A 144179-nucleotide genomic window follows, 5' to 3' on the forward strand; every position below is an offset into this window, starting at 1 on the left:
TGTCAGTATGTAGTATTCTAACTCTGAAAACCTCTTACCAGAAGACTTCTCATACATAAAAAGGGGATGCTCGCATTTTCCAGAAATATTGTTCGAGTAACAAAATAAAATGAAGCCTAAAATCATGACTTTCGACAAAATAGACATAGACAAAGTGCAATGCAAGAACGAGCTGCAATTTTTCACAGTAACGGATTGAGCGTACACAGATGCTGCCAAGGGATACAAACTCCACTGCATATCTATATGGACAGAGATTACGACTATGCAGCCATCAGAGATGTGTTTACAATGAACTCAAGGGACTGGCTCCGACTGACCCTCCACGTGCTAATGTTTCCTCTCTACCCCCTAATAAGCCTAGAATGCTTCTGCTGCTAATGCCATGTCGCAAACCCTTCTTCTGAGGCTTTTTGACTTCGTTGTTCATAAAAGCACCAAGCTGAGCCCATGAGCAAGTGCTATACATAGTAGTAAGAAACTCTCGAAGAGTTCCGAGGTAGAAGATGAACGTTTTCATCTTCTTCCGCTGTTCGTTTCTGCTCTTTTCTTACTACCTGTACCACTCTGACTATATCAACCGTTGTCGGGCCATATGGATTTTTCTCTCGTTTTTTCTCACCTCTACTGATGCTCCAACCCCTTTCTCTTTCACCCTCGCCCAGTCAATTTCCTTTTCCGTTATTCTCTTATTCTCTTTCTTTTCCGTCTGCCCATATTTCGCAGTTACGTGCAGAGAAAAAGTTTTTTGTATAAAACTTAAGGTAAAAGCATTACCTTTAATCCTCAGATTTTATAAGGAATCGTAACCAAAATATAAGTAACTTTTTTATCTAGCGTTCAGCACGATACAGCGGAAATTTATTGGAAAAATTTGCCGGAAGAAGTTTTTTGTAATTTATCACTTTACTAGTAAATCAGTGGGTATAAGCTTTAGTTCTGAAAAACTAATTACCAATGTAGTAGGTTGACGATTTTTCAAAATTATAATGAAAACATAATCCTCAAATATAAGGATCATTCAGGAAATTAAGTTGGAATTTAAATAAAGTACATTTAGTCAGTTGACTTTGTTGAGAAATTGCAACGCTGTTTAACCAAGTTCAGTTTCAAATCATCTTAGCTCGTAAAATATATAACGAAGTCATTTGTCGTAAGTTAAATAATAAGAGCAAAAATTATAATTACGTCAGTATTTTTAGTAGTTCTTCAACAGCACCAACTTAATTAATACTTTATTGTTCAATGAAAATTAATCACAATTTTTTTAAAACTTACTATGTTGGAAAACAATAACGTCTGAGAGAGTATAATTATCGTCCGATTATCTTTTCTAATAATTCTGATACTATTCGATTTCACTTTATAGTACATCTTTTTCAACAATCTAACAAAAAAAATTTTTTTACTGTACGCATGATTTATGAAAGTAAAAGTCACCAAACTATGTAGTTGTTTATGATGACAAACTTTCTTTACTATCTTCACACTAATGAATTATGTACACTGTAAAAAAATTGTTTTCTACTTTTAGTTTCTTATTAAGAACGTACCTTCCAATAATTTTATATTTTTGAAGCTCAATTTTCTAGTTAAAGTTTTGATTTACATGTCTTCCACTAAATTGTATAAAATTCTATTAAACCTACCAATACTCACATAGTTATCAATAAAAAATAATGAAAAAATGTATTACTCATCTTTATTGTATTTAGTTGATTGTAGCATGGACCAAAATTTTAAAAAAATTCTTATTATCCAGAAAAAAATTCAAACACACGAATAAAAATTTGAACTAAAAAATTGTACGGTAAAGTTTTGAAAACTAAAGATTTGAGTACATTGTGTTGGTCATTTATATCCAGGAAATACGTGTACTGAACTCCAAGCCCTAATATTTAGATGTTATGAACATATAATCAATACATTCAAGTACTTAAAATATTTTCTTAGTACTAACATTTTGAAATCGTTCTTTATTTCTGACGGAAATGATAGTTTAGTTTAATCTGACTATCATCCAGGAAAATTTGTGATTTTTCTTAAATACTGTATTCAACCTAGGAAAATAAAAATGTCAGAATCTTTTTTCTCTAGTACTGTAGCTCTACATAGCTTGAACTAAGTTATTTTACGTCAAAATTGAAAAATTAGAAAATTTTTATAGATATCTAACTGAGACACCAATATAACAACTTTAAGTAAAAATAGGCGAGTGAGGTCAGACCAGCCATCTATGAGCTGATAAGTCTGAGATTTTTAATTCACAAGTTTATCCAAAAAAATCGTTAATTCTTTTCTGGTATGACATGATTTTTTCATGTCATACCTCGAAATTTTCCACGGTTGGAGAAATAAATTAAGACACTGCTAGAATCAACAAGTTCTTGTGTATCGATTTAACCACCTACAACCTTTCAATATCTCCAGGTGGAGCTCCCTTAATAGTGTTTAAATTAACGTTCAAAGTACGAAAGGTATGTTGCCGTAGGGTGGTGCAGTGACCGATGCTTTTAACAGTGAATAGGTATACTTAGTCATACTGTATCCATGTGGACTAAGTCATGATTTCCGATTACTCTATGCATGATATTTAGTCTAAGGTATGTATACAAAAATGTTTGTCCAAGATGAATATTTGTCTAAACTACCGCCTAAAATCAATTTTAGCGATCAGAAATATTTTAATTTAAAAATATTGTAGCTTTTGAATTTATGTTTTTCAATACGTTTACAATAGCTGGGGGGGGGGGAAATATCCAAGTTTACTCTCTGTAATAACACAGTAATGCAGAGTCAAATAGAATATATGTATTTAAAGAACTCAAGTGACTGTAAAATATTAATAATAATTCACCTTTCTGATTAAAAATACTATGAAAACTTAAGATGTCATCAAAATTAATTTTACTAGATAAGCTTTACTGACGAATGTTACACTATTTACATACGTCCTGGACCCAGATAAGTCATTTAATCCTTTCACCCTGTTTATATTTTCCTCGGATTAAACTTTGAAAAAGTAAAATGTTATCAAAGCAAGTACTCAATTTAAGGAAAACAGAGGAACAAGCTGATTGATGTACGTTTATTCCTAAATAATCATTTATAAAAATGCCGATTCCTACTATGGGATGTAATATACAAAAATTCCACACTGACAAAAAGAATGACTTAAATTTGATAAGCAGTTCGTAATATATAATTCGAAGCATTGGAGTAAGAAATAATAAATATTTTTTAATAATTAAATCACTGTCAGTTATAGTTAACGAACGTGTCGTTGATGTCATAGCCATATTTTTTTGGCACTTTTGATGCTAACTGTTTAATACTTGATTCACTAATAGTTTACAATTAAGTTCTTGCTTTCATTTAATCCAATATTTTTGACAGTTAATGACTGTGGCTTAAACACAAGGACTATTATCTATCAATGCCTGCTAAACTATCAAGAGTATTTTTCTAATTCATCAGAGTTCTGTAGATTTGGGTGAAGAAAGACGAAAAGTGGTGCTTGCATTTTGTACCCTGGGCCCAAGGTGAGAAACTTAGATTGTTGTAAGTTTTTCTAAACTTAAGCATTAATATACTAGAAAGAAAAAAAGAGCTGTCTTTATTTTACTGAAATGAATTTGAAGTCATAAAATCTGTCATTGGCTCATATTAACATTCATTACGATGAATCGATTGCTTCCATAAATTCCACAGCGATTTTCACCCAACATTAGATAAGTCATATTGCAAGATACAGTTTGAGATCAACGGAGTCAACTGAGTTACTTATAGTGCACACTGCACATGGACCATCTGTTCAGTCTAGTGGTACATTTCTACATGGGAAAAAAATTTTTTGAGAGATCTCGAGGTATCAAACTCGTAGATACTTTCCCGGGGTATGACGATATAGTACATTATGTCACTGGGGTGTAAAGTGCAAGCTTGAACGCTTAAAGGGTGCACTTTTTATATGTTCGCGCCTGAGTGACAGAAATTGTTTTCCTAACTGAGGATGAAAAGTGCAATTTGGCGTCTGGGAGCACACTTTGTGCTCGATAAATTACTTTTCCTCCCGTGAGCGAAATGTGCAGCACGAAGACGAAGAGCGGCAGTAGTACTTTTTGCCATAAGTAAGAAACAAAAAGTTTTTTAATAAAAACGTGAGCAACGTGTATTAAAAACAATACAAACTCACAAAATATGTACATATTCCTTACAAGTATTGAGTATAAATATTTCAATATCTTGTTAACTTCTACCACAATTTTCTGCCTCCTTGTTTATTTAAAAAGGCTTAGGGAATAAAAGATCATTACTTTATTTTATTTGTATTTTTACATTTTAATCCAGTCTATAAAATAAAACAAACCTCCAAACAATCTGCGTTGTATGCCTTAACTGATGACACAAAAATTCAAACACTTCCTTCATGTAACTATCACAACTTTTTAGAAAAGATTGTAAGAGAGTTGTAATTACTCACACTACTAACACAAATGTTGCACTTAATTATTATAAATTATTCATTTGTATGGAGAATTGCAAAAACTTTGTCATAAACAATGAATTTCAGAAATTTAAATTCCATGTACCCCGACTTCCTGTTTTACTCAAACTGACGGAAAACTAATACTCTGTATAAACATCCGATGCCGACGCTTACTACTAACGCTTGAAATTTGAAACCCCACTGAGACATGAAATATCTGGTAAAACGATCATGCTCTCTGTGATAAAAGCCATGCATTTTACTTATAATTATTTGAGATAGACATTATATCATTTTCTTAAAAAATAGGTAAAATGTTATTTTTTACAAAAAAGTATGTTATTTTCACAAAATTTTATCTTCTTTACAAAATGTATCTTACTGTTTTTTAAATTTTTTTATTTTACAAGTTATTGAAAAATCAATCAGCACAAAATTTAGTACACTAAACTACCGTCAAGACACTATAGGTCGTTTTTCGGAAATTTTCTTTGGTTGAATAATAAGGAAAAAAACATGTTTATAAAAATACTGTAAAAATATGCACAGTTCTAAATGAATTAAATGAATTGAGTAAATATGAAAAATAGGTTTTGACTACCAATATATAAATTTCACATGGAATTTAATTTTTTATAATTCAAAACCTTATTTTAAACCATATGTTATAAAACTTTTTTAATGCCATTGGTATAGAAATATTAGTAAAAAACAACGAAATCATTAGAAATTTAAAGGTGGCGATAGTTTTTTAACATAAAAAATTTTACTAACCTGCTGCTGTAAAAATCCCAATAATCCTTGACAGAATGATAAGGTTTCTTTCAACAAACTTTCTTGACATGTTATTAGGATCTAATCTTACTAATATATAAAGCAAAGTCGCTAAAACCGTTGTAATCGCTAACCGCGAAAACGACTGAACCGATTTTGCTGAAATTTTGCACACTGATTCATGATACTTCCTAGATGGTTTTAGTATAGTTTTTATCTTAAAAAATTTAATAACAATAGCAATAAAAGAGCTCAAAGTTTTGCAAAAATACGCCAGCTTTTCACTTTAGTTCAGTAAAATCCGCTAGGTGGCGTCGACAAAAAATCGAAGCTACCTGCAACATAATTAAATAAGTGTGGTTATAATAGGCCGGGGCGTATCGATAATGGTATAATCGAGCTTCGGCAGCTCAACAAGCTGTGTAGAGAATGCTGGTGATAGTCCTGCAGCTGGGTATCCCGGTTACGGACGACACTCTTCTCTAAAGGGGAAGGGACCTAGGTGCCCCTTCACCCTGAATCTCGACGAGTGCGATCAAAAAAAAAAAAAAATTGATTCCAACCGATGCCGTCTCTGCCACAATACCAGGAGGCATATCTAGCCAGAGCACAATCTGCACCAACTCTTCAGAGTTGTGTGGCAGTCCCACCATCCCACCTGGTGTACTTAGTTAGAGAATTTGTGGCTACAAATGTAAGCAAGGAAGAGCAGCTCTGAGGGGCACGGGAAGCCACAACGGCTACCTTCTTGGTCGTCGCGTCCCCAACGCGCTTACCCACATGTTCCCGTCTAACGATGAGAGGTTGGTTATCCGGGGAAGGACCCGAGACGAGATATTCTTTGGTCAGCAGCGTACCTCCCTCCATCACAGTCTCCGTACATCGAGACTCCCAGGGTAAGAATCAAGCTACTCGTAGCCAGCTCTTCATCATCAGGAATAATAATAAAGAATAGCCTGGAAGTTTCACCACTGTCGCTTTTTAGGGCCATTATAAGTATTTACGTTCCCTACTTAACCATCAATTTCATCGGTTCTTTTTAGGGGCCACCTAAGTGTAAACTACGTTGCCAACAAATACATTTTTATTACCATTTCCGGAAGCGATTCGTCGACTAAAAGACTATATTAACTAAAGATGGCCACTATCAAACCAAGTCAGCCATTCACCGGCAGTCGTCACAAGCTGAGTTGGTCTTCACAAGGCTGGAAATCCCGGTGACCGACGACCCTATATTACCCTCTTAACTATAAGCATTCAACCAGGAATCACTGATCCTCTCCAAGGTCTGCGCTGGGCAAACCTATAACAGCTATAAAGGAAAAAAAACTTGAGCCAACGGGACAGCCTCCACTGGACAAGTATCACTAACCAATCTCCCCATCTAAGATCACCAAAACAACTGAATCTGCAAATAAAAAAGGTGCTTAAGACACCAACGTCTTCGACGTTATACCGGGAGACGTTGGGAAAGAGCACTACAACTAGCCCCAAAGCTTTAGACTTTGTAATTCTTCTCCCGATCAGTCTGGGTCTTCAACAGCAAGCCAGAGAAGATCACCCTGAGGTATCCAGGCAGTCACAATTACTGTTAACTGCAGTCAAGAAAGAGTTAACTTAAGAAGCTCACCGGTCTTTTTTAGGGCCATCGGACGTCGAACTACCTTGCCAACAAATGTATTAAAATTAACAAAGTTGACTGAAAATAGCCTTTAGGGGTCATAAAAGTCGTAAGCATGCCAATAGTCGCAAAAGGGTATATTGGAAAAAAAACTTCAAATGTATCTAATGAATAAAATTTGAGGCATCAAGAAACTGACGCAGAAAATTTATCGAGATTGAAACAGCAGCGTCAAAATCGACAACTTAAGAATCCATTACGTGAGAGATCAGCTTTTCATTGTACCCTCACAGCAATCTCTGAAATCTTTAAAGATCCTACTTCAGATTTTAAAATAAGTAGAAAATGTATTCCTGTTTTTGTGGCAATAAAAATGTTGGGTTTAAGGTTCAGGACTTTGTTGCTCTGGTAATAAAATTGTGAGATATGAGGAAAAAAAATTTTTTTTTTAATATACATTTTTTGGGGGTTTAAAATCTTAACAGCTTTAGAAAATAGCCGTTTTCGTGAATTACACGGGAGAAACTGTAAATCAACGGCTTCTTATGGCCACCGATTATTTTATGGCATGAAGAACGCACGGTACTTTTCAGCATAATAATTTTTTTGAATTTTTATACCTTATTATTTGACCAAACAAACTATATGGATTCTGAAAAAATATGTTTTTAATAAGAAGATTTTTGTTCTGAGATGTATCGGGAATATGTGTAAAATTTTCTAACTAAAAATGTTTCACATTAAATGTCAACACACTACGGTGTTTTATTTAGTAAGTCTCGGGCGAAGCCGAGACGGGGGGCTGCTAGTAATACAATATATGCAGTGATCGTCGATTCATTTAATAGTCACTACAGCAAGGAATCCTAGATCGTTGGTCGAAATTTTCTCATCCTTGGCAGCCTATACCACTTGATAGTACATGGACGATGACATTCATCTAAGACTATAAATAGTTTAAAGATTTGATGGGATCAAAAAGTTAAATATGATTTTGATACTTCTTTTTCAATGATTTTTAAGAGGTATAAACTTCTCCCATATTAAGTGTTTAAATGAAGTTAAAAAAACAAATACTCAAAATGTTTTTGCTACTTCTAGATCACATTTAAGTGAAACAGCTTATATAAATTTTGTTTTCAAAAGTTTACACAAACTTATAAGATCCTCAAACAAACAAATATACCTGTGAGCATTTGAAATATCAAATGTGTGAATTCAGCTACTTGCGATAGCTACAGCAAAAATTTTATCTTTCAGTACGTTTTTTCCAGTATCACATTTAATATGCACGCACTTAGAAAATACTGAGACCAAAAAAGAGTTCGTCGACGCGCCGTCGCGTCAAAGTCATGTAACAGCTAAACACTAGGATGAGGGAGAGAAGACGGGAGCTGAAGCTTTTCCTCCATTCTCGGCAATTGAATGCGCAAGCTTCTATGTGCAAACGCAGGTGGTCTCTTACGATAACTTCTGGAGAAAGCACATAGGATAGGATGGGAGCAATAAAGAGACGTAGGAAGCAAGTAAGTAAAGGTAGAGAGAATAAGCTTTTCAAATATTCACTCTACCGCTGAAACAGTGACATGGTCGTAACCAACGTGATGATGTATATCACACTTGTTTGTAAGCATATATAGCAGCTTAAGGGATACCAAGGCGAAGGAAGAGAATCAAGCAATGCTGGGTGAGATAGTGAATACACCCCTTGAGGCAAAGTTTTTACAGATATTCGGGCGCCACGCGCTCTTTGTTATATCAGTCCATACATGGGCTTCATTTTATTTCTCGTAAGCTATTGAGCTTGTAGGCGTATTCGCTCAAAGCTAATGCAGAGATACTACTAAAAAGTTACTCAAAAGTTTTTGCATTCCAAACAAACAGTGGTCATACGTATCTTACAAACGTATGTCTTTATTTTGTTTTTAAAGATAACATACTAAATGATAAATGTTGTTATTTGAACTAGTTGTGCTTCTGTCACTTACACAATGAATTTTAAGCCGTAAAAACTAGTGAAGGGTAAAAAGTTCATTCTCATGTTTTCAGGGACTTGGAGACTTTGAAAGAATGAGTTATTGCAGGTTAATAAGGTGTCATGTTATCAGGTCTACTATAGTGCCAATAAACATTTTCATTAATCTGATCAACATTTACATACTCTATTGAAACAAAAATCTGCTTATATTTATATCCATGAAATGTTGCAGATGTGCATGATGCATGTGCAACATATCTATTATCATCTACCTGTAAAAATATAGAAATCACAATTTTTGAACATATTAATTTTGCAAAAATGTTTACTGATACTTTAGACTATAGTCCTTGTAACATTGCACCCTATTTACCTGCAATTGTTCATTTATCCAACCTCTTTGAGTTATCAGGAAATACTATACGAATGTTGCAGTACAATATATTAATCACAGAGCAATAAGTAATCCGTTTACGATAAGCTTCAATGCTATTAAATAGATTTTGATCCACTAAATCCAACGGTGTCTTTGTTTATACCCCAAGTAGAGAAAAATCTCGAGATATTTCAGCTCAAAGTTGTACCTTTAACACAAGCTTATATCGCAGAGCATTACAATATCAGCTTTACAGGTATTTCCCAACTCGAAATAAAAAACCTGACCAGACAAATTGTGATGTACTTGTAGAAAAATATCTGGTCTTCCAAATCCTGTCACGTAAAATGCTGGTAATGGGGCATTTTGCAAAAATATTTGCCAAGAAAGACGTGAAAATCAGCTTCATGGTTATTAATAACAGATGGTAGCAGAATACCAAAACAAATGTACGTAATCTAGCGACCTTAATACTGCTAATAATTCAAGTGTTTCTCCATGTTACCATAAGAATCCTGAATTTTTTTTTGTACCTGAAGTAGATATATGAAGTGAACAGTGAAATCGTTGAACGTATCATTTTTCTTAAGAAAAGTAAAAGCTTCTCTTTACGTAGTGTCACTTGAGTGTATTTAAACATGTATGAAATCAAATTCTTTTACGAGTAAGAAAAATGACTGCTTCAAAAGCGTATATTTTTAGGTTATTGTATGTACGTTTCCTTACACTTTCACCATGTAGTACAGTACTTGAGTGTATGAAGATAATAATCAAGTTTTTTTCAATTATATGATAGTTTTTTCATGACTTTAATATGGAATAGGCGTGAATTTCATGAAAAAATTTCCTACCTAACTTTCTGAAACTGAAGAAGTAACATGTTCATCAAGAATTATCGTGCATCCCTGATGGACATAGTAAGTTTTGGAAATTTATTTCACTCGGTACCCAAGTAATTAAAGCAGAAAAGCTTACATTTATGAAACACCATTTAGTACAACCAAGTAAAGAATATATTAATCTCCCATTTGAAGTGAATAAAATCTACAATAGATCTTTAAGCGATAACATTAAAGCTTCCTGTAAACGGATTTCTTATTGCTCTGAGATTATTATATTGTACTGCAACATTCGTATGGTATTTCCTGATAACTCAAAGAGGTTGAATGAATAAACAATTGCAGGTTAATAGGGTGCAATGTTACAAGGACTATAGTCTAAAGTATCAGTAAACATTTTTGCAAAATGAATATGGTCAAAAATTGTGATTTCCATATTTTTACAGGTAGATGATAATAGATATGTTTTCACATGCATCATGCACATCTGTAACATTTCATGGATATAAATATAAGCATATTTTTGTTTCAATAGAGTATGCAAATGTTGATCAGATTAATGAAAATATTTATTGGTACTATAGTAGACCCGATAACATGACACCTTATTAACATGCAATAACTCATTCTTCCAAAGTCTCCGAGTCCCTGAAAACATGAGAATGAACTTTTTACCCTTCACTAGTTTTTACGGCTTAAAATTCATTGTGTGAGTGACAGAAGCAAAACTAGTTCAAATAACAACATTAATCATCTTATTAATATATAAAGCAAAGTCGCTAAAACCGTTGTAATCGCTAACCACGAAAACTACTCAACAGATCTAGCTGAAATTTTGTATACCGATTCTTGACACTTCCTAGATGGTTTTAGTATAGTTTTTATCTTCAAAAAGTTAAGAAAAATAGCGATGAATAAGCTCAAAGTTTTGCAAAAATACGCCAGTTTTTCACGTTAGTTTAGTAGAATCCGCTAGGTAGTGCCGATATAAAATCAAAGCTACCTGCAACAGAATGAAATAAGTGTGGTTATAATAGGCCAGAGCGTCTTGAAAAATTTTGCCGTTGCCTGCTGGCAGTACATCAGGCTGCATCGAGAATGTAAATGTTAGTCGTGCAGCAGGATATGTCCTGGTTACCGATCACGCTTTTCTCTAATGGGCAAGTAACCTAGGTCTACTTCCATCCTGAACCTTCAGGATTGACAAGTGTCACCAATAAAAAATTTTGTAACCGACAATGTCTCCGGAGGACTACCAGAAGACGTGTCTAGCCAGAGCACAACCTGCCCCAACTATTTAGAGTAATTTGGCTATTCCACCGTCCAGCCTGATGCCATCAGAGAGGTTTTTACTACAAATAAAAACCAAGGAAGACAGCCCTGAGGAGCACGGGCAGCCACAACGGCTTCCTTCTCAGTGGTCATCCTGACGCCAGACTCACAAAGAAGGTATTCTCTAGGCCCACTTTCCCGACTAATGATAGGTGGTTGTTTATCCGGAGAACGGCCCGAAAACGAGATATTCTTTGGTCAGCGGCGTACCGTCCTTCATCACGGTCTCCAAACACAGAGACTTCGAGAGTAAGAGTTAAGCTACCAGGGGTCTAATTGTGTGCTTCGATATATGCAATACGGTTCGAGATTTATCGTTACACGACTAACCTTATGACGAAAACTTAACAGACAGTTATCGTTTGATGTTTAAAGGTATATTATGACTGTAAATCTCTAAAGCTGTTGTGTATATCAAAGCACTCAACTAGACCCCTGTAGCCAGCTCTTCATCATCAAAAATAATAATAAGGACAGCTGGAAGTTTCAGCACTGGCCCTTTTCAGGGCCATTATAAGTATTCATGTTCCCTACCAAACCATCAATCTCATCAGTATTTTTTAAAGGCCACCTTAGTTGAAACTACCTTGCCAACAAATATATATTTACTACCATTTCTTGAAGCAATTCGTCGACTAAAGGACTATGTTAACTAAAGACAGCCAATATTAAACCAAGTCAGTCATTCACTGGCATTAGTCACGAGCGGAGTTGTTCTTCACAAGGCTGGGAACTCCGGTGACCGACAACCCTATATTACCCTCTCGACTCTAAGCATTTAACAAAGAATCACCAATCCTCCCCAAGGTCTGCGCTGGAAAAACTTAACAGCTATGTAATACATAAAAAAAATATATACGAAAATACAGCTAGTTCTGGTTTCTCTTTGAGCTTAGAGAGGTCACTCGCACGTGCTTCATGTTTCACTCGTTTTGAATTGTCGTCTTCCATCGTGCAAGTCCGTTCGGGAGAAGAGGGGCGGAAGCTGCAGCGAGCCCACCGGATTTAAGGAGGTTTCTTATTACGATTGTAGGCTCAATGAAAATTCAACTAAACGATGAAACAAGAAAAACTGACTGTGACTTTACCTTATAATATAATATTGCTTTACCCAAGGAAGGACGAATATGATGGTAGGATGATTAAATAATAAGCATTATTATGGGAAAAAAGCACGAAGCCAAAAAACCCAGTTTATTGAATAAAAAATAAAATAGGAATATGAAATAAACAAAAAATATTTATCGAATAAGGCAGGTGTGAGCACGTGAGGTGTATATGAGAGTGTGTGTTGAAAGAAAGCAAGTGGTCAACTCGTTATAGTATAGTAGCAGGCACGTGGTGCCAAATACAGATGACGGGGAAGACGGCAGTGTCGATTCCTGCGAGTCGATGTGGAAGGTGGGTAGGAGTGGAGGAATAGTCTCGCACTCTATGGATCAGCTGGGCACGCGCGATTGCAGAAATAGTGTAGAGTGATGTTGCTACCGGGTCATCGTCGCCACGGTTTTCCCTAGAACCCGTGGCTGTCGTTATGCGCGTCAGCGAATAATAACGCGCTCACGTGACATACGTATTTGTTCACGAAAATATGAAAGTAAATAAAATGCAGCAAAATTCAAGGTGTATGAAGCGATGGCGATATAAACTAGAAAAAACTCAGAGCATCGGCTAGGATGCGTCAGCAAATGTATCTGTATTCAGCGCGAGGAAAAAACAGAGTGAACGAGCTTATCTGTAAACCCGCCAAATCCGGTGGGCTCGCTGCAGCTTCCGCCCCTCTTCTCTCGAACGGACTTGCACGACGAAAGGTAACAATTCAAAACGAGCGAAACTTAAAGCACGTGCGAGTGACCTCTCTCGGCTCAAAGAGAAAACCGAACTAGCTCGTATTTTTATATATATCTATATCATAGCGTGTATAGACGCGACACAACATATAATTGCCCATGAGAAAATAATGGTTTTCTCAGGTATAGTCCTAAGGCATCAAAACTTTGACCTTCAGATTAATTGAAAGTCATAGAAAAAGCTAAAGTAAATGGAAATCGCTTACGACTTCCTTTTCTTTGAGCATAAACCCGGTTAATTCGTGGTGGTAACAATCGGCTAAGAATATTATCTGTACGGAAGAAGCTCTAAGATTAGGAACCAACACACAAACAATGTTAGTATTTATATGTCGGAGGGTGGGTTCGTTGCCCTGTATAAAAGAGCGAAGTTGCTCAGATTGCCGATTATATATAATATTTTAAAATAATTATTATGTAGTTTCAAAATTTATCTGTTGAATAATCAATGAATTCCTGCACAATATACAGCAATTGTTTATTGATTAGTACTTTATTAAACTCTCCTGGATATTTCCTTAATTTTATTAATTTAATAATTTAATATCTTTTTTAACTTATTCAATATTTTCTAATCTAATATCTTTTCTAACTTATTCCTGCCCCTTTGTGGGGTACAGATAATATTCTCAGTTTATATGAACGATTTTAAATCTTAACAGCTTTTTTCCTAGTTTTTATCTTAAACTATAAAAGGAACTCGCAATCATACGTGGAGGGGAAGGTTTGCTTAAATAAATACAATCAATTTATTTTTAGTTATCTTATATTTATTCAACCATATGATTCTAAGGAAATCGTATCTTCAATTTCTTTATGTATTAATTATATTTGAGTAATCGCGATTATTTACGTTAATAATAAAAAAAGGAAACATATAATATACTCGATAATTTAGAATTAACTTAAAATTCATCCGCCTTTTTAATAGAGAATTTCACATAAATGACAATTTGAATTTTCCCTCCTTAATATCTCTGCTTAAACACGTTAAGTTAGACTAATACGAATTTTTATTACAACCACGGAAGGTTAATGTTAGGTGACAACCTATCCTACTAAGTCACGTAAGGTTAGGTCGTTCTCAGGGCCCTTGGGTGTCGCAAGTCTCGAGCACTGCTCAAGTCGTCGACCCAGGAACTTCGCCTAAAAACGTGGTCGATAACCCTAGTGCCTTGACTACTTAGGGATGCGTCGTCTCCACGCTCAAAGCGGTAGAGCACCGAAAGTCCAAGTAGGAACCGGTTAGTGGAGGTGTTACCTGTTGGTGGTGTACAAACTTACTTTTCAGCTCTTGCCCTTCGTACTTCGTCTCTTTCTCTCCTTTTGTGCTCGTCACGGTAATGTACCGGTGCACGGGAAAGTTTCAGGTCTGGGTGAGCAACGGATTTACTGCGTCCCAGGCTCGCTGGAAGAGGACTCCTGTTACATTGCGCGCTGGTGCCTTTTATGCTAACGTTGTTTCCTTTTGAGTAGCAGGTTTTCCCTTATTTGGGTGAACGCGCTCTAGCGTTTTTCTTAACGTACTAGACGCACATTTCCCACGCGCGGCGTTCAAATTTGAATTTTTGTGTTTCAAATAGAAATAAAATATATGTAAAAAAAAATGTGTACTGTTGAATTGTCTATTAAACGGTTTTTTTATTACAAGAAAATATAATAAATAGAAGAATATAAATATAAATGTAAAGCGTGTATTATAAATTCTAGGTGATAGAAGTGCCCCCTTGCACGTTTTCTGTACAATATAAATGGTAGCGAAGAAGAATTATTTGTATTTAGTGTTATTCTTAGAATAAAGACTTTATTTAAAATTTAAATTTAATTTGTGTGGAGGAAGACTTTCTTTAATAGTATTCAAATATTCTGTAGGGAAATAAATATAAATATTATCGTCTGATTTATTTACTTCTTTGTGAGTTGCTTTATTAATACTTTACATAACTAATGTTCCTACCATATTATTTAAAATTTTTTTGTTCAAAAAGTGATAGTATTCATTGTGAGATGTTAATATAGCTTTACTTATAAAAGAATCATCATTATTATTAAAAATTTTAGAACATATATCATTTGTTTTCTATGTCTAAGGAATTCTAAAGGTTTTAATTTTGCCTTCTCCTATATCCAGTGGCAATGAAGAAAATTTTCTATTAATCGAACGTATATTATATTTTAAGTAAAAAATATTAAACATAGGCAAAAAATTAGAAAATTTTGTGGTTTCTTGAACTATAGTAATTTTGCTTTCGTTTTTTACTACTGAAAGAATTGGATGAAAGTCTCCACTGTTACGTAGGATTAAGAAGCTGGTAAGGAGGTGCATCACGAAAAGAACTCAGCTCGTTGGTCAATTATTTATTAGCTTCCTGAAGGCAGAGGCATGTGTGTGTTTCGCGCGGTGTTTTCTACTTATCGTTCGGTCTCTTGCCTAAAAGACGCTCGAGTGCCCTGATTCGCGTCTCGCAGGGCCTTATATAAGCTCGTTACCCCTATTGGTGTCCTTTACTAGCGTAGGCTTGTCGTTACTAGAGTGAGTTAGTATGATATGCCCAGCATATCGTACGTAACACGTCCAAGGCCGCGACGTCGTTCGTCCTCGACGACGCTGAATTGTGTCTGATGGCCGTTGTACCTATGATTGTGTGTGTGATGCGTGTGTTATGTTATTTGTGTTGTCTTTCTCACATACGGTGGTTCACTCATCCTTTCATTCTTTTAGAAAACCGCCGTTCTCTGTACATTTTCACATGCAATCGTCTTTCCCATTCTTTATTCGAGTATAATTGTGTATGACAATTCTGTTTATGTATGTGCTCTGCCTTCTGTTACATTTTTGTTTAAAAAAATTTAGTGAATTAGTCATCTGATTACTACTAGTTTACATTTAATGATATTTTTCGTATTTAATCAATATATTTATACTTTACATGCTCGTGTTCACTTTAGTATCTATCATTGGAGATTTTTCTTTTTTTTTTTTATCTTTACCTATTTTCCAAACTACTTGTCATTTTGTAAAAAAATTATTTATCCTTGTCCTACGGACTGCGCCCTCTGATAAAGCCAAGCGGCTCCCGGCGCTCATTCTCGTTCTTTTATAATCATGATTGTTATTATTATTCTTATCATGATTATCATAATTATTATTATTACAATTACTGTAGATTATGATCAACGACAATTTTTTTTTTTTTTTTTTTTTTTCAGACATAATTAAACTTAGTACATCTTTCTTGTTACAACATATTTTAGAGAAAAGAAAAATCTTTCTTAGTCTTGTCCTACGGACTGCGCCCTCCGATATAGTCGAGCGACTCCCGACGCTCATTCTCTTTTTCAAATTAAAATAGTATTTGTGGTTATTATTCTTATAACATTACTATTATTATTATTATTATTATTATTATTATTATTATTATTATTATTATTATCATTATTATTATTGATATTACTATTATTATTATTATTATTATAGCTACAACTACCAGTTATTTTTATAATTTTTTTTTTTTGACCTACAGTGATTTTTTTGATACAACATATTTAAAAAAAAAGAAAATTCTTTCATAGTTTCATCCTTCGGACTGCGCCCCCCGATGCAGTCGAGCGACTCCCGGCACTCATCCCCGCGGCTCATAAATTCTACTTTTGTATCACGTCCACCGGAAATTCTAGTATCCGTCTAGAGGATTGCAGTCGCCTTTCGGCTCTAAGTTCTACTGTCAGTGTGGTTTGAATTACTGCCAATTCTCGTGCTCCTTCTTAAACTTTTTGTTTTCCTGTGAACATTCTCTAACATATTAGCAGTAGAGCCCCCCCCCCCCGATGGAGGAGGCACTTATACATAAGAAAGAGAAGCTCCATGCCGAATTTATTAATCCTGTAATATATAAAGCTGTTAGCTATTAGTTGCCAACCCTGATTTCTGTGGTAAATACTTGTCCTAACACTACTTATACTTCATCGATAGGTATTTATTTAAATGTATTACCGTATGTACCTTACCCTTTCTCTTATGTTTCCCCTTTATTTGGTTAGCATTGAGCTGCGACTGTGGCTCTCTCCTCACATATAAAGTATATAATAATAAACTTATATATTTTAATTATCTTTCTTTACTTTTTTTGTACAATTATTGTAATTTATTTTAGTGTCTTTGTCAATGTGGGTATTTTCCTTTTAGTTAAAAGAAAAATTCTTCATCGTAAATATGATTCATTACGTTATATTTTATTTCGCATCGGCTCTACGTGCGCATATAAGTCGCTTATTGAGTTTGTGAATAGTCGGATATAATATTATGCGCTCCATTTTGTCTGAAGGGTCATATAACATATTCAAGAACACTGCAGAGTCATATAGTTTGACGATTGGCTGCCAGACATTTCACTAGTATTTTTTTTTTGGTCGACACAAGCTTGGAGGTATGAATAAAAAAAAATCATTTTCTGGCAGTGAAGTTTTGACCTGTATTGTACATATTTCAAACATTTTGCATCCATACATTTTTTTTATATAATGTTACCCTCATACTCCTCCAATCTCTTTTCTTATGTGGTCAGATTTAGGGAAGGATTTATAAAGGTATCTTTTTGTCAACTACCACTCTTGACGCCGTAGACGTATTTGCTGACTTAGTTCGCTACTTTTTCGATATTTTTTTTTTTTCAACAACAAAGCTTTCATTTTTCCTCTCTTATGTCTAGATAAAGTGTACTTTTACAGACGTTTGCGTGGCGACTGAATTTTCAAAGCTGAGCTTCAACTCTACTTGCGTCACAGCATGATTTTTTTCTTTTTGCGCCACTAGAATCTCCGTCTGTGGTCCTTATGGATGCAATTTTGTTTTTTTTTCTTGCAAAAGTAGGAGCAGCTTGTTGCGTACACTGCTGCGCAACGTCGTTATGTAAGTGAGCGCTTATGTGATTGCAAGCGTCTTTTATTTTTTTACAGTTAAGCATGGGGGTTGTAGATTCATATGCCTCCTCTCCAATATCGACGACCCTGTTTGAATAAAGGTGGCCTAATAAAGTTGTCCTTCGATAGCTAAGTTCTCAGAAACACTGCCGCACACTGGGTGTGGTCGATTATTTCTCTCAATCGTCGAGCGGTGATCTGGGTGCACTATTTTTAGTCTCTCTTACATGAACGATTAAGTATTGGTCCATGTAGTTTTTGCAAAATAATGCTAACTTTGAGGTAGACGGTTTGACAAACAAGCTATTCGTTGATTTAGACATGGTAGTCAATTCTATATCCCGTTACGACTTTGTGTGACGTTTCAGGTGTTGTGGTTATCAGTATATCATGATGGTAGGAGTGGGATTGTTTCTAATGGAGAACGATGGAAGGAAGGAAGAAGAGGAGGTTTAATCTCTCATACTCGACGTGGGGTCATGGGCCTTTTCAAAAAATAGTTCTATTTTTCCTAAAATTGTTTTATTTATTTTTCATCATTCCTCCATGCTCCTCTCTACCTAACAATGATTGCTAAAATTTTTATTTTTTTTTAATGTTTTTTTTTTACAATAATGAAGTCAATCGGGTAATTAAGAATATAATTATTTTAATTCACGAGTATATGTCAGCTTATACGTCTGTTTTTTCCTTTTTATTTGTCTTAATCATCCATAATTTGTACATTTGGCCTGTGAGTTAATTCTACTCCTATTGAGTACGTCTACTGAGTAGAAAGTGCCACACGCGCCCCTCATTCGCTCTGCTCTTTTTCATTCACGTTACATCAAATTACAATTGATTAATATTATTAATGCTTTGTTCATGCGTACCTTTCCATTAAAGTTGTTGTTTTTTTTTCAAATCTAAGTCTAACGTATATGAATATCTAGTTTGCGGCGCGTCCGGGGCTGCGAAAAAAAGTTTTATCGTTAACCCAATTAATCCCACTCTTTTTGTCATATTTTTGCGCTGCGTCCGGGGTCCGCGAAATTTTAGAAAACCAAATTTTTTTACGTATTTTTACAATAGTCTATCTCCACAAGGGGGTGGGTTAGTTGTCAGAATATCTGTTGGTTGCGCAGTAGTCACTTATTTCACATTTTCTTTTCGTATGATTTGTTGATCACTCGCGGCTCGTCTGAGGGCCCCGAATGAATGAAAACTAACGTTTGTCACTATATATATATATATATATATATATATATATATATATCATCAAAAAAGCTTCGTGTTTGGTTAGGGTCTTCATTATTTCGGCAGCCAACCTCGGACCTACCGTTTGCGCGCTCACGTTGCCATCATCGGCCCACCTTCGGTACTTCGGCAATCGAATTCGAACCTCCAGTCCGCCGAACTAGAATTTCTGATCGGGTTTATGCTTGTATGTTTATGTATGTACAGCGTCATCTGCTAGTGTTTTTTGTGTTTAACGTCCTCGAATCGGCGCAATTGTCAATGTTGGTTATTGGCCCGATAAAAAGTGATGGCACATTAAGTCGACTGCGAAAAAAATAATGGTGTAGCTATTACCTGGTGTCCTGGTGAATATGCTTTTTCATTGAAAGCTGCTTTCTGGGTTAATTATCTAGAGTTGTCAGTTTTAACCTTCTTTTATCATTGCTTTGAAGGTAGTTAGCAAATAGTATCTTGCTTAATGCCAGCAAAAACGTTTTGGTAGATCAGTAACAATAATTACTTTTTTTTTAATAACTCTACCGTGGCAACTTGATACTTTGAGTGTGTATATGTTTTTTTTCATAATTAAATATCCATAAGATATAACTGCAGCTATTTTCTGGTTCATGGCATGAGTTTTTACTTATCAAGCCTGTTTAAACAGTCATGCACCATAATACTAAGTTCTTAGTCCTTATTTAATACTTATGATGACAAAGGAGTAGGTATAAAAGTAGTTTGTTGGATTTATCAAATTTTATCTACTCACCTTGATGTTAGCATAACCAATGAATTTGTTGGATTTATCAAATTTTATCTACTCACCTTGATGTTAACATAACCAATGAAACTAAATAAACTTTGAAAATTCTTCGGGAATCCATTAACAAACAGGCACTCTAGAGTCTTTACAGCTATTGAGCAGTTTCTTGTTTATTTAACTATATTTGGTAAAAGTGTAGTTTACGACTCCTTACGAGAAGTTAGCTTCAGAACTTGCAGTGCTACCAATCTAATACAGTACGGGAATTCAAAATCACTAATGCGGTAAATTTGAATGTTAATGACGAATCAAAAGAAAGCTCCACCTCCACCTGTAAAACTTTTTTTTTTGTTCACCCATGGTTCACCCACAGTAATAGTTTGGTAATGGCTCGCTCGAAAGCTGTGTTTAAAATAATCAAATCCTATTAATGACAGAAGAATTACCGACCGCATATTAACATTCAAATTTACCGCCTTAATAATTTAGAATTTTCTGCGTTGTTATGTTGGTAGCATTGCGAGTTCTGCAGTCAACTTCTCGTAAGGAGTCGTAAAGTACACATCCGCCTTATATTTTTTTAAGATCAAGGAAGAGTTAAAAATGACTTCAATTACTATAAAATCCATAAAATTATTTGTTTTTCTCGATGTTTATTGGTAATTGAAAACTCATGCCTTGCAACGCAAAATAGCTGCAGTTATATATTACAGATATTCAATTCTAAACAAAAAATGTACATATAAAGTATTAGATTGCCAGGGTAAAGTTCTCAGAGATTAACAATTATTACTCATCAGATAAAAGTTTCTTTGCTAGCTTTAAGCAAGATGGTATTCGATAATAACTGAACTACCGTCAAAGCAATGATAAGAGATAGGTGAAACCGACAACACTTGATAGTCTACTCAGAATGCAGCTTTAAACAAAAAAGCATATACACTTGGTAGTAGCAATATCATCATTTTATTCGACGTATAGACCTAGTGTGTTATCACTTTTGAACATGTCAATGTAACCAACGTTGACGATTGCTCCGATTCGAGGACGTTACAAACAAAAACACTAGCAGACAACGCAGGCGATATATGCACTTCTCTCTTCCTCTGATCCTCTCCTGCTGTTTTTATGGCAAAAAGCTGGTTGCCCTACGGATGCTAACGCCATGTCTTGTTGATGAAGACGAAACAATAGTCAACGTTGCCATTTAGGGCTCGGGGCTCGGAGCGCCCTTGGGTGTACAATTACATAAGAACGAGCAGTCTACACTTCTTATGTCTATGGTTTCACCATGCAGGTATATAAGGTAAAAGTACCCCTTTGGAACGGTTTTTAGCAAGTGTTTTCTTATGGTTTTTATAAAAAAAATAATATTGACATGTTAAGCATAAATTTCGTTTCTTCAGAAGCGCTTCGTTTTGATCTTTAGTATTTTAATTCTTTAATCTGTTTAGAATTTAATTTATTTTATTCACTAATAAAACTTCAATAACGAATTGTGTCCGTCGGATGAAACATTACTAAAACTTATGTCCTTTTTTTGAAACAGTATGTCTCCCGTATGAAACACACATGCGTTTTATATGCACTCAGTGTGTTTCATACGAGGGACATCATGTGTTTGAGGTTATGTTCTCGATGTGTCCCAGCTTGAAACAGCACTTCACGATAATCTTTTTTTTTTAGAACGAAGTTCTTTATGTCGCGTTACTCGGGGGGCTGGAATTTCAAAACCGACAGATTTTTTTTTTTGGAAACAATAGTGTTTTCACCCAAAGTCTCTCCTTTCAAGTTTCCCCCCTAACCCCGTTCCCCTCACCTACTGTTCTCCATACACTTCCCCTCCCCCCACTATATATGTATATCTGCCAACCGTGCTGTGTTACTCTTCTGCACACCTTTACCCACCATTCCCTTTTCACACTCCCAAGCAATTAATTTTCTAACCAATTACAATTTTATTTTCCCACAATAACTTTCATTTCACTTAGAATTTTAGAACGAAGTTCTTTATGTCGCGTTACTCGGGGGGCTGGAATTTTAAAACCGACAGATTTTTTTTTTTTTGAATCAGAAATCTTTTCCTCTCAAGTTTTTCCCCTCACCCCGTCGCCCCTCACCAAGTGTTCTCTACACACTTCCCCTCTCCTCACTATATATGTATATCTGTCAACCGTGCCGTGTTACTCTTCTACACACCTTAACTCACCATTCCCCCTCACACTTCCAAGCAATTAATTTTTCAACAAATTTTAATTTTATTTCCCCACACTAATTTTTCTTTGACTTTGAATTTTTTTTTCTTTTACAATTCTAAAAAAAAAAAAAAAAAAAAAAAAAAAAAAAAAAAACATTTTCCAATAAAGAGATTTGAACCCTCGTCCTTCTGCATGTAAGTCCTGTACCTTACCCACTCTGCTACGAGCGCTGCCGATTATAGGAGTCGGTTTCTTTTACTTATCGTGTGATTCGTAACTATAACATTCCATTTTTATATGTATTCACTGATAATACATTCAATTATGAGTTTGTTTTATAAATTGTGTTTTTGTTTTCTAAATAATACATCTAAAAAAAAAAAAAAAAAAAAAAAAAAAAAATTTAATTAGCATAAATATGGTTATGTAGATTAAATATAATAAGGCGCGTTATTACGCATTAAATATTTGTATTTTCATTAAACCTGAGGTTTTTTTGGCATTATAGTAATGCTAATAATTACTGTTATAAATGAAAAAAGGTAATGAAATTAAATATGAAAAAAAAAGAAACGAAATAGGAAAAAATGAAACATGAAAAAAAATAATAATAAAATTAAATGAAATTTGAACAAATAAAATAATATATTGAAAAATAATGAAATAAAATATAAAAAAAGAAATGAAATAAAGGAAATACAAAAGAATGAATATAAATAGAAAAATATAAAAAAAAGAAATAAAGGAAATACAAAAGAATGAAAAAAAAGTAATGAAATTAAATATGGAAAAAAAAGAATGATATATGATAAAAAAAAATTAAATATAAAAATAAGAAATAAATTAAAAATAAAGGAAATACAAAAAAACGAAAAAAATGTAAGAAAATGAAATATGAAAAATAATAAAACAAGAAATGAAAAAAAAAATAAATAAAACAAGAAAAAAAAAGAAAAAGAAAAAAAAAAAAAAAAAAAAAAACAACAACAAACCAGGGGGTATAAATGGGTCATGGGACCCACGGTAAGAACGAAGTTCTTTGAACATGACGAGTATAAAAACACAATTTCTCAGGTAACAAGGGGGTCGCCAGACCCATTGAAAGAACGAAGCTCTATAAACGTTAATACTGCATTCATGTAGTTCACTAAACAAAAACTTGAAAAACGAAAAAAAAAAAAAAAATAAAAAAAATAGTTCAGTACTCACGATGGTTGAACTTCGTGAGTACTGTATTTATGCACGGCGTTCTTACGAAGTTCAACCATCGTGAGTACTGAACTATTTTTTTTATTTTTTATTTTTTTTCGTTTTTCAAGTTTTTGTTTAGTGAACTACATGAATGCAGTATTAACGTTTATAGAGCTTCGTTCTTTCAATGGGTCTGGCGACCCCCTTGTTACCTGAGAAATTGTGTTTTTATACTCGTCATGTTCAAAGAACTTCGTTCTTACCGTGGGTCCCATGACCCATTTATACCCCCTGGTTTGTTGTTGTTTTTTTTCTTTTACAATTCTTAAAAAAAAAAAAAAAAAAAACATTTTCCAATAAAGAGATTTGAACCCTCGACCTCCTGCATATGAGTCCAGTACCTTACCCACTCTGCTACGATCGCTGCCTTCATTAGAAACTCGGTTTCTTGTACTTGTCGTGCGGTTCGTAACTATAATATTCCATTTTTATATGCATTCACTGATACTACATTTAATTCATGATAAATTGTGCATTTGTGTTCAAAAAAAAAAAAAAAAAAAAATTTAATTAGCATAAATATGGTTATGTAGATTAAACATAATAAGGCGCGTTATTACGCATTAAATATTTGTATTTTATGCATTTGATGCATAAAATACCGACCGATTTTTATTAAACCTGAGGTTTTTGTTGGCATTACAGTAATGCTAATAATTACTGTTATAAATAAATTATTTTACAAATAAATTATTAAAATAAACATATACGATAGAGTTGCACAACGTATCAATGGTTTTTAAGATTTTGAATTCGACTAACTAATTATGTTACAATGTCACATAATTATATAAATTAAAAAAAAAAAAAAAAAAAGAAAATGAAAAAAAAAAGATTAAATGTGAAAATAAGAAAGAAATTAAATAAAGGAAATACAAAAAAATGAAAAAAAATATAATAAAATGAAATATGAAAAAAAATAAAACAAGAAATGGAAAAACAAAAATAAAACAAGAAATAAAGAAAAAAATTAAAAAAAACGTAATAAAATAAAATATGAAAAAAAAACAAGAAATACAAAAAAAAAAAACAAGAAATAAAGAAAAAAAAATAAAATAAAATAAAAAAAAAAAACAATAAACCAGAGGGGATAAATGGGTCATGGGACCCACGGTAAGAACGAAGTTCTTTAAACATGAGATGAGTATAGACACAATTTCTCAGGTAACAAGGGGGTCGCCAGATCCACAGGAAGAACGAAGCTCTGTAAACGTTAGTACTGCATTCATGTTGTTTACTAAAACAAACACTTGAAAAACGAATAAAAAAAAATCGAACGTCGTGCATAAATACAGTACTCACGAAGTTCAACCATCGTGAGTAGTAAACTATTTTATTTTTTTATTTTTTTTATTCGTTTTTCAAGTGTTTGTTTTAGTAAACATCATGAATGCAGTACTAACGTTTACCGAGCTTCGTTCTTCCTGTGGATCTGGCGACCCCCTTGTTACCTGAGAAATTGTGTCTATACTCATCTCATGTTTAAAGAACTTCGTTCTTACCGTGGGTCCCATGACCCATTTATCCCCCCTGGTTTGTTGTTTTTTTTTTTTTATTTTATTTTGTTTTTTTTTTCTTTATTTCTTGTTTTATTTTTTTTTGTATTTCTTTTTTTTTTTTATATTTTATTTTATTACATTTTTTTTAATTTTTTTCTTTATTTCTTGTTTTTTTTTTGTTTTTCCATTTCTTGTTTTATTTTTTTTCATATTTCATTTTATTATTTTTTTTTTCATTTTTTTGTATTTCCTTTATTTAATTTCTTTCTTATTTTCACATTTAATCTTTTTTTTTTCATTTTCTTTCTTTTTTTTTTTTTTAATTTATATAATTATGTGACATTGTAACATAATTAGTTAGTCGAATTCAAAATCTTAAAAACCATTGATACGTTGTGCAACTCTATCGTATATGTTTATTTTAATAATTTATTTATAAAATAATTTATTTATAACAGTAATTATTAGCATTACTGTAATGCCAACAAAAACCTCAGGTTTAATAAAAATCGGTCGGTATTTTATGCATCAAATGCATAAAATACAAATATTTAATGCGTAATAACGCGCCTTATTATGTTTAATCTACATAATTCATGTACCAGAACATGAAACAAATAAAAATTTTTACTGTTTAAAGAAGCTTACACTTAAAATATTGTACGAGAATAATTTCTTCGTAAACAATCATCTAAAACTATATTTATTCCTACTGTTTCATGAGGGGGACAGAAATTTTTCAAGTGTTTCTAGGTGCAGGTACCATGGTGTAATACACCATGGGTGGTACCTTTACCTTAACCGTTTGTTACCGTCATATGTCGATCTGCTCCGGGCCGCTTTACTATATATATCATGGTGTAAAAAATACATAAGGTGGGCTCTTCAGCCCCCGAACTGATCAGCCAATCAGGAGGCTTGGAACAAGCGACCTTCCATATTGGATTTTTCACCAATGAGCGTAGAGAGCGCGTTGTTCAACTACTTACACTTGATTGCTGAAAATAAATACAACTCACCTCGACAAGCAGTATTAAATTAAAAGCTTTGTACGTACGATAACGTAAATTAGATTGCCAGAGATGAACAAAAAAACTGACTTCTGATGTTAAAATTCTCATAAATAGAAAAAAAAATTGTAAAATTTGTTTATTGAAATATTTAATAAACTTTATGCATTGTATATTTTACAAATAATCAGATTATCATATAGAATCATATTTATACATAAAACAGTGCACCAAACAAATTTTAAACATATTATTCATCGAGGAAATTTTTTACCCTGTACTCTTGTTTATGTGTACTTAGCAGTAGTTGAACAACGCGCTCTCTACGCTCATTGGTGGGAAATCCAATAGGAAGGTCGCTTGTTCCAAGCCTCCTGATTGGCTGATCAGTTCGGAGGCTGAAGAGCGCACCTTATGAATTTTTACACCATGCTATATATGCAGTCAGCCGAAAGAAAACATCAAAACAATCCCTCTCCGGTTTGACTAGCGTGGTAAGAATCTATATATAATATACTCGCAGGCTTCTCTTCTCTCTCTCTCTCTCTCAGTCCCCCCACTCCTTGTCGTCCGACCGACCGCGCGAGTGTTCTCATGGCGTCATGGCGCATGTACATGTATACTGATGCACATCCACATGGTTCTTTACATAAATGTGTGAGTGCAATGTTGACGTTTTGCGGGTCAAAACAAAGCAGAGAGAAGAAACGGCGTCGGAGACAAGCCGTCGCAGTCGCGCATTCACTCGCAGGATTTTGCGAAGTTCGGTTACCTGCAGGAACGCGCGTGGCAATATTCTCCTCGGACATCCTCTTCTTCATTTTTTTTTTTTCCAACTGTACACCTTATAAAAGGTTTATTCATCTGCTCTTCATTGTTTCGCCAGCAAGTCCATGAGATTGGAGTTGTATCGATAGAGAGAAGAATACATTTAAAACAAAACAAAAGACAGTGCGAGAAATACTCGAACAGTAAAAAAAGAGGAGAGAGACGCCGCGCGCATCGCGCAAGTTGCGCCGTGTCTGTGTGTTCATTGTAATTTCCTTTGTTTCGCTTGACGTATATAGGTAAATACACATTCATATATTATCTGTGCACAACATGGTTGTGCGGTCCTAAGTTGACTGTCAATTTGTCAAGGTTATCTGAATTTTGGGTACTTCAGTACAGGAGGAAAGGCATCAGAGCATCGGACTATCAGAGGGGCTTTTAAATACGTATACATACATACACATAGCATATACACACCCCAAGACAGCTGGGACGGCGTCTCTCGCTTTCTCTCTCTACTGTTGCGCCGCGCGCTTCCACTGTTTATTTATCCACCTACGCGCGCTCTCCGGACATCATCACACAGCCACCGTCGCCGCTACCGCATCTGATACTTTATATCAACTTATCTCTGTTGCGAGACGTAATTGTGAATATTGGATTGGACGTAGGCTGTACATAGCCAAAAAAAGAAGCAACAGCAAGGACGAGAACGTCAATCATGTCCATCGGGAAGTTTTCATCCGAGGAGACGCTGGGAGGTGAGTGGAATATTTATTATTTTGCATACGAATGCCTGTAGATTTAGGCACGTAAGTTAACAAGTATGTTCATCGTGTGCTGTGTGTCAAGTTTTTGCGTTTACAAGTGTACCTATACCTTTCGATACGTTATAGAGTCGGATCCATCAGCTCAGCCATTTCACGGGTTAATCAAGAGCACGTAGGCTTTAAACCTTATATACTTATACACTACACCTATACACACCATGTAGATTGGAGGGAATAGCTCGATGCGTATTAGAGATAAGGAAAGTTTTTTGTTTTGCGTCGCGAATACCTACATTAATTTAAATTGGTGCAGTACGTCAGTACTTTGAATTTTCGTTTCTCTGCGGTGATGCTTGCTATCTATGGCACATTAATGTTGAACAGCTGTCTTTTGTTTGTGCCCGGCTGCACGGACGGGTTCGCAGTTCGCACTTCGTTCACTCTCTATGTATATATCATAGGTACCTACCTAAACATACAGGCTTCAACTTCTGAGGACTATTTTTTACTTGTTTGATTTCGGAGTCACTTGCTTTGATTTTTTTTTCTTGGGTGGGCGTACTTTTTTGAGGACATCGGCCTCGTTGCGCTCTTGCACTATTATATCTATACATAGTAGTTATCTTTTCTTTCTACGCTGTTCTTCCTCCCCGGCTGGGTGACCTTCGGCCGAGAGTTTCTCGGCGACGCAATTTTCTGGAGCTGTTGCGCTGTCTAAGCCGTGTTACGCTATCCTTTATGCAATATGTGTGAACGGTGGAAAAAAGTGTATTTTAAATTAACATGCCATTTCCTTGCCATTGTAAGAAGTTGAAAAAAAAAAAAATGTTTGAAATAAAGTAAGTTGAGTTGGAAATAAATTACAGTTGCAGTTACGTTGTACTCCTAAGTCTTACAAAAAAAATTAGTTTATTATCTATAACTTCGTGAGTATTAGGAATTTTTTTTTAATTTAACGAGCTTCAATTAATAGTTTTTTTTTATTACATTTTTTCAATCGTTTTCCTGCATTCTCCATTTTCTATCAATTTGAAGATTTTTAAAAATTTTTAAGTGCTCTTAGTGGAGTTTGTCATACATAGTTTTTGGAGTAGCCCTCATTTTGTCAAATAACGTGATTAAGGTTGAAAGAACGAGTAAACGATATCATATCAGAATACTCTTGTTTGGCCGACTGCTCACATGTTTTTATCTTTTGAGCTTAGAACAGAATATAACTTTTTTTTTGTAGGTTGGTAATTTTTCGTACTACATGGGACCCAGATAATATAAACAATTTTTATTTATAATTTTATCTCAATGGATTTGGAAGTAAAAAAAAAGATTGGTTCAAAAACAGAAAGCAAAAAAAAATCGTATACTACACCTACACAACACGGCAAAAAGTAAAAAATGTTCGGATCGCACGTTTGTCACCGCAGAAATATGTTCTGTTTGAATTTTTATATAACATTAGTTCTAACTTAAGAGAAAACTGAAATTTATTGTTACATTTAAAACGTTTTATTCATACAACTCTATCGGTACGCGTATCAAAAAATTTTAAATTATTAATTTTTACTAACTCCTTAGTACTTCCTGCTCATAATGGCCAATGGATATTTACGTGAGCGTTTACTCATTTTAAATTCAAATTTGCATGTCCCGCTCACATATTGTTATTTTCTCCTTACATGACATTACATCAATTATTTTACTCTTCGACGACATGAAACAAATTGTAAATCGATGAAATTCATGACTATTTTCAAAACAGGAAACAAAGTTGACCACAATTAATGCATACCCTTACCTTTTGTATCAATGAACGCTGAATTCACCAATGTTACACTATACAACATTTCTTGTTTCTTTATATACTGTATATTTGGAGCTGGCTTTAGTACGCTTGCCGTGATTTTTTGTTAAATAAAGTATGTTACATTTTTTTTCTTTTATCTTGGTACTTGGTAGCGTATTCTGAAGATTAACTTAAACATAGAATTAGACAGAAAAATTAATTTAATTTAAACTTATCTTGAAGTTTGGAAAGTAATGCCTAATTACATTTTTTACTTGAGTTATTTTTTTTTAATCATTCTACTGACTTGGTGAAAGATTCAGACAAGAAATACTAAGTGATTGGAGCATGATTGTTAAAAAGTATGTGTACACGGTTGATCAATATTTCGCCGTTTTACTAATAGCTTCTTCAGAATATCTACATCTGGATATAAACAAAAGAAACTTTTCTTATCAAATATATAGTTATGGGAAATAATCGAACATAAATAAAAAAAAAAATTTTTTCTCAACTAAAAAACAATTTATATAAAATAATATACCAAATAAAGTCTGAATCACTTACCATTAATTCTTACAAATGAGCAAGCATCAAGGAGAACTGGTGTTTTGTATTCTATTAATTTATTCATTTATATGCAGTCAAAGCACCTTTATAAACAAAAAGTAATAATTAGAGATCAAGAAAGTCAATGGGTTGAAAGTATGTCTATCTACTACCTCATCGACCAACACTGGTTGATTATCCTAGTATCAATATTGATATTTAAAATATTTGTATTAAACAACCGTATACTTGTGGCAAAGTGTTTAATATTTCTGGTCTGCATATTTCAAACAAACGTTTCCTTTAACATTTTCTTTTCACTGGATTTCAGTACGCTGCTCTTTGTTTTTGCACGTCAAAAGTACGCGTAATAATTAATGCCATCTCCCTTGAACTTGTTTATTTTTGCTAATTGGCGTACATTAATTTTCTTTGATTGAAAATTACTTTGTAGCCTTGGGAAAAAAGTCGATATCTTCGTGCACACAAAGAAGAAACACCCTCGCTCCACGATACGAATGGCACGTGTGAGAGTGTAAACATTGCCTACACACGACGTATAGATATCAGTTAATTCTGTAGTAATATGGTAAGATTTATGGAAAGAAAGGAAGGCGAGAGAGGTAATAGATACGTGGAGAAGGAAATAAGCAAACTGGTACAGGGTGGATTCTATTTTTAGAGTTCGTGCGTTGCACTCGCACCTCGACTCGCACGCTATTTAGCTGCGGTGTGTCCTTGAGTTGAGTGATTCTCGCGATTACAAAATTTTTTTTTTTTTATTTAACGTCACCAGTTATTTTTTGTCTTAGTAAGTAAAATTCATGGCGTTTCTCGTTAACTTGAAGGTATTTTTGATGCAAGCCTATACATTTCTATATCAGATGAATTTCATTATTTTCGCTGTTGATTGCTTAGGTTACGTGAGCAGCGCACGTGTGGTACCATAAATTCGATTCGCGCACAATCATTCACGGCTTACGAAACAACGCTAACTTTACATAAATTCTGACTCACTCTCCAACTGAATTCCGATTCGTTTGTAATGCTACAATAAATTGTTACGCACCAGACAAATTTAACGAGTGCCTTGAAATTTTGGGGTCGGATGGATGCAAACCAAAATTTTAAGGATTAAGATATCATCTTCCAAAATATTTGAGAATTATTGATTTCAAAGGTAAATGCCTTTCGGGAGTTGGAGAAACAGTACCTTATACGCGTGAACAAAGATGAATTTCTTTGGAGCTATCAACAAGGTTTGAAATCGTTTTTATATATCCAGCAATAAAAATAATGATTTTGACATATTTTTTGAAACTAATTTTAAAAATAATTTTATATTATTCTTTTGAAAATCAATATCATTCAAGCTTACAACATACAAAGACGTCCCGGTTTTGACCAGGTTAAAACAAACACGTCTTCGTTAATTGGAAATACCTTAAAATTTTTGTGTACACAATTATAAACGTGCACCTGCGTAACAAGCTACCTCGTAATCTCACAGACAAATTATTTACGATCAGTGTTTGCTTTCCTTCTTCTGTTATTGTTTCAATTAAATTGTGAGTGTGAATGCAATTGATTTTTTATATCAATCGAAATATGCCCAAACGGATGCACTCATTAAAAAGGTTTTTTTTTGTTTTGAAAACTTCGTAGTCTCAATTGGTTTATGTACATGCAGCAGGAAGTTCCAAGCTAGCACGAAGTAAACAGTTTTATCGTCAATTGTGTGATAATGTTTATGAGCTTGTATGCAAGCATGTATTGTATGTTTGCAGTTATCTTGCTACTTTAAAAGCAATGTAGTTAAACATTTTTATTATTTTTGACAAACAAAACTATCATATATCAATAATCGTTCACATGTGTATCCGTTGAAACTTTGTTATTACGGACAGATGGTGGAAGACGATGCAATTAAGTTTATGTTGGTTCCGCAGCTGCCCGCAGTATTTGTCTACAGAATTGTTATAAATGAGGCTTTAGCAAAACCATAAGTCAAAGTTAATAGCACATCGTAGATAGACATTCATATTTTTAGTTTTCAAATAAATATGTTTGGACTCTGAGTATAACAGAATATTTTTTTAATGTCGTTTATAATTTTTTAGTTGAACTGACAAATAAAGAATAAAAAAATAATTACCTCACAAGTTACGATTTTTAATGCTTGGCACCAATAAACATATACACCTTCAAAAGACAATAAAAATACATTTTAACTTAAACTTTTTTATGTACAAAAGATTTCAAGTCTGGAACTAAAATAAATATAATGAAAATGATGGTATCAAGTGTGATTAAATTATAAAAGATGTTTACTCTTTACAATTTATTAAAATTTCTATTAAAAAATTTGATATAAAGTATATAATATAAGATTTAATTTGACGACAATATTCATAAAAATAATACATCAACATTAAGTAAACAAATGATTCCCAGCCTCTTTCATATTCTCAGATTTGCAAAAAAATATGCTTCAATTTTTTTAAAAAAAAACACAAAACCTGAGTAGTTCCAAATCTTGAGATTTATTTCAAATTATAATTTTTTTAGGTACTTATTGTTGAGACATCAAAATTTAATAGAACCAGTATTATGTACCTATAGTTTCAAATGTGAATCACATGACGAACTCTACATATGGGTAGGAGAAATAAAATAGTATTAAATCAACTTGATGAGTATACAAATAAAAAAAAATACAGTGATAATATAGTGACACATTATGGTATCAAATCATAAGTTTGATTTTAAAAGTATCATAATTTTATACATACATTAAAATTGTAAAAAGATACTTGTAACTTGTAAAATCTTTTTCTATACACAGTAATGTCAACGCAATCATAACAAAAAATATCTCAAATCTGTGATATTTATACGAAAATACTTTTAAAATATCTGAAATAGCATATTTAAGATAACATAAAAAAGTACTTATGTAAATTACGGTTTTCAGACAAGCAAATTTAATAATGATGTTGAATCCTTCCGAAAGAAATAATTTATGTCACGCAAAAAATATGGAAATTTTTTCAGTAATCACGAAAAGTACTCCTGTGAAAATTGCGGGGGTTAAAAATTTAGTATTATTCGATAATAATTCATTAAAAAAACATCAGCGAGGCCCACCTGAATTGCTAGTCTGTAAGTGAATAGTTGAATCGTTAAATTGGTGGTTAAACAACGCCACCAAACAAGTCTTACGTTTTGTCATTTTAGCTACTTCATGAAATTGAATATTTTATCTATGCACAAAAAATTTTTTTCATTAGACTTTGTAACAGGAAACCTAAACATCAGATTAACACGTTACGTTACCAAGAAAAAAAAAAAAGATCTCTAAAAAGTATCACAATGGTGATTTTGAAAATAATTTTCTATTCAAAAAATAAAAATGATGGAAGAATTATAGCACGAGTCGTCGTGACGAAAATTCATACTGCGGCAAACGAGTAGTTGTTCGAAGTGTGCCAGCTCCACAGCCAGTCGGCATCTTAAAATTCCTTCACCTCCTCCGCCGTGCCTCTACTTTTCTATATGTACCAGCGTACTTAATAATAGCGAAACAAGGCGTGTAAGAATCATGGAAAAGGGAACGTGAACAGGCACGCAATCGTGCAGGAGTGCCCAGCCGAGCGTTCGCTCTATAGCCTTGATAAAGATAGTCTAGAAAAAAGGGATGTCTCCGAAAGAAAGATATTTTTTTTTGTCAAGAGATAAAACTATAAAATCACTTCTGCATAGAATATGTATCAAAGCATTTATAATGTTTTAATGAACTTTATACTGTTACACGCTGTGACTTTAGTATTTTCTAGATTTTGTCGTTATACTGATAGTATTACGTTATTGTGCATGACTTCCCGAAAAATAAATTTTTTAAATAAACTGCAGTAAAAAATATGATGCAGTTAATCTGTACATGGATTCGCTTTTACAATACATTTCTCATTCGAAAGGAAGATGAATAGCTTCAGTCGCTTTCAAGATTTTTTCTTCGATCTGCACGTAACCGTGTCACCTACATTCATTTTCAAATGGGTTGGATATTTGGCAAGAGAAGTTTTTAAAGAGTATTATCTTGTGTTTTTCGGTTCCTTGAAGGTATAAAGCATATTTTATGGTATACCATTAGTTTTAGTCGTAAATATTGTTTTTGTGGAATAAATGAAATAGTAAATCACTACCACTATTTTTCTATGTGATAAAAGTACATCAACGTTTGATTAAGAGTTATGAAGCAACAAAAAATCCCTTAGTGAAATCATACTTTTAAGTTTTTATCGTTTCTCTGTCAATCTATATTCATATGTAATTACATTCTACGGGATACTGAAGAACATAGTTATTTTGGACATTAATTTTTCGTACACAAAAACGAATCAAGTATATTTATTTACGGTATTATTTTAATTTTAATAACCACTACTATGAACAACGATTAGTATACTAACAACATATGCATATAACTATAGTAACATATACACTTTAACCATAAAGAATCACATTTCTAACCTTATCGAAGTTTCTCAATTATCAAGTCCGTATATTCCTTCACTTAATACTCTCCTTGTATCATTATGACGTGATGATTTCTGTTTCCAGCTAATTCCGTCGGGAGGATCACTTCTCCCCAAACGTATTACTTGTGGCTGTGACCGTTTCAGTATTCTCTTTCTTTCTTCCCTCCATATTTTCCTCGACAAATTTCCTTTTTCGTTTGACAGCAACCCATGAAGAAATTTTTCATGAGCTCGTTGACGTGTATTCTACACTTGTACATTAAATGTTTACGCTACAAGTTTCAGAATGCTATCATTTTTATTTTTGAAGATAAGGTAGTATACTATATAGTGCTAACCACAGTACAAAAGATTGTATACTCAGTTGTTTTTAAAGCGATACTTATTTTGCCATCTATTGTAGTATAATTTTTACACAATTGGTCAAGAAAAAATTGTACTAGGCAAATCATTTTTGCTAAAATAGAGTTTTGAGATAAACTGTATCGTACTAATTTTCATAATCGAGAAGTAGTCAAACACACAACATTGGAGATTTTCATGTTACTGTAAATCATGTCACTGTTCCACGTTTACAGAGAAGATTGAAGTGTAATTTTTGACATTGTCACTAGTGAAATATGTCGACTATCAAATTTTCAATATACATGTACAGGTTTTTATTATCTATAAGCAATGAAACACATAATAAAACTTGTTATTATTTTCACTTTTAAGTACCTCTCGCTTGAACTTATCTTTTGACTCGTTAAACAGTGTAAGGTACATATGACTTTTGTATAATGACGAGCTTTGAAAAAGTTCCAGTCAAACTTTGAAACAATAAAAAAGACAAATATGTTTGAGAAATTGTACGAGATGCAAATGTAATAGTTTGAACTAGAAATATTAGCATATTATACTATCACATCTCATTTTAGCCCATTGTGCTGATTGAATTCCGTTTTATCAGACACTGCCCTCCATCGTTTCGAATATACGTGATCACCATCACGAAATCAAGGACAATTTTGTAAACCCCTAAAAACAAAAATGGAAGGAAAACCGACAGAATCTATCATGATCATCGAGACAAAGGTGCGCGAGTACAAGGACGCGCGAATATATTGTGGGAGAACAACAAAACCGAAGACGCTACCGACACATCCGTATAGCTTATACACAATGTACGTGCGTAAGAAAAGAGCCTACGTGACGATCGGTAGGATTTGAAAGGTCGCGCGTGGCAGAGTCATTTTTTACACATAGATACCTACTTGATCTATTACTGATCAACGAGGTTTTTGAACTTTTAAGTCAGTCGTGACCCTTTTCCATTGTTAGTTGCTTCCTTTTTCAAATTTGCCCGTATCCATAAAAAAAAAACTGATGATGCATCGTCGTTTTTAAGTCATACGATGGTTAGTTTTGTTATAACAATGCGAAAGATAGTGGCTATCAGCGAGAAACGTTTTTTTTTTCTTTCCTCCTTTTTTCAACGTGTACTGCTCAGTGCAGTTATCGCACGCTTATTTAAAGGCTTCCGATAACGCGTTTGTATAACAATTGAAGGTCATTGATTGATTAATGCCTCGAAAAAAAGTAAACTGATACAGCGTGCGTTTTGATTAATTTCTACTTGTTAACTTGCCTCTTGATACTCGTGTGATTAACAGAATCAATAAACTATGGATTTTTTTCTCAAACACATTAGATAACACAAAGTATCCACGTTTCGATGTAAAATTTCCACGCGATAAAGTAATCGATGAACCAAATGAAAACGAGACGCGTAATGTTTCATGTAAAATTTGATAAAATATTATTACCAAAAGGAACTTCTATTTTCATCCATGTGGAAAAAAATGTCAACGCGGCTTGATCAAAAGCATTACCAACCGAACATTTCTGTACTACCTTGAACCTATAAAAAACCAAGAAGACCCTCTGGAAACCATCGAGCACGTGCGCACGTATGTAAAGCTCGTCATGCCACCCGCGCAAACTTCCTGTGTGTACGTGTGCTGCTTCTGTGGCCTCAGAGGCGTCGTCGCTTCAATTGAAGCATCATCATTGGAGCGTGTACACAAAGAGCAGAAATAAAAAAAATAAAAAACGCGTTGGTCTCTGTGCATGTGGACGAAAGAGAAAGTGTGGAGGGGAAAAAAAGATGATATGGTGAGTAATGGCAAACAACGTCCCTTTCATTCGCGACGAGAGAGAGGCTATTTTCAGGCATCGGCTGATTCGATTAATTACGAGAGCTCGGCTGATCTTTCGCTTCGAGCTCGAACCACATTATCCACTTGGATCGATCAGTGTACGTATACACGCTGCGCTGGGAAGTACGAGGTTCTCGCAATTATGCACTTTCTTGGGATGTGAAACTGTTCTCATTCACTTTTCGAAGCAAGGTATACGTGTGGGGCGAGGGAAATTTCTTTGATACGCGATTTTTGTTTCTCTTATGCAAATTGGCTTTTTTAAGCCAATACAACGAAAAATCAGAGGTGGAAGACCAAAGGAGCCGAAAATAGAGACAGTTTGATTTATTTATGAAAAGGGCTGGGCTTCTCGTAAGTCTACAGATGCTTGTTTTGTAAGTTCTTCATGAGAATACGGCAAAAATTAATGAAAACGATTCATCGGAAATAATAACGTATTCGTTTACGAGTACTCAAGTGTAGTACTTCTTGAAATTTGATATTGAAGTTTCATTAAGAAAAATAGACACCCAAATATGTGGTCGTGAGGAAAAAAGAGTGACAAATGACTTGATTAGCTTATGAGTACCAAACTTATACAAGTCCATCATATAATTGAATCACTTTATCTGCAAAACACTTTTTATTTTGTTCTGATGAAAAAGAGTTACTTACATGATTAACATGATCTACTATACGCTACGTGCATCTACGGTGCTGTCCTCGTGGCAATTGTTTTCTTATAATAATATGTTAAGTTGAATCTTATACAGCAAAAAAGTTGCCACCGTTTAACAAAGTTTTTTACGTTCGCGTGTTTAAGAATACGTATATTACTACAAGCAGTGTAATAGTAAAAGGCTCGTATATCGTATACACATATAAAGTTAATCATGACAGAGTTCTGTACTTTCGGGTCAATGAATTGTTCACTACATAATACAAATTTGGCACAATGTATTATATACCAACTGTGAAGATTAAAGTTAAGATTAAAGGTAAAGATTAAATTTAATGATTAAAGTTTTGATTAGGTATATCAACATAGCGCGCTACGTTTTGATCCTCACCTGTAGATTGACTTATAGTCACAGGCTATCAATACAAACATAGGTATACCTTACGAACAAGGAAAAATTATTTGTTTGGAGTTTTAAACAGTCTTGATGACTATAATCTTTTCACCCCCTTACAACATCCAAAGCAACTTATTTCAAACGTTTCAATTGTTTCTTAAGCCACTGAACTATATAAACGATTCCTACAGTGGCTGTCGAGTGCTACTTTCACCCCAAAACCGCAGAACCACGAGCGTTGTCTCTTACATTTTTTTATTCGTGTCTCAACGTAAAAGGGCACACCGAGTGCCTTCGACCTGTCTGCGCAACATCACCACTACACATACACATATGACACGTGTATCTATACACACGTAGGAAACCGTAAGTATCGAGCAAAAAAACAGAAAGTAATAGTGTGCAACGCACTTGAAGCTCGTTACGTCGGTCGTGCAGATGCTTCTCTGCAGGAAAATAAAGGGGAAAAAAAAGAAACGGTACTGAATTACCAATAGTTTCTAAACTAAAGTTTCAGTTTGGACCTGTGGTATGTAAGCACAAAAATTTACTAGAGTGTTCTTGTTCTATCTTTATTCTTTACTGTTTTTTTCTTAATACAATGAACGAAGCTGATCTTACGTGAGCATCACTGAAAGATGCCTTGCTTCTATTTATTTATGAGAGTTTTACTTTATCGGACCAGGCGTTAATAATACATCAAAATTAAAAATCAAATTCGTTTATTTTTCTAAAAATAAATTCACGAATAATCAGTTCACTAATAGCCGTATAAAATGATATTAGAATTATTTTCAAGCTTTACAAAAATCAAGATTATTACGAGAAAAAAAAGCTGCAAAATAGTAACAGTATACTGAAAAATATCACCGTAGTATAGTGGTATCTTCATGGAAATCATATGCCTTGATTATTTTAGTTTGAAGAATGCAAATTTGAGGTGAATGTCCCAATTATCGCTCACTCAAGTAGACGAAGTGTCCCAATTATCGGTCACTTTATTTTTCTTTTTATATAGGTCTCGGATATATTTTCAATCAATAACAAGGTGGATTTGTATAAAAAAAACGACTTTTTGATGCTCCAACAATAGTTAATTTATGTTTGAAAAAATTTATAATAAGATATGAACAAGAATGATCAATAATTGGGACATTCACCTTAGCTAGGTTTTGGTGTGAACGTGTAAAGTAGTAATTTCAATACTAAGTAAAAAATACATTAGTAAGTTTTGTGTGAGCATATTAGTTGAACGATAGTTGAATGTAACAATCATTCTAGAGTGTGCGGCTTTAATGCCTGGAATGCATATGTATATTGATTGATAAAAAAAAACATTCATGAATTTTTGTTACACTTTTTTTAATGGATAATTTATTACTTTAGAAGGTAAAGAGGGCGCTTCCGAAATGCCTGAAGATTCAGTTCCCATGTGGAAGAGCTACCTCATGAAAAGTGAGAATGTCACTCTCTAAAGAACATTTTAACCCTCAGACGAATTGAAAATTTTCATAAGCGCATATATATATACACCTTACGTAACCATTGACCCAAGGAGAAAAGAACTATGACAATCATTACCGTAAAAAGAGTTTAATCAAGAAAAATTGTAAAAAAATATTAATTTTTTAAACAAAGCAATAATAAAAATTACCCTACAAGAAGTAAAAATTACAGAAACTGGCGTTGGATGCGAACTGTAACACTGTATTTACGGTAAAAATTATTGTGATTCTTTGCTCCGTTAACCTCAAGAAAATCTCCATTAAAGTATCCAATAAAAATTCTAAATTTAACACTACTGACCTATCCCATGAATTCAACCACTAGTCCTAATTTGAACTTATACAACCAAGTACCATAGTTTGAAACGAAACTAGGAATCCCATGCACAATAGAAAAATTCATCCGAGGGTTAAACAAAAGCCTCTAGATTGCAGCGTCTTTTTAATGATCTCAACGAAATTTCCCATACTTTTGTGTTCCACAGAATCATGGGTCATGTGCCCAACGCCGCCAATGGACCGGTTGACGCCATTGCCGTTCAATAGCGGCACCGACGAGTACCTGCGACTTCTTAGGGACGCCCAGAGAGACTCGACCCAATCGTCCGCGAGGCACTCCCTTGCTTCCTCGAGGCGCGATACACCAAGGGGCAGGTAAGAAGCTGTTTTTTTTCTACTGTTGGCGCTCAATTTGTATTTTTCTAACAGATCAAAGAAGAATGCGACAGTCTTTAACTCAAATAGTCAGAGTTCAGAGGAGTCAAGGTTCCATACGCGTTTTCTTTGATATTTTTGATAAAACAAAGTCTTAGTTAGAAATTTGTTGAAGCTGGATTCAATTTTGATTTAAATTGTGCACTAGTGACGAATATTTCAGGAAAATAGGAGCAAATGTTGATGAATGCATAAAAAAATTGTTTTGCGGTATTTAGAATTATCCTCCAACAAATGTCTCTAAACTCCCACCTATTTATTGAGCTTATTAAATTTGATAGCACGGGTGTAGTTTCATTATGAAAATCTGTGAAAAAAGTCTTTCAAAGTTTTTTAGAGCACAGTCATCAAGGGTCATTTGAAGGGCACACAAATATTTTAATGTCTTTAAAAGTCACATAAAAAACTTCAAAAAACTCCAGAGCCACAAATATTTACGTATGAATATAACGAATATAACGACACTCCAGTTCAAGGAATATTTAAGACTTGAAAAATCGTCAAAAACATAGGGACCAAATTAAAATTTTAAGTGTCTAGTGCATCGATTGAAAATTTTGGAAGAATCCGTTTAAATTTATTACCGTATATTGTAAAAATGAGCTAAATACACTACAAAAGTAATGCAGTACATGCGAAAAAACTTTTGCTGAAAGCTTCTATGGCATGGTTTGTAAACCAAACTTACAACTCCTTGTTATCAACTTACAAGTGAACCGCACAAACAGCGGAAACGGGAATGATAATAAAAACAAAAAAATCGCGCTCACCTATACCGTTCAACCTCACTTATTTCCACGTAACAACAGTCCGACGAGCTACTATTGCTACATTCCGAGCTAAACGGTCGCTCCATGGCTTGTGCGTTTCATGACTTTTCTGTAGGTGCGCAAGAGCAAGTAATCGAGTATACTAGACCGATACTAATTTAAGAATTTTACATGGATCACGCGATCCAACATGGCTCATTATATTCCTTTGAGAACTACCTGTGACTCAAATCTTTTTTACTTAAATTTTAATTTGTTTCAAAACTACAGCCATAAACTATTTTTGCTCAGTTCATAAATTAGTTCCCGCCTTCTCATAAAGTTCAAAGCATCCTCAGTGAGCTCTTTCTTTCCCTGCCTTGCTTATATTTGTGAACTGCAATGATTGATTTCCTCGCTTGTTCTCTTATTTTCAAAAATCTACAAGTATAGTTTGACCAGCTGTCGTAAAAAGTGTGACTCATTTGCTTGTGTGTATAAATGATACGGGACAAGGGTGGTAACTTTTCAGATATTTTGTGCACTGACAGAAAGTAAAACGCCCAATACTTGGACAAAACTAAAATTCAGACCGATACTTGGACAGTGAAAAATCAGTCGTTGTAGCAAATAAAAAAGAGATATTTTAAAAAACATAATAAATCAGTATTGCTATGATTATTATTGATGATATACTTGAATTTTTTAATAAATTTTAGCAAAATTTAATACAAGCGAATGATTCTAAATTTCACCTTAGGCGCCACAAGAGTGCGATGATTTTTCTCCGTTTTCTATGATTTTGATAATCAAAATTAATCCAATGCATTTGTATACATCCTGTATAGTATTATTTTACAACTTTTACATTAATTAACAATATTTTTAATGTAATCGTGGACAAAAAAAATTTTTTATAATTTAAAATTAGCTGTCCAAGTACACCTTACGATTTCGTAGTAGTTGGACAGACGTGGAGCTCTTGTCCAACTTCAGGTTATAGGCACAAAAACGTCATAGTCAGTACATGGACATAACACAATCAAAGTTGTTTACCTTTTAACGTAGTTAATCTTTTACTCGAATTTTTTTAAACTAAAGTGTATAAAAAGTGCAGTACTTTGTAGAAAAAACACTGTACTAATCAGTTTTGTTGTTAAGGGGTACATCGCTTTAAGAAAATAGTTTTTTTAACATTTCGAAAAGTTAACCTCTAATTCACTGTTAATACAGATGAAGTGTGGGTCCTGAAAAGAGGAAAAATGTTTAAAAAAAGAGTAAAAGATTAAAAAAGAAACTAAAAAAGAGAAGTAAGAAAAATTATAATTTTATTACAAATAAATCTCAAATAACAAAACTAAAAAAATCAATAAAATATGTTTTACACTATCTCACTGATAGAACAATTGAAAAAACTGATTGAGAACCAAGGTAAGAACTTAATTGAGTTGGATAATTCATTTGCGATTAAAGAGATGCAGCTCCTGCAAAAGAAAATTCAAATCAAGAAGGAGAAGTGTGATTCCACACATTTAAAAATGTTGATAATCAAAATGTACCCTAAAGGATTTATCGTGTATTTAATACATTATTTTTGGAAAAAAGATTAAAAATTTCATTTAAGAATTTCAAGTAATAAATTTGTTATTATTTATCACCTCCGTTAACCTTTTTTCGTTATAAGGTATTTACATAAATATATACTTCAGTTTTACTAAGTACTTGCGCCTTTATCATGATTTATACGACTGTAAAATCGTTTAAGTTAGTATTGTCCAAGTACTGCTTTCCAACTTGTCTAAGTATTGCAGCATCATTGTCCAACTTTTGGTTTTCAAGGTTGTCCAACTACTACGACAGTCGAGAATCATTGTCCAACTACTCCGATAAGTTGACAGGTTTTAAAATGTACAATAACTATTACTTAAGAGCTGTTTTAAAAAATTTTTTGTGTGTTATATAACCCTAAAGCATCTAAATTACAAGTTAATATTTAAAAAATATGGAAGTATTGCACATTAATTTTGATATATGAGCGTTAAAATTATTTTTGAAAAATCTGTCCAAGTATTGGGTGTTTTACCTGATCATTTTTCAAACTGTTAAGTAAAAAAAAATCTGCGTATTTAAGATGACATTACGTAGTTCGTCTATAACTTAATGGAGTCTTTCAATGTTATAATTACTTTGATTTGTTGAATAATAGTTATGAAGTCTGCACATTTTTACTAGCATGAAAAGTCCCATATTTTTCATTTTCGGATTTTCACCCAAATCCAAAGTAATATTAATGTCAAAGAACTTATTTTTTTCCTTAATTTTTTTTCTTTAATGTGAAAGCATTTATTGGTTGGTTATTTGTTGTTAAAAAAGAATACATCTTACATCATTTTAAATAAAAAAAAGTATCATCATTCAAAAACATAAACAAATCCTGAAAAAAAATAGAAATATCAAACTCTGAAATTTATTTGTTTACTTTTTAAAAATCACCATACAAGGCGATTAAAAAGTGAACTATGTGTCATTGATGTTGCAGTCCCAAAAGCCCTCCAAACAGTCCCAACACGGAATTGTCGAACAATGAAGAGGAGCTCAAGGGAATCTACATCAACCAAACTTGTTACAAGGTTAGTTCAACAGATTAATGTTTAATACATACTTGATTATGGTGCCCTTTAAAAACACATTAGAATAGAAAGATATACGTCGTTCCTTTGTTCATCGCGTGTTAATCATACAAAAATTTTCATTAGTATTGTAATGCAATCAAAAACGTTAAATTTAGTAAATAGATTATTTAGGTTAGTAATCCATGTTTTAGCTCAATTTTGCGTGAAAATTTACAAGTGTTTCCAATCTTTGTTTACGAAACCATAAAGTTCACGTTAAGCTAATGCTTGTCAAGTTTTGGTATTACTATCCCAAATGTTAATTTTTTCTATTTTCACATTTATACGAATTGTACAAATTGGGATTTAATTACATTCTGACTGATTTTTGAGGTTAAGCTAACATTAGAAAAGTCAGAGTTTGAGAAAGTCTCATCGGCAAAGTTCAGCAAACTTAGGAATTTTTCATGGAATACCAGATTCTTTACAGCGTTAAAATATGTCTTGAATTCAATAAAGTACACAGGTATTTACTAAGTTTTACAGAGAATTCTGGTGAGGTTGGCTTTATTACAGTTTCCAATTAAAAATATTTATCTGGCAAAACAGCATAAACTGTAATAGTTTGTGAAGGAAAACTTTAATTTAAATCTATTTAATCTATTTCCCGTTTTTCTCCATACTAATTCACTAATTATTATAATAATATCATAATTATTTAAAAACTCTAAAGTAGTGAGAGTAAATGACCCAATCACTGTGGATTAAAATTTTCTACTGAGCTGAATTATTTATTCCTCTGTTTTTCTATGTAAATAAAAGTAGTTTCATTTTATCGTCATCTGTAGCATCTTGTGCGATGAAATCGAACAACGTTTTTCTGTTATGTTATTCATTTTTTTTTAAATAATTGTTTTAGTGTTGATATTACTTGCTTGTATTATTACGGACGGATATGAAATCAGCACCAATTACTGCGTGGATATCTCCCATACAGTTTTCATTTTGAAGCCCAGACCCACTTGCTGCGCACCAATTTCCTGGTAGAAATTTGCTGGCGAACTCTGGTCAATCAACCAAGCCTGGGCAACTTCTAACCGTCTCGTAGTGGTAAAGCATACATTGGATAAGAATACAGAGATGGTAAAAAGTTGGCAAAGATAGTTTAGCAGATGTTGTCTGCTCAGTAAGAGTTGATACATCGACTAATCTGTTTGTCACACCCTGTATACTTTAAAGGCATTACAAAATTTATTTTCCAGTCTGTTTTTCTTATTTTGTATTATTGACGAGTACGCAGTGATCGGTGCCTACGTAATAATTGGGTCATTTACTCCTCGTGTCGGTCCCTTGCTAGTCAAGGGTGTAAGTTTGCTTAAAAATAAGTATCAAGTTACGTTTGAACTGGAAAACTTTAAGTAGTTGCCAAAAGTACAGTAAAACTATCGAGAACTCATATAATTATGATACGTATAAAATTAGTACTCTAGACATTTGAGTTTGAAAAAAATTGCGCGCTCATAACTAACATGTGTAAGTTGTATTACTAGTATATTAACGTAAATTTAGAATACTAATTAATTCAACTTCTGTAGCAAAAAATAAACAATCTAATTATGTCACAAGCAATAGATGTAATGCAACTTTCGCAAGCACACTATCAACCTGCTACCGAAGCTGACAAGTTGTTTCTATACATAATAAATAGGATAATCATGTGTGCGATTAGTCAGACTAAGTTATGACTATGCTGATAAACGTGCATTCATTAAAAACCCACCCACTCGCCAGCCGTAGGTCGTAAGCTGATGCGACTATTAGAAAGTAAATCCTTTACTTGCATTAGTACACCCTTTTACTTGTAAATGGATTATGATCCTCTTTTACAGTGATGATGATGATGACAGATTGATACGGTGATAGAAACAACGACGCGTCAATCTGATGCCCGTCACAACAGCTGATTTTTATTTGCATTTTTTTTCTTATGCAAATATACATCCAAACTGTTATGTGGGTGATAACAAAAAATTAATGGACTTCCAGTCGTTTTGTTCGAGTATTATTGCTCAAACAGCGGAAAAAATGCGACAGTGACATAATGACGAATTAAAAAAAAAGTTAACCGTCAAAGATCGATGCACGTTTCACGTTTAGCAGAAGAACAATATTTATATAGGCGTCATCTAGGGACAAGAAAGGGTTACTACATAGTAAATATCATCGGACAAGGCAATGAAGTATAATTAATGATTAAAACAAACTTAGGTGAAGTTCAATCATGATTATAGTCATATTATAACTTGTTCAAGGATATTAAGGTGGTTCTTCACCTAACTCATTTACTTAAACTTACAGGGAAACTTGAAGGGATTGTTATTAAAGTTATAAGGCATCTTCTCTTAAAATTTTAAGTCCCTTTATCAGGCAAATTTTTGAAAACAAGTCAGTCAAAAAATGCACTTTTAACATGTATTCTTATGTAGGTTACTTTTCCATACTACGATATCATGTAATATCTCGTAAAGTAGACTTAAGATCGTAATAGAAAAAGTTTGTAGTGAAAGAAGAACTTTTCAGCTTTCTAATAATATAACAAAAGTATGGGCTAATCAGGGAAATAGTATACGATATTTAATCGTAAATGTAATCAATTATCGATCATGCAGAAATCGGCGGCAACGTCTGCTTGAGTAGGAGCGTACATGCCATTTTCAGAACCTTGCATCAAAAAAAAATTTTTTTATAACTCTTACTCTGACTTTATTAGCTTGTTTATTTGTACGTAAATGCAATGATATTTTAGTCAAGTGCCAGTAAAACATATTTTAGGTTGCAAATAATAAGCTAATCGAAAATTAGAAAACCACAGGGTCCCGTGTCGCTTTGATGCGGCACCATCGTGAAGAACCACCTTAAGGGTTACTAATACATCTCTTAAAGAGATCTTCTTCGTTGCTGGGATCAAACGTGAGTCGGTAACCAAAACAACGTGTTGTCCGATCGTAAGAAAAAAAATTTTTCATTTGGATTTTTTTGTAATACTTGAAATTTACTAGACCGACTCAAGCACATTACTTTAGAACTCGATTCATTACGTAAAATTGTACCCAACTACGCAAGAGGTGGGTAAAAAATCCGAAAAAAGCGATAGCAAAGCATTATTAATCAGATCTACATATGTATGCGTGAAAAATGAAACAACAAATCCGCTGCGCTCATCATTGTGTTGTTGGACGATGAGAGAAGCTTATTTAGTTCGTCAACCGGAACAGAACGACTCTTGTTTCGTCAGCCGCCTACGTTGCGTTGTCCGTGCTATTATAAATTAAAAGATTAATGCCTCGATTAATGCGACAGTTAAGACAGTTTGTGCGTCGTGTGATATTTAAATGCACAATAGCTTACTCATAAAAAAAAAAAAAAAAACGTTTAAGAATCAAGTAAAAAATTTAATGCTGTAATCAAACTGAAAATACATTTTGCAATTACATGATTAAGTGTATGATTATAAATAAGAGTAATTCTATATATATACAGCGTGGAATTACTGGACTTAGGACTTGGCTCGGGAATTAGCGGTATCAATGTTGCAGGTAGAACATATTGTCATCCACGATATACACTTACACGTTACCATAGTCATTTGATTTTCAATAGCCTTATTTACCACGCAATACACTTTTATTTTGCAGTAGCTCTTTGACTCGAAATAATCTTGTAATATTTAACGATTCAAGGTCTCAGCTGCAATACGTCAAAGAATCATTTAGTCACTTGTAGTTCATTACATATTGATGCCGACTAATGATCCAAAATTTCTAAACACAAACAATACCTTCCGATACTTTGGTTATAACAATTTTTTTTTGTTTTTATTTAACTGGCTTTTCCGTCAGTCGGTTACGGGTTCCATGGAATATTGCGGTAGGTTTTTAAATTTAAATAATACACAAAAAATGTATTATACCCAGTCTGCGAAAAATATCTTTTGCTCTTTGTACTTTGTATTGTAAAAACACGCTTCATTAATTTGTGAACTTATACAATCAGGTCTCGAACGGTGCATGTTGTCAATAAATCGTAGCTCTTTCTTTTATACTTTACAGCTCACGAGCATAAGTGTGTGCTCTGATAATTTTAATGCAGACGTCTTATACTTGTAGATCCCATTTTAAAACAGAGTCCAGACTTGCAGGCATCGATTCAGCTTGTAGGAAGGGATGTAGTACTCGAAAACCGGTTTCCTATAGAATCGCGCGTTATACTTTCGCAAAAGCACCGCATCTTCAGCACATCTGTATACAGGTATCGAGTGACGCTTCGAACCACGTAACGACAACAACTGGTTTTACAAGAGCCCACCTACGGTACCCACGCACACGCGCGAGCTCTTTTTCCATACAAGGTACAGCCTTCTCGAGATCGCTGACTCCGTGCGAGTTTCTGTACGCTTGAAAGACAGTAAGTGCGCCACGGACACGTGACACCAATAAAACACATCTCGAGTTTTTGCTTTGTCTGCCATTATTGTCACATTTATTATTGTTATTGCTATGGTTTTACCGTGGGAGAGATTGGTAGGACGGTATTTTTCTTGCACCATGTATACTCGATTATCGAGCCTGTTTTCTCTTCCCACGCGACATGTAATACGTGCACATGAGGTTGCGATTCGATTATTGGAAAGTGGCTTGATGATCTCGAAGCGGTCAAAGTCATCGGAATGAGGAGCTTCGAAGTTTCTCTTGCTTTCAACTCCACATATACCTGATGATTCATATCAATTTTTTTTAACACCACATCTTGATAACATCAAGTAGTCGAATATGTTTGGAAACATCCGAGGAGTCCAAATTTTCATGGGTTTTCGGTTGGGAAAAGTTTGAAAAACTGATTAAATTACGATGTGAATTCCAGGTTACCCAAGCTCAGAGCAAAGTTTCAATTTTATCTGATTCAAAAGATTAGAAAGTTCTCCATCGTGCTTCCTGCGGCCTTGATATGTACCCTAACATATTATATGTACACAGCCCTCTACGTGAATTCGTGTGTATTGTGTGATTCGAAACTATCGCGTTACGTCAGATTTGAAAGTCTCCTTACTGGGTTACTTTTGGTCAAAATGTATAGAAGAACATAAGGACTAGATGATAGAGACCAGCTCAGTTTTTTTGAAGCAATCGTCATTTTCACATTTTTGTACAGAATATAGTACATAAAAAATCTTAAGATGTTGGATGGAACTTACACAATCAGAATATTATGGAGGTTCGGTCGTTTTTGAGAAGATGTATTCACTCGCTGAAAAAAATTAATGTTGTACTTTTACATGCTTGAAGTACGCATGAATTTTTTCAATATTTCTTACCAGCCGAATATCTAGAAAAAAATTTCCAAAATCGCATTATCTAACATTGTTCTTATGGGCAAGAGCGATTATTCAGCCTTTGTTGCACAAATTTCGAGGCAAGAAATGTATTCATGATGAGCAAGAAGTTCAAATGGATAGCTTAACTCCTAAGGAAGACTCTTGTATCAAAAAATATGTGCCTTATCGGGCATTTGGAAAAAATATCTGTACAAACGTAAACAAAGTCGCGAGCAGGTCTTATCCTAAGTGAATGGGAGAGTACCGAGCATCATCTGCTGTCAGCTGGTCTTTTCACACGGAGCAAGACGTTTTTACTAAATTGCTTCTAGAATTTGTTAAACTGGAAATCATGATTTGAAACTTGGTCCAGCCTTTCTGAAGACTTCAAACTATAATGCTGTGCAAAAAAAAAATTTGTTTTTAAAAAATTCATAACACACTTTTGTTGACGAAAACTGAGTCTCCGTCTAAGTATTCATATAAGGTAAATTTTTATCGTGCAAACAACATTTTTTCAAATTTTTTACACGAACTATCAGAAATTGGCTGCTTTAAAGTATGTACGGTTATTTTTTCATAACATTTAATGGTTTAACCTTTGAGCACTGACGAGTTGAACACAGTTACATTAACCGTAATGCAGTGAGCGGACATTTTCATGCACGGTTAGTACAACTCACTTCAATACGTTGTCTTATGAGAGCCCCCGCATACCTGCTCACTATCCTCTGGAAAAACGACCTGTTGATAGTCGTATGGCATAAGAAAGGGACATTTTGGCAAGTGTTGGCAGTTTAATGGCATTCTTTTTTGGATAAGTTATAATTTGATTAGCAAGGTACCGGTGGTTTTACACAGTTGCGACACTGTACAAAATTGTGTCCTGCCATTTTGTGCCACCAAGAACATGGCGGAAAGGCGCGCATCGCAAAATCGCAGAAAGCAGAAATAGCAGTTATAAAAATTCTTGTTTCTTTATATTTATATTTTCCTTGACTGGCGAATGAGTGTATAAAGCTAATTTCGTCATGAATATGTTATTTACTAAATATTCAGCTTAAAACGTACTCATAATGTCTGTTACAATATCGTATATTAATGTATGTTAGCATTCAAACTTTCGCGGACTGTGCAACCAGGAACATGGCTCCTAGCGGACACTTTTTAGTGTTTTTTAGGACGAAGTGTTGCAACTGTGTAAACTGTGGCTATGTAAAGAAGTTTCTATAAAACTAATGGGCTTGGCTTGGACTAATCGAGTGGTTTGAAAATGTTTTTTTCCAAATTGTCATGACTGCCATAAGCTTCGTTTTTTTTGTAATTTGTTCTCTATCATTTATAAATTAGACATATAAGTTAAGGTTACGAGGTCACGTGTGTTGCGTGTCCATGCTTACCATGCTTATAACGTGTAAAAAATGGAACGTGAATTAAAAAAGTATGAAATAAACATGTTTGTTTTTTTCCTAAAGTGAATTTGGAAGATGAGCATTGGACTGTGGTAAATTGTCTAAGAAATTCAATATTGCAAATGTGTAAAATGTTTAAAGTGCCTTTAACTTTGATACGTTGAATATGCATTTACGTTTGAAAAGTTTACACGTTTCGAGACTGAGACGCGAAAATCTGATCACGATTTTCCTGACGACAAACTAGTTAAAAGGTGGCTCATCACGATGGTGCCGTATCAAGCAGGGGTACAGGGGGGGCTTTTCTATAAATTATAAATTTACTGAATATAAACCAATAAAAAGACAGTTAGTGGTTTGTGCCATGTCTTATTCATGATTTATGAGCAAAAAAATGCGAAAAAATTCCGTAATTGAAAAAAGTTACTATTGATAGGGTATCGAAAAAGCTGCGTACGTCCCTATCCAAGCAGACGAACTCGCGCGTGTGCCTCAGCTCCAGCACCTGTCAACTTTCTTATACTTGTTTTGTGTGTATTTTTTTACCAGTAAATATTAAATTAATGCTTGTAGTGGAGAAAAAGGACTAAGGCTTTTTCTAAGCGAGAATGTTGGAGAAAAGCCACGGGTGACTACTAACACAAAAGTATTAGACAAAATAAGCCAAATATTTGTTTGTAATGAAAAGTAAAGGATATTTTATTTGATTGGAATTTATATTATTTATGGCGTTATTGCTATGTTGTCATCAAATGAACAATTAATATAAAAGTTTTATATTCAACTATTTTTTATTCAACCTATTTATTTAAATTATTGTTATTTAATATTTTTACACAAAGTTTTTGCAATAATATGCGTTCAAAACCGAGCATGACATTCCAGTTTTAGATGTAAACAATATTTTTACAATTTTTTTGCCCACATTCTTATATATGACATTTGAATCTCCCGGGCTAGCGCCAAGAATCAAAATTGAGGTTATCCTGCGGTTAGAACTTTCAAGACTTTATATCTTTTTGTTTTTACCGGTAATCTTGGACTTTCGCGATTTTGTTAGAAAGAGGATTATTTAAACTACTTGCTCTCAGTTTCTGGAGACTGTGGCCCGACTTTTAGCCTACGAAATCTAACACTTTCGGTGAAAAAATCAGACTGCTCCATAAGACCAATGCTAAAATTTCAAACTTTCAATATGATTATTTTTCGATTTTGGCCGGCAACATGCCCTAAAATTTTAACTGTACATCCGTTTAGTCATATTTTAACATAAATTTCAATTTGGGTGCAATGGCTCGACTTTCAAAAATGTGATGAGCCACCTTAAGGGGGCTCCTTCGCGAAAGGCCCCAAACAGAGATACATTATTTCTTGTAAATAAAAGTCTACTGAATTTGATGGTGGTCTAAATTATATTTCGAATGGGTCAAAATTTTGAGAAATCCGAGCTCAAAGTTATAACTATTAGCACGTGTTCCTATGGGGCAGCGTGAAAAACAATTTGTTTTCGTTTATAATAAACCTTAATTAAATGTCCCAGCAGACTGAATATATACGTTTTGTAGATGAAGTCTTCCTCTGTAATATGCTGTATTAAAAATTGTGGATAAAGGACCATTTTAGCGAGATATTTATGATGGAAATAAATAAATAGTGTCCGGGAGGTCAGGAGGTCACGTGGGTAGCAGACGTACTTGTTCACGACATATATATACCATATACCTATATATAGTACCCTCGTATGCACTAGACTGGTCAAAACAATAATTAATTTTTCGTACAAAGTTAAACTGCACACATAAATATCATTTTTTCCACTTCATACGTTATTAAAAATATCATAATGATTTTCAGACACATTTGTTTATTGAAAAACAAAGCTTTATTTTTTGTTTGTCTTTGACCTCAGCAGTAGTCGTAGGAGCCCCCTTAACAAAGCTAACACGCGCTCGTCGATAATATACACACGTATGTGTACTACGCATGGAAACGTTGAAAAATCTTAGATGGAAAAAAATTATTGACAAAAAACCACGAGCATTATAACCATTGGCAAGATTATTTTGCAAATTTTTGGAAACATTACATTTTGTAAGTAATGCCGATTCTGTGACATCTTGAAAAAAAAATACAAATATCGGCAAAAAGATTCCGTAAACAACCCGCACAAAAACACACTTCTGGGCTTGTTCGAATCGCGTTCATGCGTCATTAATATCTGTTTCAATTTTTTTTCGTCACAACAGAACACCACAATTAGATACACTTAACAAAAGAGCTTTGTTGAACGCGTGGTTTCCCGCTGACAACAAAAAAGGTACTCCCACGCAATCGTGCCTAAAAAGTTGAACGCACTGTGTATCTATATAAAAGGAGAACTATATAATAGCTCTTTGTTTACACTCTAAAGTACATCATCCCACGCCACGCGCGTATCAGAGCATATTTGTAGGTATACACACTGGCTAAGAGACACGTGCGCACGCTTCGCTTCTCGCATCACGTTGTTGTCGTCATTGCGACACTTTATACGTTACGAACTGGATGGGTATAGGTAGTACCTAGGCACTTACTACCTCGCATACTACTTGTACCAACATACTTGCATTTAATTGCTTCTTGTCTTACATACATCAACACCTATGCCTAAGTACATATACGAAAACCGTATGGAGAATCCTGGACGAAAACTCTATACTTAAATATTAAATATACGCCTCCTTGTATTATACTCTTCTCCTGTAAGTGTACTAACAAGGGATCAAGTGCCAATATGTACAGGATAGAAATACACGTATACGATGTGTGTGACTGTTAAACGTTGTACAATGAGTTGACTTGTTTTTTCTTTTTTTTCTTGTTCCTCTTCAAGAGTCGAGGCCGTGTGACATTGCAACACTACATATTATATTCTTCGCCTTTCATGGATACGCCCGGCCGTCTATTGCATTCTAGACCTCGTATGAATACAGGTATACTATACCGCGCCAATCGTCTTGTTGCTTCGATTCTAGCTCGATTCACTAACTACGACGCAAATCTGGCTGTATATATATGCGCGCGGATCTTATCAATTTCAGCACGTGTTTGTAGTGTACGTACACGTTTACTATAGCGCGAAGTTGATGATAATTTTTTTTCCTCCATTTGCATCGCTAGAAGGGAAAGAAAAGCTGATAATCGCGTTGATGACGACGCCGATGGTGTGATGATATGCGTCAGAATTGAAAAAACGTGTGCTCGCACAGCGCATACTGTGCTCTTCACGTCGAGCTTTTTTTTTGTCATGTGGTGATTTCATCCGTAGTGGCGATCTCGACTGCCTTTGACAAGTACAAGGTGTCGTTGATAAGCTTCTACAATATTATGATGCGCGACAAGGCGATCCTTCCATCAATCGAATGAAGGTGGCATTTAAGTAAAAGTCATTTAATCCGAACGAGTCATCCGCGCTTGGATCCAGTGTAAATATCGGGTGACGATGTTTTCAAATCATAGCCAATTAAAACTATTTTTTTAGCCACCACACTTGCATGGAAAACAAAAAAAAACCGAGTTTGGGCCTAAAAGATAGCAAACATCGCAAAAAACGTGAAAAATCTATTGAGTTGCATAGCAAACAGATATTGCAAAAATCGCTACAGATAGCTGGAAAAATCGTTTTCCACGCACGTTTTACAAAGTTTGTGGCTGATGCATCCCACTGAACTTGAGGTTTAGATTGAAGATATTTAAATACATAAAGAATATAGTAGTCGAAAAATGATTTTCCAAATATCTCGTGCTCACCAACATGATTTTTGTTTTTTTCATGATATTTTTGCTTGTTCCAGCTATTTTTTTCAGTATGTATGTGGATGATAAAGACAAAAAAACTTGAGATTTCAGTTAACCGTATTAAAATAATTCCAAAATGTAGGTTGCAAAAAATTGTGTTCACGTAGTTTATCACAATTTTATTACTCTTTCGGCCATTTACTAAAAATTTCGTCTTTTTGGGTTGGACGGACGGTCTAGATTTGGATTCAGGAATACGTCAAGCTGTATGAATCTGGTTACATGTAAAGATCTATTTGTTTTGTGAATCAGTGTTACTCCTATGAATGTTGAAAATTGCAATTTACGTTGGTCCAAATGAAAATCCCGTGTACTCTGGAAAAATAAAAAATAAAAACATATTGGAAGTAATTGAAAAACAAATCAAATCAGTCTTCACTAGACATCCCAATGAGCATGATAAACAACCGAAATGCTTTTTCATATCGTTGAAAAGATAAGGGATAAATCATTTGTTTACATTTTTCTCGGCGATGTCAATATTTACGAGCGCGCCAACGACGCAGCCTTTATGTCGATGCATACGATACTAATACACCGCGCGTACCACTGGCTTCTTCCTCTTTTGCTTAGCGCATTGAAAATGACGGTAGAAACATGATTATTAAAAATTCCACAATCCAAGACTTCCAACTGGAAGTGATGCAAACTCCAAAAATGTAGCCTCACCAAGCGCCTCCAGCAAAGATACAACTACAATTCGTTACCAATTCGTGGCGCCTTCGATGATAAGTATGTCTAATATTTACGTTGCATACGCTACACGTGATCTTAAAAAAAACGTACAGCGTTGGATGAAAAAACGGAAAAATACTCATCTCTTGATACGCAGTAGTAACCGCAACTTGGGGATCGTTGACAAATTTGTTTCTTCGAAGTTATTTTCTCCGATTCTTTGTTCCCTTCGTTTTGACACCTCGCTTGATAAATTTTTATTTATATATTTATACACGCAATCTATACGTCTATACTACGCAACAAAATTATTTTTTGCGGAAATTTTAATTACACTCTTGAACGTGCATTTTAACAATTTAGATTTACCGTGCGCGTAAAATGATTGTCGTCAAAATTACATAAAACTTTAAGAAATTCTTTATTAAGTTACAAAACACTATCTCTCAAAAAGTACAAATATCGTCCTTGCGAATTAGTCATCAGCTACTTGATATTTTTAATTATGATCTGGAGAAAAAAAAGCTGTTTGCATTTCAGTAAAGTATTTACAGAAAAACGAGACATTATTTCAGAGCATTTTCATTTGATTTTCGTAAAAAACACATTTACTGACGTAATTAGCCAAGAGAGCACTCTCTTAAGCTTATCATCTCTCTTTAAACCTCGCACGTGTTGGATTAGTGAACAGGTATGGTGATAATGATACTTGCATATGAGGTGATGGCAATATCGCATACGTATAGTACGTACTAAACACACACACGCACATGTACAAATAAAACATATGTCACACGTGTCGCAGTTTTTTACGACGTGGTCGTATGCAGTTGGAAAAATCGAATTAACTTGTGTAAGTTTATTCCAATTCTAAAAAAACAGTATACAAGATATCTTGTGAAACTAAAAGACGCTGCTGAACATCGGTTGGACTTATTTTTTTTGTCATATATGTAAAATTTCTATTGATTTACATTCTACATAAATTAGTCACAAACAACGCGCTACACACGCCTCCGTTCAAAATTGATGATTAATTTTCATGTCCATTGTAAGAATGTTATTATTGATAAAAATTGACAAAAAACGGAGATTTCCTGCATATATGCAAGATTCGAAATTCAATTCCTTGTCAATCAGTATTTTGTTCGTACTAGGGAGCTCTGCTTTTATGGCAATGACCAATCAAATGTCGGCCAGTAGTCAGTAGTCAATGCTATGGAGGGTTTCCTTTAAGGAGGCTTGGGCGTTTGGTGTCGTATCTATTGAGGGGCCCCTGTGGGGTACTTGTCATACAAATGATTCTTTGTAATATTTTTTTTATAATCATTTTGATTATACACATGTGTGAATAAAATAGCAATAATACACGGAAAAGTCATTGGGAAAATTGATATTAAAAAATTTATTAGTTTTCCCAAGGTACCTTGTGTAAAAATGACGGCCCTGCCACGATAAAGCTGACAACACTGTACTCTCTTGCTCTCATCTGCTATTATATACCTGTACTTGTGTTGGACTTAAATTTTCATGCTTGTATGTTTATGAATGTACAGCGCATGCGCACTTATAGTACCTGAACAAAACAATTCTCATGTTCGATGTTTTCCTCGCTATTTTCTCAAAATTTAACGTGTTGATCCTATTATTTTTTTTAAATAATAGATTCTTTATACTTTCAAGTACATGTACCAATTTAATAAGTGGGCCCACAGCTTTTTATTGCGGTAAGGTAGTCTATTGAATTTCGGGTTCCGTAAGGTTGCGTGTTAAAATGACGAATTTCCACAAGCGATTTTCTCGAAAATAAATGTGTTGACCTACCTATTTTGTTTTCCTAAAAAAATCTAGCAAACTTTATCTATATAATCTCTGAATTTCAGACCTAGACAGCATTTAATTCAAAATCGCCCAAGCCTCCTTAAGGCCATCTGGACCTTTATCTCGGTTAGCGGGATTGAAACTAGAGAGCGGTGAAGAGGGAGAGAACATGCCGCAGCACCGATAACTATTTTGCATATACGAGTATAGTGAACTTGTTTTTTTATTTCATTGCAAAAATAACTTGTCGATCCCCCTGGGAATTGAATATAATATTAGTTTTATGGTATTGCATCATGCAAAAAAATTGAACGAATTCTACAGACCATTTTCCTATAAACCCCATTTTTATGTGACTCTTCCATGAGAGTACGTGTTAAATTAAAGTTTTTTCAACATCCAATATCTTAAAAAAGGTGTTGTGAACCTATCTCAAATTTTAAATGTGACTTTCCAACACTATTACCAATATCCTGTTTAAATTTCAGGAAGATCTTACAAAAAACGCTACGTGTGATGAACGTCCTTACAATGATAGGATTAGACAGATCAGGCGCGGTCCACGTTTTTTGCGGTTTTTTTTTTATTCGCGAACAGTGTTAACTGTTTGATCATTACATTTTTTCCACTTCGTACAAAACGTTTATTTGGTAAAAAAATAATGTGTAACGTACGTACGTAACCACTGCGTTGCAATATTATTTTTTACATTTCACTTTTTGTCTAAACCAAAGATAATTCAATTAAATTGTAGTGATCACATGTAATTTTGTTTTACTAGTTTAGCTGCAGTTTAGTTTCGATCATAGAATTCGTTCGTTTGGTGACCATTTTTAAGTAATATGGTATCACTTGAAGTGAACTGATTTTGTAAATAAAGAAGTTACATACATTGTTGACATTCATTTATTACCAGAGATAGTATTGATTTTTATCCCAATAAAATTTTTTTTTTATACGTAAAAATCTACTTCTCCGATGTAATGATCCATATAGGGACACAACACACGCAAATATCGTGCTATTGTTTTTGCGCAGTAACTAAGCGTCAAATAATAAACGAGTTTTCCTACACCACTTGGATAAATTGTCTTCACTTGCGGTGGATCAACTAAGCAAACTTGAGAACTTGTTTATTTCCACATCCTTACATTTGAATATGATACTGTACACCTATAACGTTTTCTGGAAGTTATTTTTCAACGTCAACAAAGAGGCTAAAACGCACTTACCTTTAACTATACATCGTTTAAATGCGCAGATGCGCTCTTGCACACGATTCCATTATGCTTCAATAAACACTTACACACAAGTATTGCACATATGTACGAATAACTCAATTTGACATATTTTTTTGCATCTTTTTCAAAAGGTTTATTTTAAAAATGCCGTAAGCCCTCGATAGAGTAGGGACCCAGGTGCATATATAGGTACAATGCTATTGTAAAGATTTTCATTAGAAAAACCACTAGTACGTGACACTGAATCCAATATTTATTCTATTTTTTGTTTGTTAAAAATTGTCAGTAGTTAAGTTGTCATTATTTACCTTTTTTTGTAAAAGCTTTAACGCTTTTCCGTTTGATACTACGTTTCATGTAATAGAGACATCAGACCTACAACAAACTATCCTCTTTGTATGACTATATTCACATGAACATCATATGAAAAAAAAGTTGAGTAAACGTGACCTGATTTCCGTTCGTCATTATCTACAGCTTGGTTGCAATACACAAACGTAATCCAAAACAAAATATATCATCATCACCAGCATCGTCAGCATAAACGGAGTACGTCGGTCACAGGGTATATATGCGTCTAAAATAAGCGTGTGCTCGCAAGCAAAGGCTATTACATGTACAGAGTCTCCGTCATATATCCAGTCTCTTTCTCTCGGTTGGCGAATGTTAATGCACTTTAAGTGCACTATGCGCCTGACCTTGGCAATGAAGCTTAGACCGTTGTCGCCTCCTGCCGAGCCACTGATTGATATCGCGTGACGCGCGCTCTGTTTTTCCTCACTCCGATGGCACATTCGTTTTTTTCTTTTATTTTCCATTGGGTTTGCGAGATGATGTACATGTGGCGTTTTCACTTGTACGAGTTTGTACGCACGTGTCGGAAATCGTACGGTTGCTATGATGCAGTTTTGTTTTTTACTCGTTTTTTATCAACAGTTACGATATCTCGTGCTTTCTTTGAATTCATCTCCTGATATGCACTGCCAAACAAAAGAAAAAACAATAGTGCTATTTAATCTTAACAATCAATTTCACAAATCGAGAGTAACAGTCAGTTTTCGTATGTTATTTGTATTTAATCTCAACAATTTGAACTCTCGTACTATGGTACTTGCAAGTGAGTAGTTTTAACCCAGTTTTGCGTGAATTATGCTGTTAATATGATTATTATAAAAAAACAAAATAAAACAGATTACTTCGGTCAGAATCGAAATAGTCATGCAAAATCAACGTTGATATTACAAGTGGCGGTATTCAATTATTCGACGAAATTTAATGAAAAAATATTGAGTCCAATATAACGAAATACTGCAACAGGCTTTTTTCGTCAAAATTCAGCGGTATACTGAGAGAAAAAAATAGTAAAAATTATAGAAAAGTTCCAGCAAAAATTACCATTTTGCACAGTCAATCGGATGCAAGCTGGAAAAAAAGGAAATAATTTTTATTTTGAACAGTACAGATTATTGTTTTAATAGTAAAAAGTTCTATGCCGGAAAGTAAAATTTATTAACCGGTCCTTTTAAGGTTTACTGTTCCAGCATGGCAATTTTTACTATTCTAATCATAATTTTTACTATTAAAACAATAATTTGTACTGTTAAAAATAACAATTATTTACTTTTTTGCCAGCTTGCATCCGATTTACTGTGCAGAACTGTAATTTGTGCTGAGATTCCCCCATTATTTTTATTTTATTTTTTTTCTCTCAGTGTATTTTTGTTCATTAAGAAGCTCGAATCATAACTTTTTGTTGGGTAATCACTTCTTATTATTTTTCATTGATAACTAATCGTATTATTGTTGTTCGTAAGGTGGCCGAATCGATTTTTTTCACGGAAAACTCTGTATATTTTTTTGTAAAAATCCCCAAATCGTATTATTTTTAAGTGAAAGTCGAGTGCCCAAGCCGCAGGAAAAATTCATAAAAGTTATGAAGCTTGGGGCAATCAGCCATATTACTACGCCAAAGCTTCTCTAAATCAAAGCATGTGTACCTACCACACGATGATCGATTTTGCCCTGCAGCAGTTCAAAAATAAGCCAAAATCACGCCCATTATTAATTACGTCCATTTGAATTTATACGAATCTACCAACGAAACAGAGATGAACGGAGACTATTCAAAGCTCGTGACGGGTCCTACACAGCTTAGGTAACGGCCTGACTCGATTGATCAACCCATTAATCAATTACCCGCCCGCATCAGTCCCGTTGCCTCATTCGAAAGAGTCCGCTCTTTGTTTGGAGGCTGACAACAAACGGGGGGTGCTCCTTCGTCCGGGCGAATATTTTTAAACGAGAACAACGCGCGTATGCGGCTTTCTTTCGGGAGTATAAGCACATGTATGTATATATATATATATATATGCGGCGAGGGATGCGCTGGAATTTCCAATTTGTCACGCCGCAGCTGGTTTCGTTCGCTGCCAAGTGCAAGATAACATATGGGCCCGTGCGCGCATGAAATTATACTTTGTCTGAAATTTCGTTTGGGCGTACGTATATAACAACGGGACGCAGGTGGTTATTTTTATGCCTGGTGAGTGTTTATTTTAGAACAACGGGAGGACAACTCGAGCGGAAAATCGATGCGACGTTTCACGTTACTCCCCCTTATTATGCCAACTTCTGCAGATTGTTCATATTTCATTGTGCACGCGGTTTATCATGCGTCATCTGAATCATCTTTGTTGCGGGAATTGCGGTAAATCACAATTGAAAAAAAAAAAAAAAAAAACATAAACAAGTTTTACTTTTCTCTTCTTCTAACAATAATTGACAAGTAGTGTGTAGTAAGAATTGACTACAATTAATCGAGTTTGTGTTCGTAATAATTATTTTTTTTACTTTATGCCACCGGCAGTACTCGATGATTAACGTATACCCTATAGCTTGAAAGTTACTTTCAACAAGTTTGTTCACCTTTGCCCGGTGGAGTTCCACACCTATGCGCGTGTGTTTATGTATACGGAAGTGAGAGGATTCAGGATCGCCAAGAAGTACTGAGTAATGCACATGTGATGCTCGTGCACATTAGACGGACAAAGCTCGGTTTCCTTTCTTTTCTCGCGGCGTGTACATTTTTAGACGTACCCGCGTCATACTCTACTGGCAATTATCACGCATTGGTATATTTTCATCGTTGCTGCTATACATTCTTTTTTTTTACAACAAAATTGAAAATTATGTATTTTTTTGCGTGAATGTATCTTTTTCAAACATTTAAAACACGGTAATTTTCGTTCTCGTTTGTATTATTGAAATGTACTCTGGTTTCTCATCTTATTTCAAGAAAAAATGAAAGTTATAAAGTAGAAGCTATTATTTTTAAATGAAATGATTAATCTTGAATGTATACGATGTTTCAGTAATAATTTTTAAAACATAAAAAATAATTATAGTTCTTATCACAGAAGCGTCATCGTCACCAGGTCTACTTGCGTAGGGTAGCTGGTTGGATGACCTTTGCGTATCGAACACTGTTTTTCCTTTACCGAAGGCGCAGTAAACGTCACAAAAAACGCCCTAAGGTTTAAAAAACTTTCTAAATTTCTGAGGTTTATCGTTTACTTTCAAAGTTATAATTAATTTTTGACGATTCTCATCCAAGACTACGCGAAGTAGATAGTTTTCAGTAGCAATTTTATCGAAAACAAAATGGTTAACCATAGTACAACATTTTTTTATCACAAATGAATTCGGTATACTTTGTTGACATAATATTTTCATTTCAAAGATTTCTTTTTGATCGATTCGCTTTCTACATTTTTGTCATTTTTCAAGTTGATGAAAAGAAAAAATCACATTATTAATTTTGTACTCACTATTTTATCGATAACAATTACAGCTGCGCTTATGTATTACCTCTCGTAATTAGAACGATGATAAAACTATGATGGATGATTTATGAGTGGATTCTTCATTCTCTCATTTTCACGCAAAGATGAAATAAAATAAAAGCAGAGAAAAGTAGTAATCACACTAGTAATATGTTAGTTATAAGTGATTTTCATTTAATAATCTATACTTTCATCGTATCATGACTTCAGTAATAATTCCATTCACTTTTTCACCACAAAATTATTTATTTATGACATTTTAGTGAACATCGCATTACTGACCAAAGCCTTGGGTATAAATGTATCTATAATGAGTTTACAGAAGAATCGTACTAAAATAACATACTTACTTGTTAAACGACCTCGGTTTTTTATTTATTTTTGTTTTCACGTGCCAAAGAAACCATACCTCACAAAGAGGAATCCATTGTATTGAAAATACATCAAACAATAAGTGTTCAAGCCTTCTATGAACAAAGTGTGATACGTAATCGTTTTTTTGGTAAAAAGTACTTTTTGTTCAACAAGTCTTGTCATCATTTTAAAAGCTTTTTCTCAAATGCGTACGAGTATAAATGTGTGTGTATGTATGTGTGTGTAAGTATGTACTTTTATATGCATGTGTGTTTGCGTATGGCATATAAATACATACACATACTTGGGCATTATTACTTTTTTAATCACTTGCGTAAAAATTTTTTTAATGTAAATGCATTATGTTTTTATATTTCTACTTACCATTTACGCAGAATTGAAAAAAATTATTCGTTATTCAAAATTTCGTTATAAAATAGTATGCTAAGTGTGTATGTGGGTTATAAGTAAAGTTTAATTGCACGTAATAGCTATGGAAAATCTATCACATAAGATTTGACCATAAATACATTTTTACAGCCCGACTTTGATACTCATGTCTTAAAGAATCCCGTATACTGTGTTTTCATGGACAGTGCTACTACTCATACCTTTAAATCTATAAAATCGCCCATCTCATGTTAAATATTCTATTCGCACAAAGCTGATTTACCAATATTGCAAATTTCAGTGAAACGACCATACTTACCGAGTTAAATTTTTTCAAAGAAAGGAGTCGAGAACATCGTGAATCATATTCTATCGCTGTGTACCTTTAATTTGTGCGTGTCCATCTCTACATGTAGATGTATGCATAAGTGACTTTAAACGTGATAACAGGCTTTTAACTCTTCTTTGTTGATGTTGTCGTGATGCATCATCATCATTAGACTTGGTGTTATTTTCAGAAATCTGTATACTAATATAATGGAAATGTAAACGCGTATAATTGAAAAAAACTTTTTTTTTTGTGAGGTTGTAATTTAGTTAGTTTGTTATTAAGTACTCACATTTGTATGATATAAAAATACAGGAGGAAACGAGGTAATAGTGACTCTTATTTTATCGCTGTAACACATATTATAACATACAATGTTTATTCGCGTACCTACAATAAAGATGTCGAGCTTTTGTGTTTTGATTAATTCGTTCGTGTTTACAAACTTTTTCGTGCGGCGCTTCTGTAACATCAGCGATCCAATTATATATATATGGTGAACAAATTTTTATTTACTCGTGTGTGCACTCGAAATACATCTTTAGTCATTCTTCGTTGGATAATCAATGATTATATTGTTATAATATTATATTGTTGTTTAACTTTAGGGCAAAATGTGAATTTTCATAAAGTTTATTTGTGTTCTATTTATCAAATCGTTCTTTGGCGTGACTTTTCAAACACCGATGTTTTTATGAAAAATTAAAAAACTTATCTGCATGGTAAAAAACCTGAATTTGTTGTGTAACTCTAGTTATTCCTGTTTGTTTTTTTTTTTTTTTTTTTTTTTTTTTTTGTATTTACAATGTTACCAAGTTACAAGAAACTAACGGGTTTTTAAGATGAATCTACAGCTAAAAACAAAGATACCCCTGTGGTGTACAAAATTACATGAGTTGACTCAGCTGATGCACACATTAATTTTTGTTCTTTCTTATATTTACACGACTCCACGTACGAACTTCACACAGCAGTTTTATGTACGTATGACAAGACGGCAATTTGAAACGCATGCTTATAAACAATGGGTGCGAAAAATCACAAGTGAGTCATACGACAAAAGTTTGGCTGATAACAAAGAGGCGCGTGCAGTACTTTTTCGATAAGGTTTTTCCCTCGTCTTTTCGCTTTAAGTGCGATAACTTATCGCAAAAAAACATTGTCTGCACCTGCTGCTGCTCACTATACTACTGTCGTCGGCACTCGGCACATAATCCAAACCCATCCAATATTATAGAGAGATTATAGGAGAAAATTTCGTGTGAACGATTTTTGCCACATTAACCGGTTATGCATTTTAGATCTTGAAATAATATACTTATTCTGTGATAACCACTACGGTTACCATGCCAATGCTGAGAAAAAAAAATTACTTTGTGACACCAAAATGTTAGTTTAACTTTTTACATTTACAGGAGAGTAATAGATAGTTTAAAGTATGTAACAACGAGCACTGTGTAGGTTAATTAATACGGGAAAGCTAGAATTTTTGAGAGAAACAACAATGTGTCTCTTAAGAGGCAGTTTGTTCATTGAATGTTTATAAAATCTAGTTATGGTACTCTGATGTGACAAAATTTTTGTGTTTTAGGACGATCAGGATTGGATGTACGAATGGAACTCCAGGCACGAACCAGTGATCAATAAATCCAAGTAAGAACCATCATAATGTCTTATTTTTATTTTTTTTTTTTTATTACAATTTTGGAACTCAAAGCCCAGTGTACAGCATCTCATAGCTATAGCATTATCGTAGTGTATATGTACTAATTTATTAATAAAAATTCAACTGTTTCAAAATCTGATAAACTGCCTTTTACGGTGACAGTACGTTACATTTCCCTCGCTTATAGTTCTGATTTGAAAAACACAAAAGTCATTAAAATACACGCAAATGATATGGCCTTTCGTTCTACTGTTGTTTCATTGCTGCCGTCGTAGTATTATATTGGTTATTTGATTCTTTAGCGCACAAAGACCGGTACGTATTAGTGTGTATTTTTATTTTGATTTAAAAAAAAATTCATATAAATTATTTGTACTTCAAAGAATTTTTCCGCCTTCTAACCTCAAAATGGCACCCTCGCCGCTTGATTTTGGGTTCTCAGGCGGAAAAATAGTATACGAAACTCGTTCGAAAAGGCTTCTTAACGAACCTCGTTACGGACCACGCCTTTGGCTCGTGCCGTAAACCTCTCGGTTCTTAAATCAAAGCCTTTGCAAACTCTATATACTATTATACTATATACTCTATATACTATTATTGTACGTAATATACTATTTTACTTCACCAAAGAGGGAACACTGACTCAGTAAAATTTTGAGTTTTCTTAAAAACATGGCCTACACATTGTTTTTAGTGTAAAAGATTAAAATATATTATTTTAAAGCAATGTCTGTCTTTGTGTGGGTGTGTGAGGGGGGGTGGTTATGTCCGAGACACCACAAAATTACAAAATATAATCATACATTATCTATAGTTAACCTTAATTGTAACCCACTTAAAATATAGTTCTTTGGCTCATTTTTTTATTTTTACTATAATATAAATAAATCAAATATCATCGCCCTAGATTATTTTCATTTTATAAACTTTTTCATTACAAATGTTTCTACAATTTGTCACAATTAATTTTTTTTCAAACTCTTTAAACAGCTCACGTGATTGATCTTAACCAATGAATAAATATGCTTAAGTCACCACACGTAATAATGAATTGTCGCAGTGCAACTGCTCCTTTGCACCCTCGGGCCACAACTGCTAATAAAAAAAAAAACTAATAAATAAAGTATAATGTCTGGTAAATATTAAGGAAATGTATTTGTGAATATACAAATGAGCTAGCAAACAAGAGCAAAAAAAGATTACTTTTGTACAATACAACTTTACACTGATTCATGCTTACAAGAATTATAGGTCACGTCGTACAGCGTCTACAATCAAAACTTAATTTATTATATTTTATCATAAATTGTCGTACATATTTATGGCACGAAGAAACAATAATGCAATGTTAATAAAAAAACGAAACAAACAAAAAAACCCCTACTTAAAATAAAGATTTGAACCAAAACAGCATAAACAGTGGCGACGTGCGAGCTTTCAACTCTGACCACGCCGCCAACCAATCTGGTGAAGGAAGACGTAACTTTGCGAGTTAATCTTTGCATGAGACACCAAAGTAACGCGGAATACATCTTATTCGCAGTTTTTCTTGTCAGCATCTCTATGGTGTAATGCTTATACCGCGCCCCTGAGAGTAAGGGAAACGATGCGTGGCTCAGTGGTGTAATAATGTATGCCGTGCCGTCATCGAATCCTCCGTCGGAATACTATAAGAATCGCGGTACACGCAGGTATAAGCAATACACCATACAGATGCTGACAAGAAACTGCGAATAAGATGCATTCCACGTTACTTTGGTGTCTCATGCAAAGGTTAACTTGCAAAGTTACTTCTTTATACACCAGAATGGTTGGCGGCGTGGTCAGAGTTGAAAGCTCGCTCGTCGCCACTGTTTATGCTGTTTTGGTTCAAATCTTTATAAATAGGGATTTTTTTGTTTGTTTCGTTTTTTTTATTAACATTGCATTATTGTTTCTTCGTGCCATAAGTGTGTAAGCCGGTATATAACAACATATTTATAATAAAATTATAACGTGACCTATATTTTTCGTAAGTAAGAACCAGTATAGTTAAAGTTGGGTTGTACAAAACTTGAAACTCAAAAATTAAAAAAGTATAGATTGAATATGGCATATCGTAGTTATAATTGTAACGTAATGATGATACAAATGCAATAAAAGACAAAGATTCAAACAAGAATCATATTAGAATAGTTTGGCTTCAAAAAAGTTTTGCTAATTCAATATATGTGCAGCAAGTGAGCAAAATGTCGTTACCGCCAAAATTATTAAATTCAATGTAGAACAAATAAAATTTGAGTTTGAGTCAAAAATATTGTTGGAAATGATCAAGAAAAAGTTTGAATGTTTATTTTAAACCTTTCTATCACTTAATATGAACAACGCCCTATAATGTTCTTTATTAACATCAATTACAAGTTTGATATATTTTCGTTTTTCTCCTTTTTATCGGGACGAAAGTTCCTACTTTCGGCGCAGTATGATGAAATGGATTTTTCTGCATACCCTCGCCTATAAAGTGCTTCATATCTGCCCTGCTCCAAAACAGGTAATCAGCTCTTTCGACGAGGGTATATGTAGAAAAATAGTACCACGTTCGGAGGTTAAGAAATGCCCAAGATTTCACGTTATTCGCCCTCGGATTTGACAACGTTCATTCACGTAAGATCTGCGACATTCTTAACCTCGCTCACTAGGTGCTCTCTAAATTTGAAATAGTGACTAGTTACTATTTTAAAGTGAATATTCACTATTTGAATAAGTTATAAGTATACAACTTTGAAATAGTGAATATTCACTATTTCAAATAGTGAAACCATATTCACTATTTCAACCAGTGGATATGAACTATATGATATAGTTAATATTCACTTATTTGGAAGTGAATTGATTCACTTTCAAACTAGTGAATAGTTTCACTGTTCTAAATAGTAAAATGAATGATATCCTGAAACTATGAAGAAAATTTAAATAAAACTGAAAAAATGTCAACAGCATCTGTAAGCAGAAGAGAATCGTGTCTCTCTCTCTTTAGCTCTAGCTGCTCATCGAAAATAGTTATTAGTCGAGTCCACACGTTAAAGAACGATACTTTGTTTCATTCGCGCCGAGGGTTGGTTACTTGCAGTACCTACTCGCACTGTTGTGTACACTCACTGTACACTGCCAGCACTAGCACCCAATGCTACTCACATATAAGTACACTGATCCACCACTACAGAACAACACACACCACATCTATACAAAACAAAACTATGATAACCTATAAACATGCTTGTCCGAAACTTCACTCGGGATGACATTTTTTTACACACAACACACATCAGTAACTCTCTTAAATCCTCGATTTCATCTTAAAATTTCGAACGAATATCTTGTATCACAATATACTTACTCTCTAAATTAGAAATAGTGAAAATTTCACTATTTACGGAAGTGAACGACATATTGACTTTTAAAATAGTGAATATTGACTAATTTTTAAGTTGAAAAATATTTTCACTGTTTGAAAAAGTGAAAAGTCACAGAAGTTAACTATTTATGTAGTGAAAATCGCTGGATTTCACTTTTTTCGAGTGATAATCTCAGTTGTGTCCAGGGATTCGAACGAGCAAGGTCGAGTCCTGCCGTGTAGTGTTGTTTAAATAATTGTTTTGGTGCGATAAAAAATGTGATGTTATGTTTAGGTTAAAATCTTCGGTTCAAGAGAATAACTTGTGTGTTGTGAGTGAAAAAATATCATCCTGATAAATAAGAAGGTTAGGAAAAGTAACATGTTAAGGACGTTCGGTAGTGTTAGCGGGGGGAAACATTTGCGCGGTGAGGGGAAACCAGCGATGAATGAAGATTTGGCAACGTCGTACGGGTCTTAAATGTGTGAGTGTTCATGTACACGCATCAGGTGTCTCTGCACACTCTACACTGTCTGCTCGTCTGCTGCGTGCTGCGTCGGTTACGAGTTACGACAGCGTTCGTGTATCAATGTTTTTGTGATAAAGCTGTAAGTATTTGTTACTGATTTATTATAAAAGTGTAGTGAAAATGAATAAATGAGTAATTAGAAAGACTTGTAACAATTGTATTTCTATTTGTAGATTTCATTCGTAAGAATGCCCAAAGCCTAAGATGAGTGATTCAAACTATGAGCATGTGATTTTGTAATGTGCAAAAAAATTGTATCTTAAGAAGAAACAATAAATTTGAAATTAAAAAAAAAAAAATAAATAGCGTGTTATTAACATTTATTGTTTTTTATGGGAAGGGGTGGGCGTTCTGTACATACACTCACGCACACACGTAAGCTTGTATTTTATGCGTGAATTCATAAATATCTACAATAATATTGAGATATTTACTGATCAACATCCTGGAACATTTTGAATTTCCCGCCACTTGCGACGTTGCCGTTGCGTTTCGGTCGAGCTTTTATTTAATTTTTTATTTATAAACGAATCAGACGATCGTCGCAAAACTTGGTATACATCAAATTAATAACATTATCTGTAACATATAAAAAAATTGGCCAAATTCACTGGCCCAATTTGCTTAAAACTGTGATTTAGTCAGTTCTCCCATAAGCGACAGTGTTAAAATGACTTAACTTTGAAATTCAATATCTCGAAAACGAAACAGAGGAACCTCTTTAAATTTTGACTGGTTTATTGTAACAACAATAAAAACGTCTGGTCAAAATTTCAGAAAAATTCGTTGGAAAATTCAATCACTACCGAACGTCCTTAAAGTTTCCTTAGTTTTGTTCCGTATAGATATAGTGTGTGCTTCTCTGTAGTGACGAATAAGTTTATTGTACTTATAAATAAGAATTATTAAGTGGTGGTGCTGGTAGTGTATATATCAGTGTGAGCGGCTAGTCTTTGGTGTGGATAAAAAATCAACTGTCATTCTTTAATGTGTGAACGCTGTTGTTTTGTCATTACTTTTTTGATAAATTTCTTCATAGTTTTGTGATATTATTAATTTCACTACTTTAAATAGTTAATAATCAAGACATTCACTAGTTTGAAATGAATTCACTTTCAAGTAAGTGAATATTAACTATATCATAGAGTTTATATCCACTGGTTGAAATAGTGAATATCGATGCCTCGTAGGAAGACCAGCACAGTTCAGATTTTTCAATGTTATTTTGTATGGGAAAATCTGAACTGTGCTGGTATTCCTACGAGGCGTCAATATGGTTTCACTGTTTGAAATAGTGAATATTCACTATTTATAAGTTGTATACTTATAACTTATTCAAATAGTGAAAATTCACTTTAAAATAGGAAATAGTCACTATTTCAAGTTTAGAGAGTGCGTAATATACGAGGTAATATACTATAAGTTGGAGACCATTCTTATATTTTAATATCATGTCCGAATAAATTTTTTTTTACCAACTGACACGTAAAAACGTTATACGCTATGAAACGATTTTTTTGGTATTTCAAAACTTTTTTTATTTCTGTTTAAAGTGTTTGAACGACAATATTAAAAATAACAAAAAAACTGAACTTTTACAAACTTTACGACTTTTGAATTTAAAATTTTACCTCAAATGTAAAGCAAAAAAATTAAAACGAGTTTTTAGCCGTCAAGAAATAATTTTTACTCTTGATAGTATAAGGACGGCGCTGTAGAGAAAAACTTACTACACAAAAAAGTTTGATTTAAATGAGCTTTACCTCGAGCTTTACACCTTTCGTACTGAACAATTTGTTGTAGAGTTCGAATTTGTCTTATTCTTGAACAAAAACAATTTTTTTTGCTGTTTCCTTATTTATTTTACATTATTGAGCATCTGGATTGCATGATAGTAAAATATGTACTAAAAATAAGTTGTATTTTATTGTGATCTTACTATAACTTTGTCGTAGAAAACAGACGTGTTGAATGTATATGTTAAAACTTAGAGCCAAAAAAAAGTTTTTTATTCTAAGAGTGCAATAGTAAAAATTGCTGACAAAATTTTTCTCTCCAATGAAAATTATCCGAATGTAATACATTAAACTTGAAGTTATCTGTACATAATTTGAGCCCATTTGGATGACAATGACTTGTGTCAATGACAAAGTCAAAAACTTGATTACGTACATACATTTATATACACGTACATCATCTTATGACGAGCACAAATCACTCTCATCTCAGATTCAAAATTTGTTTTATTTCAAAAAAAGATGGTTTGTAAGTAGTCACTCTTTTAGCCTTGGCAAAAATGTACAAATAAAGCCCTCAAATGCGTTGGTCGTGCCTACAAATGAATTTTAAACATGATGTGCTCTTATTACTGAAAGTTGTTACCTTATTATTTATTTACTGAACATAATGAAGTTTTTGCTATCTCGAACTATACACACACACACACACACACGCCCATATATATATATATATATATATATATATATATATATATTGACTCAATCAAAAGATGTTGATATGAATGGAGACATACATATATAATGTACACATGTTCATTTCCTATGTTGAAAGCATGGGCAAGCATCAACTGCTGGTTAACCGTTCTAGAAAAATTTTTATAATGTATATAATGATCGAAAATTTTGACTGAGTACTAAATTGGATTTAATAAACAACATTTAAAGTAACAATAAATAATATTTACAAATAATTGTTTGAAATTTATGTAGTTTTGACAAGTATCAAAGATAGTCGCACCTTTGACTCCTGAGTCATGAAAGAACAACCTTAAGGGGGCTGCTACGACTACTGCTGAGGTCAAAGACAAACAAAAAATGAAGTTTTGTTTTTCAATAAACAAATGTGTCTGAAAATCATTATGATATTTTTAATAACGTATGAAGTGGGAAAAATGATATTTATGTGTGTAGTTTAACTTTGTACAAAAAATTAATTATTGTTTTGACCAGTTTAGTGCATACGAGGGTACACCACCAGACCAGACCACCTGTGTTGGTGTAATATAGCGATGTAATATATAGGTATATGGTATATGTATGTCGTGAACAAGTACGTCTGCTACCCACGTGACCTCCTGACCTCCCGGACACTATTTATTTATTTCCATCACAAATATCTCGCTAAAATGGTCCTTTATCCACAATTTTTAATACAACATATTACAGAGGAAGACTTCATCTACAAAACGTATATATTCAGTCTGCTGGGACATTTAATTAAGGTTTATTATAAACGAAAACAAATTGTTTTTCACGCTGCCCCATAGGAACACGTGCTAATAGTTATAACTTTGAGCTCGGATTTCTCAAAATTTTGACCCATTCGAAATATTATTTAGACCACCATTAAATTCAGTAGACTTTTATTTACAAGAAATAATATATCTCTGTTTGGGGACTTTCATGAAGGAGCCCCCTTAAGATTCAAATGACATTTGCGGTTTGTAAACATAAACGGTTTGTGACTTTTTACTACAATAACTTTATTTATTTTTTATAAAATGTAATTAAAGTCTCAATTATATTAAAAAATACTTGTTACCACAGTTTAGATAAAATATAAGATGTGAATGACGTTTGTAACACTATAATGTATACGGTTAAGTACGTTATACAGGTTTTTTAATATTATAAGCTATAAAAGTTATAAAAGTTTCCACAATAATAGTAAGATCATGCAAAGCACATCCTATCTACCATGACTAATGAAAATTAAACAAAAAAAAAGTAAGTAGTACGGATTTCGTATGTTGCAGTGCTTGTTCCGTGCAGCAGCTGGGTATGGCCAGGCGAAAAACGTACAGCATTAGAACAGCTAAGGTCGGTAAGAACGGCCTCTTCTCCAAAGAGGTTCTCTACACGCTCTTTTTGACAAACATACTATCGCTCCTCATTGGAAGTGGTTTCGGGTAAGCAGATCTATCTACAAATTTCTTTTTTATCTCATTTTTGTATTGCATAACGTGTTTTATAAATAATCAGTCATAATTTTTAAAAATTATCATCATTTACTCGAAAATTTCATGATAATTATTAAAAAATAGTCAACATTGTAAGCTGCAAGTTTTAATCAATTGTAACTCATAACAGTTGTCAATAATTTTTTTTCATCATTATTTTCTTTTTGTACTTTATAACATGTTATTGTATACATATTCTGTACGAGAAAAAAAAAAAAAAAAAAAAAAAAAAGAAAAGTTAATCATTACTAACAATAGCAATTAACAACATTTTATTCTTAATCTATAATTTAGACTACTTTTTTTTACTATCGGCTATTATCACTTATCGTCAGTTATTCACTAAAATGATTTTCGCGTGGGTTTACAGAGTATGGCTGACCAGGCGAGGACTAATGGTGTCGCGCGTCACCATGGAATGAAATCTAAGCTATTACACGTGATTTTTTGATGCATGTGCACCTATGTAGCCTCTTTCTCTCTTTTTCCCTCGAAAATAATTCACCAATAATGGAGAAAAAAAGGAGGAAAAGCAACTCAAGAGAAAGAGAGAGAGAGAGAAAGAAAGGTGCTATAGGAACGTATGCGCATTAGTTTTTAGGTAAGACTGAGTGAAATAAAAAAAAAAGAAAAAAATAAGCAAAAAAAGTGTCAACAACAACAACAATCTGATGAAATAACAGTGGTCCTTCGACGGGTATGGTCAGTTTTGCGTGTGAAACTTATGTACTGGAGAAAGAAAGTGTAGAACAAACGACTGTTGTCGTTACCTGAAAAAAAAAAACAAAAAAAAAAAAAACAAAAAAACAACAAAGCATCTGTGAAATTCTACTCGATTCTTCTTCGATGTTAAGCACATAGAGTTAAACAATACACAAAACATAGTGATAATGGTGAAAAAAGAATTATGTCTGCGTATAATGTTCTTTTATTTTCTTACTCCTCATTCTCTACTCGTATAAATATTAACATTAAAGCCTTTTGTCCACGCATGGAACATAAGTAATTACTATACTTACGCACGCGTGTCGTAATATTTTCTCTTGAAGCGCTAATAACTCTTCAGTTCAATGAGTCATGTGTACGGTAATGCTTGTGTATTTAGTAAAACATCAGCCGATAAGACGTGTATGCACATTTTATACAAAAATAGGAGCCAATAAAAAAAAAAGAGAGTAAAAGACGAATTTTAAAATTGAGAGGACCACAAAGTAGTAGTAGTATTTAGTGAGCTGGATTTTTTTCGATAGTCCGTCGATGATGATGTTGATGATAAAAAAAGAAAAAATATATATATAATATATATAAATATGTAAACATTACAAAAAAAAAAAAAAAAGAAAAAAAAATGTGAAGACACTTGTCCATTTTATACTGTTTCTAATGCGTTTCTATCTGCGATAATTTTTATAATATAGTTTGAATATAGTATTTATCTCTATATGAAATAAGCGAGAGGAAGTAAAGGAGAGTAAAGACGAATAGAATTGCACAAGTAAAGACACCCTTATAAACAAAAAATTTATTAAATGTTACGTGTATTACTACTGTTTTCGAAAGTATGAAAACACTGGGCTCAAGTTCACTAAAGTTTCTTGTTTTGCAGTTTTCAGCTCGAATTAATGTATGCAGCTTGATCGAAATGTTCAATTCTGGTTGTTAGTGAAAATATTACCAAAACTACTTTTCAGATTTTCATAACAGCTTTTGTACGTTGGCATTGTCTTTCCATACTTATGGACATACATTATTTCTGAAAGTAGTAGTATGTATCCAGTGACAATCAAACGAATATGTATAATCTCTTAATGCGTTGATTTTAATTTATAGTAAGCAACTATTTTGTAGTAACTTTCAATACCTTTTGTAATACGGGCATGGCTAGCTAGGATGGAAAAGAAAATAATAGAAGGGAGGCCTTCACTGGTCGATCAAATCACCAGAAGAGCATGAATTTTGCGTTTGGGGTGAAAAGGCTGAAGATTAATTTTTATCATAAAAGAATGACAGACTGCTTGTAAGTTGTAAACGCTTATATTGAAAGAAAAATGTTTGCTACACTTTTAAACATTTCTATGAAGAGACTTAAATGATGCCTTGTTACTTTCCGCATAGAGCTACGTCTAAATAAGGACAGAAAATTGAATTTTGTAACAATAATAATAATAATAATAATTTTTTAACTGATAGTTTCTTATCCCCCATTTTAATAATTGTTAATTAAGCTTTTCTGACAATGGTTTTTTTAACTTTCAAGCTTAATATTGAGTAAACTTTGTGCAAATACAAAAGATGATACATTCAGTAACTTGAGTACGAAAAGTTTCGACCGTTGTGAAATAATAGTAAACAAAACGTTTCCAGCTGGTTGTTCGATAATGCATCAAGCAGGGCAGAGAACCTGTGTTTATATTTATAATTTAACATATGTAATTTATTGTTATAATATTATTTATTTTTATAAACGTAAAATTAGTTTCATTTAATAGTACATATGATTAAAAAATCAACCAGATGAAAAATTAAGTCAGTAAAATCGTTTTATTTAATTTTTATTCATAAATCTAAAAAAAAGTTTATGGAATGGTCATAAAGATGTGCCACGAATTAAAGTATGTGTTTCGTTTTTAATTCATAAGGATTGATGTACGTACATACATATATTTGTAAAGTGATTACAACGTGTATCATATTGTTTAAAAAGTACATATGTTTATTCTTCTGTTAGCAATGTTGTAGTGTCAAAGTAATTTGAAAAAAAATTTTTGCACAGCATATATAACTATTGTATTTCCAAAAAAGATGAATCTTAAAATTCGCCATCTATATTTATTGATACAATACCGAAAATATCAAAAATTTTATTGAAAAAAACTCTGTAAATGTAATGAATACTTATATTATGAGTTGCTAGAAGATGAAATTTGTTCAAAATTTATTTTCACACCTTTAAAATGATTGCACAATTGTCATCAAAGTTTCATAAAATCATGTATACCTCTTGCACAATATACATTTATTGTGTGTTTAAGTTCAAGGCTCTCATCAGGTTCAATAATTGGTCCCACAACAGGCAACGTTGGCACCGCCTTTTGTGCGAGTTGTTTCAGAAATAAAAAGTTTTGACAGTACAACCATCTGCGTCTACAATTAATTCAATATACATTTAATCGCTTCTTTTTATATTGCAAAAATAAGATAAAACAAAACTTTGAACATAACTCTCTATATATATAGGCTCAAAGAAGAATCAAATCGTTTTATAATTATCAACATATTTGTAATAAATATTTTTATCATTCAATGTGTTGTGGTCCATCTATTTCTGTTATTTCTTAACTACTAACGTTCAGAACTCAACCCGATTTTCATTGAAGCATTTTGCCATCCTTTTCCTTACATTTTATACGTAACTGAAATTGCTAAATATAATCAAGACGTATATTCTTAAATTCAACCTATACTAGTGGATACTACGTAAAACGCACTTTGAATCATCTAAACTGTTGTTTCTAAAAACTATTCAGATTTCTCAATTTCTTATGAAATTAGCCAAGTAGCGCTCTTTTCAGCTCGTTTAACCCGATTATAGAGGTTCTGTTACGCACTCGGCTAACGAAAAAACAAGGAAATTATATGTTTTGAGATCTGAGCGTATTTCTGTATGATTATACCACGTGATTTTCACGTTAAACGATATGTTTAAAACAAAATTTTATCGTTTTTATTAAAAAGATATCGACGATACAACAATTTTTAACTTTTGGTACCGAATCTCGCTACTCTCATTGGCTGTTTCGTTTACGCAGCACCCGCTTGCATGCGGAATAGCGGAATACGAACAGATGACGTAGAGGGGATACTTATACATTTAGTATTCTTTGACGCAATCCGCAAATCCACAGCTTTTTTCTGCAGACGCGTGATCGGTTACTACACATTCACAGTATTCACAGTATTCATATTCACACACGACGTCGCTTATAGTGATTAAAGATGGCCGCACCAGAGGCTGCACGGCATCGCGTGGTTACAGCTCTCCTGTAGTTCCATGCATCAGTGCCATCAGTGAGAGGCCGTTCATGTGTGAAAACTAGAAAAAAAAGATTAATATATCCAGACGGATAACAGGAGCAAGCCAAGATGACGATGTTGCCGGGGCAGTTAGCCTTCGACGAGTACGGAAGGCCCTTTATCATCCTCCGCGATCAGGATAAGCAGAAGCGGCTCACCGGGCACGAAGCCATCAAGGTGAGGTACATAACCTCTCTTTCTCTTCTCCGTTTCCCCCCGTGTACCCCTTTGATGGCTTATTTCTTTTTTTACTGTTGCTGTTTTCGATTTTTTTTTGTTTTCTTTCATTTATCGTGAGACGAGGGCTCTCGATTAAAGGTACTTAATTTTCAATACTCTTCGAGTCAAATTGTTATGGAATGGAGCCTCCTAATCTAGAAGCACGCTACTCGTGTGTGCACTGGAAAAATGGCGACTCGGTCGTTTCTCGATGGAAATTATTTGGAGACTATATCACGGAAGTTCCTGTACCAATTTCGATGTAATCTGACTTTATTTTTGTTCTCAAGCTATTGTAATGCACTTCTGACAATCATAGTTTTTGGCTAAGTTTCCATGCCTAAATTTGTCTTAGAATTGCGTTGTAAGTATCATGCCCATTAAAGGAAGCGTTGTAGTGATGGAACTCTTCAACGTTGGAAACGCGAATTACAATATTTTATTCCAATTATTCGTCTTAGTCTAACTTTTTTTTTGTATTAATTTACATCATGCTGGTTATTTAATCAAGTACTCAAAAATTTATTCTTACAACAAAAAAGTTTTCTTATAATTTGTTTATGCATTGAGTGTGTATTGTTTCAGGATGTAAATCTTATTCCCAATTTTTTTTCTTGTAACCTCCTTATTTAGTATTAAACAGCGTTTATTACAATTTCTACAGATCATTATTTTTGCTCGATTGTTTTTACAGTCACACATCACAGCAGCTCGTTCTCTGTCCAACATACTCAAGACTTCGTTGGGACCCAAGGGCCTTGACAAACTGTTGGTCAGCAGCGATGGTGATGTCACAGTTACAAATGATGGTGCCACCATCCTCAAAAACATGGACACAGACCACGAAATTGCCAAGCTCATGGTTCAGCTGTCGCAGTCTCAGGACGATGAAATTGGTGATGGTACCACTGGCGTTGTTGTCTTGGCTGGTGCTCTTCTCGAGCAGGCGGAGCAGCTCCTGGACAAAGGTATCCATCCCATTAGGATAGCTGATGGCTTCGAGCTGGCTGCTCAGTGTGCCATCCAGCACCTCAACGAGATTGCTGAATCTTTCCCAGTTGACCCAAAAAATCTTGAGCCACTCATCAAAATTGCCATGACCACTCTTGGATCCAAAATGTAAGTATTTTTAACATCAATCGACGAAATGCGCATGTGTTCGTAATATTTGTAATATAGTAAACGTAAGTTGAACGTTCTTAACAGTTTTTATATTTGACTCGAAAGTTTTTACTCGAAACAATACTTGTAATGAATTCGTTCGAAGAAAATTTATTTGCCCTATGATGAAAAAAGCGCAACAGAGGAGTGGTAGAGAACCAGTAGTATCATTGTAAACAACTTTTATTTACTTGAAATATTTCATCATTATTTGGAGTTCCTTTAAATTTTGTTGAAATTAACAAATGTCATTAAAAGTTGCTCGTTTTGAGAACAGGTTTTTTGCAGTTACTCCAATGATCAAAGATTATGAGATCTGAGGGCTTGTTAACCACTCACGTTGTTATTTAAAAATAAAGATATATATGCTAGAAAATAATTTTATGAAAATTAAATTCAAGCGTCAACAAGTGTCACCGTCAAATGGCCGAAATTGCCGTCAATGCAGTTATGGCTGTGGCAGATTTAGAAACAAGAGACGTCAACTTCGAGCTTATCAAGGTTGAAGGTAAAGTCGGTGGTCGCTTGGAAGATACTATGCTGGTTAAAGGAGTTATTGTTGACAAAGATTTCAGTCATCCTCAAATGCCCAAGGTAAGGTTTGTTTTAATAAGATAAAATTTCAGTGCCTGTATCTCTAGAGCATAGTGTTTTTCATTATAAAAAATTAATTTCAGCGTTTAGAAAACGTCAAACTAGCTATCCTAACATGTCCATTTGAACCTCCAAAGCCAAAAACAAAGCATAAGCTTGACGTTACCTCAGTTGAAGATTACAAGGCTTTAAGGAGCTACGAAAAGGAAAAGTTTACCGACATGGTCAAAAAAGTGAAGGATGCCGGTGCTACTTTAGCCATTTGTCAGTGGGGCTTTGATGACGAGGCCAACCACCTTCTTTTACAAAACGAACTTCCAGCTGTTAGATGGGTTGGAGGCCCGGAAATTGAAGTGAGTTAGATGAGTATTAGTTGGAGAAACTTATTCATTATAATCTGCAATAATTTATATCTGCCCTATGATGAAAAAAGCGCACAGAGAAGCGTGCGAGTTATGTGAATCGCGTCACTTGTTATTTCTTGTATTTTCATTTCATTGATTACAGAAACTATTATGTCTTAAACAATTTGAAGTAAATTCCATAAGTGAACAAGTGTAGCGACGCTCTGACTTGGCTGCTTCAATGATCAATGATTATGAGATCTGAGGGCTCATTTTTTTAAAAAATTAAAATTCAATACCTGGTGCGTAGATTGTTGATAACTGGACTCTTAACTCACTTTTTTTTTTATCAATTACAGTTAATCGCCATTGCAACGGGTGGCCGTATCGTGCCTCGTTTTGAAGAGCTCACACCCGAAAAACTCGGTTACGCAGGTGTTGTCAGGGAACTTACGTTCGGCACAACCAAAGACAGGATGTTGGTGATTGAAGAATGCAAAAACTCCCGTGCTGTTACGATCTTCATTCGGGGTGGCAACAAAATGGTGATTATGGAAAATGTTTATTGTAATTATATTTACAGCAAGGAGAATTCCAGTCGTGCCATCAATGCACTCACTGTTCAGACACCTTGCAAAATCAACGCGTTGGAATTCTCAAAGTAGTTGAGCGATATAATTATCGTTGAACTCAATTCAAATGCGACAATCTTTTTACCATGCAAATATTGAATACCTACGACACATTCCCTTCCTAAAACAGTAATTAATCCTTCGTTGTAGATTGTTGAAGAAGCCAAACGATCGATCCACGACGCTATTTGTGCAGTACGCAACTTAATCGTAAACGATAGGATCGTGTATGGTGGCGGTGCCGCCGAGATCGCGTGTTCGTTGGCCTGTGCTGCCAGCGCTGACAAAATCAGTTCCATCGAGCAGTATGCATTCCGTGCCTTTGCCGATGCTCTTGAGGCTATTCCTATGGCTCTCGCAGAGAATTGTGGTCTTTCATCCGTCACTGCGTTGTCCGAGGTCAAAGCACGACAGGTTGCTGACAAAAATCCAGCTCTCGGCATCGATTGCATGAACTGCGACACTTGTGGTAAATTTACCTTTTCATAGACCGTATAATGTATGGAATGAATGTTTTTTTCTTAAAAGAAAATGAATCATCAAATTTCGTTTGTTTTAGATATGAAAGTGCAAAATGTCATCGAATCGCTCAAGAGCAAAACTCAGCAAATTCTTTTGGCCACGCAGATGGTCAAGATGATCTTGAAAATCGACGACATCCGCTCACCGGCTGATGCCGCTGGTTACTAATAAAGCCGTAGCTTGGCAAGAATTCATAAAATTGTTACATAGCGTATAAAATAAGATATTTTTCTCGTGCTGGTTATTAACAAGCTTTATTTAAACAAGTTTTTACTTTATACATTTTGCTAAAACACATAAAGAGCGCCTTTTTCCACGTTTATCATTTCAAAAATATTTCATACATCAATAAAAGTATTAAAACCCATAATAAAAAAGTGTTTGTCTTAGTGATCCTCATTTTTTAAACAAAACTTACTAAATTTTCAAATAATGTAATTTTTTGTGAAAATATTTAGCCAACATAAATGCTGCATGATTTCGCTTAGTTCCAGTGCTATATAGGTGTCTAATTTTTGGAGTAAATACATGATATCTTTAATAAAAATATTTTTAACAGTAGAGGTTCACTCCTTTTTTTCTTTAGTTTGTTGCTGAGCCTGAAAAACATACGTGATAAAATAAATAACTATATGTATGGAGCGCGAGGTGGCTCAATCGGCTAGGTCGTGGATTGGCACGCGGGAGACCGTGGTTCAATTCCCGGCCAGTGCGACTATTTCGGGCGAGTACCTCTGTGATTTTTCACATGTGCTTTTTCACCACGCAATGCTCCTCGAGGAGGGTTTAGGCAACCTTCTCGCAGCATAATTGCCTTATTTCCTCCTACCCCTCTCACAGTAACGGGAGGCCTCCCTTATTCCTCTTCCCTTCCTTCTCCCAAGTGCTAAGTGCCCTCAGTGGTGCCCTTTATAGGAGCCGGACGTAAAGCACTATAATATAAAAAAAAAAACTATATGTATGGAAGTGATACGACAAAAAAATTATTAACAATAATGATCATTGAGGTATAATTCGATATTGATAGTCTTGGCTGTTAAAACAGATGGGTGATGAAGTTATAACTGATTTAAAACGACTCAAAAAAATGGTTCCGAAAAAAAAATGTCAAAAAAATTGTTTTTGATGTTATGTCTATCTCAAATACCATCTATTAAAAGTATAAAAACGATTCCACACCAAAGTTATTTGGTCATAAAATAGAAGATATTTATTAGAAGCGCTTTTAAATCAATTATTTTTCGAAAAATTACTTTTGTTTTCGAATTGATTGATTTCGAGATATTTGCAAAAAAAATTTTGCAAAATACGTCGGAGCTGAAATAAACAACCTTTTATTACATGCTACATGATTTTCAAATGAAATGGTGTCTAGGTATGTACATTTTTTATTAATTTCGATTCTTCAATGTGCAGTAATCAATCGATTTCAATGCAGTAAAATTATTTACTGATGGATTTAATTATATGTTTGTTCAATCCTGTCCCATTTTTAATGATAGTTTAAGGTCAATATTTTCTTTATATCAAAATGTAGAAATCGTTTAAAATCGAAGAATAAAGTGGTTTGAAGGTACTCATTTTCTTTCTAAATGTGTTGGGAAACATGGCAACAGACGTATTATGTATGATGATACATTCAATTGATCACATAAACTTTAACTTACCAATTAATTTTGTCTTTAATTATTATTATTATTATTATTATTATTATTATTATTATTGTTTATTATTCGTCGTATATTCCAAATTTTTTTTATTTGCAATCTTAGGTTACCACTAGCCCCAATTGAATGACGCGCTCTTTTCGATGAAAGCTAGAGAGATTGGCGGCCTGGCGGCCTCCTCTTGATTGGCTGATTGGCTCTGAAAAGCGCGCACTTTTGGTATCTATTTTAAAATGTGCAACAGAGATACCAGTATCGATGAACGCGTTGTCACATCATTTGTCGCTAAAAGTCATAAGTACTTGAGTATCCCAAATAGAACACTAAAAAACTTTCGGTACCATGGTATTATACAGTGCACTGTTATCCCCGCACGTATACACACTATACCGAACTGCAGTGTATCTATCATCCCTCCATGCGGTATATGGGTATACCAGGTATACCGAAGCGGGCTACGTGAGTTCCACCTCACACCGCTGGTAGTATAGTCCGGTTTCCGGTAGCTGAAGCAATCAATAAGGAACAAATCGGAGATAGCGTCCAAACTTTGCAGATCGCTTTGTATTATGGTCTGTAAACATGGAAAAATAGTTTTGTCCAACCAAACCACGGGCTTCAATTGTTATTAAACAATTCGTAAAAATTTACCATTTTTTTTCTTAGTTTTTCTCATATAACTTTTTTTGTGGCTGTCGGATTGCAAAAATAGCTAAAGATATTTTGTTCGTTATTTAATTATCTACCAATCTGTGTAAATTAGATCATTGGAAGACTTTTTTTCGCGAAGTTATATTGCAAAAAAGTGCAAAAATCGTCGTTATAAATTGTCATTTTGAAACATCCATAACTTTTATAATGTTTGATGAAAATGCTTCAAAATTTGGTATTCGATAGCTCTTATAGAGATCTTAAGCCACGCTCAAGGCTTTTCTTGTATTATGAAAAATAACGTAAATAAACTATAATTAATTAAAAAATTCATTTGTTTGTCCTGATCGTTAAAATTGAGCTAGACTGAAACTTTAAAATGGATTTTATTCAGAATACAAAGGACTTTAATATTGTAAAAAAAAAAACTTTTTTTTTCAATTTTTACCCCGATTTTTTACAAAATTTAATTTTGCAATATTAACAAATTAACATTACTCGATCATTTTCTATTGTGGAGAAGTAGAACTAGTTCCATCTAATAGTGTATATTTTTACACAAATTTACAAAAAAAAATTTTTACGATATGATGTTTTTAACTATAGTTATTAACAGTTTAGTGTTTTTTGCTATTGTTTAATTTCTATCGGTTTTTTCAATTAAAAAAAAATATTTTAGTATCTACATAGCATCCGTTGTTGTTATATATGACTTACAGATTTTTTAACAAATAATTGACAGTTAGAAAAAATTACTTATTTATACAGTTTTACGTGCGATAACGGCCTGTGTACGGCGGATTGCATATTTCAGGCGTTTCCATACCAGTTCGAAAAATCATATTATTTGATCTTTTACTTTTATTATTGTTTTGTAATAACTAAAAATACATAAACATACATTTTTATACAAAATTTATTATGTGAATGCAAGAAAATACGATGTACATGATATTTGTTGCATACATTTTTTATAAAATACTATTTCTTATATTTTACGTTTTTTTGTTACTGGTGTGTGATCACTATCACTCTCGGTGTCATCTTCTATTTCGGCGAACAAGATGTCATCAGAATCGTCTTTTAATACTAATTCACTCATCTGAATTTGAATTTGCTCATGCTCTACGTTCTGAGTACTGTATATGTCGTTATCATCTTCATCTTCACTAAGAGACACTATTCTGTCTTCCATGTTAGCACAATTTTTACCTTCACAGTAAAATGCTTTTCCTAATTATATAGTATTAGAAGACGATTCTGATGACATCTTGTTCGCCGAAATAGAAGATGACACCGAGAGTGATAGTGATCACACACCAGTAACAAAAAAACGTAAAATATAAGAAATAGTATTTTATAAAAAATTTATGCAACAAATATCATGTACATCGTATTTTCTTGCATTCACATAATAAATTTTGTATAAAAATGTATGTTTATGTATTTTTAGTTATTACAAAACAATAATAAAAGTAAAAGATCAAATAATATGATTTTTCGAACTGGTATGGAAACGCCTGAAATATGCAATCCGCCGTACACAGGCCGTTATCGCACGTAAAACTGTATAAATAAGTAATTTTTTCTAACTGTCAATTATTTGTTAAAAAATCTGTAAGTCATATATAACAACAACGGATGCTATGTAGATACTAAAATATTTTTTTTTAATTGAAAAAACCGATAGAAATTAAACAATAGCAAAAAACACTAAACTGTTAATAACTATAGTTAAAAACATCATATCGTAAAAATTTTTTTTTGTAAATTTGTGTAAAAATATACACTATTAGATGGAACTAGTTCTACTTCTCCACAATAGAAAATGATCGAGTAATGTTAATTTGTTAATATTGCAAAATTAAATTTTGTAAAAAATTGGGGTAAAAATTGAAAAAAAAAGTTTTTTTTTTTTACAATATTGAAGTCCTTTGTATTCTGAATAAAATCCATTTTAAAGTTTCAGTCTAGCTCAATTTTAACGATCAGGACAATCAAATGAATTTTTTAATTAATTATAGTTTATTTACGTTATTTTTCATAATACAAGAAAAGCCTTGAGCGTGGCTTAAGATCTCTATAAGAGCTATCGAATACCAAATTTTGAAGCATTTTCATCAAACATTATAAAAGTTATGGATGTTTCAAAATGACAATTTATAACGACGATTTTTGCACTTTTTTGCAATATAACTTCGCGAAAAAAAGTCTTCCAATGATCTAATTTACACAGATTGGTAGATAATTAAATAACGAACAAAATATCTTTAGCTATTTTTGCAATCCGACAGCCACAAAAAAAGTTATATGAGAAAAACTAAGAAAAAAAATGGTAAATTTTTACGAATTGTTTAATAAGAATTGAAGCCCGTGGTTTGGTTGGACAAAACTATTTTTCCATGTTTACAGACCATAATACAAAGCGATCTGCAAAGTTTGGACGCTATCTCCGATTTGTTCCTTATTGATTGCTTCAGCTACCGGACTACTCGTACAACAGAGCTACAGAGCGCCAGTAAATTAAAGGTATATATAGTTGACTTTCCGATCTGACGGTAATGTAGAGCGCAACTTACCGAAAATTACTTGCTCTGGTAACGATTGCGGAAAACACCTCATCACACGCATGATGCACGTAGTATATTATACCACGTGTGATTGTCTTCCCCTGTGTGATAATGATTTGACAACAAATAGATAGACGGACAGCTCAACATACCGCTATCTCTTTTGCACTTGGTATAACGCTCGCCGCTCTCGCCGCCCTCGCTGGTGAAGTATTTATAAACAATAAAACATATTTAATAAAGTAATGCATTAGAAATACCTAACTGGTAAAATGTTGAAGAAAAGCTATGACTGAATGCATTTTATTTTTTTTTACTAAAAAAATATTATTCAGTAGTGTGCGCAAATATCACGTTGTATACTAAAATAATAAAGGTATTGGATACATATACTTTTCGTCTTTACCGCCACTAATATGGTAGTCGAGCGTTGTGTAACAAATCCAGCTATTTGTTGTCACATCATTATCAACACATTATCAGGATAAGCTTTAATGATGTGACGACAAATAGATGAACGACAACTTATACACTTGTCGTCCATCTATTTGTTGTCAAGTCATTATCACACATTGTCAGAGTAAGCACAAGCACACATAATATAATAGTATATCGCGTGAAGTTGTGAAGAAAGTTATAGCATTCAGTTTTCATCAGCTTAAGTATAACGTTCGTTAGCAGTGTGATTCTACGTGGCAGTAAATCGTAATTGTTGAGTCGTGATCAAAGTTTAGAACTGTTTTTTTATCAACTAGTAAATTTGCCTTTTTTTTTATTAACACTCGTAAAATTTTTCAATAACATTTGCAAAACACGTTTGTGTAACTGTATTTCCGTCGCTTATTTCAAATTAGCCCTATTTCATTTTCGCGGGAAGCAACGTTTGTACCCTCGAAACTTGTTTAAAAATATTGACATTGACAAGTTATAAGGTTTTTTTGTGGTATAGAAATGAATCAACTTATAGAAACCAGCTGCGAGGTAAGTCGACTTCCATTCAAATGTTCGAGCATATTCCGGAAAAAACCGGCCGCATGATTTTTAATTTGAGAAGTAAAAGAAAGAAGCATTTTCTATCAGTTTTGAGGTAAAGAAATATTTACATATTGCAAAATAGATTAATTTTCGAACGCAACTTTATGTAGCTGTAGCTACTAGCTAATACCATGATGTAAAAATACGCGGTGCGGCGTTCCGACGTCTCATTTTCGTGCCGTTCTGCGCCTTCCATTGCGACGCCATATTTGAGGGAGACGTGGCTATATACTACAGCGGCGAAGAGCCTGTACAATGAAACGAAGCCGCTTAAGTTGAAACTAAAACTTATCCCATGCATCTCACCTCGAATTGAGATATATATATTTATATATTTGTACATATATACGTAAACTGATCATCGTTTACCTGTTTGTTCAGTTTTTTATGTGCAAATATTGCCGAATTGGGTGTTTGGTCACTAAAACAACTGGAATGAAAGTATTGAAGCAAAAAATATACATTGTTTCACGAGTTTCTTGATGCTAATATATGTTTTATATCTTAAAAACTTTTGAAATCCGCAGACAGACATGGCGGCGCGGTGGAAGCCATGATGTAAGAAATATAATGTGTGGCGTTGCACATCCATTTTGATTCGCACCGCCATGTCTGTCTGCGAATTTCAATAGCTTTTAAAATATAAAGCGTATTAACATCAAGAAACTCCTGAAACAATATATATTTTTTATTTCAATATTTTCAATCCAGTTGTTTCAGTGACCAAACACCCAATTTGGCAATATTTGCACAGAAAAAACTAATTAAACAGGTAAACGATGATCAGTTTACGTATATATACACAAATATATAAATATATATATCTCAATTCGAGGTGAGATGCGTGCATGGGATAAGTTTTAGTTTCAACTTTAGCGGCTTCGTTTCATTGTACAGGCTCTTCGCCGCTGTAGTAGTCACATCTCCCTCCAATATGGCGTCGTGTTGAAAGGCGCAGAACGGCACGAAAATGAGACTTTGGAACGCCACACCTTATATTCTTACATCATGGTGGAAGCATTGATCAATCAAAATGGATGCGCAACGCCGCGCGGGCCGCACCTTGTATTTTTACATCGTGGCTAATACCATGTGTTTTTATATATATATACATGTGCTTACACTGACATCGAATAGAAAGATGTTAAAGGAAATGGATGATTGTGTTCGCAATTTTGGATCCATAATGGGTCCATTTGGTATAAAGTACTGGATGATGACATCACATGAATACGTGAAACGCATATACCCGTTACATCTATATATGTGTTTATAGTAACATCGAATAGAAAGATGTTAAAGGAAATGGATGATTGTGTTCTCAGTTTTGGACACATATTGGATCCATTTGGTATACAGCACTGCTGCACTGGACAGTGGTGGGTTTCCGACGCAACTCGGAGGTTAATTCTGACTCAGACTTGTTCAGATTGATTTAAAGTTAGATGAGAAAGGTTTATAATCAGATGTTAAACGAACGACGAATAGTTGTCTTTTATTTCGAAGTCATGATTAATCTCACTTAAGTCAGGCCTCATATTTATTTTAAAAAAAAAATGCATGATACTTCTTCTTTCGTCAATTAATTGCATTGATAAAAGTTGATTATACTAATATCACCACATATCGCTTTAATATTTCCGATTAGTTCACAATAGTTTTACTCGTTTAACCATACCGTTCTATGGATAACTTATTGCACTTACAATAAATAATTTATCCTACTAATTTTTTTAGGAACGAAAGGATTGACAGACAGTCGACAAGGAAAGAACTTAAATTTTTTCCGGACTGTCCTTAAACACTTGTATACACTAAATTATTTTCCAGTTAAAATTTACTTGTTTGTTTGTTTTATTTATATCTGAACGATAATTATATCAATAGAACTATCTTGTAGACACATACTCACCTATGAATATATCTGTACTTGGTTTGGTTCTCAACTTCGAATTCAAAATCTTGTGATAGGATTCAAGTTTATTATTGGTTCTATCTACCATATTAAATATGCTAAATACTTCCGGAGTAACTTTAACCATCCATTCATTTCGAAAGTAAACATCCCAAAATCTTTTCCGTTTGGCTAATTTCTTCTGATCATTTTTAAAACTTTTTTTTATAAGTTTTCTTATTATTTTAAATGCTTTTTCAGCTTTATCAGCTGGAAAAAGTGGTATTAACAAAATTTTCTTCATAATTTCATAGCCAATATTATTGTTCTCCTTATTATTTTGTCTCAAATATATCCTATATTTTTTTGACTTAGCTTTTCGTATTACAGCCTAAAATAAAAATATGCTAAATTTCAATAGTTTAACTTGCATGTATGTAAAATTCATGAAAAATAGTGATCAGGAATTAAAAAATTTTAAAATTATATAAGACGTAATCGATTTTTTTTTACAATATTTATTACACTGGACATGATTGGTAGGTTAAAACTTATTTATAATAATATATTACTTGGCAGTTTAAACATTAAAGAGTTAAAAACTTATTAATAATTAAAAATAAATTACGAATATTAAAAAGATTTAGGAATTTAATGTATCTATGCAATTTAACACTTAAAACTGTAAAAATGATAAGTTATGAGTTTTGTCAATTTTTTATTTGCTTACAACTTCTACTACCGATCTAGTTATGAATGGTTAAAAACAGCATCAACAAGTTTCGAATGGCTTAGAGCTTTTTTCCAACCAATTATAACATTTGTTAATGCGTGAGTGCAAGAGAAATGGTATACATTCAAAACATAAATAATGTATATAAATTATTTAATTATGATTGATGATTAGAATTTTTTTTTTTTTTTTTTTTTTTTTTTATGTGTGAGGATATCGTTGTTACACGGATGCTATTAGGCATTGTGTGATTACTTTTTAATTTCTTTTTTAACTTGGCATTTTTCAATGTTTTTTGATATTATAAATCTAATTATTTTTCACAAGGCTCATGATGTCGTTAGTCAGAATGCGTGATTTTTCCAAAAATCGAACGATATATATACTACATTTTTGCGCTTTATAAATGTATGGTCATATTTTTTAACCTACTAAGTTTCTTTCTCTATGTTAGCAAGCCTGTAATGGGGCACTTTCCAAAGATATTTGCCGAGAAAGACGTAAAAATTGGCTTCATGGTTATAAATGACAGACGGTATCAGAATACCAACGCTGATGTACGTAAATGGGTCATTCTTTTAAAAACCGAGCACTTTTTGACCAACACATCTCAGAATTGGCTGAATTTTTTTTTTTCCAGACTCTACTTTTAGCAAAAAACATAAAAGTTCGAGGTTTTTTTTTTTTACGTATTTTAGATAATATAAGCGGTCGAAAATTCGATGAAAGCGAGTTTTTAACTTGAAGACTAATTTTCAAAAATTCATAATTCCGGTTCTATTGGAGCTGAAGATTTAATTTTTTTTTATTATAAATTACTATGTTAACTTAATATTCAACATTATGAAAAAAAGAGTATTAATAATATTTATTTATAATGTGAAACTAGACAACTTTAAACCCATTCGGTAATTTTTTCAACAGATTCTTATGTTGAATAATTAAACAATAATGCATTTTCGGTAGTAAAGAGAGAAGAGCCATTTTTGGGTGAGGTAACAGAAATTTTAAAATAAAATATGATTGGAAGATTGCTCTGCCCTGTGAGAGCAATAAATCTTTTCTAACAGAATTTTTTTTTCAACGTAAATCTTTCAATACAAATATATACATACGATTTGCGAACGCGTCCATAGATAATTATATAGATTTAAGGTGGCTCATCATGCTTGTCCTATCCATTTGTGTGACATTATAGACTATCACACTTGAAAATATTGAGTAGCAGGCTCAATATATATACCTACATAGATACGAATCCGCTTGTTTACGTACTGAGGTTAGCCCCGAGTTTCGGACTTTCTTAGAAAAAAGATTAATCAAACAACCTGCTCCTAGTTTTTTTGTAACATATGGCTCGACTTTTAGCCAAAAAAAGCTAAAAATTTGGGTGAAATAATAAAAATGCCTTATAAGACTAACTCTAGAATTTAAAATTTGAATGCATTTTTTCGACTTTGGTCGGCAACATGCTTTGAAATTCAAATAGTAGATCCGTTGAGTAATACTTTACCATAAATTTTAATTTAGGTGCAATAGCTGCTCAACTTTCATAAAGGTAATAATTCACCTCAAGAATTAACATTATAAAATATGGTGATAAAAAATAGCTTCTTTACCGAATTATATTTCTTGCTCATAATGGTTAAAATTTGGTGCACTCCATTAATATTTGGACTCGTCTTAAATGTAGCGTCTACAAATATACTATTTTCTTCATTAAACTTATTCAAAAAATCCTTGTCATAGAGAATAACGTGGTATCCATGAGATGAAGAGTTTAACAACTCTGCAGAGAGGGAAGTTTTATTGCCTTTTTTATCAATAAACTTTAAGAGCGATGGATTTTCCTGCATCTGCTTGCCGAATTCTTTAATTGAATCGTAGCGCTTGCAAATAGATGTATGTTTCACTTTATGTTGGGCTCGCTGCATAGTTATATGAACATTTTCATAAGCAAAGTATTTGTCTAATCCATCGAGCCTATGAAGTATTAGATTTATAAATAATTAAACAAATAAATCAATATGTGTCTGTGTGTCTGTCTATGCAAATGTATATGGGTCATTAAACAAAAATTGATAAATACGAATTGATAGATGCGATACTTTCACGCCCTAGTTGAGATTTTTTAACTTAAACATTAAGAATTTTAAATTATTTTTTTCAAGTTGTTTGTCATAACAACGGATAAACATGTGTGTACACTAATGTACATGGGACTTTTTGCGTAAAATATCATATGCTATATAGTTTTAATGTTCAATAAACTAAATATTATTTAAATTAAATACTTTAGATAATGACAGTTTTTTTCAAACATCATATGATATGATACAGTATTGCAAATACCATGATATCTCATTTGCTGCTCTTATTTTAATACCATGATTTACAAAATAAATGCATACCTCCATTTTCTTTATAATTCTTATACCAAACGATCTAGCTAAGGAACTAAAAAGAAAAAATTAAAAAAGCTTTCATTTTGTTTTGTAAACATCTAAAAAGTTCAGCATTAAAATTTATGACGTCTCGAGTATAGTTAGCTTGATACATTTATCGACTGATAACGGTATTTTGTACTTGGAAATATTGGCGGAAATTCTGTCTGTGAAAATTTTGTCCATGACCCAATACTTATTCTATAAAGTATATATACTCACCCCGATAGCATTGTGATAGCACGACCGCGACTGTGGAGCACGGCCTGGAGCACACGTGAAAGCACCGTGATGTCCACCTGTCGTAATTTCTGAGCGCACACTGCAAGCATGGTGTGGAAAGTGCATGTCATGCTATCAGACTGCATGGATTGTGTGTATACCAGGGCTGTTGCATACGCTCATGCAAGGTGGTATGCATGCAGTGCCCATTACCCCTAACCTCTTCTATATACTTTTATCATTATTTTAATTTATAATAATAAGAATGTTATTACAAACAATTTATTTATTTTTATTTTAATTATTTTAAATTTATTTTAAGTGCCCCTCGATAATGGATACTTGGATAAGGTTTGTGTTTGGAGATAAAAAGTCGACGTTATTCTCTATGGGTAGTAAGACGTTATTGGCAGTGATACCACAGAAGTTTGCCATTTGTAGAGGAGTTTTTGTGAGCTAAAGTCGAGCTGTGATGCTGTGTATTAGGAGTGAGGTTTTAGGTGGGAAATGTTGTGGACGTGAATTTCGATTGTCCATTTGGGCAAATAAGGGCGTCTTTATGTTGTTGTTTTAATTGGGTTAGCTTTCGAGAAGTTGTAAAAGGAGGCCTGGTGGGTGAGCTGCTTTTCTTTGGGCGTGTTAATATCTTTTTAGGAGTATTCGAAGCGTTGGAGCACTTTTGCTGTGAAGTTCATCAGTTGCTTTGATAAGATCTTGCATATTGTCTCCCCCTCCTCTAGTCCAGGGAAATCGGAGAATCTTGATCTCTTGTTTCTGCTATTTAGGTCATTGTAATCATGTCAGGCTTCTTCGACTGTAACAGATTTTTTAACTACGTATGTTAATAGTATGCCTTGCTTGTAATTCTGTTAGTGTTTTTTCTTCTCTTAGTTTTTTCGGTAGGATCGTGATAGTTTTACCTTCGAAAAGTAACACTGGTGCAAAACCGGTAACTGTATGTTCTGTTTAATTGCATTTCTTTACGCATTCATGTGCTATGGTTGTCCATGGCTGCTTTCCTTGTTTTTCATTTATCTTACACCTTATTTTATTTTTTTTTTACCCAGTTTACCTTGATAGTTCTTAGGCCAAGTCCCCGGGGCTACCCGCTCACCACCTATGTGTAGGGATGTATTGCCGCACCCATTTTCCAACCCTTTTACTGATGTTACACCTAATCCATGGGCACAGTGTGAGTATCTTCGGTGAGACACCTTGCCAGTTAATCTGACACTCTTTGCACCAACGTTGCATCGGGTCTACTCGCCACTGTGTAGCCTTTCCCCGGGGAGGACTCCATATTTCAGGACGTTCACTCCTCACCGGTGAAGCCGGCGACCTCTGCCGAAGCATCGGATCCAGGTTATTTAGCATCCCCGGAGAAGTCTCATGTTTCAGGGACCACTCCTCGTCGGTTAGGCCGGCGATCCCTGCCTGGTGCATCGGATCCGCTAATCCCTACCTCCTATCACTGTTTTGCATTCACTTAGGCCCGAAAACCTGTGGGGCAAGGAAAAAACTCTGGAATTGCTCTGAAGGAAAATTCCATAGAAAATCCCGCCCCAAAAAACAGCCGGGGTTACATAGGAACTTTTCCGAGCTGGGGGTCGTGCAGCTAGGTATCCCGGCTATCCGAAAACGCTGTTCTCTAATGGACAAGTGACTTACGTTGAACTCTATCCCGATCTAATAAATGCTAACGTCTCTGGTGACATACCAGGAGACGTGTTTAGCTAGAGCACAATCTGCTTCTAGCATTTGGGGTTTCATGGCCACTCTTCCAACCGCCCTGGGGTTACCAGAGAAGATTTTGCTACAACAGCAAGCCAGGAAAAACTCTAGAGGGAATCTAACATGGAGAAACATTTGCAGTCTCTTGTTTTTATTATTAGATCTTGAATCAATGGGAATGCTTGCGATTGAGGTATAACTATTTTATTTAGTTCTCGAAAGTCCATACATAATCTAGATTTTTTTCCATCGTCTGTTTAAATGCTAAAGTTACTGAGGCAGCAAAAGGATTAAGATTCTCCTATTAACTAGTATTTTAATAACATTGAGATTTGTTTTTTTATTTCCTTTTTATCTTCAATCGTGCACCTATATAAGGACTTTTACTGCAATATTTATCTACAGTAATAACTCTATGCGAGCTTCGTGTTCTTTAACTGAGCCAACATCATATTTATCTTTTGCAAAAATTGATTTATATTTATCTTGTGAATTCATAAATTTTAGTTTTTTGATGGAAGTTTAGAGCATGTAGTAAGATTTCAAACTTATTTGTGTCTATGTTTTTATTAAAATTTATTTTTTTAGTATAAATACATTCAGAATTTTTTTCTTTTTCCTTCTTTCATAATATTTGTAAATTTTCATTTTGGATTAATTTAAATTCTTTCATCATATTTAATCCGATTAAGAAATCAAACTTGATTTCCTCACTTTCTACTACGAACATATCAAATTGACTTTTCTATATAATAAATTTTTACTCTTATATTTATCATTCCATTCGCTTTCGTTGCACCATTAATCGCCATCAAATTAGCTTTTTCTGTTTTAAGTTTATCATTTTTGTTTTTTAATTTTATCAATTTATAATTTATTAAGGATACATTTGATTCTTAATCATAAATCCCGGTTACTTCTACTGAATTGTTTATAAGTAATTTGATGTTAATCAATGGTGGAACTACAAGTTTTTTTGAACTGCGCATCATTTAATTCGACTTCTAACTGAGAGTTGTTTATTAAATTAATTTTATTCTTTTTCTCTTTTTCATCGTCAGCTGAAATTTCTTTTGATTTAAACCAACAATTTGATTCGAGAGTGAAATCGAGTGCCTTTATTTAATTTTTCGCATATTTTATATGTACTGTAAAATTTCTTTTTTTCTGAAGTTTTCTTTCTAACTAAATATTAATTTTTATGGATTTCTCTGTAAAGGTCCTCGACTTCTTTTAAACTTTCTCTATTGTTTTGTTGTTACCATACGCATCAAACCAAAACCCCATAAGCAATTCCAAGTGGAATTCCAAATGTATTATAAGTGTGTTTATAGGTGGAGTTACAAATACACAACGTTGCATCCGAAAATTGATTAACTAATTTATTTATTTTGCAATTATGTAAATATTTCCTCACTTCAAGCCTTATAGGGAATGCTGATACAACACAACTTCTCTCTTTTACTTGAAACCTTTATAAAGTTAAAAATCGTACGGCCAGATAGTAAACCTGAGCCCGAGTAGGTCCTTAATATCATTCAACCTTTCTCGTAGATTCGCAAAACTATAAGCCTTAAGCTACCTTTATGGGAGTCGTCGGATTTTCAAGTTCCGGATGAGACTGTACAAAACAACTCCTGGAATGAGCCACGCTCCGAACAAAGATCAGGTGGCTTTTTAAACAGCGACTGCAGCTATGCCTGGATAAGCTGCGACAAAAGTTTATTTGTAGTGAATGTCACGTCTGGTGAGTACGTAACATCATGGACCTTCACATATAAGATAACCACTGTGTCAGCCTTTCCTGCTCGTCCAGGAAGTTTGCCCTTACTTCTGGTGGGGCTTGATAGCAATGCTATTAGAATTCAAGATTCCGTTGGGCAATTGTGTGTTTTTGATTGTTGCATTTCCAAAATTTTATGTACTATTCTAGTGAGTATAATTTGTTTTTAGTGCCATGTACTAGTTTTATCTCATAGTAGATGGTTTTAGCTTTAATGAGATACTAATTATTTTTAAAGGTACCAGCTGGTGTTGAACAGGCGTGTGTGATGTACGGTGGGGCCGACTGGGAAAATTTTAATGAAGAAAATCGAGACTTAGTTTTACCAGAAAATAGTGGATTAATCTTTGTATCACTCAGAAACTTCCAGCACTTGATAGTTGATCTTAATAGAGATTCATGGTCTAAGTCATCTTACGGTGATAAGCCTATTGTAGCCTGTTTAGAATTTGTTAATTCTTCACCTGCAGTACAACCTCCAAAAAGTAATGAAGTAGAACCTTCAGAAAGTAATGAGCTAGAACCTTCAACAAGTAATGAAGTAGAATTATTCTTTTCAGCATACAATTTGATAAATAAAGGTAAATTTGTAACTATTTTTCTCGCACATAACTGTATTGGTGATTGACAAAATAAAATGTTGTGATTTTAGAAACTGAACATTATATGAAGTTCATTAGAAAAGAATTTGAGGCTACTGCACTGTCCAACGAAAAACTATGCACTGTCTTGCAGTGCTCTTCCAAAATTGGCTGTTTGATCAGTTGTTGCTTAGGTCGTATTATGATCTGGGAGTTTAATGGATTTCTCACATGGGTGAGTCCAATTTTGGATAAGTACGCATTTATCACTCATGCAGTACTTCTTGAACCCACCGACGACCCCAAGCCCTGTTGTTTCTTATGGGCCACTTATCAGGTAAACATCTTTTTTTTCTCCTTCAATTATGTAACTCGATATTCACAAATCAATTTTAAAATACTTGTTTTTAGGGTAGTACACCAGATTCAGTAACAGTGCTACGCATGTATATGTTAATGTTTAAAAGCAAGATAAACGATGAATTTGGTGAAAACCCGACTTTATATTTTAATTTGAAGCCAGACCCAAGTCTAAGATTTGAGATCGAACTAGCAAAAAACGAAAAAGTCCACAGTCTTAATATAATTGAACGAGTCAATCGCGACGCGTCGGATTTACGGTCCCGCCGAGGCGAGGAGTCTCTATTACTCATCGGGACTCGAAAGAGATCCCTACTTTTTGATTTGGATCGATGGTACGAAGAACAAATGCCATCTACAGTTGCTGGATGCCGAAACCCTAACAATATTTTGGCTTGTTACAAAGCACGACAAGAGAACCATTCACGAGACGAAATAATATGTTGTTCGTACAAGCCTAAGACGTTGCAAGAGTTTGCAAAAAAAGTTCCACACTCCCCAGAGGAACTTTTATGCCCCAATTCTTTGAGTTTGGAGTGGATCGATTTATCGGAGAAAAATTTAGTGTTCTGGCTCACCCGAGGGGTGCAGTCAGAGCTACTACGAGAGATCACCACAGCTGGACCCATTGTACTAATCATGCCTAATGAAATCTACCGCAGGTGTCTCCTTGCAGGCCTTATACCTTTTGATTATGTCATCCCAGATTATAGTGTAAAAGTAGAACAAAAAGTAGCTCGAGAAATGCTGCTGTCGTTATGCCTAGATCAACGGTGTGCCAATTTCTTACTGCGCTGTGCCATAGAGTGGTCAGATGGCAGTACAGAGTATCTATACTTAAAGTTTCTGAGGTGGAGTATCCAACGTGGATCTGAAATCAAGTTGATGGCCGATCGTTTGTGCAAGCCGTTGTTTGATCAGTCGGGTGTCAATATGGACGAGTCTGAGTTGAAAACGTTACATAACTGTGTTCAGCAACTCGAATGTTTAAAGACCGTTATATCAAAATTACCCAATACTGAAATCGATTTAACTAAACATAAAAGGGCCCTTAAAAAAATAGCAGCCTATTTTCAAGTTGTGTTGTGGTTTTATGATGTCGGTCTGTTGCCGGAAATGCAAAACATCGACGAAAGCGATGACGTGCAAATTTCAGCGCTTACGAAAATTCAGTATCCAAGAAATAAGCTTGTAGAGTCTTACAAGAAAAAAAGACGAGACGCTTGTACGAAGGACAATAAGGAAAATGATGTTTTATTCATTGATCAATTGATTGCCAGAAATTGTTCACCACTCAAAGTGCAATGGAAAGAAGAGTCAGACAGTGAGTGTCCTAGTCAAGATGGTCTTTATCCTCCTCCATCGCTGCAATCTTTGCTTAGGAGTTTTTTAACTGACTGCTATTGCGAAGAAAAAAGTGACGAAGAGGAGGATAAAGATGGTCAATTACCTGAAACGTACACTAAACACTGCATCATCTTCTACTTGCTCATGGACCTGTGCATGATTCTCAAAGACTCAAATTCAGCAGTCGATCAACTTATGAAGTATCCCGCAGCTTTTAAGTTGAGTCCTAGTATTATTAAACTCATCCGAGCTTTTTGGCTTCTCGATCACGAGGATTACGATGGCTTTTTCAACATCATGACAAGCCAAATTGTTTCCAGCAATGACATCGAAGACTGGCAGCATGAACTCGCTATAAATTCACTTTTAAAAAACAATCAACACAAATTAGGTACGTTTTCAAATTTTAAAAATATGTAACATACATTCGCAAGCTGTCAATTAATTTTTTTTCATCATTTCTTTTTTAACAGCTCTAAATTATCTGCTCATTATTAAACCACCAGTGATATCGTCCGATCATCGGCGCATAATGATCGATCTGGCGGTGGAACAGGGTCATCTACTGTTAGCATTCCATGCACGACCGCCATCGGATTGCGGACCGTTACTCACGAGTTTCTTCCGCTCATGTGAAAAACATGGAAAGCTCAGAAAAATTTTGCAACTTTCCTTAAACCCGGAAGAAGAGAAAGCCTTTGACAATTATCTCAAAGAAAATTATAATGACAAAACTAGATTGATCCACTACTTGCTGACGAACCGCCACGTAGAAGCCAGCCACATTTTTTCTGTAAAAAAAAACTTTAACCCACATCAATCAATTGATGAGGAAATAAACTTTAACTCAACCGCTTGGAATTTACTAAATTTGGTTCACAAAAACGTACCCGAAATCTCAAAACGTTTTGCAAACAGCTGGAGAAAAAATACCTCGAAATCGGCCAAGGGACGACGATTTTCACCATATCCCATTATAAGTAACAACAATGAGTCACGTAGATTTCACCATAAACCAATGTCTCAATCTTGGGACATTGATGGTGATGTTTACAACTTGGCAGTAGAAAAGACACTTGAGACGTGTCGCAAGCCCGATCGAGATGGGCTTGGACCATTAAATTATACGCCTTTTCTAACTGCGCCATGCGCAACAATAAATGCTCAACCAAAATTTGTTACTCAAATAAATAACAAGAGTGATACACATTATGTTGTATACCCAAAACGGAAGATCTTCACGAGAAAGACGGCTTTAAAAATGGTAATTGAAATAGTCAAAAAGCGGCGAAAACTTAACAACCAATCCAGGGACTCAACATTGAATGGTTGTATACTTTATCTACATATATATATATATATATATATATTTGTGAACCTCGTTTTATTATAATTTTAATGTATTCGTTCAATTGCTTGTTTTAGATTTGGATCAATCGGGATCATCTGACTGTAGGCTTAGCATGACTAAAATATGTAGCACACCACTTGTGCAACGGAAAGAGAATGAAAAAATAAACAACTTGGATACTCAAACGCCGCAATCAATCCTCAGAATTCAGTGCAAGTCTCGTGCGCCTAGTTACGATTTTACTGAGGTGAGCTAAATGTATAAGGTCAAAAATATGTAAAAGGATTTATAAGGCCGCATATGTATATAAAATGATTTAATAAATTAACTTATAAATTAATTAAAGGATAATGTGAACGATGAAGCAGATACCCCAAAAAAACATTTGGTAGCTAAGAAAGTACATGATCAACTCGAGCATACTGAAAGTGAAGACTATAAGTTTTCGTTACCCGAAACAGTTGAAGATGTTCCGGTTATCTCTGAAGGTTTGTGATCAAAAAAGACATATTTACCGTAACATTTAAGGTAGTTGTTTCCCAATGTATAGGTTAATCGTATGTATAAATATACAATAATAAGGTTATGTTTAACTATCATCCCGTATTTGTTTGCGTTATGTTAACCCACAAATGACGCATCTAGCGCATTTTTGGTAGATCTAAAACATGACAGGTATCAGTTTAAATGTAGCTCGGTAAAATAATACACATGACTTATTTAATTGGTTTTATTGATATGGGAGGCTTGTTCGTTACCCCCTATGAACTTGATATCGCCATAACTCAGAGGAAAAATGATAAACGATTGGATTGTACATGTAGTTGTAAGGCTGAGCAAGTGTAAGTATATGTAATAGGTGAACTTGTATATTCAACAAAGTACATTTAGAGGTTATTAAAATGAAAGCAAACAATAAGAAAAATTTCTTATGACATCTTTACCAACATAGGCACGAGAAGTTATCGATTGATAATGCAATTTCCACTGACATAGCACCAAAATGGGGGGAAAAAGCTAAGCATAATGTGAAACATGTATACGAGCAATTCGGTATTCGGTACACTGCAATAAAAATATTGCTTCTTCGGTGTAAATTTACTGATTGTTTATTTTCTGCATGTCGTCTGCTTGGCACGATTGTGATTACGATTTCCCTGGCACCACTTAATTCTAAACTTCAAAATAGTGTCAGGTTTTAGTTTTACTAAGATATGCTAAATGCGGCACTTATGGGTTAACATGACGAATTTAAAATATCAGAGAGAAATGTGAATACCTCTCCGTACGTAGGTACATAAACATATGCATCTACCTATTTGTAACTTGTGCTCATGTGACAATGTGGTGTTGCTCCTTACGTGATACTCTTGGTTTTACTGTAAAAACTATCAATATTATAAATACTGCGACGGACATTGAAAATAAAAAGACCTACTCTGGACTTGATATATTTACAATAAGAATAGTAAATTTACTACAGTAATTATAATGCCTGCCATGATGGAGTATTTTACTTTTGCAAGATACTTAATACTCAAACAACAAATAGTGTGAACACGACTGTTATTTCTATTAATGAAGTTTAAGACGAATATAAAGAAACAATTTATGCATGTTTATTTTCTGTATTGAAGTTGTAAATAATCGTTTCGTAAATATAAAATCCTACATAAACTTTACAGTCAACATGGTAATGTTACTACGAGATTTATAAAACTGAACAATACAAGTAGTAAATTTATTATGATGAACTTAGTAAAGTTACTATGACGGGCGTTGGGAATAAAAAGACCTACGTACAACGTAGTACAATTGCAATGGTTGGTATCTACTACTCTTTAGTTGGTATTTTGACTATTACGACTGTAATTTTATGAACAATGTGGTACATATACACAAGACTTTTTTTACAGTGTATCTTCCAAAATCAAACGAAGAGCACTATTTTGATTACTATTACTTTAAAACTATGTTGTAAAAAAATCTCAAAAAAATGTATGTGTTTCTTTACTGCCTAAGATAGTTTTCAGTAGTTTTTCAATTATTTATAAATAGGCGGTAAGTTACAATTTTTTAAATAATGAGACTATGTAGTGTTTGTACCATTGCTCTAATATTAAAAGAGTGATTTTTTGACGAGGATATTATAATAACGACGTGGTTAATCGGTCTCAAATTTTTTAAACATATTTCTCGACGCTTAGATTAGTTTTGCTGAAAATTTCGTACCTTTTTAAATACTTTTGATTTAGGAAACAACTAGCTTAAGTAACTAAAAATCGAATTTTGAGAGAATGAACGCAAATTTTATTTTCAGATGTTTGTCAAACGACCACTTTCAAATTTGCACATCCAATTGGATTACAGAAGTAAGTTCCTTCAAGTAAAAAAAAAAATTTCAATGTATTAAATTTGTATGAATTTTTCAGATTTCTAACGCCAATTCGCTTCGATGGGGATGAGATAATGAGTGTCTTGGAACTAGATCATACTGGTAATGTAGAAAACCCCGTGGGAACAACTTCACGGCAACCTCAAACCTATTTTATAATGCCTTCAATATTTACAGACCGAATAAACCAAAGTACGTCATTGCCAGAGGAAATGGAAAAAATATCGGAACATTTAAAAAAAACATCCGATGTTCCAAACATATTCATCGAAAAAGTCTCATCATCGTCTGATGTTGAAGAACCTGAGGAAGATAGCAACATGTTGACTTTACCAAACAACCCACTTATGAAGCCGACGGATGATTGTAAGGAAGAGTATTTTAGCAAATCCACTCTTACAAAACGAACTCGAGGACGACCCAAAAAAGTAATTGAATTATCAGAGTCATCAAAATCAACTACAACAATACGCACGAGGAGAGCTGGATCTTCTACCAAGGATGTAGCCCCTACAGTGAAACCCACTAGGAAAACTAGAGCTGCATCTGTTGCTAAAGAAAATGTTGATTTGAAAACTGACGAAATGGCTGAAGAACAACAAGTATTTACAGTGTGGTCGTCGAGAGCATCTAAATTTAAAAAAAATACTTCGATAGTTGCTGACAAACGCTCAAAGGCCGGATGGATATCCAAGGATGACGAACAAATCACATCTACTGAATCGGTACCTGCCAACGATGATCTGCCAATGTCTCACACTCAAAGTAGAATAGCTGAGTCCGTAGACAATGATAAAAAAGGATTGTCAAAAATAAGACCAACCAGAGCCAGGACCGTATCGAAAAATGAACAACAATCAACCACCACTAGAAAAAAAAGAGCAGGTGCGGTAGTCCAGGAAAATGATCAGGCTACACCCACAGCGAAAGAAGATAATAAACGATGTTTGAGGAAGACGCGAGCCTCGTCACTGGCAAAGGAAACCAGTAACAATATCATCAACTTGAGTAACCCACCAGCCAGGGCAGAAATTATACGAGCAATCCAGACTACGAGACCTTCCAGTTCAGAGCCCACAATTCGCAGGCGTAAGTGCTCTGTCCAGTCAGAACCGGGAGACATCGAAAAAATTTTAATTGACACAAGAACTGTAAAGTCAAAGAGTAAAGCGGAAAAAAGGAATACGACAGGTCGAGGTCGCAGAGCGACTAGCGTCGATTCAATCGTGAGTGTGCCTGAAGGTAGGCGTGTAATGCGCAGTTTACTCACTAAAACGATCATCAAGGAAGTCATCCCCGAAGAGCCAATATCCATGAAACAAACAAGAAAGAGAAAATATGCTTTTTCTGTTACTGGTAATGAAGCTAAGAAAGTACGTGATCAACTCGAGCATACTGAAAGTAAAGACTATGGATTTTCGTTACCCGAAACAGTTGAAGATGTTCCGGTTATCTCTGAAGGTTTGTGATCAAAAAAGATATATTTACCGCAACATTCAAAGTGAATAAGAATCAAATTTTGAGAAAATGAAACTTTTATTTTCAGATGTTTGTCAAACGACCACTTTCAAATTTGCACATCCGACTGGATTACAGAATTAAGTTCCTTCAAGTAAAAAAAAAAAGAATGTTCGATGTGTAAAATTCATATGAATTTTACAGATTTCTAACGCCCATTCGCATCGATGGGGTTGAAACAACGAGTATCTTGGAGGTAGTTGATACTGGCAATGTAAAAAAACTTTGGGCCAAAATTCAACCGCGAAGCTGTTTTATAATGCCTAAAAAAGCGAAAAACAAAGAACAATGATGTGTCAATTAAATGTTTTTCATTTAATCTGTTGATATTTTGTCGTTTTTCGTTTTTTTTTATTTTTTTCCAAACGAGAAAGCAGATTGTAATATACTTTTGTAAATAATTGATTAATACATCATCATAGTTTTATAAAGGTTTGAGTCTAGTAATTTTTAAGCAAGTCCTAAATTCCCTTTCATACATACCTCATAGATCATATCAAGCAAAAAAAACATGTTAAGATCATGGAATTTAATACATATCAATCAATTGTCGTCACATGTTAAATAAATTTTTTTGACACTCAACATTCAAAGCCACTGATAATACCAGTACTTTACTTTTTTCAGGCCACAAAATACGATATTTAGTATTATTGGAATTAAGCATCCCTTGAACGCTACTTTTCAAATTCGGTATAAGAAAATAAAAATAACGTCAGCATTTCAGATCTTATCAATTAGTTCATGTAGAAATTTACCATACAATTTTATCAAAAAAGGCATATGCTACAGATTCTTTTGTCTCTTTCGTTGTTTTTTTGAACATGAAGTCTATGAAATCCGAAATAGTCATCCCATGTAATATAAATAGACAGTCACAAGAAAATAAAACAATAGCTATTGTATTAAAATTTCTCGTACTTATCGTTTTATTTTTCATCTACAATTTATGTGATAAATTAGGCAAATTCGTTATACATATCAGTTGGCGTGCAAAATAAATAACGTTTAATCGTCGATTCGACATTTTGACTAGAATGGCACAAATGTAAAACGCTCAATATATACGTGTGTATATGTATATATCAAACAATGAGAATAGTTATAAAAGCGGTTGTATACAAAAACAAGGTCAATTACCTCCATAAGCTGAGAGAAATAACTTAAAAATACTGCAACAGGTGGAAAACAGGGAGGGATCGAACACGTTATTTATGTACAACATAAGTAGATAGTGGGAACTACCCTAATATCCAAATTAAAAAAAAAAAAAAAAAAAAAAAAAAAACAGTTGCTCGGAATAAAAATAAGAATCAGTAGCGCGCGTAGCGACCGTAGTAGTTGGCTGCACGGCCACCCTCGATGGGATTGCAGGAGAAGAGTGCGTCCCCTCGGTAACCCTCGGCGCACCTGAAAAGTAAGTGATAATTTTTTGTTTTATCAATTCATCGATACCCACGTATTGAATAATTTACATAAATTTTATCACTCTTAATGTATTTTTTTTATACCTCCTTGATACTTGGCGTGTATTTCTTTTAGTATGATTAATAATACTTACTGGCACACTGCAATGTGTCTTCTAGGTGTACAATTGGCATTTAAACCGCACTCATGGCCCGTGCACGGGTTCTGACAGGCAAAGTTGATGCACGCCTGATTGTCCGGGCACTCGTTGTTGGACAAGCACTCGCCCCTCTTACAACTGATAACATAATATGTCATACATCACTTAAATCAGATCAAATTGCATACAATGCAATATATATACACACGTGTACCTGATTAGCGCGTTTCCAACATAGCCGTGGGGACACCTGCACACCGGGCGCTTCTTACCCGTGTTGTCATGGCCCGGTCGGCACTCGGCGTTGGCACCGCACGGATTCCCGCTGCACAGGTCCTCTGCAAGTCAATGAACATTGTAGCCCCAAAGAGTTATTGTTGTTATCGGGGGCATTTTGCATAATGTACGCGCTAATATTAATTTAATACACGTATGTATGTATATATTATACAATCGGTGAAGGGCCGACAGAAAACGAAGGGGTCGCCAGTTTTGTCCTTGGGACAACTGCAGACGGGCGTTACGTCGCGGAGCTCGCAATTGGCGTTGGTGCCGCAGGTGCCCTCGCAAGGATCGACGCATTTCTGATAGAGGCAGGCAGGCTTGCCGGCAGGACAGTCGGAGTGCTGGGTGCACTCGGGCTGGCAGGATATGAGCGGGTTACCCAGCCAATTCTGCAAGAATGAGAAAAAAAATTTCAATGGTTATGTATTTTACGTATGTAATGTATATGTGGTTTAAAAGATGTGTATGATGATGATGACCTTGGGACAGGCGCAGTTGGCTCGGTGGTTGATGACGTTGCACTCGGCGCTCTCGGCGCATACGGAGGCGCACGGGCTCTCGCAGCGAAAGTCCTTCGAGCAGTGCTGGTGCTGGGGACAGCCAAAGTCGGACTCGCACTCGTGACGGCAGCCTTCGAGAGGACGCCCTCGGTATCCCGACAAACAAGAGCACACCGCCACGCCGTTCTTGACTTCGCACTTGGTGTTGGCCCCACAAGGATTTGGGCTCTTGCACGGCGCCTCTGTTTGGGATATCATCATGAAATTTACTTTTACGCCAGGGAGTAAATGTATGTAGTTGTTCATAACATTGAGAAAAAAAGAAAAAAAAAAGAAAAAATGTACTTGCCAGGGTCGTAGACGCAATTGTGCAGAGGATTGCCCGTGTGACCTGGAGGACAGTTGAGGAGCTGGAAACGAAAAGGGCGCATAAGTTGAGAAACACGTAAAAGTATTGTCCAAGGAGTAAATTTTTCAAACTCACTATATCGATTTTTAAAAAATACTAGCTTGTATAGAATGAAAATCCACACCTTTTTTACATTTACAACTTTTTGAATGAAGTCGTACTTTTTGAGATAAGAAATAGAAAACCGCATTTCTTGAAAACTCAAATTCAATCACTTTTAAAAACATAAATTGCTGTTTCTCAGTCAATTATGATAGAAATCGTTTGAAATTTAGTACGGGTACGTGGAATGCCTCAGCGCTGCCGATGAATTAATCAGATTTAGTTGAATTTTTTATAATTAATTAATATTTAATTAGAAGTAGGTAGTGCACGGATTACGAAGGTTGTCAACTTCAATGAAATAAATTGTGCGGGAAAGTTTCAACTTGACAAAACTTTCAGCGACAAAGTTGTTCCTCAATATTCGAAGAAGTTTTCCTAAAAGTTTCAAATCGATTTATCAAAAAACAGCCGAGATAGAGAACTTTTTGTAACAACGTGCACGGATGGTAGGCAATAAGCTGTCACCGGCATGCAGCAGACGGCCTAACCTGATGGTGTTGTTGAGCTGGGCGACCGCCGTGGCTCAGTTATTGTCAGCTGTGCACGTTCTATTTATACAAAGTTCTATATTTTGGCTGTTCTTCAAGAATACCTACGCTCCTGAAATGAATAATATAAATGATGAAATCTTGTAAAGAATTAAAGACAATCAGGTTAGGCCATCTGCTGCATGCCGATGACAGCTTATTGCCTACCATCCGTGCACGTTGTTACAAAAAGTTCTCTATCTCGGCTGTTTTTTGATAAATCGATTTGAAACTTTTAGGAAAACTTCTTCGAATATTGAGGAACAACTTTGTCGCTGAAAGTTTTGTCAAGTTGAAACTTTCCCGCACAATTTATTTCATTGAAGTTGACAACCTTCGTAATCCGTGCACTACCTACTTCTAATTAAATATTAATTAATTATAAAAAATTCAACTAAATCTGATTAATTCATCGGCAGCGCTGAGGCATTCCACGTACCCGTACTAAATTTCAAACGATTTCTATCATAATTGACTGAGAAACAGCAATTTATGTTTTTAAAAGTGATTGAATTTGAGTTTTCAAGAAATGCGGTTTTCTATTTCTTATCTCAAAAAGTACGACTTCATTCAAAAAGTTGTAAATGTAAAAAAGGTGTGGATTTTCATTCTATACAAGCTAGTATTTTTTAAAAATCGATATGGTGAGTTTGAAAAATTTACTCCTTGGACAATACTTTTACGTGTTTCTCAACTTATGCGCCCTTTTCGTTTCCAGCTCCTCAGTTGCACACCGGTATGTGGTTGACCGTCTGGCAGAGCGCGTTTGTGCCGCAGGCGTAGGTACACGGATCGATGCATCGGTTCCCACTGCAGGTGCGGCTTCCAATGCAATCCTCGTTTACTGCAATTTCGGGGACAAAACAGATATATTATTTCTTTTATTTGCAGGATTTTTAATCCCCATTGATTCCCGTTAAAAATTTTTAAATTATATTTTAGTATTGGTAATTTAAAAAACATATACGCGCTCGGTTAATGATTGTTGATCAAAGTGACCATGCACACCCTTTATTGAATTGCACTATTTTTCTTTTTAACTCGCATTTATTTTATTTTCAGAAAAGAAACGAGTTAATCGGTATAGTAGTTGTTCGAATCGTAATAGAAGAAGATAAAAAAAATAAAATAAATTGTGAGAACTAGTCAATAACGCGATCCAGAAATGTGTGATGAAAAGATTACGAAATAAGGCTCGATGAGGAACCAAAAAAAGGGGCTACGTGACCTTGCGCGTTCGCCGTGCGTAATAATATAATCGTTTGCCATGCAATTATGGTATATACAAGTGAGCTTGATACTCCACTTGTATGTACTATATTTCCGTAAATATATATACACGCGCACACCTTTTTATGGTGACGTAAGTGCTCGATGATAGATTAGGCATTGCCAATTAAGTATGTTGCAGGTATACGAAACGTAAAAACTGACATTGTGGCTGATGATGATGATGATGATTATAATAATAATAAATACTTACTGATGCATTCGACACGCTCGCACCTCGTAAGAGGATCGCCATCGTACAGATTCAAACACGAACAAACCGGCCGGCCCTCGCTCATCGTACACCTGGCGTGCTGGCCGCATGTGTGGCTATCACAACTGGTTGCTGTGTGTTTGTTGAAAACCATGTATGTTCATTTTTTTTTCTTTGCAATTTTTGTTCCCAACCCACGACATATTTCGCTTCAATTACAGAAAAAAATTTCACTTTCGTAAAAATGGTAAAAAACGTCTTTCCCCACCTTATAATTATTAGAAAATGGCTCGAAACCATAAAAAAATTTAAAGATTCAAATTGGGGTGGAGCACCACTTCTGCGTAATTACCGCATTTTCTAATTTTAAAATAGCAACAATTTTTTAAATTTATTTTAAGAGAAAAATATTTTTTCCTTATAACCGGCCAAGAGATTTCAAACCATTTCTATGATCCTCGAAAAAAAATTCCCCTTTTTCCGGGATTAGCGCAACGAAATACTTAGTGTGTCCCAAGTCTTGGAAAATTGTTTCTCATTGATTCAAGGTTGATAAATAAATCGGAGGTATAACAAAGGTGCACTTCATAAATAAATTTAAGTCATCGAGTAAAAACCTGTATCAAATGTATACCTCCACGTGCAAAAAATGAACCTTGTATGGGTGTACACAAGTATAGTTTGAAACCAGTTGACCTTCGCCATAGAATGATAATACGTCAGAGGCCCATATATTTATACAAATAATATTACTTCGTCGTTGAAATATCTCAAAAACGAATCGGCTTGCGGGTTTTTTTATTTTATTTTCGATCTTTAAATATTATCTTCGCTCTTCTACGCGTATAGGGATACACTTTACTCGTAAGATTGTTTTTATTTTATCAGTTAATGCTATAGTATACATCAAAGAAAATTTTTTAACGACTGTTCCAATGAACAGATGTAAAAAATAAAATAAAATAAAATTCAGAGTTGCCGGAAAAACACAAGGTATAATGATAAAATCGATTTAAAGCTTCTCCCACTAGTATTTCTGAATTGCTACGTGTAAGAAAAACCTCCAGTCTTTGTTCGCATACGCGGCGAATAATCGTTTCCTGTAACTTTGAGACTTACTCTGCCAAGTACGCTGTAACAGACGAAAATAGGCATTTAAAGGTTGCGAGTTTGAAGGGGCAACGTTACTGTGTACCTCAGAGATAAAACACATGTAATTTGGCTAACGTATGATGCAATGATTGAATGCGGTCGGGTGGGGAGGAGCAAACAGTGAATATACGACGGGGGTGTCAATTTGCCTTCTTTGTGGAGTCATCGAGGCGACTTGTTTAGGCGCGAGAAGCTCGCGGCCGTCAAGCCACCGTTTGTTATCACAGACCTCGATAGGAGCGAGAAGTTCCGGTTGTACTGAAGGTCGAAACTAGCGTGCACAGATGCAGGTCTGGGGCCGTTCAGGCTGAAAAGTAGTCTCGATGACACGAAGAATTAAGCCGTGATGTTTCCTTTGATATCAATTGGTACAGTTTTTGAATTTGGCGGTTTGCTCCTTCACTATCGACGTACAGTGCCCTAACGTCGAAGCTCGCGTGAAACAGGCGAAATGCGGGGTATGGAACTGCGGTAGAACGGAGGGGAGGAACGAGCGCGGCGGCGCAAGGGGCGCGACGCTCGCTCGCTGTGGCGAGCGGCAGATGTTCTCGGGCTGCGAGCGAATAAGGTGCGTATGGCGCCTGCAAGGCTTTGTACTAAACAAATGAATATATTTCCTTTGTAAATCAATTTGTGTGTTTTTAATTTTTTCTCCTGGTGATTCCTGCTTCCGGCTCGTTCCATCGTCAACATACGCGATTGAATAAGGGGTATCATAAAAATTCTTCGCTCCACTTGCTTATATATACAGTGCACACCTATTATTGCGTAATAATTAAAATGATGGACAATTACCTCGAGCACCCGATTGGTTGGGTCTTTTGCGCATCAACAGAACATCAAAAATAATAACCGCGAAAAATAAGTAATTATTTAACCGATCTATATCAATTATCGTTTGAGCGAAGATTTCAATCGCACGAGTTTCAATAGCTGAATTTTCGTGAAAAAAAATTAATTTCCTTATTTACTCAATAGTTGAATGTATAGTGTTGGGGAAAATAAAAACAACAACAAGGGCACTTACCTCCACTGAGTACCTTCGAGCCGTAAAATACGTTGCTTGCCCATGGGCAGCATCGCCACCGCCGAAGTGGCACACAGCGCGACCAGCAGAACTGTAGTCTGCATTAGCTTCATTTTGCTAGCTGTAGACCTTTTCAAAAAGCGGAGAAAAGAAAGTTGTATCGTTTATCGGTTTAAAATATCGGTTTAAAATATCGGTTTTGAAAATTGAGAGATCAATAATTTATATTTTGAAGGCTCGCAATGGAAAAAGCGAATTATCGTTTTCCGCGAGGCAAACAAGATTGATCAAGTATGTACCCAGGAAAAAAAAGGTTCGGAAGCTCACTTGAAGCCGACGACTGATTTGAATGAAAAATCGGCAAGGTAAGTGTATACACAGATGTAACGATCGAAGAGCGGAGAGTACGTATAAAAGAGTACTTATACGCGACGGTTAAACGATCCGCGCTTGGCTGGACCGCGAGGCGAACTGACTCTGAAATCGTCAAAAGCAAGTCACTATATAATCCCATGGCTACAACGTTTAAGTTAAAAGCGATGTGTGTATATATATATATATATATGCACATGTGAGTACACCGATGGAATCCATGGCCAGTAAGCGCCCCGGGTTTTGCGGGGATTGGCGCTTGTGTTATTTTATTTATTTAATTAATAAACAAAGCGGCCAGTAAGCGCCCCGGGTTGTGTGGGGATTGGCGCTTGTGTTATTTTATTTATTCAATTAATAAACAAAGCGGCCAGTAAGCGCCCCGGGTTGTGTGGTGATTAGCGCTTGTGTTATTTTATTTATTCAATTAATAAACAAAGCGGCCAGTAAGCGCCCCGGGTTGTGTGGGGATTGGCGCTTGTGTTATTTTATTTATTCAATTAATAAACAAAGCGGCCAGTAAGCGCCCCGGGTTGTGTGGTGATTAGCGCTTGTGTTATTTTATTTATTCAATTAAAAAACAAAGCGGCCAGTAAGTGCTCCGAGTTGTGTGGGGATTAGCGCTTGTGTTATTTTATTTATCATTTTAATTATCAAAGCGGCCAGTAAGTGCTCCGGGTTGTGTGGGGATTGGCGCTTGTGTTATTTTATTTATTCAATTAATAAACAAAGCGGCCAGTAAGCGCCCCGGGTTATGTGGTGATTGGCGCTTGTGTTATTTTATTTATTCAATTAATAAACAAAGCGGCCAGTAAGCGCCCCGGGTTGTGTGGGGATTGGCGCTTGTGTTATTTTATTTATTCAATTAAATACAAAGCGGCCAGTAAGTGCTCCGAGTTGTGTGGGGATTAGCGCTTGTGTTATTTTATTTATCATTTTAATTATCAAAGCGGCCAGTAAGTGCTCCGGGTTGTGTGGGGATTGGCGCTTATGTTATTTTATTTATTCAATTAATAAACAAAGCGGCTAGTAAGCGCCCCGGGTTGTGCGGGGATTGGCGCTTGCGTTATTGCTTAATGTATTTTATTAATTACTAAAGCTTGTGATACTGCTTTTAGGCGCGTTGGGTTATTGGGTTAAATAGCTTAGGATTAATTTATCAAGTTATGGTGTAGGAAATGTTGTCGAGTTATCTGGGGTTTTGCGTCTTGCTCCATATAGCCAATTTGAATTTCCCGCAAGTTTGCCAGTCACATTTGAGAGCACTGTTCCACCAGGTTCCACACTTAAAGAACATATCAATATAGTATACAGTTCCACAGCGGTACGGTCGCAGCACCACCTATGCGGCTAAGCAGCTGTACTCATGCTCGGGCTAACAATTATTCCGCTACTCGGTATTCTCGCCTTCTCGGTAACACGTACTGTATACACACCTGTAGATATAGTTCAGGTGTTTATGTTTACTATCAAGTGCGTTTGTAGGTACGTTGTTTTGATCACACCGACATTTTATATAAACAATGATTGGAAGCTGTTAGTGCTCATTTGAAAAGATGAACGACTTTTTTAAAAAGTACCCAAACCACTCTGAGGTCGTTGTGTCATTTATACTTTGTGAAATTTATAGATAGTGACATTTATACTTTGTATATTAATTGGACAAATAAGACTATGTCTCCTAGTTCCAAAAAAATTTACCACCTGAAGATGTACTAGATGAATCATGGAATACACGAGGTACGTTACTTGGCAACATTTTTTTTTACACATTCATAATTGACATTAGAGCATTTTGTTGTTTACAGTGCAACACATTCTTGCTTCAACATTTTCACAGCGTTGTGTCATTTGAAGAAGAATTAAGCCATGGTAATACTCACCGATGCCAATTCAAGAGCCTCTATAAGCATTGTCATCAGGAATTGTAACATAATAATTCTTCATCATTATTAAAATATAAGTGAGATGGAAATCAGTACACTGACATCCTTATATATAGTCACACAGCTGTCTCTTGCTTCAGAAGAGGATTAAAATCCAATTATTGAACTGTGGGATTTGAGATTTGCAACCACACCGTAAAAAAATTCCAAAACCATCGAAGGAAAGTAATATCAATTGCCTGGAATCCTTATTATTCTGATCTTCTCAGTTATGCAAAAGACAATAGAATTCTCTCTTGGAATCCTAAATTCGATATTCCAGTACGTAGCAGTTAAATTTTTCTCGCAACTCTGTTTTTTTATTGTGTGATGCTTATTTTTTATTACAAATCTTTAGGGTGGTGATATTGTTGGCTAATTGGCTCAAACAAATCATGAAAACTTAAATGTATCTTAGTGTCCTAGATGAGCTTGCTTGGTTGTGAGTACTACTTCATATGGCCAGGCAATAGTATACTCTCTGTAAGGTGGAGCTGACCATTGATCTGCTAAAACGTTGAATAAAATGTTGATTTATTTCCTGGCATGGACCCATTCCCACAAATCTCACCGATGATGCAAACAGAAGTATATTATGAAAATAATGCTGTAGAGTCCCCAGTCTCTGGTTTAATGGTAGCTAACTATGCGAATAATACCATAGTTAAAGTTATACCTTTTATTCAACTAACAATGAGAGTTGGAAACAAAAATAAATTAGTACCCGAACCAAATAATATACCAATTAAGTCAGACTATACACCTGAAATTCATGATCAAACTGATAAATTCCAACTACTCCAATAATTGTAATTAAAAACGCTTCCAACTACTGTTATCGTAATTTATGTAGCTCTACTAAAAAAAAGTAAGCATTTGCAATTGACCAAATTGTTTAAAGAGATACTACTTTCAAAAATTTGAGTATTAGTTACATTTCAACATTTTTACAAATTAAACTCTAATTTTTTTTTAGAAATAACAAACATTTTATTACACCTGGATCTGTCCTTACTCTTATTTTCCATTATCCTTTTTTTACGATATTCTCTATTGGATTAAATTTTTCTTTGAGCTCATTAATAGAGAAAACATTAATCATACACAACGTTAAATATCAAAAGAAAATTGCAAAATTTACACCTATAGAAATGATGTAAAGTCAAAGACAAGATTATTTAAAAAGTAAATAAAAAATAGAGAGGTAAATGTAGAGATTAATAAGAGGTTTAGTCGAGTTATTAAATTGTATATTCGTTAATTTACCATAAATCAGTTATTAATCAATTTTTTTTTTTTTTTTTTTTTTTTTTTTTTTTTTTTTTTTCTTCTTCTATTTAATGATTTTAATTTAGTAAACAATTTTTTTTTTTCGTCACATTTTTCACAGCAAATCTTTCTCTTTTAAAATTGCACCTGGCAATGAATATGCAAAAGTTGGACTCAACAATAGCTTAATAAAAAATCAGGTAACTGTTAAACGAATATTATGTATACACCGGGTAAGATTTGCTCAAGATTTACATAAATATATTAATATTTAATTATAAGAACATTCTAAATAATAATTAAATTATTTACTGGGAAAGAAAGAGCCAGTTAAAAAAGCCTTGCTGTTTCGAAGATTTTAACAGTAAGTAGAATAATTCTTATGTAAGCAAGCGGTGGTGATAACTAGCCCAGTCATTTATTAATTCATTTAATGAATAAATTATTTCTTCGGCGAGCAAGTGACGGCGATAAGTAGCTTTACCATTTATTAATTTACTTAATAAATATATTATTTCATTGGCAAGCAAGCGGTACCAACAATAAGTTTGGCGATTTATTAGCTTATTTGATAGATAAACTTTTTTTTTGACAAGCAAGCGACAACAACAAGTAGCTCAGCTTTTTGATGGATTATTTAGTTAGTAAATTTATTCCTTGGTGAGCAAGTAGTGGCAATAAGTAAATTAGCTGTTAATTAGTTTATTTAATAAATTTATAACTTCTTTGGCGAGCAAGCGATGGCAGTTCATAGCTCAGCTATTTATTAGTTCAGTTAAGAAATAAATTATTCAGTTGGGGAGCAAGAAATGCCAATAACAAGCCCAGCTATTTCTAAGTTTAATAAATAAATAATTTTTTTGCTGAGCAAGCGAAAGCGAAGAGTAGCTCAGCCATTTATTAATTTGTTTAATAAATATATAATTTCTTTAGCAAGCAAGTGATGGCAATAAGAAGCTCAGCTGTTTATTAGTTTAATAAACTAATTAACTTTTTAGTGAGCAAGCGACATCAACGAGTAGCTCAGCTATTTATTACTTTTTTAAATGAATTAATTCTTTCTTCGGCGAGTAAGCGACGGTGATGAGTAGCTTTACTATTTATTAATTTACTTGATGAATATATTATTTCTTTGGCAAGCAAACTACGGCAGTCAGAAATTCAGCGATTTATTAGTTGATATGATAGATAAACTATTCCTTTGGCGAGCAAGCAGTGGCAATAAATAGCTCAGCTATTTATTAGTTTATGCAATAACTCAGATGATTCTTTGGCAGGCAAGCGATGGCAAGAAAAAGCTTAGCATTTTGAAAGTTCATTAAATAGATAAAATATGTATTTGATCAGCAAGAGACGGCAAAAAGTAGCTTAGCTACTTATTAATTTATTAAATAGATAAAACAAAATCTAAAAATAAATATATCTCTATAGCGGGAATGCGACGTTAATGAGAAGCTCAGCTATTCGTTAATTTATTTATTAAATACATCATTTTTCTAGCAAGCAAGCAGCTGCAAACAAAAAGCTGAGCTTATCATTATTTTATTTGGAAACTACATTTTTTCTCCGGTGAGCGAGTGACGGCAACTACTTGATTACCTATTTATGAATTCATTTATTAAATAAAGCATTTTTTTTGTAAGAAAGCGACGGCAATGAGTAACTCTGATTTTCAATAGATTATTTAATAAATACGATATTTCTTTGGCAAGCAAGCAGTAGCAATAAATAGCTCAGCTTTTCATGAATCCCTTTTATTGTTAATCTTATTCTTTGGCAAGAAATCGTCGGTGGTAAACAGCCCAGCTTTTTATTAATTCATGCAATAAACAAATTATTTCTTAGGCGAGTAAAAGTAGTGGCAATAAGTAAATTAGCTATATATTAGTTCATTCGTCAAATGAATTATTTTTATGGCAAGCAAGTGTCGGTAATGAGAAATTCAGCAATTTATTTGTTAGGGAAAATCGGGTTTCACCTGGTGCGTATTCGACCAGGGAATCACGAGTCAGCCAATAACGCTACGCTTATGATGCTTTTTTACTGCTAGCCTATAGATAAACTTTTTTTTTGACAAGCAAGCAACGACAACGAGTAGCTAAGCTTTTTGATAGATTATTGAGTTAACAAAATTATTACTTGGTGAGTAAGTAGTGGTAATAAGTAAATTAGCTGTTAATTATAGCTTATTTTATAAATTGATAACTTCTTAGACGAGCAAGCGATGGCAGTTTATAGTTCAGCTATTTATTAGCTCAGTTAAGAAATAAATTATTTATGTTGGGAGCGAGTGACACCAATAAAAAGCCCAGCTTTTGATGAGTTCATTTGATGAATAATTTCTATTTTTGGCAAAAAAGTGATTGCAATGAGTAACTTATCTATTTGTTAGTTTATTTTATCAGTAAATTAATTTTTTGGTAAGCAATTGACGGCAACGAGTAGCTCAGCTTTTTATTAGATTACTCAGTAAATAAATTTATTCTTTGGCGAGCAAGTGGTAGCAGTTAGTAGCTTAGATTTTTATTACATTATTTGATAAATAAGTTATTTATTTGATGAGCAACTATCAGCAATTAGTAGCTTGCCTTAGTTTTTGTTTGTTGAATGGATAAATTTCCTGATCAACGAGCAAGCGGTAAAACTACGCAGCTCAGCTTTTTTATTATTCAAATTGATAAATATATAATTTAAGCTTAGCAATTAGTAACTTAGCTGTATATAAATTTGTTTTATACATAAACTATTCCCTTGGCGAGCTAGCAGTGGCAACAAATAGTTCAGTTATTTATTAGTTTATAAATTTACTAAGATGATTCTTTTGCAGGTTAGTGATAGCAAGAATGAGCTCAGCAATTTATAAGTTTATTTAATGGTTAAAATATTGATTTGATCAGCAAGATACGGCAAGAAGTAACTCAGCTTTCTAATATATTTTTTATCAACGAAATATTTTTTGGTAATTAGCCGACAGAAATAAGTATTTTTGCTCTTTATTAGTTTGTTCGATTAATAAGATATTTTCTTGGCAAGAAACTGACAGCAAGGACCAGTTTCGCTTTTTTTCAGTTCATTCAACACTGATCTTGATGTACGTATCATACAGCCTGGCTGCTCCAGGTCGAGAGAATACAAATCCAAACTGGCATTACGATACTAAAACTGATATCCAACTGCTGAGCAACTGTTACTGCAGCCAGCAAAATTGGAAAGTTGGTGGGCTGCTGGACTGGAGGTGACCAGGTCACATCTACAGCTTTATGAAATTTCTTAACCTTCATAATTTACTTCATTTGAATAATTGTAAAGACCATCTGCCACAACTGTACTTTATGTTTGGAATATGATGAGCTGCGCACTTGTTAACTTTGAGCAAGTCTAAATTTCATTTTTATTATTAACTGTGCTATTAGCATCACATGGCACCAAGTTTTCATGAGAGCGTTGAGTGACTTTTCTCTGTACCTTCATTGTGAACAATAATTATTAAAAAACTTTTTACTACAGCCTCTAAAGCAACTGGAATTCACAGCCATTCGATGATTTCAGAGATTCAGGTACATTTTCTTGTCAAACTTCATCAGCCCTTGATTTTTCTTATCATCCTCCAAAATTGTGCTTGATAAAACTAAATTTTAACCTCTTGCTTCTTGATAAGTTTTTTTTTTGTTTTGGTTGATTTGATCGCAGGAAAAGTAAATCACAACTTTGTGACTGGAAACTTGTGGGAATTACTAATTTGTTAGCAATCCCACGTTAAAGTCCTGCTTGATTTATATACAAATTCAAGAGAGACAAAAAAATATACAAAAAGAGAATAAAAAAACAAGCACTGCAACTCACCAAACACTGTTGGGCTCATAACTGAAATATGCAGTTTACTTGTCAGATCTGCTCAGCAGCTACTTGTCAAACTGCTAGCACTAACAGTAGTATCTATGCTCACTTTATCGTTTGATTTGGTGAAAAAGGCCACAGTTGGTTGAAGAGAAGTCAAGGTCAAGCCATTGGTCAGTACTTATTAGTACCAGCATTAACGTTGGCTTGGCTCTTGGTATCTCAGTTATCAGCACCGGTACAGGAGACAGGAATGACAGAACAGACAACACAGAGCACTTAACCACTATATAGCGCAACAATCAGCTGGTATATATTATATACACACATGTATATATATATATATAGCTACATCATACATGACTAGTGACTAGTATTTGAGAACCGCTGTCGTAACAGACGACGCTTTTGGCTGTCGCGCAGCCGCGACCAAAAAGCAGTCCCCCTACCACTCTTCTTAGACGGGAGAGTGGTGGGGGGACCACTTTTCGCCATCTTGAAGCCAACACTGATATTGGTCGATCACTTGCGGCTGCGCTAAAAGTGGGCAAATCTACTTTTAATTGGGAAACTTCTCTGCCTTGTACATTATTTAATTTTTGGGTTATGAGCGATTCCACGTCTTTTTTGTGTTAAGCGATAGCCTCGTGTATACGATCATCTTTCTGTTCTAAATTTACTATGGCTTGTGTTTGTGCCTTGACTGTTTGATTAAGTTTTTGAAATGATTTTGTTTTTTCTATATTTAGTGGAAGTTGATCGAATTGTTTATTTAAATTATCGAGTATTTATGATTGTCTGATGAGTTCCGCCTGACGTTGTGCTTCTCTTGTACGTATTTGATTTTGTGTTTGTGTGAGTCGTTTTATATGGGTATCTAGTGCATCGTACGTATGTATAAGTCGCATTCACTGTTCTTTTAGTGTGTTTGTTTATGTAATGACTTGATTTACTTTGTCAATGATTTGTTCAGAATTATTCTCGGGGTTGAGAGGTGGAATTTTAGCCATTAGTTGCTTTTGCACCCCCCTATCACTTCGAAAAGATTTTCATTATTTACACCCGCTGTATTTAAGGAGGCTTGGGCGATTTTGAATCAAATGCTGGCTAGGTCTGAAATTCAGAGATTATATAGATAAAGTTTGCTAGATTTTTTTAGGAAAACAAAATAGGTAGGTCAACACATTTATTTTCGAGAAAATCGCTTGTGAAAATTCGTCATTTTAACACGCAACCTTACGGAACCCGAAATCCAATAGACTACCGTACCGCAATAAAAAGCTGTGGGCCCACACATTAAATTGGTACATGTACTTGAAAGTGTAAAGAATCTATTATGTAAAAAAAAGAATAGGATCAACACGTTAAATTTTGAGAAAATAGCGAGGAAAACATCGAACATGAGAATTGTTTTGTTCAGGTGCTGTAAGTGCGCACGCGCTGTACATTCATAAACATACAAGCATGAAAATTTAAGTCTAACACAAGTATAGATATATAATAGCAGATGAGAGCAAGAGAGTACAGTGTTGTCAGTTTTATCGTGGCAGGGCTGTCATCTTTACACAAGGTACCTCGGGAAAACTAATAAATTTTTTAATATCGATTTTTCCAATGACTTTTCCGCGTATTATTGCTATTTTGTTCACACATGTGTATAATCAAAATGATTATAAACAAAATATTACAAAGAATCATTTGTATGACAAGTACCCCACAGGGGTCCTTCAATAGATACGACACCAAACGCCCAAGCCTCCTTAAATGAGGTGAATCCTCTAATGGGAAAATTCCACTTAAATGATCTTTGTTTTTCCCGTGAATCTGCACCGTAACATGTTGTATTTTTTCATTATTGCCCCCTCGTCGTGTTGTAACCATTTTTAAAAGAAAAGAATAATACACAAAAGAAACGTTTAATAAAGTCTAATAATGCGTTTATTTATATTTTATTTATAATATTATACAAGCTGAAGTAGTACTAAACTCTAAACTTTTCTATGGCTTTATGCTCACTTTTAGAATTCTTTACCGATTCAAATTCGTTGGAATTGGAAAATCCCGTATGGTTTGATAATTTGGGAGTTTTTTACATATGTGTGTAATCTCATTATTAGGAAAGGTAAAATATCTGTTAAAATTACAATCAGTTAAATAGAATTTGTTGAGTTCATTATTTATTTTGGTAAGGTCCATTTTCTGGACTGAACTTTATTTATTTATTTTTCTGTTGATATTGTCTATGACTTGTTCCAGGGAATATAAATATGTGTGTGATTTATGCTTTGAGTTTTAGTAATTTTTGTTTCTGTGTAGCATTTTCTCTTTCGAGCTCCTCAATTCTTCGCACGACTGCCTGATAATGGAGCCCAGGGTACGCAGTTGGCTTATTATTCGCTTCTGATTTTGGTATCTACAACGTATTACGGAGTATAGTTGTATAAATTTGTGCACCTATTTAAATATTCCATTTACCATTTATCATAATCATCGGTGCTTATAAATGCTTTTTGATTATTTAGTCGATTTCAGATGCTTTTATTAGTGAAACGATGCATACTGTTGTTTTTTCAAATCGCTTTTTTTGTATTCCCATAAACAATCGAAAATTATTATATTTTGTCTGCTTTTAATGGTATATGCATCCATAAGACAACAGTTTGGATATACCTACAAGACGAACACAGTTTTTAAAATGTAAAAGAACGTGTAAACCTTTAGCCATACAAGCCTTACAAGCTTATAAAGTAGAAACATATCACTTAGATAAGTGGTTTAACTGGACTTTTTTTTGATACCTATTTTTTTGGTAAGATTATAAAGGGATTCTAAGAGTATAAGTCATTTTTTTTAAATCTGAATACAATGAAAAAGCAATGATTTTTAATCTTAGTTCTAGCTATATTCTGATTAGCTTGAAAAATCATCAGGCATATCTAAAGAAAGTTCCACAAAAAATAATGAGATAGAGAGAACGGACTTTACAGAAGTTCTCGTACATAGTTCGCAGCTGATACAGCAAATTAATGAATTAATTAAATTACGTGTAGTACCAAATATAGTTACATTACAGTCTACTGGTGAATCTGAGAAAAGAAACAACTTAGGCACTTTGCAAAGCAGACCACCACAGCCGTACATGACTTTCCGTGAAACCAAATTTCACAAAAGTTTAAGATATTTTTCATCTAACTATTATAAATTGTATAGCTGGATGGAATATGACACAGACCAAAAAATGTTTATAATAATTGGAAAAATCGCTTCATATCGAGTGTTCTTTAAAGTATGTGTCCTACCAGAAATCTCTTCATGATGGAGATGTCTATCAGCAAGTTGTCACGCAACAGGAGCAAAACGTATTCCAAAATAGAAAATACTTGTTAGAACTGATCGATGTGATACTAACACTTGTCCGTCATAAGCAAATCAAGAAAAGTAATAGAAAGAGCTTTTGTCTTAAAAACTAATTTAAACTTTTATGCAAACGATATTCTATGCGCATCAAAGATACTGTACAAGTAATATTAGCTTGCTACATTCTACATAATATTTGTCTAGCCTCTAAAGAATATGCATCAATATAAGTATATTAATATTTGGAGAAAGTGGAGTGAATAAAGAGGATAATGTTTGAAGATGATCTAGAAGATGCTAACGCAAAAAGGCAAAAAATTTGTAACACAATTTGAGCAATGCACAATCATATTTAAAAAAAAATATATTTATTTTACAAGAGTAATTAATAAAACTATATGTTCTTACTGCAATACAGTTTTAAACTGTATTGTAATATATACTTAGGGTTGCCATCTGCGAATTCAATGAGCTAGGACAATGAAGTACAAAAACATAGATATTTTCAATGAAAACCCGGGGACACGATTGCAAAAAAAAAAAGGTTTTTCCGAAGAGATGTGAACCCCGATACCCTGCACACTGGGAAAGCCCTTTACCCACTCTGCTATGAGCAAACCCGACGCAGGAAGACCGATTACTTCATTTTTTCTTACAGTTCGTAACGTATTTTCAATGTAAATTTTCAGTTATTGTAGATTCATTCATTTGGTTTTATTTTACATTAAAGAAACAAGTTATTTAATGAAATATGTTTTACTCGTGCATGTTTTTTTAAAAAATTTGTAACATTTATTTATTTATCATTAATTTGTTACTTTTAAAATAAATAAATTATTGCTTACACAACTTTTTCACATTTTTTCAGATCTTTTATAATGGAAAAAAGTAACATTTCCGTACTGCATAAATACAATGATTAATTTTTATTGCTTTGTCTTCTTGCACAATGTTTCCTTAGTAACTGAGATCAAAATTTAGAGAGGTAGGAGGAGCACAAATACATGCTGCAACGCTGGAAATTATTTGTCTCATAAGGATGAACTTACATACACGCTTTTACGCATACTTGGCCCCTTTTTTTTGTGTTAATGAAAAAAAAAAAAAAATTTATAGACTGCTTGGAAATGAAACAGGTTTATCTAAAAGTAATTTTTCATACAAACGCAAATTTGGGGGTTCATACAGATCTTATAAATGTAATTTTAAGTGATTTTTCTATACGGTAACATGTTAAATTGTAAATTTTTAAAATTAAATATGTGAAAGATGGCGCAGCTGAATAATCTGCAATTTTTTTTTTTGGGTATTTTTTATAGTAGTTTTAGTATACTTTTGATGCTTGAATAATATCTGTCAAAAAAATCTATGTGTGATGAGCTTCCTGAAGGGACACTGAATATTGAATTGTGCCATAGTATATTATTTATGATGTTTCATTTAGAAAATATTAGAATATTTATTGAAATCATATCCAACTAACATAGGTATACTCATTCCAACGATAATTGCACCACCTTTGTACACAATATCGCTTCATGCAATGTATATTAATATTTTTATAATTATATTATCTGCCATATATAATTTTATAGAAGTATAACCTTTCACTTGGGTATCCAAGCACCCACTGTTCACTGGTTTTATTCACGCAAAAAGTTATCATTCGAAAATTATTGTTGAAAGCTCAAGTTTTTTTTGTTTTTTCAAGCGCTACAAGTGAGTATCTTTTTTCCCATAGTAGGGTAAAGTACATAATTATAGTTACCGCGGTCTGCCCTGTTACCGCGGGGCGTCAGTAATATATCCACATAAAATAGTTATATGTCTTAAAAAGAGATTAAAAAAAAACTTTTTATCTACTGCTATATTTAATGATAACTTGAGAAAAAAAGTGGTTTGATTAATTTAATAGTATTTATGTCATTAATTAGTTGTCTCCAACCGTTGAAAAAACCACAAATTCTGCATTAATATTGTAGATTTCTGCATTGAGAACTAAATTGGCGAGAGACTTACATTTTATAATAAAAAACAAAAATTATGATTGTATCGTTTTTTCCATACAAATAAGTGATTATTTTTTAAGAAAAAACAGAAAATTTTGATAAAATATTAGCAGTTCATTGTTTAAATTCAAAAGCGGTGACTAGACCCATCTTTCGATCTATTTTTTAATTACCGTGGGCTTGTGACACCAGACAACCTAACTACAAAAATAGTCATAAACGCATACGAGGTGTGTTCAAAAAGTAACGAGAATTTTTAAATTTCGCGGGCTTGGAGAGTCCACCTGTACAAAATTTTTTTTTATTATATTGGTACACATGCCCCCGAAGTACGATAAAATTTCCAGCAATATTCATTGCTTCCTTTTTAAGTGGCAACCGCTTTGCCAGATATGGCTCCATGTGACTTTTTTCTATTTCCAAAAATAAAGAGAACATTAAAAGGCCGTCGTTTTACAAGCATAGATGACATTAAAAGCGAGTCGCTGAAAGAGCTAAAAGCTATTACAAAGATCGAGTTTCAAAAGTGTTTCGAGGATTGGAAAAAGCGTTGGCATAAGTTTTATATTATATCCGAGGGGGATTATTTTGAAGGGGACAAAATAGATATTGATGAATAAATAAAAATTTTTTTCATAAACGAAAATTTTCGATATTTTTTGAACACACCTCGTATCACGCCAAAGTTCAGCAAAAGTAACTAAAAAGTATTAAGGAGTGGTGAAAGTAAAAATAAAGAAAATGTAAGGAGAAAAATGAAGCGAAGAAGGGAAGATTTGCTAAAAAAAATCAACAAACTTAAGCAAGAGCAAGATAAAATAGAGAAAGAAATTTAATAAATGCATAATAATTATTTGATTACCTATCTATCAATTTTCGAACGTTTTATTTGTTTGTTTAATTGGAAACATTTTTACATTACTCACATTCCCATGTTACAGTCATACTAAAGAAGTCGCGGTAACTAAATCAATCCCCACGGTAACTGATGCATCTGACTTTCATATTCTAAATTCGTTTTATAAAATTACTGCTGTAATGTAAAACAATAAGAAAAATTCTTTTAAGTACCTTAAGGTACCTTCTATCTATTAAAAAGATTAATAGTTTATTTTTTAAAGATTAATAAATTTAAATTCACGCTTTAGTTTAGGTTCACGTTTTAGCCCGCGGTAATTAGGTACTTTACCCTATGCGAATGCATATTATATACGAAAAAATTATATCCTGCGATACCGACTTCTGTGGCTAAGATCGTTGGCACAGCCACACTGATGAGTCCCGCTAAAAACTCTACTGGATTATGATTTAAAAGAAAAATCTCCGGTTGTTGCACATGAACGGCGCAGTTTTCAACATACAAGTGACACGAACTAATCTTCGCCTTAGGACCGTTAAAACAACTAAGTTCCATGCAAGATTTCATGAAAAAAAAAAGGTTCTTTGTAAGGTATCCAGCATAACACGAAGAGATGTTCGGAAAAGCACTACCACCGACTTCAAAACTCCAAAGAGTCATAGTTTTCCTTCCAACCAGTCTAGTGTTAAGAAAGTAGACTGGACCAAAATACCCTAAGGTATCCAAGCCATCGCGTTAGCTGGAACCTTCAGTCAAGAGAGTGTTAAGCTTATCGGTCCTTTTTAAGTCTATCTAACGTCAAACTACCTTGCCAAAAAATGTATTACAACTTAACAAAGATTTCAATAAAAGCCCTTTTTTGAGAGCTTACAAAAGTTTTCAACTATGTCTGGAGTTGAAAGAATGCAAGTCGGAAGGAACACTTGAAATGCTTTAAATGTGTATTAGACACCGAGAAACTGACGCAGAAAATTCATCGAGATTGGAACAGCAGCGTAAGAATCGGTGAGTAAATAATCTGTTGAGTGACAGATGTACTTTGCATTAGAACCCTGATATTGATTACTGAAGGGAGCCCTAGCGGGGGGAATTAAGATGTCGTAGGTGATTTAATTGATAGATAAAATCCCGCTGATACTAGCAATGTCTTGAAAATTTCGAGACATTTGCTGTCAAAGGTCGCACATTATACACAACCTCTTATGGAGTAATGGGCAAACATCGTAATTTTCTAACCGTAATCGAGGAGTTACATATCAAGACAGTGTTTGTCTTATAGAAAAAAATTTTAGCCTTCAGATGGTATCTTGCAAAATATAGGTAGCCCAGGAAAAATTTAAGATATTCCATAAAGTATTGATCAAGTTGTTGTATTAGCATACAGTTACACACACACACATACACACATATTGCTAGGAAATGCTACAATACCAACATTTTCTTGCTTACAAGTAAATGTAACTGTACAAGTTACTTTACGCAGAAAGGAAAATGAACACTTTTGAGAAAAAAAAAAAGGAAATTTACTTAATTAAGCAAAGATTAAGCGGTAGTTTACGGTAAGGCTTTCGTCTCGAAAGTGACGTTTTTGCTCTCCTTCGTTAACAAGTTGCCATGGCAACAAACTATAAAAAATAAAATAATAACGCTTATGTTCGAATGTCTCGTGATGACCGTCCACGAAAAGGAAAGGAACCTCCTCTCCACCCTTATCCCTCTCGTCCCGTAAATTCACCGACATAATGCTTCTGTGGTGTCAAATCGGCCTTGAACGACATCTTCTCTTCCGTCGTCAGGCACGCAAACATCGACACAACGATCGTGTCAACGACCGCTATGCTTGAGATATGCAACGAAGCACCTCCTCTCACAAGAAAAACTAAACACTTTCTTATTAAAGAGAAGGAGAGGAAAAACTTACAATTAGTTGCTTAAATCTAACTGACCCTGTCGGGAACACAAGTCTTCTCCCCTCCCCCTGAAACGCATATCCCGCAACGAAGATTATGAACGTCCTTAAAATACATCTTTTCCGTAAAGTCAGGGCCGAGAGCGCTATAAAACCTTTTATATAAAACTTGCATTCTCTACTTACTAAGAAAGTATTTCAGCATTATCCGAATGGCAACTACTTACCAAGCTCTAAGCAGGGGCGGTAAGCACGCAGATTGTGGAAGTACGTTACTTGGTGCGCTACGTCTCTTAGTGCCTGGTATGTGTTCACGATGCAGTTACTACATTATTACCTGATTGTACGTCTTTAGTGAATTTAATTTCCTACTATATATGAAAGAACTCAAAAAAATCTCGGAAATTTAGAATAATACAACAAATTTTAGATTTGCCAGTTTTACAATCATCACGCCCTTGTCAAAAGCGTTGGCTATCACTGTATCAATGTATCCTGCAAATTCTTAGAAGATGGCCAGCATTAAAAAACTATTTTAGGAATGAGCTGATTAATTCAAAGGAAAAGGATAACTTTATAGAAGTAGATAATAAACTGAAATTGCTGACTAATAATACTCTAAAGGTACGTTATATATTTTCCTATAACGAGCTCTGTCACGATTAGTAAACCTTAATGAGAAATTATAAATAGAAAAATGTACGGTTCCAAAAAATGGTAATGAAGTCTTGAATGTTTATTTAGACTATCTAAAACTGCTCATGAGCAATGGCTATGAAAAAAATGCTACCGAATACTCGATATATTGTGAAGATATATTGGATCGAAACAACTATAAATGTGTTACGGATATACGTATTGGTAAAAATATTGAAGATTTTCTCAAATCGTCTGTATTGATCTAAAACAATAATCGCCTTTTTAAATAGTCTTGCTTCGAATTTTATGTACACCTACGTCTACAGGTGCAAAAAAGATGTAAGTTCAGTAATTTTAGGACATTGTGCTTCAATACATAAAATGTCTCAAACCAGAAATTCCATGAAAAATATTCAACCCTCTTCGACATTTTTACAAGTTATTAAGTAATCATTGATTCAGAAAATATGGACGTACAAGATAAAATATATCAAGAGTAGATAAATTTATCAAAATGTGATATAATTTAAAAAAATAGAAAATTGTGACACATACTCTTTCTGGAACGAGATTAAAAAACATAATGATTATGATTATTGTTTATTTGTCAAACTAGCAAATTCTGCCCTTGATGTATTGTGTATTTCTAAATCAAATTCAGCACCTGGAAGAACATGGAGTAAGCTATTTCTAGAGAAAAGTGACCTCAGATCAAGATTAAACTGTGAATCCACCCGTGCAATTATGTTTGCTGCACAGTAGATAAAAAGCGGATTGTGTAAGTTTAAACCAAATGAAAAAATAATTTATCGAACGTTAAAGAAGAAAAAAAAAATTTTTAATGTTTCATAAGAAATTTAGAGTATCGAAATCGTTTTTATAAGGATATAAAAAAAACAGATTTGATTATACATGTATTAAAAGCTTTCGAAACACTGTAATTATCGAAATACACTGAATTAAATAATGATATAAGATGAAAGCCCTTTTTCATTCAATAAGAAGGCTAACCAAAAAATACTCAAGATGATTTATTTGACAAAACCTTGTAAAGTCACAAAATTAGAAAAAGTTATCGATGACAGTGCTTGTATAAGTGATCACTCTGCAATCGAATGTAAATACGATATGCGTAAAGTGATACAGCATAGCGACAATGAAGAATCGCAAACAGATAGTATATTAGATTTTAAAGTAACTGTCGATAAGATGACTATAAACTCTGTAAATTATATGAAAATGAAAAATAATAAAGTAGACAATAATAAAAAACTTTCAAGAGTAAGCTAACAAACTTTTCATAAAAAACTCATAAAAGTATGAATCCAAGTAAAAGTCAATTTGAAAATTTAAATGATCTAAGAAACACTTTGCTAATAGAAAATAGATTTCTACTTAATATTTAACATTATAATCAAAACGATTTCCAGTTTGCTGTAGCGAGATATAAAAGTATAGATAATCCTCCCTTCAGAGATTACCGTGAAATCGACGTTTACGGAAATCCACCTTCGAATTTTGATAAAAATTGTAAGTTGTTACTCTCAAAATCATATCTAACATTATTTGGCAAAATTATAAATTATGGAACAATCGAGGGAAGCATGACTGATGTATTTGGAATTTATTTGGAAAAGAGATACAGTATAACTATATTTTTGACAAAAGTAACAAACATGCTTCTAATAGAAATATCAAATGAAAAACCAGATAAAAATTGGTTTCTGTTGTATTTACAAGGAAATTGATCAGGTGTGATATTAGCACCATATGAATTTTAAAACCATTGTTGTTACATGAAAATTGATGTAAATTACAGAATATTAACGCACTATGATTCTATGATTTTGGGTTTCACCTGGTGCGTATTCGACCAGGGAATCACGAGTCAGCCAATAACGCTACGCTTATGATGCTTTTTTACTGCTAGCCTATAGATAAACTTTTTTTTTGACAAGCAAGCAACGACAACGAGTAGCTCAGCTTTTTAATAGATTATTGAGTTAATAAAATTATTACTTGGTGAGTAAGTAGTGGTAATAAGTAAATTAGCTGTTAATTATAGCTTATTTTATAAATTTATAACTTCTTAGGCAAGCAAGCGATGGCAGTTTATAGTTTAGCTATTTATTAGCTCAGTTAGGAAATAAATTATTTATGTTGGGAGCGAGTGACACCAATAAAAAGCCCAGCTTTTGATGAGTTCATTTGATGAATAATTTTTATTTTTGGCAAAAAAGTGATTGCAATGAGTAACTTATCTATTTGTTAGTTTATTTTATAAGTAAATTAATTTTTTGATGAGCAATTGACGGCAACGAGTAGCTCAGCTTTTTATTAGATTACTCAGTAAATAAATTTATTCTTTGGCGAGCAAGTGGTAGCAGTTAGTAGCTTAGATTTTTATTACATTATTTGATAAATGGGTTATTTATTTGATGAGCAAGTGTCAGCAACTAGTAGCTTACCTTACTTTTCGTTTGTTGAATGGATAAATTATTTTTTTTGTGAGCAAGTGGCGACAATGAGCAGCTCGGCTATTTATTTGTTTGTTCGATTAATAAGATATTTTCTTGGCGAGAAACTGACAGCAAGGAACAGTTTCGCTTTTTTCCAGTTCATTCAATACTTAAATTATTTCATTTGCGAGCAAGTGCCTATGTTACTATTTTATCTATAAATGATATATCAAAGCTGTAATGTTGTTTAGCAGCAATGTTTGATTGCCTACTGGCACTTTGTTTTTTAAATACTGAGAATCGATAAGATTCTGCTTGCTGATACTTGCTTTGCCAGAGATATAATTAATTTTTCTTTCTTTTATGTTTTACCTGGTTAAGTACCGCGACAGTCTAAGCATCGAATCCAGGCTAATCTCTACCTGTATCACTAATACTGTTTCGCATTCACCCAGGCTCGAAGACCTGTTCAACAAGGAAAAAACTCAACAAGAAAATTATTTTGACATAAAATTTTACGGAAAAATTGTATTTATTTATCATGAATTTTATTTAAATAGTCAACAAACATAACGACACAAGCATAATCAATGCTCTGAAGATCAATTGGTACATGGATTGAAAAGTATCAAGGCGATTCCATATCCTCATCATGTACGCTACAGCCGCATATGTACACGCAAGAGTACTCATCACAGGGTATCCGGTGCTGATGTCTCGTTTCGATGAGCATGTAAAACGAAATGGAATGTGTTCCAATGATTCTCTTGGCAAAGATGGTCTTGCTTATTGTAGCTAATGTGCTAATCAAGACATACTCAAAATTCTCAAGCTTTGCAAACCAAAATAGTTGTACTTTCATCAAAAAATAGAGATCAAGACTTATTTTTGTAAAATAATGTTTATTACTTGTCATTATCACATAAAAAAAAAATATGATGAACACCTACCGAACTTATACTAACAACTTATTCTAGGGTTTGTAAAATACATATTTTTTCTTCGATAACAGGCTGTTGTTGTTTTATCCTTCGAACAATTTAATTCATGGTGTAAATGTATTATTTTTTCATTAAGTTTTTATAATAAGATACCATGTTATTCTACATTATGAATCAAACTCTTTATTAATATTTATAATACCTAAATTAATAGCTGATTTTATTTCTTTGATGTCTTATAGCATAAATTTTTGCACTGCTATCGGGTCGGGAATTTTTTTTTTTTTTTTCTTAAAATAAGCTTCTGACCTTGAAGACGATGCTTTATAGTTAGTGGATTCGAAGTAATTCTGCATCACACGAGTTCATGAAGGAAAAGAAAAACAAAGATGTTTAAAATTTACAGTAAAGTTAGGACAGAAATAGACGTTTGGATTTTCAAGAAATTCATTAGTTTCTTCCTTATCAGTTAAAACAACATTGAATAAACTGTTTATAAATGTTGTTAATTCGTCTGTGATGTTGTTTTTATCATCATTTATTTTTCATTATTGTCTTCAGACTCTAATACTATCTGATTTAGGTCACATGTAAATGTTTTAAATGATTCAATTAAAAACAGTTTGCTCTTCATAGATTCACTTTCTTCTTCAATAGTAGCATTTTTTGTTGCTAAGATAGCAGCTGAAGAAACTATGCTTTTAAATTGATCGATATCTGTAATAGTTGTTAAAAATCCAATAACTCTTACATAAAAATATTTAATGTACAAGAGTACATTTTTCCAACACTTCCACCGACATACTGCTCTTAATAGATGAGCAACGTCAAGTCTGTAAAAACAAGGTAGAATACCTTTGGCTTTATTCATAAGTAATTTATAACAATGCAAGTTATATTGATAGTACGTCAGTCCATTGAAGGACATATTAATTGCATGTTGTGAAGCTAGAGAGCCATCTGTAACAATTTCTTTTGGTATATATGCTCCTCCTTCTATCCACATATCAAATACTTCTTTAATGATGGGAACAGTGTGAATTGATAAACATGCCTGCATCAACGGGATTATTTTTTTCCTCTAACCAATCACTAACACATAATAGTAATTGTATGTATCGTCATTATTTAATTCTTGATAAAATTTATACTGTTTTATCAATCCACCTGTGGCATCAAAAGATAATGGCAAGAACTCATCCTGTAAGTTATTCCAAATGCACATCTGTTCATCAGTCCAGTATATGACATAAAATGACTTTTAACTAAGTTTACGTATACTACAATGACTGATAAAATCTTTACTATTAATAGACTTCCCTTTAAATTCAGAAAATCCTATAAACTCGTCAATTGCCTCTTCTCTAGTTTTTCTTAATGTTCCAGAATCATTAAAATTAGGTGGTTCATACTTGGTGGTCACATTTTCCAGATGTTCCTCGCGATTATTAGGTGCTTTTTGTGTTAATAAACTCTCTTTTGCTTTATTCCTTCTTATACCTGATAACTTATTTTTTTTAAAGTGAATAATATCATAAGTTGCAAAGGTTTTAATACATAATGCAAGAGTTTTTGAGCTAATGTCATCACTTTCACCACATATTTCAGTGTGACATTCAGAACAAAATCCTTTAAATTTAAACTGATCAGTAGTTATGTAAGCAGTATTAATATTAAAACAACATGGCAAATTTTTTTTATTCCATATTGCGTCTCTAATGGCATTATTCCAATCCCCAGCCTTGATTTTTTTTCTGAATTTTGAATGAGACTGTCTCTTGGTATGTAGATTTCAAAATTCAAGATCTCTAAGCCAAATAAGTCATTCACTTTTTCTGTATCAGGAAAATAACTAGGATCTTCTTTGTTTTTTCTTAATTCTTCCTTTTTTTCTATTTTAAAAAAATTCTCCAGATATGTTCTACAACCGTGACGATTGTTGTATACATACAAAAACAGGGATTCATATGACATTTTTAAACTGAGAGATTTTTTGATATCACTTCATACTTCATCTTTTTTGCCTTTTAATTTAAATTTTTCAAATTTTGGCCATGATTGCAGTTTTCGTTGTAAAAACTCTGGATTTACTTCAGGTTCTGGAGGCATTTTTCTTCTGTGGAAATGATTTGTTTTTTTAGCATTTATTCATGTTTAATCATTTAATAAATACAAGGACTAAAAGTCCTTTACATAAATATGTTATCCAATCTTTTGTTTTTTCTTCTTTCTCGTAATGGGAACCTAACTAGGCTATTATGATAGCCCAGTTAGGTCCTCATTGCAGCAACATTAAATTTCTAATCGGGGTCTCCTCTGTTGTTCAGTTTATGTTAAAAAAAAAAAAAAAAAAAAATTGTGTAATATGTTTTTATGAAAGACTCTGAGTCCGTCTATGCGCCCAATGTCGCGTACGCGAAAAAGTATACAGGTAAAAATATAGTCGTTCATAAAAAATAAAATACCATTAGAAATGGCTCCGTCGCGTTGTTAAACAATAAACGCTTCCTTATAAATACTGACAGGGTTTACGATTGCATCCACGTGAAAATTTGCTGTTTTGCGTACTGTTACGCGTACGTGACATCGGGCGCACACACACTATGAAACACAACAATAAAGCTATAAATATAATAATGAGCTGTATGTATCTATTTGGTTCTGAGCACTATAAATTGCGTTTACTAAATCTGAAAACATTACCTTTTGGCTTCTCAGTATAACTATCATCTAAGAAACATGATATTTCGTAACAAACGATAAGGTTGTCTCTACATCTGGTTTCCAAAATTTAATTTACATTTAAGAAACTTATGATAGAAAATTTCGTTTTTCGAAACCCCAAAAAAAAACGTTTTAAGGTGGTTCTTCACGATGGTGCCGTATCAAAGCGACACGGGACCCTGTGGTTTTCTAATTTTCGATTAGCGTATTATTTGCAACATAAAATATGTTGTACTGGCACTTGACTGTAATATCATTGCATTTACATACAAATAAACATGCTAATAAAGTCAGAGTAAGAGTTATGAAAAAAATTTTTTTTGACGCAAGGTTCTGAAAATGGCATGTACACTCCTACTCAAGCAGACGTTGCCGCCGATTTCTGCATGATCGATAATTGATTACATTTACGATTAAATATCGTATACTATTTCCCTGATTAGCCCATACTTTTGTTATATTATTAGAAAGCTGAAAAGTTCTTCTTTCACTACAAACTTTTTCTATTACGATCTTAAGTCTACTTTACGAGATATTACATGATATCATAGTATGGAAAAGTAACCTACACAAGAATACATGTTAAAAGTGCATTTTTTGACTGACTTGTTTTCAAAAATTTGCCTGATAAAGGGACTTAAAATTTTAAGAGAAGATGTCTTATAACTTTAATAACAATCCCTCCAAGTTTCTCTGTAAGTTTAAGTAAATGGGTTAGGTGAAGAACCACCTTAAGGCAGTCTACTTGAGCGCTTATATTTCTGTCTCTCTTAAAGTGGCGGCCGGACCCATCGCACTTTACCGCAGCAGCTCAAATGATACATGTGTGGACATGATTTTGGACGCCATCTTTACTTAAGGTACATTTTCACGTTCACGGTCAACGCATACAGCGTTCAGCGTTCACGACGTCAGGCCTCATGCCTGATTTTTATACATATGTATATAATTTATACTGTATAGTGTGAACGTGTGTTTGAAAATACTGTAAGTCGCTGTGAGATGTGAGCGAACCGTGAAACTGTACCTTTAAACTAACAGTTGTTTGGAAACGATTAGAAAACATCCTTACATGGGTCAAGTTACTTAACTTTATCAAATTTGTAAAGAAAGCATACATCTAATTAAACAATAAAGTTGAAGCACTGATAAGACGTCTAAAGATGAAGAAATTAAATTCGTATAGTATATAAGATCAACATTGAGTATTGAGGTAAAGTTCAAGTGATTTTTCTCAGTTTTAAATATCTTCAGAAAAATAACAAGTTTAAATATTTTCTAAGATAATAATATTGCATTTTTAGTATGAGGATCTGACACGGCTGTGAGGTAGTTAATTTTTTAATATATTTCTGACTCTGCCCACAACAAAATAAGATGGGCAAAAGAGGCCCCCAATCTGCTATCTCGCATGAAAAAAAAGTAGAAGAACTGAAAAAACATGCAATTTTCGATGACGAAGGAAAGTTGAAAAAAGAGAAAGATCCTATATGGAGTGTAGTGAGTCACAATTTGAATGAAAAAAATCATCCCAAGACTATAACTACAAGATATCTGTACGTTTATGTATCTCAAAATAGGAACAATGTTTTACAAGAAATTCAGTATGATACAGATAAGTATAATAATAATTGTTTGTCAACTTCAGATGAGAAAAAAAATGTTAACACGGAAAATGAGATAATTAAAATTCAAAGTAATGTTCTTTACAAATCGACTATCAGAGAGTTCTGTGTCTACCCATTGACAATCTTTCACTGGCCTGTAACGGCAACAGATTTTGTGTCCAATTTAAATAAGCATAAAATTTTTTACTTTGGCTGTGTGGGTAATTTGTGTGACAAATTCGAGTCACCAGATGGATCTCAGAGTGATAATGGTTTTTTGTACAGCTTAGGAGTTTATGCAAATGACAAACTTATTCCAGTTTGCCAGTTTATAACCGAAAAATGTACAAAATCATTGCTATCACGATTTCTGAACGAATGTGTAAGAAGTATTTTACATATTCCTAGAAAAATAGAGATAGATTTTTCTGAAGGCAACATAGTTACAGCAAATGCTGTGTTTAATAACTCAAGGTATAAAGAATATTTGAATATGTGTTTTGACTTTTTATTTGATAGAAACGAAGGCTTACCACATTGTTTAATAAAAGCGGATATTAGGTATTTAGTTAAAGAAGTCATGAGTATGGATTGCATAAAAAATGTAATTTTAGATAAAGTAAAATATTTTTTTATATCCTTACTATTTTTACTTAATAAACAAACAGATTTGAAAGCTTTTGAAAATGTTTTGACAAAAATATTTGTTATCGTGTCTTCAAAGTTTGTTAATAAAATTTCTCAAGAATCTTTTAAAGAGTTACTCATCAGTATGAAAAACTTTCAAATTGATTACATCTTTTGTAAGCATTACATTAATCAACTTAATAATGATTCACAGCCAATAATGATAAATGAAAAAAAAAATATCAAAATTAACTATTCGGAATGTTCTAAAACTTCCGCTTATTTACAGAATATATTGAATCAGGCCAAAACAATGTATAAAAAAGAGTCTAAGAAATCTACTGACTTAAGTAATTTTAACATTTACTATAACGAAAAGTATTGTGAATTTATTCTTGATTTATGTATGCAATTTACTACAAATGTTTTGCACTATAATTTAGAACCTAAAGGTAATTTCAAAAGTCTTTCTGAAGTTTTGAATGAATACAAACATGAATTTTCAATATTTAAAGCTACATCTACTGAATTGGATAAATATTTAATAAAAAACATTGAATTTGTTGAAATGAAGTTAGACGCAGCTATGGATTTTGGAGTAGGTTCTAAAAATTCAAACAAAAAAAAAGTTTATGTTCCATCTCACTACGCATTATTTTACGAAGAAAACTGGAAGAATAAGAATCATCACACGGAAAATTATCCAGAGTCCGAATATTTAACATCTGAGTATTCAAATTCGGAAACAAGTCTCGACATAAATCAAATTTGTAAAGACGCTGATGATTCATCAGCATCCGTTATGGACCAACCTACAGATAATATTATATCCGAAAGACCAAACGATAAAGTGATAGAATACAGTAGTAAAATTAAAAAAAATAATTTTATGCAGAAACAAAATGATCATTCACCAAGCAAAAGAGGAATTTTTTTACGCCCTTGTGAACAAATGCCTTTACTTATTCAACAGCCAAAAAAAAGACCATGCAAAAGAAAAATGATTCGAAATTGCAACTTAGCAAGAGCTGTAAAAGTGAACAAAACTAGGCCAATAATATTAACGTCAAGCTGCTTTGATAGTGTCATTGAAATTTTTACGACTGGTTTCTTTGCAGTATCCGAATTTCAACATTTTGTTATGAACTATTCAGAACCGTTGGATAAATTTAAACAATTATTTTTATTAACTTTTCAAAATTATATACAGAACTTCAATTTAACAAAACTTTACTCTAAACGTGCATCTTTACTCGTACTCACACTTGAAACTGAACATGGAAAGTATTTTTGGTCGAATCCTTTGAGTGAGTTTTATAACAAAATAGCTATTCCTACTGTTTTTTTAAAAATTAACTGTGAATACTGTGAGCATTCTTTCTATAAGTATTTTACTCATATAAAATCAAACATAGAAACTATCAAATCTAGTATTGTAATATCAATTGAAAATTTCTTAAAATCAGACTCTACATGTCAAGTATGCCAAAACTTGACAATCATACAACTTGGAATAAGTAAAATTTGTTGCATTGATTGAGAAGACATGGAATTTGGAACCAAAAATTGTCTTCTTAATCTGGATGAATTAACAGTAAATTTTTCTGTAAATAGCAAAGAATTTATACTTATTGGCTGTATAGCATTTGAAGAACCAATTAGTCACAAAAGCTTGAGACATTACATCCCATACTGCCGCACTCTTTCTGGACAGTGGCTTAAAAGAAATAATATTGAAAAAAATCAGTCAAAGTGAAATCAGATTTACAATTAAATATTGCCTTGATTTTTTATTTCGAGTACGAGAATGAAAAAATGCAAGTAAGTGATGGTGTGACTCAACAGTTGCATGTAAATTCAGTTGAAAGAAAAAGTGTCATTGACCAGTTCTGTACAATCAGTAAGAGTCTAAGCATTCAAGAGGAACACAACAATATCAATGACTTTTCAAATATTGAAGAAATGTCTCTTATTGATGAAAATTTCAACAAGTCCATAAGCTGTAACAATTTATCAAGTAGTAGTCACAACAGTTCTACTCAAAGAGTGTGCGTTGATGATGGATTAAGCTCAGATGATAGTTTTACTCACTACACACCCCAGTATAATGCTCCTGAAAGAAATTTAATAATAAATGGAAATAAATTACCACTGTTTTCTACTAAAAACAATGACATACCATACAATTTAATAAATACATGCCCTATAGACAGTGTCACAGAAATATTTGTAGCCTCTCTTTGCTTTTCAACGTCCTTTCAAAACTTTATGATGGATTTCACGTTATTGAACAATTCACATTTTTTCAACATTCTGTGGGATTACGTCTTTAAAAATAATTTTTCACGGAAAGAGTATTACAAAGGAAGATTTGAATTTTGTAAGCTGAAATGTAAATCAACAAATCAGAAAATAGAAGACAGAATAGTTAATTTAATTGATTCCCAAGATAATGTCACAAGATTTTTTGAAGAATTAATGGAGGATAGATTTTGTATAACAAAAAAATGGCACTGTAAAAACGAAAAATGTAATTACCAACAAAAATGGAATTATAAATTCCAATCTATCAACACAAACATGTCTCTTGAGGATGATTCAATTCGTAATTTACAGGAATACTTGAAAGACTTGTATTCAGCAAGAGGAATGTGTCCCAAATGCAAAAACAACATCGACCAAACTCACAAATTTAGACATTATTACTGTATTGAATTAGAAACTAATTATATGATTCACAAGAACTCTGATGCACACATTAACGCAATACCTCAAGAACTAATGTTATTAAATGAAACATATACATATTGATAGGTGATGTAGCTTTTTATCCATCAAAGCCAATTTTACATTACTATTCATTTGTGAGATTACCAAATGGTGAATGGGAGGAGAGAGATGGATTAGTTACTACGATAAAACACTATAAAAAAAACAGTAATCAAAGATTCAAACCAGCTTTGCTATTCTACACGTGTAAGAATGTATACAGGTATTTCATTTTTGATAACTTACAATAAACATGTAAATATCTACATAATGTTTTTACAGCACATATATTATATAATTTCAGAAACACCATCATGGATAAAATTCACTGAACTCAATTTTAAAAATGAAACATTTACACCATGAATTAAATTGTTCGAAGGATAAAACAACAACAGCCTGTTATCAAAGAAAAAATATGTATTTTACAAACCCTAGAATAAGTTGTTAGTATAAGTTCGGTAGGTGTTCATCATATTTTTTTTTTATGTGATAATGACAAGTAATAAACATTATTTTACAAAAATAAGTCTTGATCTCTATTTTTTGATGAAAGTACAACTATTTTGGTTTGCAAAGCTTGAGAATTTTGAGTATGTCTTGATTAGCACATTAGCTACAATAAGCAAGACCATCTTTGCCAAGAGAATCATTGTAACACATTCCATTTCGTTTTACATGCTCATCGAAACGAGACATCAGCACCGGATACCCTGTGATGAGTACTCTTGCGTGTACATATGCGGCTGTAGCGTACATGATGAGGATATGGAATCGCCTTGATACTTTTCAATCCATGTACCAATTGATCTTCAGAGCATTGATTATGCTTGTGTCGTTATGTTTGTTGACTATTTAAATAAAATTCATGATAAATAAATACAATTTAAAGTATAACGTTGAGGATATTCCAATTAATTTATCATTAAGAGTAAACAACTAACTTAAATGAAAAAAAAAAAAACAAATGAAGTACTGAACAATCCACTGAATCCCTCTTTTGTCAAGGCCAAATAAATACATATGATTAATACATGATGTACTGGCACTTGATCACAATGTTATCCTTACATAGACTCAACAAGTCTATCGGTCGTGACGTGCAATTTGGACTGTAATTTTTCTTTTTTTTTTTTTGTGCTCTTGCTTTGAAGAAGTTCCTAATAGTACCAGTAGACATCGATCCTTTCACAGCGTACAAGTTAGACAAGTTTACTGGTGCGATAGCACAATATTTTGAAATTTGAGTAAAAACGTGTACTATAGAAAATTATGATAAAATTGAAATTAGTAAAAAAAAATATTTATTGTATATTAGAATTTTACCTTGCTACAAAACTTCTTGGTAATAAATCGATTCACATGACTAGCATATCAAGATTGTTAATAGTATACAGCTTTGCTTGTCCAAGTTAACTCCCAACATTAGCTTACTCAAGTCTGTAAAAAATGGCTACGTTAAATAAAAAAGATTTAAAAAAAAACTACAAAATTATAACAGCTTTTATTTGATAAGTTTTTTTTCGTGCTTTAAGAAGTTTAATTTGTAATATCAGACACCACGAATTGTTATAATAGTGCTCTTAACAATATTGATTAATATTTAATACGATTTTGTTTCCTTTCAAGAGCCATGAATACCTCACCTTGCTCGCTTTAAAACGAAACTTACATCTTTCTGCACTTTTAATTCACCGTGAAAAACATTCCAATGCCGTCGAAGGGAAGAGATGCCCATCGCCTGGAATCCTTGTGATTCCAATTTTCTCTGTTATAGAAAACACAATACAATTCTCTCTTGGAATATTTTGCCATACCAGTACGTGGTAGTTACATTTTTTTCGTAAATCTTCGTCCCTATGGATGCTTAAACGTACCTGAACCTTGTAGCAAACATGTCGAAGACTCTGAAGATACTAAACTTCAAAGAAGCTGTTCAACGTTTTTAAATGAATAAAAATTTCGTGTATTTGGAGAAATTGTGCCCTTGTACATTATAAGATTGTAAGCATTAATAATTGGTACGGACAACATTGAACTTTGCATTTTTAATGTCTCATGCTGTACGAATACTTTCTAGTTATGAACCAACTAGTTTCATCGCATAGGTCCTTGTACATTATAAGTTAGTAAATATAAATAATAGGTACATACAACATTTCACTTTGTATTTTTAGTGTTTTATGCCATACGAATAGCCTTCCAATTGCAAATCAACTATTTTCATCGAATAGACCAATGATAGTTCTTTTAAAGATAGTCCCTGTAGATGTATATTTTATTCGAATAGCAATAGCTTTACTTTTATCTCTACAATTACTTATTAAACCTGGAAGTTTTAAATAATTAATGTGTGCAGCACAAACAACTTAATGAAATCCTTGTAATGTCTTCGAAGCCAAAAAAAGTATTTTTCATTCTAGTAGCAATTAACAGAATCAAAATGATCCGCTATTGTAATTTTTTTTTTTTTACCAACAACATTTTAAGTTAAAAAAATTAAGATATTTTTAAAAGCGAAGCCTTTTTCTGTTTGTTAAATAATAAAGGAAAAATTTATTACACTTGCGTCTGTACTCACTCCTTTATCACTTACTGTCCTTTTTTACGTTATCTTTTTCATTTGTTTAATCCTTCAACTAACCAGCTGTCAATCAATTTTTTTTTTTTTTTGGATGAATTTTTTGGTCTTGACCAGGATTCATATTCCACTGCTGATGATTGTACCAGATCATACAATTTACAGTGACGTATAAGTAATAGTGTCAACAATAGCTGTTTGAGTGATATAAAACAAAAAAATTGATACATCCATACAAATATTCACTTGGTTGTACAATTTTTAATGGTTTATTGATCTTTTGATAAACGAAAATAAACCGAAGAAAAGGAAAATCAAACAAATATAACATGGGTATAAATTGAGATTGGCTTGAGATTTACTAAACAAGACATATCTGAAAATAAGATAAAATTCCAAATAATAGTTAAACTAATTTTTACCCCACCTATAGTATCAATGTTGAATCAACGTTGATGTTAACATTGAAATCAATGATGAAACGCCAAGTTGATCAATGTTGATCTGTTGTTTACAATCAGCGTTAATTCAACGTTAAAGACTATCCTACTTTAATTATTTATTGTTAAGTGGAAATTGTTTAATAAATAAGTTATTACGTAATAGAGTAAAACAACATTTGTGGTAAATAATTTGTAACTTCGTAAGTACAGTAAGTAATATATTTCACTTTTATTTTTTTCTGATTAAATTCTTATTCAACAGCAATAACGTCAATTTGAAAACTCGTTTTCTGAGTTACTCTTAAGATAGTTTTTTAAATTATTTTCAACGATATTAATGAAAAAATGCATTTACACATATACATTTCCAGACTCTTTTTGATTGTATAACAAAATACAAACTATACTTATGCGATAAGCTACTACAGATATTATAACTAAAAATACATTTAAAAAAAGGTTAAGACACATATTAATCTAACTTTCGTTACGTTTTGTCTATCTATCTAATTTTGTTTACAATTTTGTTTTTTTTTTTTTTTAATATTTAATCTTAATCTTATTTTTTTCAGCATTGATGTCGTAAATGAATGTTTCTCTTAAAAGAAATAATAATTTTTTACGTTGTTAATATGATTAATGTAAATATGTAATTACATACATGCTCACAAATTTCTCTTTTTTTCATTGACACCGAAGTTGTAATCAGCGTTGATCAACATTGAAATCAGCATTGATCAACGTTGCGTTTTATCATTGATTTCAATATTAAAATTAACATCGATCAAGGTTGATTCAACGTTGATTTTAACATTAAATCAATGTTGATTTCAACGATGAATCAGCATTGATACTTGAGATAGCGTAGGCAATCGAGCACTGGCCATAAGAAGCCAAAATATTTACTAGATTATTTGTAATAAATAGATTTATTGTTACGCGATTAAGATCTGGCAATGAGTAGACTAACCAATTTATTTTTCTAATAAATAAATTTATTATTGGACAAGAAAGTGCCACCTGTATATAGCTAAATTACTTGTTAGTTTTCCGTAACAAGTAAGGGAATTCTCAAACGAGCAAGCACTAGCGTTGTAAGCCACCCAGATTTATTTATTTATAAGTTTTTTTTAATGATAAATAAATTATTGAACGAGCAAGCGCCAGCTATGAGAAGCCAAGCCTTTTATTAGTTTTTCCAATTACAAAGTAATGTGTTGAACATTAATAAGGAATTTTGTTTTTAAAAAGGGTTGTTAGCATTTTACTTCAAGTATTTGTACAATTTTAATCTTTTTATACATTTAATTGATTTTTTAGAAAACGAACAAATTTTAGTACACCTGCATCTGTACTCACTTTATTGTCTTTCATTGTTGTTTTTTCGCGTTAACCACTGGATTTATTATTTCTTTTGAAAATGACTAAAAGGAGAATCACGGTATTTTCATTGTCAAGTTCTAATAATAGTATTTGCTTATACAAGCAGTGTTGATAAAATAACTCTTTTCAGCATAGATAAAGTTTATTTATTTAGTCGTAATTTTTGTACATGACAGAGTTTACATTACACACAACTGAATTACATATTGAAGTAAAAAAGTGAAAAATTGATTTTAATGAAAAGCAAATGATTAATAAATAGTTGAAGTTAACAAATCGATGACTACAATATCCGTAAGTTGTACAATAATTTAATTATCTTAAACAAATAATTATTAGTTTTTAACAGTTGAATATAACATTGTATCATTCGTTAATACGCTGACAATTTCAGGGCATGCACTCCAATCCTAAAATTAATAACGAGTTTAAGTACATTAATTTTTAAGTACTCTTTAAACATATGTTAACATATACATATACATGTATATGTAATTTAACGAATGAATACCTACGTTCTTGTACAGCATCATATCATTATACAATGTTTTGTAAGGATTTTCTAGTTGACAATCGGCCCACTCTTTATCGCATAATCACTGTAAAACACAAGAATGTTTTTGTTTTTATTCAGCTCGTAATTGTATGTGTTAAGGAGGTTGGGTAGTGAAAAAAGGAAATCGCAGAATTGCACGAAATTGTAACATGATATACTATTAACGAATCTAAGCCCACATGAACTTTTTTAAAATTGTTTACCGTCCCGTTTTTGATCACCAAAATATGTAAGAATAACATAGCCTCTTACGGGAGCCATTTTTTTGTAAAAAAAAAATATAGATCGGAATCGCAGATAATTATGATACTGTTTCTAGTTTGAAATAAGTATTAGATTGACTATTATCTGTAAGAAAAATTATACTTTACCGTTTATTTATTTGAAAAATAAACATAAATCTAATTACACGTGCAAATAAATAACATACACCATATAAAGAATGTTATTTATTTGCACGTGTAATTAGATTTATGTTTATTTTTCAAATAAATAAACGGTAAAGTATAATTTTTCTTACAGATAATAGTCAATCTAATACTTATTTCAAACTAGAAACAGTATCATAATTATCTGCGATTCCGATCTATATTTTTTTTTTTACAAAAAAATGGCTCCCATAAGAGGCTATGTTATTCTTACATATTTTGGTGATCAAAAACGGGACGGTAAACAATTTTAAAAAAGTTCATGTGGGCTTAGATTCGTTAATAGTATATCATGTTACAATTTCGTGCAATTCTGCGATTTCCTTTTTTCACTACCCAACCTCCTTAACACATACAATTACGAGCTGAATAAAAACAAAAACATTCTTGTGTTTTACAGTGATTATGCGATAAAGAGTGGGCCGATTGTCAACTAAAAAATCCTTACAAAACATTGTATAATGATATGATGCTGTACAAGAACGTAGGTATTCATTCGTTAAATTACATATACATGTATATGTATATGTTAACATATGTTTAAAGAGTACTTAAAAATTAATGTACTTAAACTCGTTATTAATTTTAGGATTGGAGTGCATGCCCTGAAATTGTCAGCGTATTAACGAATGATACAATGTTATATTCAACTGTTAAAAACTAATAATTATTTGTTTAAGATAATTAAATTATTGTACAACTTACGGATATTGTAGTCATCGATTTGTTAACTTCAACTATTTATTAATCATTTGCTTTTCATTAAAATCAATTTTTCACTTTTTTACTTCAATATGTAATTCATTCTAATAATTTTAATTTTGACTGGTTTGAAAAACCTACTTCTTCCGGACGAATCTTAAATTATTTTTCTGGTCATCCAGTTAGCTATAAGAGAAATATTGTTTTTAATTTGGTTGATAGGGCGATCTTACTTGCCAGTACACGTTTTCACGGTGTGAATATTGCTAGGGTGAAAAACCTGTTGATAAAAAACAATTACCCTTTTAACTTTATTAATAAAAACATAAAGGTCAGATTAAAAAGACACAAATATAGTAATCATAACAGAAGCACTACAAACACCTACCCTCTCTGCAAAATTGGCATACCATATATTGACAATAATTTTGAAAAAATTTCAACCATGTTAAAACCCTACAATATTCACACTTACCCTCTTATTAACAATAAACTGCAGCATATCGTCCGCTTGGGAAAAGATACAACGAATAAACGTAAACAGACAAATGTAGTATATAAGTTTTATTGTAAAAATTGTCCCGCGTCATATGTGGGTGAAACAAAGCGAGCGGCGGAGGTCCGCATCAGTGAACATATGAAAAGTAAAAACTCCGATTCCGTTGTTTGTGCACACCAAATCAATTTTGACCATGAATTCGATTGGGATAACTTTAAAATCCTTGACAAAGAATCCAATTATAAAAAAAGAATTATTTCTGAAATGCTTTATATAAAACTCGATAAACACAACATCAATAGAAAGGAGGATGTGCTTTCCTTTAATAGAGCATACCTTCCTTTACTACGAAAGTTTAAATGTCCCGATCGAGTTCATCGCCCTTTACCGTCTACCTTTGCGGCTCCGCCTATATAAGCGCTGGCTTGTGGTTGTAATTGATTGTCAGTCGACAGCACGACAGGTGACGAGTAAGTCAACCAAACTTACGAATTCTCGCGTATCTGCGGTAACAATTTACAATAAATTTATTGTATTTTTGTGTTTGAGCCTTCCAGATCACTCATTGTGTGTTTTTAATTTTAATTTTGTAGCCTGATGAGGCTGACGCATATTGTCAGCGAAACGTTGCGCATCAATAAATCAACGCAGAAAATTTAAATACACTTTACTTGTATTTATTTATTTTCTTACATTTCGCCCCCAACGGATCACTGATCACTTTGAATTTCCAAATTCACCGGAGGGCACCGATATATACTAGCAAATCAATATGTAATTCAGTTGTGTGTAATGTAAACTCTGTCATGTACAAAAATTACGACTAAATAAATAAACTTTATCTATGCTGAAAAGAGTTATTTTATCAACACTGCTTGTATAAGCAAATACTATTATTAGAACTTGACAATGAAAATACCGTGATTCTCCTTTTAGTCATTTTCAAAAGAAATAATAAATCCAGTGGTTAACGCGAAAAAACAACAATGAAAGACAATAAAGTGAGTACAGATGCAGGTGTACTAAAATTTGTTCGTTTTCTAAAAAATCAATTAAATGTATAAAAAGATTAAAATTGTACAAATACTTGAAGTAAAATGCTAACAACCCTTTTTAAAAACAAAATTCCTTATTAATGTTCAACACATTACTTTGTAATTGGAAAAACTAATAAAAGGCTTGGCTTCTCATAGCTGGCGCTTGCTCGTTCAATA

At 33.5% G+C, this 144179-nt stretch overlaps 3 protein-coding genes and 1 pseudogene across 5 annotated transcripts; 3 read left to right on the top strand and 1 right to left on the bottom strand.

Moving 5' to 3' along the window:
* Positions 1–26872: 26872 nt before the first annotated feature.
* Positions 26873–75491, top strand: BNIP3 (BCL2 interacting protein 3). 3 transcript variants are annotated; one of them, XM_014358639.3, is made up of 8 exons: positions 26873–27185; positions 27259–27650; positions 39175–39243; positions 39779–39947; positions 43296–43386; positions 64231–64292; positions 71984–72136; positions 72558–75491. In XM_014358639.3, exons 2-8 carry the CDS (start codon positions 27611–27613, stop codon positions 72607–72609), a joined length of 636 nt encoding a protein of 211 aa, XP_014214125.2. In that variant the 5' UTR covers positions 26873–27185; positions 27259–27610; the 3' UTR covers positions 72610–75491. The 3 variants fall into 3 exon arrangements, with proteins under 3 accessions (XP_014214125.2, XP_014214124.2, XP_014214126.2); XM_014358638.3 differs by having other exon boundaries at positions 27284–27650; XM_014358640.3 differs by lacking the exon at positions 39175–39243 and having other exon boundaries at positions 26873–27650.
* Positions 75492–76168: 677 nt separating this feature from the next.
* On the top strand, positions 76169–80110 carry CCT5 (chaperonin containing TCP1 subunit 5). Its single transcript, XM_014358637.2, has 7 exons — positions 76169–76438; positions 77175–77599; positions 78043–78235; positions 78319–78588; positions 78939–79124; positions 79362–79680; positions 79771–80110. The coding sequence occupies exons 1-7, from the start codon at positions 76331–76333 to the stop codon at positions 79899–79901; spliced, it is 1632 nt and encodes a 543-aa protein (XP_014214123.2). The 5' UTR covers positions 76169–76330; the 3' UTR covers positions 79902–80110.
* Positions 80111–85251: 5141 nt separating this feature from the next.
* LOC149373327 (protein ELYS-like) lies at positions 85252–101710 on the top strand. Its single transcript, XM_089597461.1, has 12 exons — positions 85252–85602; positions 94235–94612; positions 94702–95044; positions 95116–95381; positions 95456–97142; positions 97225–98079; positions 98177–98349; positions 98449–98590; positions 100423–100474; positions 100535–100599; positions 100675–101602; positions 101689–101710. The coding sequence occupies exons 1-12, from the start codon at positions 85573–85575 to the stop codon at positions 101708–101710; spliced, it is 4941 nt and encodes a 1646-aa protein (XP_089453587.1). The 5' UTR covers positions 85252–85572.
* Positions 101711–103311: 1601 nt separating this feature from the next.
* LOC149373328 (uncharacterized) lies at positions 103312–109187 on the bottom strand (annotated as a pseudogene).
* Between the last annotated feature and the right edge of the window lie 34992 nt (positions 109188–144179).

The sequence above is a fragment of the Copidosoma floridanum genome, unplaced genomic scaffold (assembly GCF_036245765.1).
Source record: "Copidosoma floridanum isolate Cflo_tuat_1 unplaced genomic scaffold, Cflo_Japanese_pri ptg000032l, whole genome shotgun sequence".
In the NCBI taxonomy this organism is placed as follows: Eukaryota; Metazoa; Arthropoda; class Insecta; order Hymenoptera; family Encyrtidae; genus Copidosoma; species Copidosoma floridanum.

Excerpts from the sequence above, each read along its gene's own strand:
- BNIP3 (XM_014358639.3), top strand. The coding sequence starts at position 27,611 with ATGTCCATCGGGAAGTTTTCATCCGAGGAGACGCTGGGAG. Across the intron at positions 39,948-43,295 it reads CGCGATACACCAAGGGGCAG|TCCCAAAAGCCCTCCAAACA; the intron begins GTAAGAAGCTGT and ends TTGATGTTGCAG. Across the intron at positions 64,293-71,983 it reads CCAGTGATCAATAAATCCAA|TGCTTGTTCCGTGCAGCAGC; the intron begins GTAAGAACCATC and ends CGTATGTTGCAG.
- CCT5 (XM_014358637.2), top strand. The coding sequence starts at position 76,331 with ATGACGATGTTGCCGGGGCAGTTAGCCTTCGACGAGTACGGAAGGCCC. Across the intron at positions 77,600-78,042 it reads ACCACTCTTGGATCCAAAAT|CGTCAACAAGTGTCACCGTC; the intron begins GTAAGTATTTTT and ends ATTAAATTCAAG. Across the intron at positions 78,236-78,318 it reads GTCATCCTCAAATGCCCAAG|CGTTTAGAAAACGTCAAACT; the intron begins GTAAGGTTTGTT and ends AATTAATTTCAG.
- LOC149373327 (XM_089597461.1), top strand. The coding sequence starts at position 85,573 with ATGAATCAACTTATAGAAACCAGCTGCGAG. Across the intron at positions 95,045-95,115 it reads ATACAATTTGATAAATAAAG|AAACTGAACATTATATGAAG; the intron begins GTAAATTTGTAA and ends TTGTGATTTTAG. Across the intron at positions 98,080-98,176 it reads CAGGGACTCAACATTGAATG|ATTTGGATCAATCGGGATCA; the intron begins GTTGTATACTTT and ends TGCTTGTTTTAG.